The sequence below is a fragment of the Caloenas nicobarica genome, chromosome 1, assembly GCF_036013445.1.
Source record: "Caloenas nicobarica isolate bCalNic1 chromosome 1, bCalNic1.hap1, whole genome shotgun sequence".
Lineage (NCBI taxonomy): Eukaryota > Metazoa > Chordata > Aves > Columbiformes > Columbidae > Caloenas > Caloenas nicobarica.
This window is the reverse complement of record NC_088245.1, coordinates 180,941,300-181,085,478: the sequence shown is the minus strand read 5'-3', so window position 1 is coordinate 181,085,478 and position 144,179 is coordinate 180,941,300.

Below are 144,179 nucleotides of genomic sequence, written 5' to 3'. Positions count from 1 at the left end.
TATAAAAAAATAATTTCACGGATGAGAAGTTGTTTCTTCCCCTTTTTGTTCACTTCTTCATGTCTCACTAAAGCAGTAATTTTGTGTGCAGAGATTTTTAGATGACAGTTATTACTAAGGGCCCATTCAGATTGTTGTTATACATTCCTTGCAGATTAACTATTGGCATTAACCCACTTGATTTCCAACAGTTAAGCCAAAAGACTCTGTTTATTGAGGAAACAAAACAATGGAACAAATAAAATTCTCCAACAGATGGAAAGCTGTTTATAGGAGAATGTCTCAGATTTCTGTCCGTTTAGGTTAGAAAGGCTTGAATTTTTCATTTCAGTCCAGGGTCTTATACCGAAGTGATTACACTACAGTGGACAACAGAAAAATAACATGCAGAAAACTAGACTACTGCCCAAGTGAGACAGTCAGTAGGCCCTGAAAAGGATGGGATGCCCTTTGCCTTCTTATTGCAATACCTTAACTGCTTGAAACTATCAATAGTTTGAAGTCTGTAAGGACCGTAGGATTAGGACTGTAATGAGAATTTCATTAAGGTTGTTTTGCAGGATTTAAATATGTATAAAGTTCAGCTTTGCAGGGAACAGATGGAATAAAATAGGTAGAATTAATTGTATTTCTCTTGTACTTTTACACATATATGCAATATATATTTTTTTTTTTCCTATTTTTTCTCTCAATGGGTATTATACACCAGCATTTGCTATCGAATTACCTAGAATCACAGTGTACAACACAGTAAGCAATGAACAGTAATGTTGTGTCTGGAGATAATAAACGTAAAATGTATCTCATCTAGCTTTAGCCATGTAATAATTTAGCATCACATCCAAACAAGCCCAGGTAGTCAATGAAGAGTAGGGAAACTGCTACAGGGATTATCATCTCATCTAAACTGTCTTCAGGATGTGTCAATCTCTTTTCATTTGCTGGAGGTGAGTCCAGGGTAGCTATCTTAGCTTCAGTGCTGTCAAGGTTTAAAGCAAGGCCACAATAAACCATGGCAGACACTCTCTGTTACTCCCTTACCTCCTGCCACCCCTTCCTTTAGATCAGAAAGATGATAGGAAGATAAGGAAGAAGGAAGAGAGACTTAGACTTCAAGTTGGAAAGAGTTTTACTAATGTTGCTAATAAATAGAGAAAATATACAGAAAGTATGCCCAATACAGAGCATCACTCCAGCAGCGGCAGAGCTGGGTGGGCGGAGCTGGCGTGGCTCCAGTAGCTGTAGGGCAGGTACCCAGAAGGTGCAGGGCCTCGGGCCTAGTACCACAGGCACTCAAAGAGGGTCCTCTTTAGATGACGGCCATGGTCAAAGAGACCTTGACCCTCGTGATCACCGTCTTATATAGGGGGTATGACGATTATGGGATGGAATACTCAGTTGGTCAGTTTTAGTCACCTGTTCCATCCACCCCTCCTCAAACACGCCCCTCTCACAACGGAACGTGGGAAGTCTTATCAGCCTTTCTTGGGTACCATAGCAATAAATCTAAACATGAGTTTCTTCAGCATTCCATTGGTCTTCTTATCAGCACTGAGTACAGCATCTGAGGAAAAACACACAGGTAAAAACTCAGAAAAGTACAGCCACCTAGAAGAACTTAGCCGAAAGGAAAAATCACTGAAAGAGAACTGGTCTTGTTTTTAACAAAACCAGGACAAATGCACAGCTTTTGAGAACGAAAGTTAAATGAAATGAATCCTTTGAGAAAACCGATAAGATTTTTGTGTGAGGGACAAACATTGTGGGAGAAAGTAAAGAAAAGCTGTAATTTGCTTTGTAATTTCTATATGTGAATCTGCCCTTGGTCACAGACAACTGGAAAGGAGACCAGTTCAACAGTTTAGTTTAAGTTCAATCCACTTATTTGAATCAGCTGAATTTTATCCCACACAATCTGAATTTCTTCTGCAATAAGAAAAGAAAGAAAGGATGGCAGGGCTATATGGTGGGTAGAAGAAAGGTCATTGTGGAAGAGTAAGAAAAGATACAGTCTCTGTAAGGTGGGAAAGTATGCTCAAAGTTACTGGTGCATATTCAAAACAAAATGAACAATAATTATTGTTCCTCTTCCTCCCCTCCTACTGTGAAAAAAAAAAAAAGTAAAAAAGAAGTAAAAAAGAGTAAAAAAAAAAGAGGGAGACAACAGTTTTTCTGGAGTAAGACCTAAGAGAGAAGCAGAATATTTAGAAACTTTGTTAAGAAGAGCTCAGCTATATTACTTCTACAACCACACTTCTGAAGCATTATGCAAAGTTTCTGTATAGTTTCCCTGGAGGAGCTGCAGAGTTCAGACCCTCTGCACTGTATGTTAAATGGAAGGGTTAGTTTGAAGCATTTGATGTATCTATAATAAATAGATTTCCATGCTGCACTTTTACATTTGATGTGCAATGAAAGTGGTGAGAAAAGAAAACAATCAATTGAAGAACTGTGATATGAGGAAGGAAATTTTACATTAATTTTCCATTCAAATATGCACAAAGCAGAAACAACTTAGGGAAAAAGATCGAGGAGATGTGATAGTAGACTACGAATGGATTAAATAGGAAAAGCTCAAATTGCAGGAGCTAAATCTTAAGGTATAGAATACAGCAGTGGCAGAGGAACAACAGCAAGAGACATCATTCTGACATGTACAATTCTACACAGCTTAGGAAATATTGTGAAGAAAATCCTTCTTGTAAAATGCTTTCAAAATGCTTACCATGACAATGACAGTTGAAAGACAGAGAGCTATTCAACAGACAAAGAGGGAGAGCGGTAAAATACAATGAGAAGTGAGAAGGAGGAATAGGAGTGAGGAAAGAAGGGGATGCAGAGAAATAAGAAACCTTGGGGAGGAGTATGGAAGCAAACAGACAAAAATGGATTACAGCTGTGAGAAAAAAGAAAAATAAAATACATCAGAAAAATATGATCCTTCCACTTCACAGTTTTGTTGCGTGGGTTTTGTTTGTTTGTTGTTTTTTTGTTATTATTATTTTTGGGTTTTTATTTTATCCGGAAGTTTTCGTGATTTTAAATTGACATTAGGTATGATTCAAAGGGATGGAATTAACCAAAAGAACTAGCATAAGCCACCTTTAGTGCCTTTGAGTTGGATTACTCTGTAATTTATGTGCTGTGGATCAGGACATACTGAACATTGTGTTGAGTGCAGGTGATTAAATACTGGGACAGGTTGCCCACACAGGTGGTTGAAGTCTCCATCCTTGAAGATGTTGAAAACCTGAGTGGGCACAGTCCTGAGCAACCTGCTCAAGTTTACACTGCCTGAGCAGGGAAGTTGAACTAGGCAAACTCCGGAGGTTCTTGCTAACCTCAACTGTTCTGTAATTCTCTGAACATCCACCATATCGAGGTGTGAAAGAAACATTGACTGCTAAAATCTGCCTTAGAGTATTCATTCTTGTTCCCAATGAATGGTTATAGAGCTTGGTACTATAATTAAGAATAGGTAGGCAGTAAATCATAAAGGTGCTTTGTTCTGTAGATATATATATATATAAAATTAAATTAAAAATGTAGTCTGTATTGAAGCTGTCACAAATTATATCACTTTTCTGCAAGATGACTATTGCATATTGAAAGCCTGGTAAGACATTATTTTCAGTCATATTTCTTAGTTCATAAATACAAGGAAATTTTCTTATCACATGAATATATAGATATTGTTTCCTTTTGAGATGATATGACAGATCAGAGTTTTTATTGTTTGCAGTGTATTCATTTTTCTTCTCTATTTTAGTGGTTTTTGATTTGAGTTTTAATTTTAAAAGGAAACCCACTGAGATATTTGAATATATGAAGCAAATATTTCTAATTTATCATTTTTTGGCTAGTATTTCGTATAATATTGATTTTATTCATTGGATGCTTAGCTTTATTCTGTTCTCCTTTGCCTTCTTTGAAAGAAAAATAAGGGAATAGCTCACTTATTTTCCTAAATATGTGTCCTGTGTTTCTAGATTCACTCTTTATTTCTTAAACTGAAAGGAGGTTGTAACGAGGAGGATGTTGATCTATTTTCCAAGGTAGCAAGCAACAGGATGAGAGGAAGTGGCCTCAAGTTGCGCCAGGGGAGGTTTAGGTTGGACATTAGGAAAAACTTCTTCATGGAAAGAGTTGTCAGGCATTGGAACAGGCTGCCCAGGGAAGTGGTTGAGTCACCCTCCCTGGAAGTGTTTAAAAGACATGTAGATGTGGTGCTTAGGAACATGGTTTAGAGGTGGACTTGACAGTGCTAGGTTGATGGTTGTGCTCAGTGATCTTAAGGGTCTTTTTGAACAAAAATGATTCTGTGATTCTAAATGAGGATGTTCTCATTAACAGAGATTGCTTTATCTCAGATTAACTTGTGCCTAGATATTTGTTTAAGCACATGTGTGGTGGCACATTTGTTAAAGTAGACCATTTGTTGTATTAATAAGACAAATGGAAGTATTTACTCATTATGTGTAAGGTAATTCTATTTCACAGCTACTGTTCAAATCCTAGCAGCCTTTGGGTTTAGAATCAATCCTGTAGCATATGTAATACTACTTGAAATGTAAAGAGAGAAAAATGATGGAAGATAGGCCATTTTGGTGTCATTAAGCAAAAGTAATCTGCCAGAAGAATGGTTTTCATACTTCACCTTTTCCTATAGCTATGCTATTTATCTTTGATGTGATTTCTGCATAGCCACTAAAAGAAAAAACAAAAGCAAACCCAAAACATATCCTCAAAAAAATTGGAAAATGCAGTAAAGTAACTGAGTGGATTACCTTAGTCCTAAATGAAAGAACTGGGATGGAGCAGTGCTGAATGTAACAGGCCTTACTAAGTTTCAGAGTTTTACCTTGAGCACATGGTTAAATTATCAATAGACAAACAGTTTCCTGGACTAGGGCTGGCATGTTTCTACTTAGCTTAGAGAAGTCAGGAAAGTCTGAATCTGTCTTCACTCATCTGTGTACCTGTGTTCAGAAAAATGCTTTTTAATCAGGGTAGTCAGAGATGTAACATAGCTACACAATCATTATTCAAATGCCAGTACCCTGATACATTGAAAGATGTTAGTAGCCAAATAGAACACAGAGCTTGCACAATGGAGTTAGGAAACTGCAGGTCTGTTTTTGAAGCTGCATGAAGTCTCAAAAATTTGTCCTCCTTACTATTTTGATCCATTCTTATATAAAATATATGCACACAATATCATAAGCCTAGAGGAGAAGTTACTTAAAAAGCCAGAGCAAATATTAACCTTCATAAATGCCTCTTTTACCAGACTTACAAATCAACCACAATTTGATTTTTAAATTATTTTTGATCACTCAAATTAGTTTTGTTTGGCCAAAGATTGCTGGTAAAATGGGAATTTCAATCTCCCTCTTACATACTAAGTATCTGTTTGTAGATATTGATAAAAAGGCTCTAGTCCAGGGGCAAAAAAAAAAAAGGTTATTTTTCATTAAGTAATCTGGTTTTCATTAGATCTTGTCAATTTGTCCTTAGAAGAGCTGTGAGCTGGTCACAGCAGGGCGCAGACATGCACAAACAATAGCTGGCATGATTTATAATATCTTTACATCTAAATTTTCTCAAATGCACATTTGTTGTCTGTAGAAGACCACAGGTATAAAGAATCATATTGAGAGACGTAGGTCTTTCTGGAGATCAGTACAGACAGGAATGCCATGTGCTTTCTAGACTTTGATTCCACTGTGTTTGTTAATACACCTTCTCAGAGTCATCTTTTACCTTTTTTTTTTTTTTTTCCCTAGCCTCCCCAAACTGGTTTCTAATCTACATACCATAGTATTTGTGTTGTATTATAGGGAACAGGTAGCAGAGAAGGGTCCAAGAGACATCTGGAATTCTGAAGGAGCTTGAGATCATTATTATTGGGAATTGTTTATTTTTATCACCTAGTACTAACCCAGGGGAACAAAAAAACATTTCCCACTAACCACTCTGGAAACTTTTGAGGGTACACAACATGGATAGATTACACATTTTGTTAAATTAATGCAAGCTTTTAAAAATTATCCTTGGACCTGTATGCTGCATTAGGACAAAAATGTTACTTGCTGTTCAAGTAATTAGTTGTAGAAAATATATATATGTATTTTGCTAAGAAACAAAACAAGGGAAAATATGTCTGTGCCTAATCAGCATACAAAAATTCACAATTGAATTAAATGGTTCATTCAGTTTATGAAGTTTCCAGAAGAAACTTTTATTCTCTTTCCTTCTCTTATACTGTGAATACTTTTTTTTTCCAGATTTAAAGAAAATTAAAATTAAAATCATCCACTTAGATGATATTTTCTCAGTGACGTTTTATTTATGGAACCTTTTAAAATTGGTGAAATCCAATCCCATCAGAATTATGACCTTCACTCAAACTTATTTATTCAGCATCTGCATATTATCTGCAAAAATCTGATGGCAGTTGTGGCACAGAAGAGATTCATTATTCTCAAATACTCACTAGCATAGGTAAAGGCTTATATCCCAGTAGTTGTAATAGGAACATATTGTAAAGATATTTTTCTAAAACCTGTAACTAAATTCCTCTGCTCCTCTAGTTCCTCTCCCCTGTGTTTGCAATGAAGGGTGGAAGATTAACCAGAGTGTAATTAATTAAATAGAAAATCATGCAAAGTGGTAGCAGAAGGAGTGAAAACCATAAGGTTCTAATCATGGTGTTTTTCTTATTCCATGGCAGGTGAAGGATGGGACACATTAGATCAAAGGAAACAGATGAGCAGAGGAACCAACAGAAAAACAGATCCCTCTTCCTCCATCCCAAAGCAGAGCTCCAGCAGCAGCAGATCAGTCCACTCTGTGTGAGCAAGCAGAAAAGTCTGTCAGAGTGAGTGACTCTGGGATGACAGATGCCCAAGGGGAAAATGACATTTCCCACTGTTCGATTACCATTTAGATATGTGAAATTGTGCTAGTTTTGCCTGGGATAGAGTTAATTTTCTTCATAAGAGCTAGTATGGGGCTACACTTTAGATTTGTGCTGGAAACAGTGTTGATAACACAGGGATATTTAGTTACTACTGAGCAGTGTTTACACAAAGTCAAGGCCTTTTCTGCTTCTCACACCACCCCACCAGGCTTGGGGTGTGCAAGAAGTTGGGAGTGGACACACCTGGGACAGCTGACCCCAACTGACCAAAGGGATATTCCGTACTATATGCTGTCATGCTCAGTGTATAAAGCTGGGGGAAGAAGAAGGAGATGGGGGACATGCAGTTACGGTGTTTTGTCTTCCCAAGTAACTGTCATGCGAAATGGAGCCCTGCTTTCATGGAGCTGGGAAGTAGTTAATTAATTCCTTGTTTTCCTTTGCTTGCATGTGCAGCTTTTGCTTTACTTATTTAACTGTCTTTACCTCAACCCATGACTTTTCTCACTTTTACTCTTCTGATTCTCTCCCCCATCCTACTGAGGGAGAGTGAATGAGCGATTGTGTGGTGCTTAGCTGCTGTCTGAGGTTAAACCATGACAAAATTTACCCTCAAACTCATTCTTTATATAAAAGAACAATATAAATGGGCTGAGTAATTAATTTCTTCAGGTAACTTATTTTTTCCATGTATTTTGTGGAAATAACCATTTCGAAGTAACCAAAATTAATCATGATATAGAATCTAAATAATGTATTTCAGAACCTTATACATGTCAGGGCATGTCAAGGCTGCTGAACAAAGCAGAGGCAGGGAGTAAGTGTAAGCACTTGATGCACAGTCATCCACATTAAACCGTCAGCTCACACCCTCAGACTGCTCCAACAAAATCAAAGACGAATCCTGAGCTTGCTTCCAGACATTGTTCACTTCAGCAACTGCTCCCAAAAGCAGTATGAATGATCCTGCACTGGATTTGGTTCTCATTTCCCTATACAGTTTTCCAGTGCTACCCCGGGAGACTTTGAACAACCTGATATCCTTGCTTCATGTGGTAAAACCACCGGTCCTGTGTGATGCAACACAGCACTCTAATTATTTTTGACAATCTGAACTGTAAACAATACTCAAAAAATCATACTTCAGTTCTTCAGGAGCATGGCTTGGGTCAGAAGAGACACAGAGACAATTACTGACTAGTGTGGAGGCTGACAGTTTTTTTCTATATGGAACAAGTATGAGAAGAATGTGAACATGAGGCAGTCTGGGTCACCTGGCCTCAGGAGCAGGCAACAGCCTGTTCCTTTTCTGTTTAGCAGAATATGACAGTGCTGGGTGATGATTTTCTCTCTCCTCACTGATGTATACAGCATAGGACACCAGAGACATCAGTGAATTCCTCAAACTACAGTACCGTAATATTTGCTATTTACATTTGTTAGGCTGCTATACCATCTAAGTTATTCTGTTACAAGGTAAGTAGAAGGCAATGCTGTTTGAATTTTACAGATATTTTCTCAATAATGTAATGCTCTGTGAAGTAATCCTCTTTTTTTTTCTGCTTGACTAGCTATTCCATTATTTTTTATTTATATTTTTGTTGTTTTTCTCCCCCAATGGATTGTTTAGCTATTTAGATCCTCCCCTCCTGTACAGTGAAGAAGAGCTTCCAAGGTTCTCACCTCTGTCTCTATGTTTCTGTGTTCTGCCAGGCTCTAGAAGCCAATATTACGTTATTTTAAAAGATACCAGCAATCAATTACTTCTAAATTCTTTCAGACCACATCTGAGGTCACTTTGAAGTTTGGCCAAGTAGTGTGATCCTTGAAATGCGATGCCCTTCAGTTTACATAGTGCAGCCAGAGAACTCGTAATATAGGCACAACAAAACCCGTTTAATTGTTTTTGATGGCTGGTCTTATGTTGTTCAGAGAAAGTCCTCTGGCTAGCACATGCTGCATTTCCCTTTACAGCCTAGAGCCAACACTAATAAATAAACTTCACCCTGCTCGTCCTTTGAAGACACTACATAGGTCTTCCCTTTCTACAGTGACATTCTTGGTGACACCTGGCACTCCATCTGGAAATTTGTGGAGAACACAAACCATCACATGAAACACACTACTCAGATACACACTGGCATTTAATGGAGATTCAGTTTTTACTTTATTCTTACAGCATAGTTTTCAATAATGTGAAGACCTTAATTCAGGCTCACTGCTAGTGCATGGGAGGTGGAGTACAAAGTGCTTTGTGAAGCTTATGATACAGATGGAACAGTATTAGTATAGGTGACATCAAGCCATCCCAAAAGTTGCTAAAGGTGAGAGAGGATGCCCCATGGTATGACACAGTTTGGAAATCTCTATTATCTACAAGTGGGATTTGTTCTTTACAATGAAAATCGGAGTGGCAAAGGGATTTCTTCACACTGCCAGTGTGATGCAATTCCAGATTTGTCGGAAAGCAGAATTCAGTAAAAATGCTGTTCCCTTCTTCTAGCTTTACAGAGCAGAGGAAGTCAATAAATGTGGTGTCATTGATGTACCCAGATCTCACTGTAAAGAATGATTCCTTCCTGAAGGAAGGATCTCAAGCACATGAATGTTTGGCTGAGATGGCTTCTATTCTGCAGCCATCATTTACCCATGAAGTGAGTTCAGATTTGACCCAGAAATCTGAGTCCCACTCTGCTATTTTTGTAGTCAGTTTTCAAACTATATTTGTGTAGGATTTGTTTTTGTTTTCTTGTTGTTTCTTTTTTTTTTTTTTCCTCCAAAGATGACCATCATTTTAACAAGTCATTTCAGATTTTCACCAATAATTCGTCTATTTCAAATATGCATTTGATTTTGAGGTTTCAGCATTGTTAGATAGATTATTATTTCAAGTAATCAAGAATTTTTTTTTCTTAGTTTCCAATTACCATTTCTTTTTTACTGCTAGGGATTGTGAAAAAGTGCTCATTGACGTCAATTACAAGTCCATGCTAAGAGATAATTTGAGCTCTGAAGTTTACAAATCAGCAGTGAATATGAAATAATAATAACAAGCGGTTAAATTTGAATATTGAAAGGAATCAGATTAGATGAGTAAACTCTTGTAACAACGAGAACATCCTCAACTTAAATCCTTTGTGATTTTTGCTTTTCTGAATGGCTGTAGGTCCTCTGCTACTAATTTATGCACTGTCCACTTTGTGAAACTTTCCAGTTATTTCTGACATAGTCATGCTCTAAAGTCCATAACTGAGTTGTTTGAAGAATGGATAGGACTGCAAGTTGTTTGATTTAGTTGTAACTCATGGAAGCTGGACTCCCTTTGAATATTTATATACCATAATTATTTATTAGCAAGTTTAGACTAGGTAGCCTAGTACTAATTACGGTTTTGTTCTGAGATGAGTTTGTGATATTGAAATCAATATGGCAGTCAGCGGAGCTCAACAAAAATACTTTATTTTATTCTCATTAATTTATGGCATCTAGCAAGAATAAGAGCATAGATATTACTTTCAAAATTATTTCTTCTGTCAAAAGCAGATTTTTGCCTGTGAAAAGTAGTTGATGGTGTTCTGCTTTTCATTGGAAGAATTTCTATTGATTGACTTTAATCTTCAGCAGCAAAGTGAATTGCACTTGGATATACTCAATGTAAAATAATATTCTTACAGCATTCTGCCTGTTTTTTGCCCATTTTAAAAATATGAATAGGAGGGCCCTGGCAATCAGGCCCCATGATTCCTGTTCTTAGAAGAGAAACTCTTGCATGAAAAAGAAAATACACCACTGGAGATCATTTTAAGTATGTTTAGTGAATTTATTTTCTGCTGGAAAGAAATAAAAGAGATAGGAAAAAAGCATAGCATACGGAGATATAATAGCAAGATTAGAATTTGTCTTTTATCATTTATGCTTGTGCATGCTATGAGCTTTTCAGAGGAGAAAGAGTTGCTGCTTACTAAAGTAAGATAGAATAGACAAGATAAGGGGAGAAGAGGGTTTTTTTGGGGGTTTGTTTTTGTTTGTTTGTTTGTTTGTTTTAATACAGGATTGCTTGTCTAGTTAAGGCTGTGTTTAACCCAGATAGGAAAATGTCTTGGGATGAAATCAAGATGTGCTTTTACTCATATGTCAATAGATATCAATTATTCAACAGTTAGAAATTCTCAAACAACCTTAAGTCTGAGCCCCAAAAATGAAAGCTTTAGAGCTGTAAAACTGAATTCAAACCAGTAGTTTAAGATTTACTTTTAAAATTTCAGAACAATAAGCACCAGGAGCTTGCTGATGCTGTAGGTGATTACAGTGTCAGTTCAGATCATGATTGGATCGCAAGTGAAAATGAGACTCATAATTTTAGGCTACTCAAGTATAACATTTTTCCCTGGATTTTCATCCCAGCCAATGTGAAAAGATTAGCAGTCTGTCTTCAGAAGAAGCCCAAAACTAGAGAGATTAATGCCAAAACAGGTATGGAGTGAATTGCCAGCAGTTCTCTGGAGATATGTGCACACCTGCTCTTGTTACCTCAGGTTTAAAGCAGGATTATTAGCATCTCAGTTTCCTGAACCTTTCACTCATACATTATTGAGAAAAGAAGATGCACATAGGCAGAGGGGTTTGAATCTCTTCCATAATTCTTAGCAATACTGAAGGGCTGCCTGGAACAATAGAGAACAGATTAGGATGAGAAAATACGGAGACACATAAAGCTTCAAAAAGCTGTCAGGATGGAGAAGATAAAATATTTTTATAAGACATAGGAGTAGAGGACCAGAGCATATACCAAGCCTGGAGCTGTAACAAGTTAGGTTAGCTGCAAAATATTAACAGGTCCATTTAGTCATCTAAGGTTTGCTGAAATACTTCTGAAGAAATAAAATTTGGGATAAAAATTTGCTATTGATTTCTGATGTTCTATATTTTTATTCCTTTTTTTTTTTTTTTCATTTTTAATTCTTTCCTTTCAATGTTGAACTCAGTTGTGGAAATATATATAGAATTTCATGAAAGAGAAGTTTAGAAAGGGAATGTAAATTCAATGACCTTATTTTAAATGCATATCTTGAAAAAGAAGAAAGTATTTTATCTCAAAGACTGTAATCTAGAAGTTTAAATGTATCAGGGACAGTATGCCACTCGCTTTATCTAGTAAAACAGGTAAAAATTACTAATGATTCTACATAAATTGGATGATGCCGCTTTTCAGTGATAGTGCTCCATATCACATGAAAGAGAATGTATTTCTTTAGAAAAAAAAGAAGATGAAAAAAGATTTCACCATGATAATCCTCTATTTTTCTCTCTTCAGGCTGAACAAATAATGCTACCTGTAGATAATGCCATCTTATTTATTATTTATTTATTTGAGTGACTATGTTTTACAAAAGCGTTTAATAATCTGGGATCTGATTAAATTCTAAGCAAACACAAAATTGAACTATAGCCCAAACACTGCCAAGACCAATAGACTGATGCAAAGAGAGAAGGATAAGGTAAGAACGAGACAATGTACAGTTCACAGTCAATCAGGAATCAAGTTGTTTATAGTTTTCTGAAGAATGTTAATATGTTAAAATCTATAGCTTATCTTTCATGTGACTACTTAGCTATCAGAATGGGACTGGTTAGAGATGGCATAGACTGTATACTCTCTATAAACTGCAATTGCTTATTCATTTTTGTTGAGGTACGTTTTCTGGTCAGTGTTTTTTTGTGAAACTTTCCCAGAAATGTTCTACTACTGAGATTTTTTTATCTGAAAACTGTGAGATAATTCTATAGTAAAGTTTTAGGATACTTCTCTCTTAATAATCTTAAACTATAGAGGGCAGTATGAGGTTTGATATGTCATATTTGTGGTCAGATCTGAAAAAAAAACACCTGTACAGAATCTGAACATCTCATTTGTTCTTCTTTCTAGTGGTATCAAAAGCAAATAAAAAACAAACCAATAATAAAAAAAACACTTATGAATAAATTAAAAACATTCATATTCAAAAATGTGCCTTAAAATATTAAATATTTTTAGTAACATAAAATCTTTCTTACTTTCAAATGACTTGTGAAACATTTTATTTATGGATGGAGCTTTCCCTATTTATATAAACCCCTGAGGGTCATATGTTCAACTGTTTGAAACAAGTGTAATTTTGTTCAGTGAACTCACAGTAAAACATAAAATAATAAAATAGGGCAATATATCTAGAGTATTTGCATTTTTTTTTTAATATACTACAGTTTTTCAATTTTGATGTCCCAAAGAAGTAACTTCAGTCTGGAAAAAGCTGCCTTGCACACAACTTCTTGGGAAGTGAGGACTAAGAAAATAAGAACCTTTTAAGAGACAGGTTGGAGGAGACAATACAAAGATGACATTTAGAGAAATGTGTGAATCAAGGAAGTAAAATAAAAAATGAAACAAAATAAAAAAACCTGTAGAATGAGAATTCTTATAATTGAACTAATTTTTTCTTATAAGATTTATTAAGTGACTGGTAAGCAAGAGATTTAGGATGGAGTCACAGAGTAAAGAGTTCAAGACATAAGCTGTGTATACCTTGTTGGTGATTGAGATAAAGAGAAAATTGCTAGTGTTGAAAGAAGCTGGATTTTTTTTTCTTCCATGGGAAAAAGAAAAAAGAAAAGGTGGAGCAATGATTACTTTTGTTAAAGTTTTAAGTCCTGAGCTGTAACCTTTACTGGGATTCTGCTGATATCCTGAGGGAACTACTCCTACTTTGTGTTAATATGTGTGGAGAAGCAGACTCCTTACCAGATCCTTCTGCTGCTATTGTAGTAGTGTCACTGTAACCTCAATGCTAATGCTAGTAATTCAAAACATATAGGATGAGAAGATACTAATGAGATACTGTATAAATTAATTAAAAAGAACATTAAGTTCTATTTATTCATATAAGAATATGGATTTTTTTAATGAAGTACTCAGAAACTGAATTAGTGATGTTTTGTGTTCTACCATAAAAATGGAAATCTCAGCCTTTCACTAAAATAAAATTTCCATTTCAATTTCATGTGATATTACAGCACTGAACTTGTCAATAGTAAGGGGACTCCTGTTACATTGAGCAACGGAGTAATTTTCATTTTCGGTATTTGAATAAAGAGAATAAAATAAAGGAAGTATTTTTAATAAGACAGATATTTAATACTACTCTGAGATTTTAATGTTAATAATAGTTTCATGAGTGTATAGGTAGAATATAGGTCAGAAGAATAAAAGAAATTAAATGTATCATGCTAATATCACTTGTACATCTGAGATATAGGTATGCTCATATAAATACATTTCAAATCTTTAAAGTTATCATGAGGAGTTGAATCAATAGCTCATATCCATTTCTTTGAAATACTTGCCTCATCACTCAAAACTATTTTGATTGCCTAAACCGTACAAATATACACAAAACTGTGCCAAGCAAATACTAACGAATGGGTTCCCAACAGACTCTGAATTTGATCTAAGAAGATGAATTGTTATTGTCACAGCTGAACAAAGCATATTTCTCCACAGTATCCTTTCATGTGTTATCCTTGTCATGGTTCTCAGAAACTCATGATGAGCTTCTCTTTCCAAGAGATGTAAAATTGTAGGAACAGGTAACAGAAATAAACAGGCAGTCTTTCAGACACAAAGGCGGTAGAAAACAGAAGGAGAAAACTTCACGCTAAATCCAGGTAGGGAACAAATATTCTGAGTCTAGCTTCATCATGTTAATTAACAAGAGTGTAGAGAGAAAAGAGCAGTTAGCATCGTGGCTCACAGGGGGAACTTAACAAGGGGGGCAGTGATAAGGTCATTTGCTCTTGTGCAGTAGGGAGCAGAAACAAGCGCTTATTGACTGTGAAACAGCGATGCATTGGCAGGAGCTGAGACGTGGGGTAAATTTCAGGGGCCCATAAAGCTAATGTTCTGAGAGTCCAATTTTTGTGCAGAGAAGTGTATAACATAAGTCTCTAAGTATTTCCTTCATTGCCTGGTTATATGCGTGTGTGAGCATAAACCTATACATTGACCGTGGAATAGAAAAAAGATTTTTAAGCACTGTTTTTATATAGTGAATGTATCACTACATTACTGCATAATGAGATTCCATACAACAGATGGTACTATATTTCACAGGGAATATATTATCTCCACCAAATCACTACAAGTTACTTTAAAAACAAGTTTAACTCCCATTAATGAAGCTGATTTAGTGTATTTCGTATTTATTCTCTTTTAGGAAGACTCCACAGATTTAAATGTCTGAGTCATATATAAGTTTAAGTGTTAAAACATTACGATCTGCCCTGGGTGATAAAGTGGAGCAGTTTACAAAGTAAATGACATCTACAGCCACTCTAGCAGTCAGCTAGTACTATGAACACATTTGGGGGCATGACATCATTTCGCAGCATATGACACAGGAGCACAAAGTTCTCTTGGAGACCACAATCAGTTGTTTATTAGTGTCAGAACAGTGTATAACAATGTGACTTTGTTTATTCCAGAAGTGCCTTTGTACTGTACAAGTATTGCATAGTGTTATTTGACAATGAAGAACCTAATATTCCGCCTGACTACAGCTACAGAACTTTCAAATCAAAGTACTACACTCTTGAAAAATGAAAGAAAAGAAATGTGAATGATTCTGTTTTAATGAAGTGCTGGTCTTCTCTTGAGAATAAAAATATGATAATTCATATAACTGAAGCATTCCATGTAAATTGTCAGCTATTCAAATTAAAAAAAGTAACTAATGAATAACTGCATACAAGATTGCATGGTGATTAGCAGTACAATATTTAATATCAACTGATGTTATCAATCATTTCCCATTGTAATTACCCAAGGTGTTGAATAGAAAATTGCTTCTGAAGTACATTTCAATAAATGAAGTATTATTTATTACAGGTAACTTGTAAAACAGACGGTTGCCACATAGAAATGGACAAAAAGCCTTACAAATATTTTTAATATTTTCTTTTTCTGTATTAAAATGAAGCAAATGTTTCCTGAAAAATTCATGTACAAAGTCAGTGTGAAATACAAAGAAAAACAGCCCTTAAATTCACCAAATACCTGATAATTAGTGAACTTGTCAATGATGTACAAAAAGATGCCCATGGTCAGCCACCCATGCATGGCCTAAACAGCACAATATTCACTAACAGAGATAGAAATGCAAACACCAGTTGAGAGATTACAAGTACATTGGCTCTTATTTTTGGCAATGCAATATTTAAACACATCAAAAAATAGTGTTATGTTCTCACCTAAGTTAATGCATTTATGTATTTTTTTAAATACACAATCTGTGGCAATGTTATTCTCTGGTGATGTTATGCAGTTAGTTAATTCATGCTAACACACTTTTTAAGAAGATGAAAGATAATATCCACACTAACAAGAGCAAGGCTACTTTTCATCATGTATTAGTAAAATGAAGAAGTACTTTTCTCAGAGTCTGTGAAATTATACTGATGTAAGACTATTTGTACGATCTCTTTTAATTTTGTCTTTTCCAGGTGTTCCATTTGTTTCATTTAATAATTAATTAGAGCTGGGACTTGAATCTGAGTTTCTTTTCTCTCACACCTACGTGAGCGACCATCAGATTAGTAGATATTCTGAACTGGCAAAGTAGTGAGGGATATGTTTCTTTTTGGTTTTGAATAGAAATTTAATCTTGGAGATAAGAGATTATTCAGAATAGAAATTCAAACCAAATAGATAGTTTTGCTTTAAGTTCTAGATTTGACAACCATCTCTACATAAATAATTTTATACAGCTTTTATCTTAACAGTCAATATGGATGAAGGTGGAAGGAGACCTCTGAATCTGCTGATTAATTTACATTTCATGACATTTTTACAGAGTATGAAAGTTAATTTGACTCCAAGTCCTTGGAATGTGCTATATGTTTCTCAGACTAATTTATTTTTTAATTGCTATCACATGATCACAGAAGAGTTGAGGTTGGAAGAGACCTCTAGAGGTAGGTCATCTTGTTCAACGCCCCTGCTCAAGCAGGGCTACCTGGAGTCTGTTGCCCTGGACCATGTCCAGATGGTTGCACAGTTTTTCAGGTATTTCTTCACATAGTTTTAATACTCTACTTCTTTGAAATAAATCAAGGAGGTTTAAGTGATTGGGGGTTTTATTATTAATTTATTTTTCCTTATCCATTAATTCCAAGGCCAGACAAAATATTATGAATTAAAGGCACTGAAATGGAAGAAAATTCATGCTTTTATATGTGTCTTGTTGTATTTCTTTTAAAGATCTAGAACTGTAGTTGTAAGAACAGGAGGGATATTAATGTTGGCTGCTTTCAAATATCTAACTCAAATCACGCCTAAGTGAAGAGGTGTTTTTATATTTATTGCATACTCCTTGGAGAGGACAGCTACAGGGAGTTTCAGAACAGAAGCCTAACTCACAAATTGTTATTGGAGAAGGACTTTTCTTTCTCTGTGGACAAGAGAGAGAGAGCTTAAGAAGGCTATTCTTCTAATATGCAGTTTTAATTTCATCCTTAAGTTAGGTGAGGTTAATATTCTTTTGTTGTGTTTGAGAAACAAGTTTGTGGTTAGGGCAGTGTGAATGGATTAATTTATCGCTACCTCATTAACTGCAATGAATGAAGTTTAAAAGAACAAGAAAACAAACAAAAAAATATAATATTTTAAGGATTCCTGGAAGGCTGATTTCATGCAAAGGAGATATCTAGTTCTGAAATATGCAGAAAAGAAGCTATAGCTTACTCAGTAGTAAAGGTTTGGTTTTTTGTTTGGTTGGTTGTTTTTTTTGGCGTAGTGGTTTGCTATACTTTCTCTAAGCAGTCTGTTTTCAGAGGATCTTCTTTCCCAATTTAAGCATACGGGCTTTTCATGAAGTGCTCAGAAGTACATTTTCAGAAGATGATTGTCAGTTGAGCAGGAATAGATCTAAGCTAGCCAAGACCACACCAGGACATGGAAAAAAAGGGACACCACAGAGGTTTAAGATAGCGTTCCTTGTTCAGACCCAAAACTATACAACTTTCTTACAAGCCTCAGCTGGGAATCCTTTCCTGCAGCTAGACATATAAACGAGATTCTTCATTACAGCAAGTCGTGCCATACTAGCTGAACAGTGGTCTTTATCCTGGTGCAAGGATTGGCAGAAAGCAGAAGTCTCAGAGGTTCTGGTTATGCTGATTCATTTAAAAAACAAAACAAACCCAACCAAACTAAAGAAACAAACAAACAAAACCAATAACAACATGAATAAGCAGCATAGCCTGGCTACTGTTTATACTGCTTTGTGCTAGTTCCTTCTATAGCATGTTTGCCTTGGAGAGAGCTAAATGGAATAATCCAAAAGAACTGAGTGAACATTAAAACAGGGTGATGATCAGGGATCCAGTGCTTCAGCTCCAGCTTGACTCATGGTTTTCTTTTAGTAGAGAAACACGCATAATCAAAATATTCATGGCTACAGGGATCTAGTTGTGATGACAATGAAGATCATCCTTCATCTCATTTGAAAATCTAGCTGTCATACACCATGATTCAGAACAGGACCCTTGAAATGCTTGCTACCTGTGTAACAGCAGCAGTACATACAAGTTATTAAATTAATCCATTACAAAGAAACCTAAATGTCTCCAGCGCTGTGATGCACTTACCAGTTTTGAAAAATGTCAACTACGAACTAAGATGCTTACAGAGGCAGGGAGATGCTGAAGTTCTTTTGAAGCTCCAGACCTCCTGTTTCCTGTGGGTCAACGACAGAGAGACAAATTGCAGCCTGTTGATGAGTGATTCCTGTTCTTGATTTTGATGGTGACCTACCTGAAAGCTAATGCAAAAAGTTAAAGAGTTTTTCTCGATCAACATTTACTCTTCATCAAATTAGAATGAAGGCGCAAACTAAGTCTGAAACAGATAGATGATAGATGAGTGGCTGACACGCCAGAATGCTGTGCTGGCATCCAGTGAGATCTGGACAGGCTGGAGAGTTGGGCAGGGAAAAATTTCATGAAATATAACAAGGGAAAATGTAGAGTCTTACGTCTGGGCAGGAACAACCCCAGGTTCCAGTATAGATTGGGGAATGACTTATTAGAGAGCAGTGTAGGGGAAAGGGACCTGGGGGTCCTGGTGGACAGCAGGATGACCATGAGCCAGCACTGGGCCCTTGTGGCCAAGAAGGCAATGGCATCCTGGGGTGTATTAGAAGGGGGGTGGTTAGTAGGTCGAGACAGGTTCTCCTTCCCCTCTACTCTGCCCTGGTGAGACCTCATCTGGAATATTGTGTTCAGTTCTGGGCCCCTCAGTTCAAGAAGGAAAGGGAACTGCTGGAGAGAGTCCAGTGCAGGGCCACAAAGATGCTGAAGGGAGTGGAGCACCTCCCTTATGAGGAAAGGCTGAGGGAGCTGGGGCTCTTTAGCTTGGAGGAGACTGAGGGGTGACCTCATTAATGTTTATAAATATATAAAGGGTGGGTGTCACGAGGATGGAGCCAGGCTCTTCTTGGTGACAACCAACAGTAAGACAAGGGGTGATGGGTTCAAGCTGGAACACAAGAGGTTCCACTTAAATTTGAGAAGAAACTTCTTCTCAGTGAGGATGACGGGACACTGGAACAGGCTGCCCAGGGAGGTTGTGGAGTCTCCTTCTCTGGAGACATTCAAAACCCACCTGGACACCTTCTGTGTAACCTCACCTGGATGTTCCTGCTCTGTCAGGGGGATTGGTCTAGATGATCTTTCGAGGTCCCTTCCAATCCCTAACATTCTGTGATTCTGTGATTCTGTGATCTTTCTATGAATGTGGTGCAACTGTCTTGGCAAGTTTCATGCTACTGTTTTCTTGAGTTGTGTTTCTAAACATAACAAATGGAAATTGCATTATCCATTTCAGTAAAAATACATATGAAAAGGGATGTTCTTTTTCAATGCCTGCCAAGCTGTCCTACAGCCTTCCTCCTCTCTTGCCATAGGCAGATACTAGGTTGTTTCTTAGTCGAAAAATGTTTAACAAGTTTCTGCCTACCCTTCCACTTTACTGCATGAAAGCTGTAGAATGACATAATACAACAGTGCTGATTGGATGGTTCTGAGAGAGCATATACAAACACTCTCATGTGGTACATGAGGGATCGCTTTATTTTTTGCAGTATAATATACGCAAATTCAGATCTAGTCAGTTTACTGTTTGTAAACTGGAAAAACAACAACAACAAAACCAAAACAGAATAATATCCTCTAGTAGTAATTCTAGAAAAGAAAAGGAAAGGAAGAAAATAAAATAAAATAAAATAAAATAAAATAAAATAAAATAAAATAAAATAAAAGAAAAGAAAAGAAAAGAAAAGAAAAGAAAAGAAGGAAAAGGAAGGGAGGAAGGGAGAAAGAAAGAAAAAGAAAGACAGAAAGAAAGAGAGAAAGAGAGAAAGAAAGAGGGAAAGAGAGAAAGAGAGAAAGAAAGAAAGAAAGAAAAAGAAAGAAAGATCCTCAAGGTAAACTGTCAGTTTACATTGCGATCTTAATAAAAAAGAACAGTTGAAAGGAATCAGATCTCAAAGTAATAACCACGTCAGACACTACAGTGTAAACCCATATCACAGAATTATTTTGATTTATGTTTGTAGTATAGATAGAAATACCAAAGAGAGTATATAATGAAATTTTAGCAGAATGAAGTCTTGGAATTTGGTCCCTCTACAGTTTCCTACTCAGAAGTCTTGCTCAAGAGGGCTATAAACCTACTTTAATGGAAGTTAGTAATACGCCTACTGCGTGTTGAGTCACCTAATTGTTGTTTATGTTGATGTAATTGCTATGATAAAAGTAGTAAAATGGACTAAACTGGATTTTCAGAGCTACAGAATGATACCCTCATTAAATTAAGAGATGATCACTGAATTCAATCTGATTGGCTATTAAGACATTTCCCAATGTTAATTCTGCATAATAAAACATGGTTTACATCATGTAAGAGACAACACAGACAGAATAATGCCAAAAATGAATAGAGCAATTTGAAGTCTGGCGACCCTGATGCATCCCTTCTTTACCATTTTCTGATTTCTCTATTCATAATTTTGGCTCTTTATAGGCCATTTCGGAATTGAACATCTTGTAAGGAAAAATCTGATGCCTACAGCAAAGTGTTGGGGAGAGGGAAGACACAAATTCTACTAAGCATTTGAATAACTCACAGTGTGACTTTTTGTTACTAAACAGGCCTCTCTGTGCCTCGGTTTCCACATTTCTAAAATGGTAATTCCTCTGCTTGCATGGCATGTTCCAAGTTTAAGAAGTTACATTTCTTTAGTGATTGTCTTGTGAGGATTCTAAAATGCCATTCAGATATTGAAGAAAAGGTTTAGATGCTAAATGAAACTGCATTGTTCCTGAAGGGGAGAGAACTGATGTAGTGTTTGTGGGCAGTTATGGTGGTCCCTTCATAGCGAACACTGAATCAAATGTTTCAGTAAGGGAGTGATGAGAGGTAGAATAAATTCTTAAGAAAAAGTGTAGAAAAGGCCAGAGTGCTACAAAAAATATTAGACCTTATAAGGCAAATATGTCCTGGTTCAAAACAAACAAACAAACAATCTGGAAGATTGGCCAAATAATAAAAAATGGAAGAGTATACCAAGAAAATGCTTTTGTTAGGTATAAGCAGAAAATGGCTAGAAAGAACAAGATGTTCAGATTCTGCTAAATGAATGTTGAGGGGGATCTTTCAGTTTTGTGTGGAAGATTAAAGACCTAGAAGGAAAATACCAGCAGACAAAATTGTCTTAAAAAAGTAAATTACTTTAAAAGCAAAATTGTGTATCAACATTCTCTCAAGTTCCAAAATGACATACAGAAGAGTAAGCTAAAGCAGAGATTCTAACATCTGCCTACTTTACTCCAGCTACAGGTCTGTGATAGTCCACCCTGAGGTCTCAGTCTCTTTTGTGCATTTTAGTGTCTATTATCATTACTAATGATTGTTTTATATTCTTTATTGAGTGCAGGAAGGGGCTTCCTGAGTTTTTATTATAAAATAGGGACTAGTTTTCAAGTTTCTTCACTTGTCTTGCTGTGTAGAAGAGAATGTTCTAATTAGGGTGTGTGTTTGCAGGAACTAGTGAAATTTATGTAGAGATTTTAGGGCATTTCTTATTGCCTCTGTACTTTACCTCCAATACTGCAGAGTCCTATGGGACAAAAGTACTAGAAAAATAATGTTACATGGGTTCTGCTTTTAACTACAAGGAAAAGAAAAACTTGTTCATCTGGGATTCAGTAGAGGCCTGCAGGAGGTCCTGCTGAATCAGCCTCGTATTTACACTGTTCTCTTTTCCTCTGAGATTTGTTCTCTTAACCCATCTCACTGAAGTGTTCATTCAGTACTACTTGCAATCATATGGAAGTTCTGCATATAATAACTGTTACCATTTTCTATGTCACTTGTCAAATTCTTCCTCTTATAATACCTGTGCTGTTACTTTAAATACAATATAATGCTTCAAATGGCTCAGATATCATTGTGGCAGTCATTGACCCCATATACTAATTTTGGCATAAATTACTCTGTGACCTTAAGATTTCATGACTGAAATGCATATCTTCCTGACAGTTTAGACTGAAATCGGACTTACCCATTTGTAATAATAGCTTTGTTTTATTAGAAAATAACAAGTTGAATTTACATACTAAATAATACACATTTTATGGCTTATATGGATTAATATTCTTTCAAGCATTAATTAAGTACTCAACACCTATGTGTCCAGGTCATTGTATTTTAAGGGGAAATGTATTTTACCAGGTTTTATTAGAACTGTGTTAACGACATTTCATTCAGTGTTCTCTTGCACTATTGAGATTTTCCATATTGAGAGAAAGAGAAAGGAGAAGGCAGATGGACTGACAGACACCAAAAGGCAATCATCCTTTCAGCACCAATTAAAGGAAATCCTCAGGCTCTAAATTTTAAAGATGCCTGCAACTTGAGCGCTGTAAAGATAATCAGAAACCAAATACAGTCAACGAAATAGGATAAAAAGAAAACAAAACAAAAACATCAAAAGGAAAACTTAATTTAGTGATGTCTGTGGGTGCAAAGCCTGCTCTGTGTGATTACTCCACGTCCATGTAACTACAGCAGGAAAAAACAGTGAATAGCAAAAAAAAAATAAAAAAAAGTCAGACCATATCTTTGCACTTCTGTAACAAAAAATGCTTGATGCAGGTATATTATAAATTGAATGCATGTTTGACATCTTTTGGTCCATTTCCTTTGAAATGTGCACTTAAATGTTAATATTAGATTCCATAAACAAGTATAACAAAAAGGGCACCCACAACAAAGATGAAAGAACATAAAAGGCCTGAAGTTGACAGTGTAAGTACCAAATCTGATAGAACACAGCAGTTATAGAAACATAAACCATGTTGAAAACATCATAATTATAGCTGGTTAGAGATCAAAGAGATACGTGCAATAAAAGCATTAAAAAATAGCTCTGTTGTAAACATGAATGATAGCTGTGGGGTAATATTTAGCAGGCATTATTTAATTAAAAATAAAATATTTTTATGACATGGATTTTTTATAAATTTATGTGCTCACTTCATTTGCTTAAAATTAGGGTATTACACTTTGAATATGAATGTACATATTTTAGATGTATGTAGGTTTTATCATTTGAGTATATATGCGCATACACATACATGTACATGCGTATAAATATACATATATATGCACACAAAGGAAAGCACACATATATACAAATATTTGTATGTGTCCATGTGCGTAATTCTTAAGATTGTTTAAGGGGAGAGTTTATACGACATGCTGTGAATACCTGATAACTCCTGAGGGAAAATATTTCACAATCTGTAGAAGATCAGTCTTTAGTATTCTAAGATTTCCCTTAAAGTGAAGATATAGAAGTATGATACTTGAAATCTCAACAAAACAGGGCACCTACAAGGTGTGGTATTCCAATTACACAACAAGTCTCATCAGTTTGGTTTTTTTCTTTTTTTTCTTTTTTTTTTTTTTTTTTCTCGAGGAGATACCCTGCATGACAGGATTTGCCAGATAGTCCACAATAATATCTTCACCAACACAGAGTTTGCCTGTACTGGTTTCAATTGGGATAGAGTTAATTTTCTTCCTAGTAGCTGGTACAGTGCTATGTTTTGGATTTAGTATGAGAACAATGTTGATAATACACTGATGTTTTAGTTGTTGCTAAGTAGTGCTTATACCAAGCCAAGGACTTTTCAGGCTGCAGGTGCACAAGAAGCTGAGAGAGAGCAAAGCCAGGACAGCTGACCCAAACTGGCCAAAAGGGTATTCCTTAACCTGTGATGTCATGCTCAGCATATAAACTGGAGTTGGCCAGGGGGCAAATAATGCTGCCTGGGAACCGACAGGTGTCATGGAGAGTAAGTAACTTCTTTGTGTATCACTTGATTTGTATATATTATTAGTATTATTATTTATTATTACTTTCTCTTCTTTTGTTGTCCTGTCAAATTGTTTATGTCTCAACACGGAGGTTTTTTTTTTCCTTTCCCTCCTTTCGAGTCACTACTCTGTCACAATTGAGGGGGTTAAGCGAGTGGCTGCGTGGTCCTAGTTTCCAGCTGGGGTTAAACCGTGACACTATCTCAGAACATATTGAACATCAAGTGGGTGGCTTCTAACTTTAGAATTCATTCCAAAGACAAAATGAACCACATCAAAGAAATGTCTGTTTGCATCCACTACCTATAAAAGGTCCTACAGTGATCATCTTATTTTATAAAAGTCTAGATCCAACCTTTTGCATCCCAGCTGTACATAATTCACTACTTCTTTCACACAGAAGAACTAACATAAACGTGACACAGATGTGATACACTGCCATGTGCTTACATACGAAGTATGGATGCATCTTTTCACCTTTTTCAGAGGCAGGAAAAGTATGTAGGGCCATATATTCTCAGTAGAAAGATTTTCTGTGAACAGTGTCATTAGAAAATCCAGATGTCGCTGAGAGAAAAGGATTTTTCCTGGAAGCTCTGGCTAGTAGACCAATTACAAGATTAGAATTTTGAGTTACAGAAAATTTAAGTAACATTTGAAAATGTTCTTGTGAGCACCTGGTATAAAAATTAAAGTGAAAAAGATAATCTGGACATACCTTATGTTAACTTTGAGTTTCTAACAACAACAAAAAAATCTTTTTCAGTTTTCCAAACTCAGAGATACGGAGAAGGTTTTAAGTCTGAATCGGCTGCAACTTATCTTATACTCTTGAAACTAAAGTTTCCTAATATTTTGTTTGTTCAATTATTTGAATGGTTGATTTCAATTTCAGATGTTCAGACTGCTTTAATGCAACAAAATAAAATAAAAAATGTATCTCCAGCAAATTTCAGTAAGCCTTGACAACAAATAATTTTAGGATTATATATTTGTTTGCAAAACCTGTGTAGAAAGTACCTATTTTCCCATTACTGCCAGCTTACAAACTCCGTTCTTCTGCCCTGAAATTGAGACCCCTCTCTTTTTCTCTAATCCCCAAGCCTTAAGTTGTGCTTATAGCCAGCTGACACAGTGGATGTTAGAGTTCCCAGTGGCTGCTGGGTCACCTGGTCATTTTGTCCGTGTCAGCCCAAGTCAATAGTAGAAGTTAGATACCAAGTTTACAGACTGTCCTTTGTCAGGAAATCTGCACAAGATAGAGATGGCAAGAAAGAACTGTGGAGGACTGAAGAGGTACAAAGTTTTGTAACCTGAACTGTTTTAGGATTTCCCAGTGCCCGATTTTTTTTCTCTTTTTTTATTGTCCTTTATTTTTTGTCTTTTTTTTGTTTGTTTGTTTCTCTCTTCTTTTTCTACTGCCTTGGGACAAGAAGCAATGGGCAAAAGCTGAAACACAGGAGGTTCTTCCTGAACATCAGGAAACACTTTTTTTCACTGTGATGGTGATTGAGCACTGGTACAAGTCTCCCAGCCAGGCTGTGGATTCTCCATCCTTATAGACATTCAAACATTGTCTGGACAAGATCCTGGGCAACAGGTTCTATATGGCCCTGATTGAGCAGAAGGCTGGAGCAGATAATCTCCTGAGGTCCCTTCCAACCTCAACCATTCTATGATTCTGAGATCTACTTATTAAGTTTCCAGTAATGTTCTTATTTAGGGTTCAAACACTTTATTAATGAAACAGTGTTTAGTAAGAGCATTGTTGAGTGATAGGAGGAAATTTTGTGAGGAAGTGTTGAAATTTTAGAGAATATCATGTGCTCTAACAAGGATATGAAATACAGCATTACTGCTTTGGGATTCTATGTCCAAGCACTCATGCTCCACAGTGTATGATGTATCAATAATAGTGTATCAAAATGGGGATAACACAGGTTACAATTGTGCAAAATGCTTTCAGAGGTGGGAAGAAGAAAGCCTGTGGCTGATTAATAAAAGATATTAAATCAAGAAGATAGCAACTCTTTTGACTGACAGGCCTCAGAAGCAGTTAAATAGACTCAGAGTCAAGAAAGTGAAAATTATTCTTGCATTTGGCCATGTATTTTGGTAACTCTGGTAATGAGATAAATATGATTAAAAGGAATGAAAAAACAGATAGTATTATTAGGAATTATATGTTTCTGTGAATAATCTTATTGCCTAATTTGAAAGTGCTAGGAAGGTAAATTGTTAGCAAAAATACAGATACTAATTCAAGGGCTTTCTCATGAAAGAAAACTTATGGCTTTGGCTTTGGCTTTGGCTCCCATGCACATGAGTTTTGAGAGAGTCAAAACTTAAGACAAACCCCTATTCACTATGTCATATTGGCTTCTGACTGCCTCAGAAAGCATTCTCCAGCACAACTCTTAAGTGTCTGGCTCCCTACCTGCGTTATATAACTGTAAAACCCAAGTATCACTAGGAATTAAAAAAATAAAGGATTAAAATAAGTGTATTAAAGGGTTCAGTCAAAGTTCTCACTGTAGAATCTCCCTTTTCAGAACTTTCCCTTCAACACTAGCTGTTGGTGGTCAGCCCTCAAAAGCCAAGGTATTTAAATGTGCTTCTTGCTAACACTGTTTCATTATCATCATAGGTGGGCAGAGATGACATCCTGAAACAGAATGCCCAGCTGAGGCTACAAGAATTTTTTCAGTCACATTAATCACTCCGCTGACGTTTGGCTTCTAATACCTTGCATACAGCAAAATAAATAAACTCCCACATCAATAACTCATTCAACCACATGGAATTCTACTTACCACATGACAGACCATACTATTGATTTTAAACTAACAGCTATCCAGCTTTTTCATCAATCCAACAGTACCAGTTGCTTCTACTCTTTTCTCTCTTCTTCTGGTCCTATTTCTTTTCTCTTTTTCCCCAGCTCCCAACCTTTTACTATTCCTTGATCCTTTCTGCCCAGCTTTCACTGGTAAAGTCAGAAGTGGATGCTTTCCAGTGATATGTTTTATCAGCCGGCATGTGATTTACAAGTCAGAAATCCCACGTACGAGGCCATAGGGCTCTATTATGACATTCATGGTCACTTAGCTACATTATAACATGACACATTTTCTCCAGTTCAAATTATTATCACCAATAATATTTTGTTGGAAACAAAGCATCATTGGAAGACATAACCCAAAGTAATATTTCTTGACTGCAAAATTTTGTAGTTTAAGGAACAGTCCAGGAAAGCACAGGAGCTCCCACTATTTAGGTCACTTAAACTAGACTGACCGGTACAGCGTGGAGTGTACAGTAAGGAATAGCCTTGTGGTGGTGGAGAAACGGGGCAGATAACTGGAAGACTTTCCTATTTCCAGTTTCTTTTTTTGTATGTTTGCAGCCAATGTGAAATTCATGTAAAGACAAATGAGTGTCTGGTCAATTGTGTTAAAAAAAGGACAAGGAGATGAACTTGATGTTTCAAGAGGCCTTTTAGAAAATAAAGATGAGAAAACAAACGTAGACCTTGAGGCTAAAATCTTACTTTGCAAAGAAGAGCCCTGTAAGTATTTGTTTTTCAACTTGCTATCGAAGAAGCTTTATATAGTAAATATCATCGTATTTGGAGAGCTCAGCATCTGTTATTCTTTCATATTGATTAAAATACTTTAAATACCAGGACTCATGTGACCAAGACAGTATTAGCTTGAAATAAACTGTTGCTCTCTTGCCATTAGCTGAAAGCATTGCAGTATTTAAAAACTAAGAGACAGGTATTATTCCTGCAGGGTGAACAAATGGCAAACAGAAATATGCAAATTGATTTTGTCAGGAGCATAAAATATGCGGTCCTTTAAGTTTTGTTTTATTTTTTATTGTAATCTGCAAAGATTTACTATTAAAATCACGATATTTAAGACAGGAAGCATTTTTACAATCTTTTAATTGTCATCTTTTAACAATACAATGAGTGTATTTCCTTTTAGTTGGTTCTATATTTAACTTTTCCCATCTGACAGTTTAGAACAGAAATCTGGTTTGTACAACAAATCTATTTAAATCCTATGATATTTTTGGAATATCTGCTTTTTCAGTGGAGGATACTTTTACCCTTACTGAGTAGGTTTAGGAAAGATGTAAAGTGAAATTAAACTAAAGCAACCAAGTTGATCTGCCATAGATGTTAAATAGAATGATTCATGTAGATCCTAAAATGGGCATCTCATATTCTAATAGCTGTACTTCCACGATGAGGTGGAAGTGGTTTTTAGTGTTTTTTTAAGCATCACCTGAGTAAATGAATTTCATTGTGAAATCCCTTGGACTGCTTCAACTCTAGAACATACTGGCAAGTGGGTGGCCAGTTGCACTTGCTATTTGCGTAATCATGGAAAACAAGGTGGTTTACCCCTCCTGTGCCTTGGGGCCAGAGCTGAACTCAAGCTTCAGAAACAGCTACCAGCCACAGGCTGAGGTTGCCAAGGCAATGTTCTGAGTAGGCACATCACTTCAACAATCTTCTCTATCTCCTTTCTAATGACTGGTACCCATTGCTGGATGGTTTTCGCCTGCTGGGTGAAAGGTAGTTGTGGTTGTCCTGAAACACAGTAGTTGTATCTACAGGCATCCATTGCAAAAAGCCTGCTCTCATGGTCTTAATCATTGTTTTAGAAGACTAAGAGAGTATTCAGTAGAGGAATACGGGACATTATTTAAAAGTTGGAAAAGAAAAGGACAAGAAAGTTAGAAGACTGCTAGAAGTTGATTTAAGTCTGTACTTCCACAGCCTTCCTTTACCATGCAGGGGAGAGGAGCCTATGACATTAGGTATGAAAAAGAGAACAAGGGAGACTGACATCCTAATCCCTTTTGCAAGCAAAAGGGTAGAAAAGTGTCTGGAGAAGTGCAGGGAATGATCGAATCTTTGACCAGGAACAAAAGGGAATAAACTATTCTGTGAAAGGAAATAAAACAAATCAAAAAGGGGAGCGAGTGGTCATGGCTGAGTCATTGTCTGTTTACTAGTTTACTCCTGGACTTTTTCAGCCCTGAGTCAGAAAACCTAGAGAAATGTAAGAAAAAAGGTTTTACACAACTTGTCCATCCTCATGCTTCTATGAACTTGTGAATGCAGTAATGACAATCAAGTCCTGAAAATTTTGATTTTGCCAACCAATAAACACACAACTGAAAGAAATCGTTCAACCAAACCTCTTTTCACTGTAAATAGATTTCAAATAAGCTGATTTAGGTTTATAGGCAGACTACAAACAGAATTTGAGATTTTTTATTTTAAAAATTGCTGTGTAACACTTGATATTAGTCGCGGTTAAGCTACATCTGATTCAATGATCTGAAGAAGGGAAACAGGACAGCTTACAAGTATAACAAATGTCTATTTAGGTTTTAGAAACCATTGATTAATTTTAATTATGTATCCTATTATTTATCTTCTTTCTTCAACTGTTGTGTCTTTCAGTATGTTTTAAATAAAAGTCTTGAAATAAACTGTTTCACCAAAGGGTTATTTGAGAGCCTAAATATGGTACTAGATGCCCTAGGATATTTGAGACGTACATGACCTTGGCAGACATAACACTGGAACTGCAGGAAATCCATGCCCTTCTAAAGATGCATCTGAAAGCCTGGAAGGATGACCAAAGGTGCCTAGCCTGTCTCTAGCCATATACCTTTAGGCAATTGATTCCTATGTCAGCTCTGACTCACTGTCATTACAAAGACTCCTGGGTTATCTTTTTTTCTGGGGCCCAAAGTTTATCTGCAATGATGCTTGCGAAATGGAAAAGCCTATATTTGTGAATATTTAGGTAATAATGGACTTCAACAGGCTTATATGGTTTAACTAAGGCAGATTTGGCAGTGTTGTTTTCAGCCCATCACTTTTCTTTTTCAACTGTCTACAGCAAACCTAACATTGTTTGTTGGAGTACTTTTGTGAATAGAGGAGAAGGGAAAAAAAAAGATAAGCACACTGTTTCTGTTGTGTCTTACTTCTTATGGTTGATGGTTTCCAGTTGCCATTCAACACTTTCAGTGCTCTCGTGGTTTAACCCTGGTAGACGAATATGCACCACATAACTACTTCCTCACATGCTCTCCCCCTGCCCCTGTCTCCCCCCCCAAAAAAAAACCCAACCAACCAACCAACCAACCACAACAACAACAACAACAACAAAAACCAACAAAAAACCAAAGAAAAACAAAGCCGAGAAAAACAAGTGAAAAAAAACAAAACCAAAACGAATTGTTCACCACCAGACGGTTGATGGCCCACTAGTTGCCAAGCAATGGCAGCCCCTGCAAATCTCCCTCCACAGCACAATTTTTATTGCTGAGCATGACGTCATATGGTATGGAATAGCCCTTCGGTCAGTTAGGGTCAGCCATCTGAGCTGTATTCCCTCCTGACTTCTTGTGCACCCCCAGACTACTTGCTGGTGGGGTGATGTGAGAAGCAGAAAAAGCCTCGATGCTGCGCAAGCACTGCTCTGCAATAACTAAAACAGAGTATGTTATAAACACTGTTTTCATTACAAATCCAAAACATGGCCCCATACAAATTACAATGAAGAATATTTAATCTATCCCATCCGAAATCAATAAAAGTACATATGATACATGCACTGCAAACCTGCATTCACTTACTATTGCTAATATTTTTTCTGTCTCTGAATTTGAGAAGCAAAATTGATTACATGCAAAAATAAGAATTATCCTGTCTTCTCCTTATTTTCACTACTCCAATTTTTTTCCTCACTTTCTCATGGTTGTTTCTAGAATTTTTAAATTTCTTTAAAACTTCATTTTTTTTTCTTTTCTCTTACATATATTAAGATTATTCATATTGCTTGTTAGCTTACTTTGGCCCGTTTCCCTGTCCGGATTATACCAGAGTAAATTTTAATTGCCATTTCTTCCATTATTTCAGTTTCAATAGTACATTTCCTAAATGTTATAAAATCTTGCTCAAAATTCCACTGAGCATTTCACATTCCCTCAAAGTCAGACTTTCTGACATCAAAATTCATGTATTCATTTTTCTGCTAAGAAGCTTTATAAGTACACCAAATTTAAAGTTTTTCTGTTGTTTGGATATTGCATATTCTCAATATCAACCCGATTTATACCTGACTGAGGTGACTACATTATACAGAGAACTGCTTCTAACCATGTAGGATATTTAGAAATAAAACAAACCCAAAACAAGCAGAACAAATAAACAAACAAATCACCTCTTTTTCCTCACCATCTCTCTCCCAACAATTTATAGCTCCTTAGGAAAAAAAAAAATACTCCTATGTTTTTGCTTAGTTTCTATTGAAGTCAGTATCAAGGTAATTACTTTTCTCTTCGTAAAGTGTAAATCCAAGCTCTAACAAGTCATGCTGAGTGTACTGCCATATCTGCTCTAACTGCACAAGAGATCTGTAGCTACATCAGTGAACTACCTGACTGCCTTTATTATCCAAATTTCTATCAAAATTTTCTCCACTGTCATTCCAAGTGTTTGTAACATTTTTCTCAGCAGATTCTATTTTCTTTCACAGTAATGTTGCTGTTCCTGCCTCCTGTTTTTTCCTTATCTATGCCTGACACTTTAAATCATCATGCTCTGTATTGATTCAGTAAAGTGCACTGTTCCACTCATTTCATATTGTACATATAAGTGAAAATCAACAAAAATGTTTGTGAGAAGTGAGGACGACTGACACATATGTCATTCTTGATTCCAAAGTTTTACACTGATTAATTGGTGAGCACTCAACAATATGAGTAACAATTGCTGGTTTCACAACTGTTCGTAGGCGCCTGACTGAATAGGATTTTGGTGCCTGAGTCCCTAGTGAAATCAATGGGAATAAAAACTGTGGTCCCTAAATAGCTTTGTATTCCTGTCACCTGTAATAACTACCAGTAGGATAGATACAGCTTGCTCAGTGATGTTTAAATATGTGTGAAGAAAACATAGCAGCTTATAAATTTGCAATGAGTTATGAAATTAGAAAGATTGTTAAGAGCCTGTTACTTCAAATTCTTATGCTTGTTCTGGTCTGTAATAATAGGTAAGTAGACAATTTAATTGATTTTTATCACATTCTGATTCTTTCTTACTGTGTTTTGGACTCTTCATGTAGAGGACACCTTCCCAGGAAGATCTTTGCCAGTGGCTACATGATAGTGATGAACCAGAAGTCCCACCATCACAAGACCCAGAAGTCCTGCAATCTATAGTTCCTATGGGAAAAGGTAGAGCTTCAGCAGGTGCAAGGATTAACATGGTGCTGACCTGAAATAAAATATTCTGTGTACATTTCCAAAAAAAAAAAAGGAAAAAAAAAAAAAAAAGAAAAAAGAAAAAAGAAAAGGTTGACAATCTGACATTTACCCATGAAAAATGTCAATATCAAGGAAAACACACATTTCACATTCAGCAGACTTTGATGGAAATTTATCAACAACTCAGAATCACAATATACTATAATGTCCCTAAAAGGAAAGAATAAAAGTTACAACTGGATACTTCTTTCAATTGAAAATAAAAAAACCTGTAGACATATATGTATAGAACCAGAGCAATGTTTCACTATGTCAAGTGATAAAATGGATTGTTATCCAAATAGTTTTGGTTTTCTCATCCATCTTTAACTTCATTTCTATTTTTAATCTGTCAAATTAATGTGCAAGAATTTTCCTTCCATGCTGCATTTTTCATTAGGTATTGATGACACACTGCCAGTTTATTTGTTTGTTTATTTTCCCCAGTATAAGAAGTAATTGTAGTTTGTAGTTTTGGGGCTTTTTTAACCTACTATTTTAAAGTACCTATTATCATTGTGCTTGGTTTTGTTCAATATAGTGCTGCATATCATTTCATGTCTTGAACATCTGCAGCATATTTGACCTGGGGGACTAAAAAAACAACCATAAGATGTATACTCCTGATGCAGCAACATAGATATATTACTGACTATTAAATGTAAACATTTATCCCTATAGTTATAGTTACTGCGGCATGGGATCTTACTTTCTGCAGCTGTTTATAATTCTATGTAAAAGGTTTCTTCGGAAAAAAAAAAAAGGTACCTGTTTATGACTATTAACTTTTTAAGTGGATGGACATCACTATAGTACCCCATTCTGAGGTACGACAAATACTTTCTTAGAAGAAAATATTTGTTAATAATTTCTTATCCAGCTTCATGAACAAAAAAGATATTTTAGGTTGAATATTCCATTTCTTTGTGTTATGCACAGTCATTAACACCTATGAAAAGTGAGTTTAAAAAGATGATAAATGGTAACAGGTTGCCCAGAAAGGCTGTAGGTGCCCCATCCCTGGAAACATTCAATGTCAGGCTGGACAGAGCTCTGAGCAACCTGATCTAGTTGATGTCCCTGCTCATTGTAGTGGGGTTGGACTAGATGACCTTTGAGGGTCCCTTCCAACCCAAACCATTCTAAGATTCTATTAACATCCTACAACTAGGCAGAGATGATGTTAGGAGCTACACCAACTGTAAGGCAATAGGAAGCCCAAAGGTTTACTTTTATTTTGTGCTCTGTTCCTACAAAACACACATGATTATATAGTAAGACAGATCCAACCCCAGTAAATTATCCAAGTGGTTTTTTAGTGTTGTGGTTTGATTGCAGGGTGACAATAAAACTGTGGCAGATGTATTGTTAACCCTCTCTCCCCCCTCTTCCCCCTTTAGCCCCTCCTTCTCCCCCCTTCCCACTAAGGACAGGCAATTGGGAGGGAAAGAAGGACAGAGAGAAGAGAGTTGGAAAAATTAAAAATGTTTTACTAATACTACTAATAGAAATAGAGAAAATAATACAAAATATACAAAACCAATCTTGAAAGTCCTGGCAACTGCTCCAGCAGATGTAGGGCCGGCACCCAAAGTCCTGGACTGGACTCTGCAGCCAACCGGAACTGGATTCAGTCTGTCACTAGGCCTCAGTTCGCAGGGGCAACTTGCAAGGTCCTCTCCCAATGTCGGCCATAAGGAAAAGGGACGAGATCCTTGTGATCCCCCACTTTTATATGAAGCATGACGTGAATGGGATGGAATACTTTAGTTGGTCAATTTTTCAGTTCACCTCCTGCTTGCACATCTCACGGGATGCATCATTATCAATGACCTTGCATTCCATTGCTATGTCTACCAAAACACGTACCTAACTTTCAGGAAAACTGCAGTTAGTAAGAAGACTTTAGCTGACAGGGAAATTCACTAAAAGAGAAACTTGTTTTTAACAAAACCAGGACATTTAGTTAGTGAGACAATATCAGGAAAGAAAATCATCTTTCAGAAGCAGCTTCCCTTCTGTGTCAGTGCTAGGGCTGAAGTTTGGACTGAGCTTATGTTTTTTCCCTCAGGATCTACTGGAAGCTGTTTCAATCTTTGCAGAACTTAAAACAATAAGTATAACCTCAGTTACCTTACATGGCTTCATGAAGTTTGTAGCAACAGAGTGTCTTTGTGTGCTCACTTCCTGCCTCCAAAAACCCATGGTCCACTTTTTAAGAGGTCTGCCTCAGGCTAATGCTCTCTTCTGAAATATGATAGATATTTCCTTAACAGAAAATATTTTATATTGGTCTAATAATTCTGCAGTAGTCCCTAAAAGCCTTGTTTCAGTTCATTTAGTTCATTTTCGTTTGAGACTTGTGGCTGAAATACATAGGCTATACCAGCTTCATAAGTCACATTCGCTGGCTGACCCTCAGTTAATGTATGTGTATTCTTAACCCAGCCCACTGTGAGATGACACTATTTCTTGTAAACATCAAAGGAAAAATTTGCAGGTAGTATGCAGATTGCGTTGTACCTTTGCCTGTTATGTCTTCTTTACTCAGCCGTGTGTGTTTGAGCCTTCTTTCAGTCTCTGGGAATGCCAAATACCCATCTAAGGTCCATGATAATGAAAAATGTATCAAATGCGTGTCAGCTTTTCTAAGAAAATGATGCCTGGAAAATATACAGTTAAGTCTTCTGTATTTTTTCTCTCTTATTAATTACATTTTTCTCCACTTATTTCCTGGTACAATGCTGTTTTCTTCATTGACCTGAGAGTTATACAAGATCCAGAACAGGAACAGTTAACTTCTTTCCTTAATATATTCCCTTCTCTTTTTTATCACCTCTCCTTACGGTCACTGGTCTTTATGTCAGCTCGTTTCTCTTATGCTATGCCTTTAATACACTTACCCTGCCACATACATGACTGCTCATCTTCCTCTGTCACTTCTTCTAAGTCTAAAAACAGTCATGTGTGCCATCAGTGAAGTTCACATATTCATTTATCATTCGGAGGCAGGCTGTTATTTTTTTCTAAAGTCTGATCCCTTAGCACTACAGCCAACCAGTGCTTGCAGTAATCATTTCCCACATTCTCCCTCTTAAAGATGATTAATCCTATTTTTAATAATTCTTTTCCCTTCCTCTGATAAAATGTGGGGGAAAAGTCTGTTTGTGGTCAGCACTTCTCAGGCTGGAAACTCTAAAATCTGATTCAATTCCTTTTCCCTTCTTGTAAATGCAGAGGTGTTGTATTTTGGTTAGGCTCTACAAGTTATCAACCCCTTTTCAGCTAAATTAGTGGGGGAAGATTTTTTTTTGTTGGGACATTTAACTGGTACTGAAGAAGCAGGAGTTAAGTTGCTCTCTTTGTTACAGATTTTCTGTCTGACTGTGGGCAGCCCACCATTTCTCTGTATCTCATTTCCAAGCCAGCAACATGAAAGAAAAATATTTTTTGCTTTTCATCTTTTGTCAGGATGCTCAGAGAGAAAAACACTTTCTCTATAACACTTAATAAAATTAGACTTTACTATCAGTTAGGACTTGAACACAAGTATTAAATATTAATTACAATTATCTGCTTGTTTCTCAGGGAGAATAGCAGCTGTGGTCTTTTCTGCATAGTTTTCTTGAAGAATACTTAGAGTAATGAGTGGTATTCCTCCCTGTTTTTTCGACACAGAAGAGCTATATGAAGATACTTCTTTCATACAACAATCCTTATCTTAAAAAAAAAAAAAAAAAGTTTAAATAACCTTTAAAGGAAATATTGCAATAGACCAGCATTCTAAGGATGAAAATGCAGTTTTCTAAAAGGTCAGTTCAGTCCCTGAAAATGTTTTCAGTTTAGACAATGCATTATGAGTTCTGCGGAATCTCGTAACAATTTTCAGCACTACTAACAATAGGGAGTAAATTCCAGTCATTCACAGTAAGATGGCAATGTGGTGACATTTGATGCTTGACTATGTGTGCTTTAAGAAGAAACTGCCTAGTGAGGGGAGAGAACCTTTTGCTAGTTAACTGTATGAATTTTAGATATAGGTGAAAAATACAACCAGAACAGTTTACAAAGTGATCGCAAGTCATCAGCTGTATGGTAGTTTCCCCCGCCCTCATTTAACAGATAAGAAATGAAATATATCAAATTAATAAATCCCAATGAAACCAATAATCTCACATTTTGTGTACAGTTGTATTTGACAAATGCTTTTATCTTTTACTTCCAGTGAGCCACTACCATTATGTTTTATTTTCTAGATGTATGTCCTTGCTCTGTTAAAACTACAGCAGTTCCACTATGCAGTAAAGCAATAAATTTACTGAACATTCTTCTGAAGTGCCTGTTTGTTTCATAATTGCACTGCCATATCTTTAGTTGTTTTAAAGTATATTGAACTGTCAATGCAGGGGTCAGGAGTTTTGAACACTTTGTAGTTTCTCTGCCAATGCCTTTGTTTAACTCAGAAAATAAGCTACATTACCAAGGGAGTGATGAAATCGAGGATACATGGAGCCACAAAGACATCAAAATGTTAAACACTGTACACTGCAGACATTTCTTAAGAGGGAAAGTGGAATCTCCATGTGCATTTACTTTGGTTATCAATCAGCAAAGTGTCTTTATTAAAACTTGTAAGGAATATAAAACAGACCAAAAGGATTTTGCAATTAAAAAAACCAAAAAAGCAAACTACAACTAAAAAAGTTGCTCTCTGCTCTCAGAGCTAATGTCTCACAGAATCATCTGCCTTTTGACCTTGAAATGTTATGCACTTTATCTGAGTCTGGTTTATTCTCAGTTAGTTGAAATTTAATTCAATTATTTGCTTTTACCTGGAAATCAGCAAACCTTATGGTGCTTGCTTAGAATTTTGCAGACCCTTTCTGGGTTTTCATAATACTGAAGGCAAACATTACATTTTTTCTCATGATTTCCGAGGAAATAAATGGAATGGAAACAAAATGTCTCTCAGAACTCCTAAAAGGACAAAAGACCATAGGATCACAGAATCACAGAATCACAGAATGTTAGGGATTGGAAGGGACCTCGAAAGATCATCTAGACCAATCCCCCTGACAGAGCAGGAACATCCAGGTGAGGTTACACAGAAGGTGTCCAGGTGGGTTTTGAATGTCTCCAGAGAAGGAGACTCCACAACCTCCCTGGGCAGCCTGTTCCAGTGTTCCGTCACCCTCACTGAGAAGAAGTTTCTTCTCAAATTTAAGTGGAACCTCTTGTGTTCCAGCTTGAACCCATTACCCCTTGTCTTACTGTTGGTTGTCACCAAGAAGAGCCTGGCTCCATCCTCGTGACACCCACCCTTTATGTATTTATAAACATTAATGAGGTCACTCCTCAGTCTCCTCTTCTTCAGGCTAAAGAGCCCCAGCTCCCTCAGCCTTTCCTCATAAGGGAGATGTTGCACTCCCTTAATCATCTTTGTGGCTCCGTGCTGGACTCTCCTCAGCAGTTCCCTCTCCTTCTCGAACTGAGGGGCCCAGAACTGAACACAATATTCCAGATGTGGTTTCACCAGGGCAGAGTAGAGGGGAAGGAGAACCTCTCTCGACCTACTAACCACCCCCCTTCTAATACACCCCAGGATGCCATTGGCCTTCTTGGCCGCAAGGGCACAGTGCTGGCTCATGGTCATCCTGCTGTCCACCAGGACCCCCAGGTCCCTTTCCCCTACACTGCTCTCTAATAGGTCATTCCCCAATCTATACTGGAACCTGGGGTTGTTCCTGCACAGACGTAAGACTCTACGTTTTCCCTTGTTATATTTCATGAAATTTTTCCCTGCCCAACTCTCCAGCCTGTCCAGATCTCGCTGAATGGCAGCACAGCCTTCTGGCATGTCAGCCACTCCTCCCAGCTTGGTGTCATCAGCAAACTTGCTGATAGTATACTCAATTCCCTCATCCAAGTTGTTGATGAATATATTGAATAATACTGGTCCCAGTACTGACCCTTTAGGCACTCCACTAAATACAGGCCTCCAACCAGACTCTGCCCCATTGACCACCACTCTCTGGCTTCTTTCCTTCAGCCAGTTTGCGGTCCACCTCACTACCCGATCATCCAGACCACACTTCCTCAGTTTAGCCATGAGGATGCTGTGGGAGACGGTGTCAAATGCTTTACTGAAGTCAAGGTAGACCACATCCACCACTCTGCCATCATCAATCCACCTTGTTATGTCTTCATAAAAGGCTATGAGGTTGGTCAAGCATGACTTCCCCTTGGTGAAGCCATGTTGACTGTCCCTGATGACCCTCTTATCCTTGATATGCCTTGAGATGGCACCAAGGATAAGGTCTTCCATCACTTTCCCAGGGATGGAAGTGAGGCTGACGGGTCTATAGTTGCCCGGGTCCTCCTTCTTGTCCTTTTTGAAGACCGGAGTGACATTTGCTTTCCTCCTTTATATCTAACTTTGGCTTATACTTAAATAGATGCTCATACTGACAGACAAAACACAGACCCATTTAAAAGACAAGAATTTAATGAACCAGGATAATGAATTAGGAAGCCACAATAAAGTTTGAAGATGGATGCTTTTGTGCTTGTGGGAAAGCCAATATTGACATATATCAGAGAGAAAAGAGAGAGCGTGAATAATGGGACTTCGTCAAGCCCGAGAGATGAAGGTGTTATAAGAGTCAAGAAGACAGTAAAATTGTGGACATTTTAGATTAGATGTATATGACTGTGTGATAACAAGCCAAGGCTTGTTATGTATGAAGATCCACAAAACCTCCAAAACCACTGTCTTAAGATCCTGGAACTCCTTCTAGTTCACAGTTTAAGACTAAAAAATTTGGAATTCTCAGTCCAAGTACATTGGTGGACCTTGTGGGCAACTAGCAATAGCTAAAATCAAAATTTAATCATGGATTTGCTTATCAGACATCTGCCTCCACTACACCCTACAAGGCACAGATCACAGCCCATCTCAAACCACATCAGAATGTTCTGAAAATAACACTCAGCTCTGCAGAAAACATCAAAGTCAGGACACAGAGAAAGGATCATTAATGCTTTCCTCAATTTTTATCTAAGCTTGTGTACAGCCTCTTCATGAGTGCTTATTCTACAACAGACTTATGATATTTTCCACTTTTTCTTACTTTAATTGCTATGTCATCTTGTTGAAACTTTTATAAAAATAAAGCAATGAAAATGAAGGCTGAGAATTAGGAATCACACACAGAACAAAGGTCAGGGTGACTTCCTAGTTAGCTTGGTGGTTAGAAGCAAAGTTCTCTTGCAGAGGGAGGAGGGTGAACACAAGTTCTTACCTACAGTTGTCTTCCATTCATACCTCCAGATGTCTTCAGAAGATGCTTAAATATAGCTTGTCTACTTTTTGGCATAACTTCTCCAAGATAGAGCTTGTTTGTTTGTTTATTTGTTTTAGTATTCCCCAGTTGATGATCACCTTGTCTATAGATTATGATATTGTCCTTTTCTGTGTACTTGACAATACAGTATTTCCCTGAACACATCCATTAAGAACCATTCTGCAAAGGTACTATTTCTAACACATTGCTTTAGTGAAGTCACCTTTTCTGGAATCTTATGCTGAGCTCCTACCTCAGATCTGTCCATGACACAATTTGTTCCACTACAGGCAATCACTTCCAGGCTTATTGCTGGCCTGTGCCTCATATCTTGTGGGAGGTACTTGTAAAAATCCCTGTGGCTGACATTTCTACTCTATTCAGTATAGATTCCCAAACCCTTCTTGTCTCTAGTATCTGAATACAGGTGAATCATGCATTAAGAAATATAGATAAAATTTGTCACTTAAACTTTATATATTTTCCCATTAACAAACATATATGTGCTGAGGATAGTTGTATAAATTTTGAAAGCCAGATGTTGAGGAAACTGAGGGTAAGGAGAAAAAGCCTTTGAAGTTGTCCCATCAGTGTATGGGAAACCAGTATAAAGAGAGGAGTCAGGTTTGTAGTGCAGTAATTTAATACTCTGCTTTACTCAGAAAGTTATACAATTTACACATGGACTGCTGCAGGCACTGTGATTGTGCCTTACAAAAACAATCATTGTTCTCTAGGGTATGTAATTCTGTATATTTGAAGAACAGAAAGCTGTTCTTATTCACATTTGGTCTCCATCATCTTTTTTAAAATGGTTATTTTTCATATGATTAGGAGATAATTGCATTCTTCCATTCTTTTTTCATCAGTTTTAGACTGGACATCACAAACGAAACAAAAAAGCAAACAAAATGTTAGAAAAGTGTCTAGGATATTATTTTCCTTTAATATCCCCAACAGGAAATAATAACTTCAACACAGTGTAAGGCAGATAGTTGTTACCAAATAAGTGCACATAAAAAGGTTTTGAGCATCCCACTAGACAGCTATCTAATATAATACCAGAGAATACTTCTCTTCTGAGTCCATTTAAATATTGTGACAAACAAGTTATGCCAAATAAAATAGTCAGTTTAAACCTCAGGATTAGATTCAGGCAGACAGGACAGTGAATAAGATTCCTCAAAACCTAGAAAGTTACACAGCTAATAGTGCCCCAAAGGAAGGGGAATTCTCACTAGAAGTTCACAGAGACAGGAAAAAAAAAGAGAGTACTCAAAACAGACTTCTAATACCTTAGCAGAAGAAAGGATTTAAAAGTATTAGTCTTAACTTTTGACCTGGCGCTACAGTCTTTTGAGACCTCTGCCTTCTGGATGAAAGGAAAGGAGAAAGAGAAGATGGATCTTTGTTTCACCTGGACAAATAAGAATATGATATTCTTCAACTGTGTGACCTTGACTATGTGATTTACCTTATTTGGAAGAATAGACACCAACAATCTGTGCGTATAAAGAAGATGTCAAAGTTTAGGCAATACTGAAATAGTTTAGGATTTTTATATATTTAGACTTATAATTATGCAGATAGCTAGCTATGAATAATTTTTTTAAGCACAATGATTCTCAAATCACACTCCCAAGAAGGCAAAAGTCCTCAAATATCCTCTGAAGCACTTATTTTTAGACCTATAAATAGTTTTATAAAACTCTTTCACTGAACATTATTTCAAGACAGCAGTTTAGCTTTCATCTGGGTATTTGTTTATAAGTAATTGTGCAAGACAAAGACAACATACTATTTATCTGCATATGTAATCTTACTTACATAATGCAATGCCATCCATTAATGTGAGCTTATCTTTTTCTACTCCAGCTGAAGAGATATTACAGAGAGAAAGATAAATAGTCTGATTTTTGACTTTTTTTAGTGGTTGTTTTATTTCAGTGAAATGCAAGCAATTTCCGTGTGCTTGTGCAAAACTTTGAAAAGGATTAAGACTTGTGTTCTATATTTCTTTAATATCCTTAAAAAACATTTTTTCTGCGTCTGGAATTCAAGGTTTTCCTTTCTTAATAAAAACAAAAAGCAATTTTATTATTTTCCATATATGAAGTTTACTTTCAATTCACTAAGCTATTATGTCAAATCATAACATATATTGGTCTTTTAGGTACCAATAAGAGGTTTTCTAAATCTCTGTAAGTAAGAAATAAAAGGAAAAAGAAGGCAGAGTCCTGAAGTGACCTGTTGCCTGATAAGTATCTCACCAAAGTTCAATATGAGATTTATCTTGAGAGCTGTTAGTTATGCTGCTGATTCAAAGACATGTAAAATATCCTGCTCAAACTGGAATTATGATGTCAATAAAGGTGGGAGATTTTTGTTGTGCAGTCTCTGAAAATAACTCTCTTCAAAGGCTCAGGCTTGTGACATGCATCAATTCCATCTGAGATGATGGTTCATTGAAGCCAGGGAGAAAATTTTTTATGGTATTGCAATCTTAGATACCTTAGCATAATTACCTGGAACTGGAGAAATTTAAAACCATGTGTTTGACACAGTGCATGAGAAGAAATGAAATAATTTCCAATTTTAATCTTCTTTTTGGGGTTACTGGCAAAGGTCACATGGTGTATGAAATGAGTGAAATTCTGGTCTGACCGTAAGACGACATCTATACCAAGAAACAAGCCAGAAACCTTTTTTAAGTCAGCTCGATATAGATCATAGCTAATGGCTAGATACTCTAACAAATAATGCAACTGCAAACAAACTGATTACTGGGAATGGTCTCTGACCTGAGCTAGCTCCCAGGCTGTTCCTGGGCATCATCTGAGATGGTCCAAGTTCACAGAGGACAGAGTTGCACTAAGGACTAACAGGAAGGATAACTGCAATTCTAGTGTCTGGGCCCATGCTCCGGCCCTGATGGTTTTACAGGAAACCAAACATGGCCTGAAAGTCACAAGAGTGTTCAACAAGATTGTTCAACAAGAGAAAAGAAAACTATCCAAGTTTTTGAAAGTCCAGTTAAACAACTTTGTGTTTAGCAATGCCTACTCTAAACTGAACCTCTTCAGCTGACTTTTATTTATATCTTGGAGATTTTTCGCCTGTGTTTTAAACAAAAATATGATTTATCCAGAAGGCAAGATGACATTTCAGTTTCTTTAGAAAAGAATAGATAACTAGAAAAAAAGAGAAAACATCATATGTTTTTGTTGTATTTTTTTTAAGCAGGATGTTTTAGAAACCTTATCTTAGTAAAACAAATAACCTTCTCCTTCAGCTGTGAACAATAGCAACAAAAAACTCCTACTACAGTCTTAAAATCTGCAGAACAGAAAACTCTTTTATAGTCATAGAAAAATATTGTAGAGCTTTAGAAGATGCAACAACTGAAGCCCCAGCCCTTAGTGAATTGTGATAAAAAAGAGAATGTCCCACTGGCCAGCTTTAATTGTTCTTCGTACACTTGAAAATGCCACATAAATGTGAAAGATCCAGTTACTGTATTTGCTATGTGTGTTTGATAAAAGACACATCAATCATTACTAGTTATGAGATGTTTCCATAAGGACTTAAAAGGGAAACACAGCTCAGTTTTTGTCCTGCAGACAGCATCCAGCAAAGCCCCTGCTGTTGTTGAGCTGGCTGCAGAACTATCAGCCCTGCCTTTTGCTCTGCCTTTCTGAAAGGCTGTTTATTTCCTTTGTGACAGATAAGGATGGGGGTCATTATTGTTAATGGGCAGGAAGGAAGAATGGGGTACAAATTCTGCTTATGCTGTTTGGTTTCTCTTCCATCTTTCTCCCTTTGCTTTTAAATTCAATTTTTCTTCAGGTGCCCTTACCAGTTTCTCACCCTCACTATCCTTCAGTCTTGTTTCCCTGTACAAAAAGTATAACAAGTTATACTGTAAGAAAACTAATTCCTTTGAAGGTCAAAAAGGTAGAGGCTATGTTGTCACTGAGCTCTAGTACCGAAGGGCAGTATCTTAGCCATCAGCTTAGAAGATATTAGAGAAAGGCATTGCTTCACTTGTTACATTGCATGGAGTGCAAAGAGTGAGTGAAAGTTAAAGCCAAACAATGAGCTAAAAGTAAAACTAAATAAATTGCTAAAATATTAGTTATTCATTTTGATTCCAAGCCCAGCTCCAACAAAATTTCCAATTAAAGCTCCAATGAATATTTACATGGTTTCTCTAAAGACAAGAAGTACTGAAAATGTCCCATGCCAGCTTACATCATAAAACTATTCAGGAAAGAATATTTATTAAGTCCTTCTCTTGAATGATGTAGATTCAAAACACCTAAGAGGGAGAGCAGATTTAACCTGGGTCTATGACATCCTGGGTAAGTTCCTGAACTGCTAGATAAAAACTCTTTCAATGATTTTACAAATCTTTATTCAATTTTTATTTTTTTTTAACTTGATGCACCCCTTGAGGGAATAATGAAATTTCAAATACGACTTGAAATATCTAATAGATACATACTATATTTTACATTTAACTGTACTTTATATTTAATTATATTTTATTGAAAGAAGAAACATGCCTGGGTCAACTTACGACATTTATGCCTAAATGACCTTCATGTACAGAGAGACATTCACATATGTAGCATCATTATAATTGCTGTATCTTTCTTTGGAACTCCATCAATCACTGACAGTTCTGCTTTTAAAGGTACATGCTTTAGATGAACATAACAGGTTTTTTTCATCCATTTTGACAGCTTCTGTAACAGATAGCAAGATGTTATCTTTTGAAACCTTATTCTCCTCTTATTTACATCAGCATAACTGTGATTAACTCTACTTGCTTCTATGGAATTAAATAAATATTAATATGTACCATTATGAGAAATATTGAAGATAAGATCACAGTGAATATGGCAACCTTTCCTACATAGTTGAAGAAAAGGAAAAGTATATGTTAGAACTATATTTTTTTTTTTTTTTTTTTTAGACCAGAGATATCTGCTAGACTTAGGTTCAGCTCCACAACAAGAAAAGAACGGAGGAAGGAAGGGAGAAAGGAAGGAAGGGACGAAGGGAGGGAGGGAGGAAGGAAGGAAGGAAGGAACGAAGGAACGAAGGAACGAAGGAACGAAGGAAGGAAGCCCAACCAACACCCCCCAAACAAAGAACAGCAAAAAAATCCGTTATTCTCCTCCCATTTGCACTTAGAGCTACATTGACTTTAAAAAGTAATTCAGGCTTACACCAGAACAAGGGAAGAATGAAGTTAAACGTACCTCTGACTGTAAGTAATGTTTGGCCTATGTGCACACCTGTGATATATGTCCATGCAAGCACAAACACACAATTTCCAGACCATTTTTGTGCAATATTATTGCAATCTTGATATGTAGGGAGATACATTCTCCAGACCTTTCTTTAAGACAGTAATGAGAGGTTTGTGGTCTGATTCTTCAGCTATGTGTAGACCTACAAATGTAATTGTGGAAAACCTCACATCCACACACATTTTCATTTCCAGGAAACCTTTCCTCCTCTCTGCATATTTGCATACTACTGGCTCCTTTGCCCTAGATGCACATGAAATGGTTCTCCAGTCTTCACTTTTCTACAGCATAAAAACTATTCTGAGGGTCTCTTGATGTTCATTTGCTGAGATTATCAGAGGTACGCAGACATCTACCTGGTGAACATTATGTGCTGCAGGAATTGCATCTTTAAGGTTTAAAGCTTTCTGATGAAATTCTATTAGAATTCTTTCAATTTCTGTTAAACTTTTGTTCTGGTGCTTTTTTTTTTTTTTAAATTCTTCCTGACATAGGTTAATGATTCATTTATAGAAATCTTTTACGATTTTAAAAATATTGCTCTGATTATAGAGTTTACTTTCTAGTGTTGCAAATTTCCCAGAGTCTGGTTTCACACCATTGGGTGTCAGTATGACTCCCAAATACAACTCTGTTCATTTTGAAATAAACGTGGCTGTATCTTTTACAGTTAGACCTGCTGCCCAAGCAATTTCTAAAACTTCTTTAGTCTGTGAGAACACTGACTTCACCAGGAACTGATAGTACTCAGACCCTCTGAAAATTCAACTAATTTTTTTTGAGACCTGAGTAGGGAGCTAAGTGTCTGAGGGTAGTCCCTGAAACTAAAAGGCTGCTGCTCTGAAATCAGGCTGCCTCTATCTGTGTGTTTTACCAGTAGCCTTGGCTCCATCTCACTAAACTAAGGTATATAGAGAGGACTTTCCAGGTAAGGGATTTTGTGTCCATATGGTAGACACCTCAGCAGGTGTACTGCTGAGCACTAGGGTAAAGATGCAGCTTCTGAAATCAATGAGGCTTGAAGTCAATGTGAGATCATCCTGTGGTTTTCCAGCTCTTTGGGAGAAGGCTGTAAGATCAGGACCATCTGAGAAGCCTGGAGGGCAATTCAGCTCAGTCTTAGGTAGATTTTTAAAGGCTGGTCCTTTGATTTGCTCTCCAGGCTTCGTTGACTATATCGATTAAATCTCTGTTAAGTACATAGGAAATGTATATATCTGTCTTTTCTTTAGACATCTACATTCAGGTAAATTAAATCTAGATCTAAATCCCATTCCACCAGACTATTCTTGCTAAGCTTATATCAATATATGTATTGAATATTATGATAAGGAAATCTGCTACCAAATCACTACTACAATTAGGGCTGACTTAGCTTTTGTAATGCGAAGATGCAAATCACTTCTATCACTGTGTGAGCCTCAAAACACATGATAATCCCTTAGCTCTCTAGCAAAGAGACGGCAGCTTTTCCTTAGCTGTCTTTTTGTTTAGTTTTCAGAAGACACTCAAATCAGATGCAGGGGGATGAACTTTTAAAATCTCGTTTGTTTTGAAGTAAACTTCAGACTTCAGACACAAAGTAGCTCCAGATGTTTGATTCCCATGAATGTTGATTTGCAGAGAAGGCAAAAAATATTTTAAAGGAGTTTTGGTTTTTTTTTAATAAAAATGGACACGTGAGGCCTCCTATCTCCTCAAAATATCCATCTTTTAACTCCCTTTCTGTTTGTCTTCACTACCAGATTCATATGTACCATTGTTCTGTTACTCCATGTGTTTATCCTGCCCACTATACATCTCTGCATCAGAGCAAAGCACAGAAGCTCAGAAATCTCTGGAGTAGTAAAGCTGCCAGAGGAGCTAAAAGCAGATTTTGGAAATGGGTTTACCCAGAGTGTCTGTATGTCACATAAGACTTCCAGCAGGTCTGCTGAAATGCACCTTAGTGGGAGAAAAAGAGCTGCTTTGGGAGCAATCAGGATCCCAGGTGAAAGCTGTTCCTGTTCAGACCAGCTGCTTGGTTAGTCCTCAGAAAACAATGATGGGATCATTTCAAGTTTTATACACATTTGCCTAAAGCATTGGACGGGCACTTCTTTAAATAGAAAAATGAATAACCAAATCAAACATGATTAAGAGAAAAATACAATGGTGATTTTTTTTTTATGTGGGACCTTATCCCACCTACATTTGGACATTAAGATGTATTTTTACTTCACTAGCAGCTGTCCTGGCAAGGAAAGTAATCAAAAACCTGTAAAGGCAGATGATGGAATTAGGACACATAAAGTTCACTTTTCATTGTGGGGTGGGAATGCCAGTAGCTCCCACACAAAATGTTTTTACAGTTCAGGCCTAGGACTGCCACTTTGATTAACTAGTCTGCACTTCTAAAAATCTCCACTATAAGCCAATATTTTTATTCTAGATCTTGGTTTCCCAGTACAGGAAGGTGAGAAATAGCCTCCTTCTTTTCTCTTTTTTCTGGTTTTTTTTTTGGTTTTTTGTTGGCTTTTTTTTAATTATAGAGTCTTCAAGGCAGCAAGTTACATGTTCCTTAGTGAGCGGATGTCTAGCCATCTCTGCACAACCCCTGCACAGTGATGTAAAACTCTTGACAGCACAGAAAATTAATAAAGAGTCTTCTATGCAACTTTGAACTGAGAAAATAAAGACCACATCGCATGGAATACACTTAGCTGAATTCTGTATTAGAATCTATGTGAGAATTATGTATGCAGCTAAATTTTAAAGACTTTTTCAAAGGCAGAATCAGGATACTCCTTTGGTATTCCTCTCTTTAGGGTTTTTTTAAGAAGTTAAGTAAATAACATATTTTAATTTTGACAGATTCTGTGAAATACAGAAAAAAAAAAGTAGTATTTTTTGTTGGGAAAAGGGAAAGGACAGTTGGTTATAAAATAATATATGTTAAACATTTTCAAAGACTGACATTTCAGAAATCTAACTGGCTTTTTATTCTGTGTTTTTCTCAGATGACAAATCATTTAAATGAAAACAATTGCATTTTATTTTTAGTTTCATTTATTCAACTTCCATATCAGACACAGGCTGACATTTGGAGGAATCTATATCTTTACAACAATAGTTGTAAACTGAAGAATATCAGTGAAGGGGTTCTTTATTAAAACAAACAAATAAATAAACAAACCCAAACCCTAAAACCCAGCAAAAAACGAAAACGAAAACCAAAAACAAACTAACAAAAACCAACCAAACAAAAAAACCAGCCTTGCAGAAAACCTGGCAAACCAGCATGCAGCTAAATCAAAGAGGATATTTTTCCCTGCATTTTTGGCAGCACTTTGTCATGAGAAGCTCTATGGAATTGTTGTTTCTGTATTCACTAGATGCTTCTATGTGTTTTCTTTGAAATAGGGTGGTGGGATTGGAAATGCTCCACAGCTAGTCTGTCACTTTGATAAAATGGGTCATCAGTGGCATCTTTGCTAAAAGCTTGTTTCTGTTTTTAGTGCTACATGTCCTTCTCCAGAGAAAGATGCAGTTTCGATTTCCACTGCCTCATGCCTGCTGTGTGACTGCAGCTATCTAAGTATTAAGATAGTGTTTGCTTTTGTACATCTTCAACTTTTCAAGGAGTTTTCCTTTTAAAGTAATTTTACAAAAGGCACTATTAAGGAAGCATGGTATAGCATAAACACTATCTAGGGTCTTTAATGGAATTTTTTTTTTTGCTTTCTGTCTTTCTTGTTCACCACCCTGTAACATGGAAGAGAACTAATTCTTCCTTTGGTATCACCTACATACAACATGTTCAAAAAGATGAGAAGAAAACCAAAAAGAAGCCAAAATCCACTTCCAGACATGAGTCATTTATTCTATTCTTGGGACTCAAATCAATGATTAGGTCAGTATATCAAACCAGCTTAAATGGTTTTGTGATAATTCTGCTGAGTTTGCTTTTGGTTCGGCAACAGAGCTGCGTATTTGTTTTGTAACAAAGTATAGCTTCTGGCTGTAATAGAGATGTAAACATTTTCTGTTCTGTTTGACATGTTTTGGTGCTTTTTGTCTTGAAAATATCAAAAACTCTAGTACAGGAAGGTGTTGTTGCTGGAGGATGTTGCCTGTTGCACTTCTCTGTCCTGCTCGTGCAAAATGCATCCCTTCTGGGAATAATCAAGGGAAAAAATGGACAAAGAGAAAAAGAAAGTGAAAATGAACGAATCACAGAACTAGACCACTCTACGATTGCAGATACTCTACATGAGTCACTCATAGCTCAGATCGCTATCACAAAGAAGAAAGAAAGGGTAAAAGTTATTCATTTGTTTTAAATTGGAATGGGGAAAGATGATCTATTAATCTCATATTACATACAAATTTCCTCTGACTTCAATAAAAAGTGCTGCTATGCTGAACCGATAGAACCAGAAAAAGACGAAATAAAGGTAAAATTCTCTCAAACCACATCAGGGATTTATAGCTGTAGTAAGGGCTAGTTTCTGTTAACTGAGGAAAACCATGCCCCTATTAGGCATTCAGATGGTGATAGATGGTCTGTGGAAACAATCTGGCTCATAGGGAAGAGAGCACCTTAGGCTCTAATGCAAGTAGGGACTTGGCCATTGGTGGAAGGAAGAGGTGTTAATAAGGACAGAGAGTGAATCAGGTCGGTTAGTCTTTGGTGGTTAGCTGTATATTCATTTTGACAGTTTTCTGTCATGAACGACAACAAATCATGCAGTCAGAGCACAAGATGCCAGCAATACCATAGGAAGGTGAAACAACTTAGTGAGTCATGGATTTACTAGGATGGCTAATGCATGTGAGATTTGCTGCCCTATGGCCTTTTAGCTCTGAATCATGGCATATGTGTGATACAGACTACAGAAAATGGTGACAGCCGTATGCCTGCACAGCCAATCCTGTTCAGACTGTGGATATATTTGGCTGAGACAGTAATATGAAAGACAAAAAGCAGTGTAATCAATCTATTTAAATGAAATGTTGGCCTAAATATTCTTGCAGTATTGGAACACAGTCCAGGGTAACAAACACCATTTTTGGAGGATGTGTAACACAAGATATCCCGGGTCAGTTAGAGAAAAACATAATCGTATACAGAGTGTGCTAAGTAACCTGAATGATAGTTCACCTAACGTAGTGAAATGCATACAACTACAACAGAACAGAAAATACATCTCATTTAGTGATGACATGAATATGAGATATCACTATTTGAATAGTTACTGTATCTACCACATCTATATCATATATACCCTATCTATATTATATCAACAATGTAATATTCAGTTCAGCCACAGCAGAGTCCAATAGTCATCAGTGTCCCATTCCTGTCATACCTAAATGCTTTAGAAAATATCCTGTGTGACTTCATTCATTGCTCAGTATTAACATTTGGACCTTTTTTGGAATAACAGCAGCTGAAGTCATAAACATAGTTAACTTTTGCTCACCAGTATCTTCTGAGGGCTTGCAAAACTGCATAAAATGTGCAGTTGTTCAGGTTTATGCACCTCTCCGTGGAGTCAGTGCAATTCAGAGAGATTGCAGTTCTAACTATTTCTTCATTTCACACAGGTGAGAAAACATGCTGTGGAGGCTGAAGAGGCACAACCTTTTTATCGCATTTATTCATCTGAAAACTGAACTGAACTAAATAACTAGGAGGTGACCACATAGGGCTTTAACATTTAACACCAAACACATTGAACCGAGTCTACACCAGCTGGCAACCAGCAAAGAGAGAAAACAGCAGTTAATCAGAAATTAAAATTATTGCCATATAATTATGGACAGGAATTCTGTGATTTTTAAACTTGACTGATACGTTCATTCTGTGTGATAATTCTATATGTTTTACCTACCATTCTGCTGATGAGTTGGGTAGTTTAGGTTACACACCTGAAGTGCATATTAAAAGGAGTTACATTAAAATAGATGAGCTTATTCATTTTCAGAGAGCTGTGGGAGAGACAGGTTTAAATATTCACAGCAGGTGGCACTACCTATTTCATTTCAAAATATTGCCAGGGAAAAGAAGAATCTAATAGCTATCTGATGTCAGGAAGGGGTTATAAAGAATATTATATCCGGTGTTGGCTTTGGACTTTCAAATAAACCAGAAAGACTCCCAGTGTCTATATTTCATTTATATTCAGAGCTAACTGGTAACCTATTCCCTTTTGTTCCCTGTGTCATCCTTCCATACCTCCAGCCCCTGATGTCAAATATCCTTTCCAGGGTAAATGTCAGAGGAAAAAGGGAAATTTTTCTTACGTGGAGAGTTCATTGCCTGCTCCTCCCTAACACTAAAATGTCAGCCACTGTTCTTTCTGGTTAAAATAAAAAGAAACACTGTTTCATGTGTGCCAATTAAAAACATATTATGAAGAATCACTGGGGTGAAATTAAACCACAGTCTTGGTATCTGTGTTTATGGGAACACTCGTAGATGTATTTTGTTCTTAGACAGAAAGAACACTAGCCTCTGAGAGATGTTTTTACTTTTAAAAACTCTGAGCGTGGAATATAGACAGCATGTGCTGTTACTTTGTAACCCTGTAACAGAGCACTACCATTGTAACTAACAGGCCACAAGCTTTGTACTGAGACTGCAAAGACCTCATGACTGAGGCTCGCCAGGACTGTTCTGCCTGAGTTTGTCTTGACCCGCCTGCAGCATTTTTTCACTCAGAACAGCAGCAACGTGCTCTAACGCAATTCTGTAGTGTGGAGAAATACAGACCTGGGATGACAGTAAAGTCCTTGAGAGGTGGAGATGCAGGATGCAGCGTGGAGGAGCACAGGAGTGGGACAAAACGGCACGGGGTGCAGGCTGGCACTGGAGACTCCACGGCGATAAACAATTCACCCATGATCAGTTACAGAAATGCAGACCTGGAGCTGAACAAAACTGGGTTTAGGGGTGACGAAGATAGTAAATCCAGCAGTAGAGCAATGATAAAAGAGCAGACGTGGAAAAGTATGTTAGCAAACATAAAAATGACCCCAAGTAGAGCCTAGAGCGAGGAGAAAAATGCCATCTTCATGAGCAACATATTCCTCCAGGAAAAGGGCTCCAGCTGCTGGAGACTCACTGTTATGATGCCCCCCCACACACAATGGAATGAAACCACCAACTTTAGGACTTCAAGGAGCAAGGGCAGGATGAGCACACGACCAGGAAAAGGGCTAGAAACTATGGAGTGCACATATAGCAATTCCAACTGTATTAATATTATTTTTTCTTTTTTTTGCTTTAAAAATAGTTTTGGACTAATAATTACCAAATTGTTAAGATTTCAGTTATACTAACAAGAATTTATTGGCTTTATATATGTGCTTCCTCTTTGCTCAAAATAAGATTTCAAGCATTACATTGTATATGCATTTCATGACTTTTACATTTTCACCAAAAGCACTCACAAGTGGCCATATGTGAATTTAGTAATTACAAAGAATGTCTGACAGCCCTGCCAATAAGAGTCCTCTCTCTTAACCGTGGCAAGAAAAATCAACCACCTTCCAAAAAGCTAGTACAACTAAAATGTCAATAATGCTGGCTCATCTATGCTCTCTTTCCAGTGTGCCTCAATTCTGATTGAGAAGGACCACCTCAAAATTCAGGGCTTATTTCGGTTTCCACAACCTTCTTAGCACTTGACCTGCCAACATGAAAGCCGACAAGTGTGCCAATTAGTGTGATATATTTCTATTAATTTCAGCATTAGCTGCGAAAATAACTAGTCTGGACATTCTGGAACTACTGTGACTTGGGCATGTAATAAAACTGAGTATTGGATTAATCTAAATGGATCTTAATGATGCATATGAAAAAGAGTATAACTTTGGATATAAACATCTGGCTGATGACTGGTGAGGGATTGGCCAGTGTCCATTTGTATCACTGCCCAGTAGTAGATGGGGTCCAAAGAGCCCATTTCATCATGATCCTGCGCCACCGGCAGACACTGTTCTGCAGTTCTGTTTAGAGCAGTTTGTCCTTCTGGATGGAATTTGATCTCCTCAGCTAATGTCACTGCGGTACTGCTGGTGACCATGATGGGGTAACATAGTGTCATCCAAAAACTGTTATGCAGGCAAAGATTTGCACCTTACTTCTCTGAGGGAACCTTAAATAATCTTTGCATCTGATGCAGCTTTCCTCATTTCATTTTAGATAGTAAAGTCATTCTGGGAGGAGATGATTTCCATAATTTTAGCTAGAAGTGAAAGTATGTATGGAACAAGGAGAGAAATTAATCCTGCAAAATACATATTGAGCCTTAGACCATGATGTTTTTAAATCACAGTTGCTCATTTTTTTTTTTTTTTATTAGTTGTCTTTTTTCCTTTTTTTTCATTCAGTCTTATCTCATTAGACCAGTTTGATGTTACCCTTAGTTCTTCTCACCTGATTAATTTCCATGTGCAAAACCTTAATCCCACTGAAGACACAGTCCCACTGTCTTTAATGTAAGCAGGTTTTGACCCATTGAATATACAAAGTTTTAAACTGTCTGTTTTACTAGACATTTTTTTCTTGGGCTGTGAACCCCGGAGGTACTGTGCCAAGGTTAGGAAGCTGTGCATAGTTATTTTTGTGCTTTATAAAATGTTTAACATTTTCAGTGCATAAATCATTTTTAGCTTTACCTAATTTCAGAGCATAAAGGGCATGTCAAACTTTACTAAACCGAAGCCCCAGGAAACAGTCTATAACAATGATGGATTTTTATAATGATATAACCCTTAATGAATTATTGTAGTTCCTTAACAAGGTTTTAATAAGAAATTTCTTTTGCCAGCATGGTTATTAGTTCTCTCATCTGAATAGCCCTGGGCCTGTCTGCCATAGAATTTTACAACAAAATATTTCTTTCTGTGTCTATCACACAATACTGCAAAACTCCAAGCCATTAATAAAATAAACTAAATTTTCCTTTATTTGCTTTTTTATTTATTTATTTTTTTACTTTGAAGGTCAGAGTTTTTGAATATGTAACTTGAAATGAAGATGTACTGACTAAAAGACAACTGTTACTCGTATAATGGAGGAATGCTCACTGCTATTCAAACACTTTCCTGTATACACAGGTGTCTTGGAGGAATTGACTGCAGTACACAATCTCCTTACATGGACTGGGCGTTTGTCTATGCCCTTATGTGTATTTTTATGGATAAGTTGTACTCTTTTTCTTTAAGGCATTTCTACGTGTCTGAATAGTGTTTTGAATACTCTGATAGCCATTAGTATTTTTATTTTATTTGCAATATGTATACTTGTGACCATGTGTCCGTGTGTGTACACATATTTACTGATGTCTACTTAAGACAATATAACTACATTTTTAAACCCTAGCTTTAAAATGCTAAAATAACATTAAACCTGCAAAAATGAGCAGTGAAATGTTAAGAAATGCCTGTCCAATCTTTGTCCAGTCCTCTCATGTGTATATATTATGCTACAGTTATTAATTACTTGTTTAATTCAGGAAACACTAAACTAAAGCTGACTGCAAAAAGCTGCAGAAAAAAAACTTGTGATGCTCACTGATTTCATGGTATAATGTAGCAAAGAATTTCTTGTCAACAAGTACAAAGCAATCAGCGTGGTTAAAACAGCAGTAAATGCTCATATGCTGTGATGGACTCTAAATTCATGACTCCAGTCCAAGAAAAGGATTTTGGAGTCAGTGGATATTTCTCAGAAAACATCAGATCAATACTCACCAGTGGTCATAAAGGCAAGCAGAATGTTAGCAATTATTAAGGAAGGATTTGAGAAGAAAATATGAAATACTATATAACCATAGAAATCCATAGAAATTCACTTTATGACAGTGCTTGCATCTTGAATACAATATACAGTTCTAATCCCTCATTTCAAAAGGATATATGAGAACCAAGAAAAGTACAGAAGATGATGACAAGAATGATCAGAGGTAAAGAATAGCTTATGTCCAAGGACACATCGAATTCACTAGGAGTCATATGAGGAGAAAAAAAAGAAAAGAAGAAGGAAGAAAAATAAAACAAAAGAATGACTGAGAAAGGCTGTAATAAAAAAAAAAAAACCACAAACCACAAAACCCCCCAAACAAACAAACAAACAAACAAGAACAACCAAACTATAAAGTCAAAAGTGTCATGGAAAGATAGAATATTTCTCATTCCAGTAATCAACCAATTAAATTATTAGGTAGCAAGTCTACAAATGACAGAAAGAAGCATTTTTTCACAGGTCACATAATTTCATTGTGGAAGTGACTGCCACAGAATATTGTGGAGGTCACATGCATAAATGAGTGTAAAAAAAAAGTGATTATACAAATTAATGAAAGAAAAGTCTGTCAAGAGCTATTAAATATGATGAAATGATTCCTCAGCTAGGAAATCTTTAAAGGATATATTGCCAGAAGCTGGAAGGACATAACAAAGAAAGGGTTTATTCCAGTTTAGCACTATGGATTTTTTTGTTTTGTTTTAGCTTAGCTGGCTATGTTTAAACTCTTTTCTTCAACATCCCTTACTGGCCAATTCAGAGGCAGGATGCTGAGTTAGAATTCGGTCTTAAATGTTAGAGATGTTTTTATCTTTACATATTCTTTGCGCAGATTAAAATCTTCAGAGAATGTGTTATAATTGCCTCTGTGCCTTGAAACTGTAATCATAAAGCAGTGCTAGGCAGTGTTGACACAAGGAACAAAAATATGTTTGTACAAGGTATCTTACAGTGTATCTGCTTAAAGCCTGAAAAAAGTATCTACTGATCATATGGGTGGGTTGCCTTTTTTTTTTTTTCTCCCATAATATATAACCTAGCCAAATTTGAAAAGATTTTAATTGAATTGAAAAAGGAAAATCAATAGCAATTTCTACTCTACATTGGCCCGAACCTTCACTTGAGTCTAAATTTGCGTTTTGTCCACTTTTTCTGTATTCCAGCCTGGATTCGAGACTGGGCTTATGATTGTCTTTGGGAAATGACAACAGAGAAAACTCAGACTTCTTAGAGCAACACTCAGTCCAAATCCAAAACCAGCATGGACAGATGTTCCTTTACATATCTGAACTTTTGCCGAAAGATTGTGTGTCTACAGGGTTTTCCTTAGGAGCTACTTTAGCAACGTGGCTGAGTAGAACTAAGTCTGTATGTAAGTTGCTGCCATTCATCAGCTGAAGTATTTTTCCCTATAAAGGTTCTCAGAAATAACTGTTTTAACTACATAATTTCAAAATTCTACTTGATCCAAACATCAAGAAACTGGAGATCTTTAAAAAATTAACAGCTTGCAGAATCGTAAGCACAGAGAATTAGAGGGAGATGCTATGGAGGTTCTGTATTACCAACTCTGTATGTAATTTATTTGCGAAAGTCATAAGAATTTCTGAAGGTTTAATTGAACAGGACAGCAATATGAGGTGAATATTATTGCATTAATTGTCAAGTCGGTAAATGAGTACTTAGATCCTGAATGTTACTATTGGTAATGACTGCATTAACAGTCTGAAACCAAGTCTGTTTGAACATTTATTGTAAAAATGTAACCACCAATGGTAATTCATGAGCAGATCTTTGTAGGCAATAGGAGCCCCCAGGTTTCTGCACTGAGTGTAGCAAAACCTCTATACAAACAAAGGTTTCAAGTTGAGAAAAATAATAACCCCCAAGATAGGATTTGGCGAATTTTTTTATAAAGACATACACTTTCTTGCATGAACACAAACATTGCATTTTTTAGGTTCATTTATAAAGTATTGGACTTCATTGGGTTGGGCATCCCTTGTGATCTGGACTTTTCATTTGGCCAGAAAGAAACTTATTTAAAAGCTTACAATGTGGTAGGGTTTTGTTCATTTGTTTGTTTGGGGGGGTTTTGTGTGGTTTTGGTTTTGGTTGGTTTGTTTGTTTCTTTGTACTCTTGTGGTGAAATGTATGGCTGCTGCTGGTGCAGCCATATTGTATCACCACAATCTCTTCTTTCATTGGGCAAAAAGCATCTCAGACTTAACATACACTTTTTATTCAGTGTGTTACACAGATAAAGTAGCCTGATATGTAGGACAGTAAGATCCTGAGTCATTCTGAACATTTCGAAGAAGAAATAAGTTCACCCCTAGCACAAGGGTCTTCTCGTGTGATATGAATTTAAATTTGAATACAGAGGATGGATACGAATGTTTGACTCACACAGCTCAGGTAAGTACCCTGCCAACTTCACTACTTTTCTGCTAAGGTAGGCTACACTGTCTTGGACATCCTTAGAGCATGTTTGACGTAGAGAGCATCACTATGAAATGGCAGTTCAAAACAAGGGAAATCTATATGAGAATCAGACTTCTGTAAGTCCTAGGCAGATTGTTAGCTCTAGAGCAACATCAATTATTGGTGGGTTAACCTTGTGGCGAGTTGACCTCAGAAGGCTGCTAGATGTCCATCCAGCAGCTCTCTCACTCTCCCTCCCCTACAGGGCAGGGGGAGAAACTAAGGTAAAAAATTTCATAGGCTAAGAGAAGGACAGGGAGATCATTCACCAATTACGATCACAGGAAAAACAGACTCAACCTGGGGAAAATGAATTTAATTTATTGACAATTAAAATAGATCTGGTTAGTGAGAAACAAAAACCAAAATACCTTCCCCTCCACCTCCCCCTTTTCTCAGGCTCAACTTTGCTGCTTTGTTCCTGGCTCCTCTCCCAGGCCCCTGCTCCCCAGGTGGTATAGAGGGACGCAGAATGGGGGCTTGGAGTCAGCCCATAACAGCTCCTTGCTGCTGCTTCTTCCTCCTCACATTTTTCCCCTATTTCAGTGTGGTCTTCTGCAAGGGCTTCAGCTTCCTTCAAAGCATATCCACCTGCTCCTGTGTAGGGTCCTCCACAGGCTACATGGAAATAACCTGCTTCACCTTGGTCCTCTCCACAGGCTGCAGGGGAATCTCTGCTCTGGCTGCTGGAGCACTTCCTCTCCTTCCTTCTTCTCTCATCTTGGTGTTCACAGTTTTGCCTTCACTTCTTACTGCTGTGCAGTGTTTTGCCCCTTTTAAAACCTGTTTTCCCAGAGGTGCCACCATCTTCACTGAAGGGCTCAGCTGTGTCCTATGTTGAGTCTACTGGAGGCAGCTGGAACAGCTGGGGGCACCCTAGCCCCTCCTTAGAGAGGTCACTCCTGCACCCTTGTCAGCTGATGCCTGGACACCTGCACCAGTTACAGTTTTATGGTGTTACAGGTGTCTTCGGTAGATATGTCAGTTTTATCAGATCCTGTACTGCTTCAAATGAAATACAGTGACACTCTGTTTTCACTCCTCCACACATATATGATACATGAAACCTAAGGTTAGACAGAATGTCTATTTGAATATCTTTTTTTACACTGAGTCTGGTTGAGACAGAGTTAATTTTCTTCATGGTAGACTGTTTGGATTTGTGATCAAAGAGTGCTGAAACACACTGGTGTTTTAGCTATTGCTGAACAGTGCTTAAACAGCATCAAGACCTTCTCAGTTTCTTACCTTGCTGCCCCAGAGAGTAGGCTGGGGGTGGGCAAGAGGCTGGGAGGAGACACAGTCAGGACAGCCAACCACAGCTGACCCAAGGGATATTCTTGACATGCAACATTGTGCTCAGCAATAAAACAGAGGGAAGGGCAATTGCTGTTCATTTTGCTCTGCTGGTAGAAGGTAGTGACTTCCTTTGCACCACCTGTTTATTTTCTTTTTTTCCTTTACCTATCAAACTATCTTTATCTCAAAGAATTAGTTTTTTTGTTTGTTTGTGGGGGTTTTGTTTGTTTTTCTTGTATCTTCCAATTCTAATCCCCATCCTGCTGGGGGGACCGAGTGAGTGACTGGGCGAGGGCTCAGCTGCCAGCCAACGTCAACCCAGAACATTTCTGCTGAATTTAAGTATCAGAATTCAAGCACCTTCGAAAATTTGGGCAGAAAACTGGTCATATTTTTGTGAAAGCAAAAAGATTATGAAATCTGAGAGTTGTCTCTGCAGTAGATGCTCTGTTCTTCCTTTATAGTCAATGGAAAGAAGTAGAGACTGATACGACATGATTCATACGATCAATGCAGGTAAGACTAATCTAGCAGGTACCTTATTCATATATTTATTTTCGTTCTAGGTTCTGACTTGGGTGAGAATACAAGACCAGCCATAGTTTGCTGCTTTGGTTACACGCAAGATAAAGCCGAAATATAAGTAAGTCTGTTAAAAAAAATTTGGCTCTGAAAAAAATGTTCAGTTCCTGCTGTAGGCACGCCTGCATGTTGACTCTTTTATGGTTCAGCAATCCTAGTAGGATGAATTTATATTTGTATTATCAATTATATATAACAACCAGGGTTGAGCAAATAAATGATATTTTATTTCAACAAGTCATTTTTGCAAGGCATTCTATCAGAAGAGTGATTCAAATACTTCAGTTCTAATGCCTGTTCAACTACAAACTTTTCAAAGGGAAAACTTTAAGGGGTAAGTGCAAATTATTAACTCAGAACACTATAAGGACTTGCTAATACACACACTCAAAGATCAAGTATGTGTCACCAACATGAGACTTCATTTTATAGTTTAGGCCTTTTTTGTGTCTTATTTGGATCAAATTTATGTGAGAAATTTGCATAAGTCAGGAGAGATCTTTGTCATATGATTCATCGTAACTCATTAAAGCTTTTGTTTCCATATACATAAGTGAACTCTACTGATGTAAAGCACAAATGATTGCACTTGATTGACCCTGAAGTTATACATTCTTGATAAAAAAAGAATGGAGCATCTCAAAAGCCATATGCCAACAGATGTAAGGGAGATGAATTCCAATATAAATATGGTGATTATTTCTGGTCAGCACTGTGAGCAGCAAATTTTAAAAGCATGCAAGGAGAGAAGGTGAGGAGACAAGATTAAAAGGCAAGAATATTGATCTAATCCTGCAGCTTTGTGTTTCAGCACATCATTCACTTTTAGCGCTCTGTCTCAGTGGCAACCAGATTGAAAAGCTTGAGCTTTTTTCTCTATGTTACAGCTACTTCTCTATACACAGAGGTTTTTTTTGCAAAGGATGATGGGGAAGAGACTCGACATCCTTTAAGGCAGAACGGAAACATGGTGTTCTGTTAAAATATATTAATGTAGCATCTTTATTAAATAAGTTAAGTTTGGTTGTACACAGATGTATTTTAATATTCATGGTTAGAGTAATTTCCGATACCAATGTTTTTTTTCAGTAATATTTATATAAATGTATATTTATGTATATTTTATACAAATATCTATGCAAAATATGAAATATATATATTAATATATAAATATAATGAATAATGAGGATAATAAACAATAAAAGCTGAGCAAGAGAGGAAGTGGAAAGAAGCTTAATCACTTAGAATCTTTACTGATACATTATTAAGCATACTAGACAATCTGTGATACTGCAATTTGAATTAACTACTTGGAGGAGGATCTGACTATGTGACTATTTTCCAAGTACAATGTTCTAACAAAGTATTTGAGGTCTGACCTGGACCTCTTGTGTTTTGTTGGTACCATCTATCCCAGCTGAGTTAAAGAGACGTTTCCCACTGGCTGGGTCAGTAGCAGCTGTCATAAGCATTTCTCAGTCAGCAGGAGTCATTCTTGAGCCAGTGGGAGCTGTCACAAAGCATTCTGACATAACATGTATCATGCTGGAAGTGAGACTGACCTCTCCAACTTCTCTTGCTATTATATGCAGATAATCAGGTCACTCCACCCATCTGGTAGCTCACATTGAGCTCAGCTCAGTCATTCAACTCCTGATGTTACTGGCCTGACTATCTTTTCAGGTGCAACAACTAAGTACCTGTGAAAACTTTGTCCAGATCAATGGGATTATACTAGTGTGTAATTATTGTGGACTGCAGAATATGGTCCTTTATCTCACACCATTTTACCGTGTAAGCCATGAAAAGGGGAGTTTGAGTAGCATTTAAAAAGACTGCAAAATAACAGCGGATGCTCTGTTATGTGCAAAGTATCTGACACGCTACATATCTAGTCCTGAAAGTGCCCTGAGTTTGGCAAGCAGAGACTTTTGACAGAGTTTTCTGTGCAAAAACCTTTTACGCTGCGGGAGGGTCAAGTGTTGCAGAAAAGACTACTCAGTGGACGTTTTACTCTCTGCAGTAGGTGATGGGTAGTACTGGAAAAATTGATGTATTTTACCTCTGCCTAATTTTGCAACCATGAATTCTTTTGTGAAGGAAGTGACTAAGCTTTCTTTCAAAAAAGAATAGTGGCCACTACTTTTAAAGCAACTATTCATGCTACTTTGCTTCATCCAGTACTTCCTGGCTGCACTATATCTGAATGCTGAACATTCACACAGAATATGAGACGCTGTTGCCCTAAATTTCCTTTGTGATTCATGGAAATCAAACCCCACAAAGCCTATTGTGCAAAAACATTTCTACTTTAAAGTACTACCTAGGGAACAACATGAGTATGAGTGAGGGGAAGCTCTTCACTGCTCCTCTAAAAGCTGCTTCCCTGTGCCATATGTTTAAAGACAAATTAGATACACAGGTACAGTCTGCACTACTGGGAGGGCCTGAGCAGGGCTTGCAACTTTGAAGCTTTTTTCAGAATGTGATACTTATATATCTCATCTCACGATACACAGGCTGCGGAAGAGAGACTTCTGTACCTTTAGCTAGTAGTAGGCTAAAGCATCTCCATGTGTAACATCTGTATCTCCCACAGCAGAACTCTGAAAATCAGTCCCTGGGACATCTGCAGTAGTCAGTTTCACCTTCTATTGTTGAAGTATTTCCATTTCACATGTAGTGATTACAGAGTACATGGTCCCTGAGATAGCGTAAGAGCGCATGTCACTCTGTGGCCTAATGACAAGCCACAGTGTGTGTGATGAAGGAGAAATAGCCTCCTTTCATACACCTTTATAATCATATATATTTAGGATAAGCTTTCTCTGGATTATGAATGAGGACTCTGCTCTTCTTAGTCACATGGAAAGTTCAGATCCAGAACGGCAAAAGGATAAACGATCCCTGGTTTTCCACTTCCAACATCTCTGTTCTCAGTTATTGTTGATAGCTAAAAAAAAAAAATAGAATAGGAAGCTTTAGGAGCTTTCTTTTGTGTGGTCCTTTTCAATATCAGCTAAGTATGACTGAAAACTGTGACACATCCTCAGGAAGATACTGTTTGGTAGGTAATGAAAGGGACAAAAAATATTACAAAGTGTTTTTTTAAGGCAAGGTATTGGATTTCGTGACACATACCTGGTCCTAGTTCTGCAGAAAGCGAGACCAATGTTACTTCTGCTTGTTAGAGGATTCTGCTACAGTACCTGGAGGCACAGTGAGAGTGAGGAGACCAGGACACAATGGTGAGATGTGATCATAAACTGAATTAATATAAAAATTCTGTGTATAACCTTCCTTCTTTTGGTACTTGGCCATACAATGGTTTGTATTTTCTTGTTTTATTTGGTTGTAACTAGTAGCATATTCCAATAAATTCCACCACTGGCTTCTGTACCAATCTCTTTGCTCTAAATTAAATATTTTGTCTCCCATTTGACATCCAGGTTTCCCTCATGTTGCCTTTTGATCATGCCACTTTTCTTTGCCTTGAATCACTGTGTAAATTTGCTATATTCAGCAGCTTTGTACAAATCTTGATTCTTGCACGTGTTGAAATGGTAATGAATGTTGTCTTTGTTGTTCAGTCACTGTGACTGCATGTGACCACCATGAACTTTTTGTTTCACCATCATGTGAAAATGCATTTTCCTTATTCTGTATTACCATCAAAAACTTGTCACTATAGATTTACTGTGATGACATACAGGAGTAACAAATTCATGTTTGAAAACCACAGAACAATGTAGCTGACAGGCTGGAGACAGTCACAATGTAAATACAAGAAATGCTTCACTTGCTTTATCTTACTTTTTATTAGCTTCATTTGTTTTCATTTCTTAAACTCCAATTATATCTTTAGCACATTTAAAAGGTTACATAGATGGTTTATCCAGTATTATAGACCAATAATTCTATCATGATTAGCACCAGGCTTCCTGGAATTAATTAGGCTACAAGGGATCTCTGGAATTTATTTAGTCCAATGTCCTGCACAAGGGTCAACTTGGAAATGAGATCAGATTACTTCAGCCTTTGTCCAGCCATTATCCAGGTAACTTGTTGCAGAATTAACTATTCTTTGTGTCAAAGATATTGTCTGTATCTAATTGGAATTTCCTTTGCTGTGACAAGTGGTTGTTACCTCCCAGTCTTTGTCTGTCACTCTCTGTGAAGAACATGGCTCCATCTACTTTTTAAACCCCATTAGGCAGAAGAAGACGACTCCAATCACATCCTCCACAGTTTTTCTTTTATATATCCATCTATATATCTATCTATATATATCTCTTAGCATCTCTTAAAATTAGAATCCTACCTCAACTGAACTGAAATTTTCTGAGCTGCTGCACACCTTAAAGTTACTTGGATCAGAATGTCTCTACATCATGAAACCTTGATCGTCCAGATTAATGTCTTAATTTTGTACCTCAGACCCATCCTTTAATTATTTTTCAGGAGGTTAAATTCCTACATGGGTGAATGAATTGTCTCAAAAAAAAAAAATTGTCTCAAAAAAAAAACCACACCATACTTCAGGAAAAAATATGTTTGTTTTACCTAATGTATATTTTCAAGATTTCTGAATAATCTATTGCTATTTAATTGTTTTCTAACACTATCCGTTCTGATACTCATATGTGATTATATGAACATGCTTTGTTGTCCAGTATCTCAATGTTCCGAAAACATCTCATTACTTACAGAAAGCTGGGAATTAAATAAAAATAGTCATAGCATTGCAGATTGGTCTAAAAAGGAAACAAATTGATGAAAATTAAGCATATGATATACTGGAAGAAAAGTGCACAGGAGGAGGTAAAAGGAACATTTTTTTTTTTCTAGAATATGGAAGAACACAGGTTTTTCAAAAAATTTAAAATAATCAATTTTAAAGTTATTAGTTGAGTGATTTACAGCTTTATGCTTCCTTTAGTTTATAAAGATTTAACAATAGTTCCTTTTCATCCTTTCAGGATGCTCTGAATTACATACAAAAAAGTCCTTCTAAGCATAATCACATATTCAGAGTGTAATGTCCTTAGGTTGATCATCACAAACCATACCAGAAAAAAATTCCCTGGTGACTGGCATGTATAAGTCTATTACAATGTGCCCTGAATTCTTTCACCGCTGATGTAGGCATTAAACACCTGTGCTTACTGCTACACTTAGGCTAAACAAATGGAGTGTTGTAAATTGTGTTTCAGAACACTGTAATTTTGAATGCATCAGAGTTCCTCAGCACTTTCTTCAGCTAGCACAGTCATGTCAATCATCCACCTTTTGGTACATGAGGGTTTTCATTAGTTCTATAACTTCCTGACCTTGTGCCAGACTTGAGCAGACAGGTAGTTCATAACCCTTTACTGTCAGAATTAGCATTCATGATACTACTTAAACTGCAGAGCAAATTTAGAGTTCATTATTAAATGAGGCATATGTTACTACACTTATAACTGATTCAGTCTAGTTATTTTTAGTTTGACCTTTTCTGTATTCATCAAATCAGCTTTGAAATAGACATTGAGGTACCCTTTACTGCTAGTTATAAAAATTCTTTTTTTTTTAATGGAGTTTTCTGGTGAATTCTCATATATCAGTACTTTAGTGATATACTAAACACCTTGCTGTTAGCTTAAGTAAAAACAAGATAAGATGGAATCACATGGATGTTAATGATCATATTATTCAGGTATATCATCCCTCTTTGTCTTTACTGGTATGCCTAGAACTGAAAGGCTAGCACTGTCACTTCAGAATGGGATGGAAACTTCCACTAAGTATGACAGAAATGTGTGAAGGTAAGAGTATAGATATTAAAGTGCATTTAGCCCTAGTGTAGTTCCACAGACAAAATTTCCCCATTATTATTCTGATTTTCTGGTTATCCTGTCCTCCTCCTCCTGAGGTAAGGCACTGAGAACAGAGACACTAAAAATTCAAACCCACTGGAACATGACAGGCTTAAGAACAGTTTCTTGTCATTTTCCTTTCACTGTCTTATCTTTCTAAATTTTAACATGGAAAAGACTCCCAACTGAAAATATTTTTAAATTCTATAATCTTGTTAGGGCACCACAAATCATTAATCCTAATTTTTTTTTTTTTGGACCTAAAAAAGTCTCACGTTTATCAATGATGCCCTCACTGACTCGTTTTCACTAATATAAAAGACTAAATGTTCTGATAATACATTAGAACATATATTTATGAAAATACTATTATATTGACAAACCATAACACTAACAAATATATTCAAAACTGATCTATTTGCATATGTAGGAGTAGAAAATAAGTTCTGATTTAGCAAGATGTTAAATACATATATTACTTTGAGCTTCACCTCACAGAATGGTTAGAGTTGGAAGGGACCTCTGGAGATCATCTAGTCCAAAACCTGAAGTTCTAAGTATAGCATGTGACTGTTAATGTGTTTATAGACATGCAAATACTTAGAAACTTACTGAAGAAAGGTCAAAACCTTCATTCCTCCTTTTTTTTTTTTTGGTAACTACTTATACAACCAATCTTGTAATTAGAAAATGTGCAAGTATATTGGACAGAAGTTTTAGAGGTATTTAAATATTCAACTCCCACTGAAATCAATGGGAGCTGATTAATAGCTTTCAAAAGTCTAGTCAGCACTATCATTACCCTTATGGACCATTAAGATGTGGAAACTACTGCATTTTGTGTTGAATAGACAGTTCAAAAATTGTATCCTCCCTTATTTCTTTACTGGCAGGCACAGGGCTCACTTATTGTCACATAATAATATTGTACATTATGAGCATGGTTGTGTTATACAACTGCATATAAAACCACTTTGTTGAAGTAACCCTTTGTGGTTCATGGAAAACAAATCACAAAACCTGCAAGAATCGTAACACTGAAGTGTCCTGTTTGAACTTCAGGTTCTTCTAAAAAGTAACAGTAGCTCATTCTCTAAGCAAAGCTATCTAATACTGCTATATGTCATAATCCGCTTTCTGCCTGAAGCGGATGAAGACTATAGTTCACATCCAGCGTGATGAATTTAGGAACCAGACAAACTTAAGGCTCACCCTCTGGAAGAGTTCAGGGGAATTGGCCTTTCTTGAGAGACTTGAGGAGGAAGCATGTATGAGAGTTAGATGAGTAAGCAGAACTTCCTTTAGGATAGCTAGTTTTCCTCCCAGTGCTATACACTTGAACTATAGATGGATTCTCAGCTAAGTCAGGTGCCTAGTACAATTACGCTGAACCTGGCAAACAGCTTTCGTAAAGGCATGCTGTAATATACACAGGGAAGAGGCACACTGAGGCAGAGCTTACTGAGCAAGTTTCTTATCTGGGGAACCTGGTTATAGACGTAACTATTTTTTCACATGAAACAATTTGCAGAAAGAAAACAATGAATGATTACCCCTATTTCATTTACCTAAACAGACATTTTGGTTGCCTTCTTGCCTCTGACACTTTTTTTGTGACTAGTCAAGTACTCAATAAAGATGCTTCTGCTGTGTTAACTAGAGGGAATCAGTTTGATTTCTGCACAAGTTATTTTTTCTGATTTCTTTTTTAGCTCTGTATATTTATTACATTCTACATCCTGAAGACTATTTTGCACCTTTTAATGGATGTTGGAAACTCCCACAACACTTTAAGTGCTGTAGTAAAAAGCTAAGTATTATACGACATTCAGCATAAAACATAACACATACTTTCTGACAACATTTGTGTATATGTTACTAAGTGTTATTGTTCAGCCTTCTAGAATGTTTCAACTTAATAACATATATTAAGCTCCATAACCACTTGAAGACATGCAAGAATTATTATTAATAGAGCACCGTTTGTGGAGCTTTTCTAACATTTTTATTTCCTTTAAGTTCTACAGAAAGATTCACATATATACAAAAGTAAAACTTCTGAAAATCAAAGATGGAGGAGTGTGCTTGTAACTTAGGTACCCAGTGTAATTTGCTTACATTTAAGAAATCACCTCTACCACCAGCACGGCCCAGAAGGGCACTCCAGTGTATTTTGTTTAAGCTTCTTGTCATGAATTCCAGAGTGAACCAAAGGGAAATCTTGGAGCGTGCACTGCAGACACAGCCCTCCAAGCTTTGTTGGAAGATAGAGGCTCAGGTTTTCTATCTGGTTCTGCTCTTTCCTTGGTTGCTCCTTTACACAGTATTTACATGGAATTTAGGTGAGCAGGTTCTCAGATCCAGACTGAGTCTTGCTTTAGGTGGGCGGTAAGCGGAGAACAGGTGTTGTGAACAGACTTAAATTTAGGCATCCTGGCAAATCTCAGACCAAGTTAGGGGAAACTTAAAATTATTTGCTGTTTGAAAACAGATGCATTCAAGTGATTCTTGAGTATTAGACAGTCTTGAAAAGGTCTCAACCATAAAGCTTATGGGCAGACCCCAGAAATATTTTTGATTATTATATGACACTTATGATGTCCAGCCATGAAAATACAGAAAAATTCAAAATTTTTTTTTCATTTGCAGAAAATATTAACAAATTACGTGAGTGCTTCCTTACTCCAATTTTGAAGGATAATATATTTCCCCTACATTTTAAATTAAAATAAGAATGTAGATTTCTAGAAAAATACAAACACAGATATGAGTCTTGTAGCAGACACAGTACAAGCTATATTTGCCCATGCTGTGTTACACAACAATCAAAGGAGGATCTCCTTTCAGAACAATGAGAAATACTGGCACTAATATTAAACTTTAAATGAGATGCCACATCTGGTGTTTCGGCACAGAATCAAAGTGCTTCCTGGTCCAAATTGATTATCCAAACTTATCCTCATAATACTAAAAAAATCCCAAACAATAAGGACTATTCACTGGTCCTTTTTGGGACCAAGAAAAATCTATGTCCACTTGAACTAAAGAATCCTGACTACTGGTTATCTTTTTCTTAAATTACTTATCTCATAGATAACAGGCTTTTTATTTCAGATCATCTCAATATTCAGCTAATATCAGCTAAAGAATCACAGAATCACAGAATGTTAGGGATTGGAAGGGACCTCGAAAGATCATCTAGTCCAATCCCCCTGCTGGAGCAGAAACACCCAGATGAGGCTACACAGGAAGGTGTCCAGGCGGGTTTTGAATGCCTCCAGAGAAGGAGACTCCACAACCTCCCTGGGCAGCCCGTTCCAGTGTTCCGTCACCCTCACTGAGAAGAAGTTTCTTCTCAAATTTAAGTGGAACGTCTTGCGTTCTGGCTTGAACCCATTACCCCTTGTCTTATCATTGGTTGTCACCGAGAAGAGCCTGGCTCCATCCTCGTGACACTCACCCTTTATATATTTATAAACATTAATGAGGTCATCCCTCAGTCTCCTCCAAGCTAAAGAGACCCAGCTCCCTCAGCCTTTCCTCATAAGGGAGATGCTCCACTCCGTCATCTTCGTTGCCCTGCACTGGACTCTCTCTGCAGTTCCCTGTCCTTCTTGAACTGAGGGGCCCAGAACTGGACACAATATTCCAGATGTGGTCTCACCTGGGCAGAGTAGAGGGGAAGGAGAACCTCTCTCAACCTACTAAGAATCTCTCTCAACCTACTAAGAATACTAAACAGTACTAAGTACAAAGAATATTAAACAGTACCTGCTTTTAATTTTGTTTGGGCTCCTTGAAAATTGCAAGGAGCTTCAGACTGCTTTTTTCCTACTGGCCTAATAATTTTCTTTGATTAAGGCTTACTTTCCCTGAGTCTAGTCTTGACTTGCAAACATCAAAAAATTAAAATCCACTACCTCCACAGCAAAGAATATTTGCACCATATTCTGCCTGAACTTCACTCCAAACTTCTATCCACTGTTTTATTTACACTTCATAGCCTTAATGAGGTCTTATATCAGGTAAGTCAGCTCTCTGTCGTGAAGACAAGGCAGAAAATATAGCTATTTCAGTTTTTTTTTACCATAAGATATTATATATAGTCCTTGAATACATTTTACTTGAACATTATCAAACAGCTTTGTATAGCCCTACACCTTAATGCTTCTGTTGCTTCTTTTCTTCTTTATTTCTTAATTTGGAAGAAAATACAGTTTCTGGGGAAAAAAAACCAAACCAAACCAAACCAAAACAGAAAACCAAACAAAAAACCCCAACCAACCAAACAAAAAAACCCCCAAAAAACCCAATCAACCAACCAAAAATAAACCAACGCCAAACACCTGTCTTAGAAACTTCCTGAAATTATTCCATTTTTCTTCAGAAAAGAAGTGGGGGAAAAAAACAAAAAAAGTCATCTTTGCTTTCATCTAACACCAGAGCATTTTGACTTACCACCCTGAAGAGAAAGAATCTTTCTCTGCTCAGTCCAATGTTGACATATCTTCACAAGGTACTCTGGTACCCTAGAGTCCTGTTCCTCCTTCTTGTCTCCATTCTGCTCTGTGGCTGGTTGTTTTTCATGCTTCCTCACATTGCAGCCTTCTTTTCCCTGAAGTGACATCATGTCACAGGTAACCCATGAAGGAAGTCTGGTTTACAAAAGAGAATTAAAGCAGAAGGCAATTGAACTTCAGCTCATAAGAGGAATCATAATGATGCAGAATGTGGAAGCCGAACCAGTGTAAAATAAAACATTCTGCTATTTCTTAAACTTATGTGTAAACCTTACTATGTTAACAACAACAAAAAACGATGTAGTTTTACTTTCCTTCTGTGACAAAAAAGTCTGAAATATTTACAGTACAGGCATCCTGTACCATAGCTTTTTTTCATAGGTGCAGTAGTAAGAGCTTTACAACCTCACATCATAGGCTTCAGCTGTAGCTTTTTCAGTGAATTTCCTCGTGTGCTCAGGCTAGAGCTCCAGGAGCTGGGAATCACTCAGCAGTGGGAGGTAGCGCAGAGAGCAAAGAGCTATCACAAAGTGCTTGTTACTAAGCTATCTCAAAGCTGAGACCTCTGTTCAGGTTTCAAAGATAATTTCTTTTTTTTTTCTTTTTTTTTTTTTAATTTTTATTTTTATTTACCCCTCTCTTTTAACATGGATGAAGGAGAGCTATGTGGGAAACCAAAAGAATGCCAAAAGTCTCTACTACAAAGTCATCAGTTTTAGGGCTGTTATTTCATTTTTCTCCCCATTTTATGCAGCAGATTCCCCAAGTTTGCTCCTGAAGGGGAGGATAGCAGTGATGACATCTGTCTGGGGGCTGCATCCAAGCAAATCTCTATGGGTTGAGCTGAGGACAGAATAACTTGCAGAAATCAAGCCTCCAGCTCAAACCTTGCTGACTTTGCTAACAGATTCTTTAAAATTGGATTGAAGCCAAACTTCAAAGAGGAAGCCAAGTTCAAAAATAAGCCTTTTTTTTTGTTTTTTTACATTCAGAGCAGAGTTTAAAAGTTTACCTGATCTAAAGCAGTGAGGGTTTTTATGACACCAGTTTCACTTTGAAGTCCAGATGCTAGACAAGGCGCATCAGTTTCAAAGTGTCTATAGGCATGGGCAGAGCTGACTGGGGTCCAAATACCAGGATGTAGGAGCAGTGAATATTTCATGTGCCTACATGGATTTTTTTCTTTGTTTTTATTAGCATTGGAGTGAAACTTGTGATTTGGAAGACAAGGAAGTATCAGCATCAGAAGATTTAGAATAATCAGATCACTTTGAGTACAGTAGATGAGAACAAAATTATGTTTGTCATCCCTAAATGTGATAGTCACTCTTTATCTCTGAACACATTCATTTCTGGGAATCATAAGGTTAGTTTCTACTCCTCTTAAGATCAGTTACAGTGGTAATTTTTCTTTTTCTATTCCCAACTATCATATGGGAAACATGTACCTATTGACTTAACTAGTTCTGTTGAAGGAGAACCCACCTGTCGTACTTGTATATTTAAATGTTTGGGAATTTCCTCTGAGAGTTCTCTATAATATTTGAAAACACAAGGAAGATATTCCTACCTTTTCCCACAAAATTAAATTGATTTCCAATAAGGTCTCTAGGCAATTGGTCCAGAATTTAAATTTTACAAAGTTGAAAAAGTTAAGAAGAAAGATTAAAACCTCCCAGATCTTTAGGATACCTAAACAATTAACTCATTAACTAGTAAAAAAAGACCTAGAAATTAGTAATCTCAGACGAACCCAATTTCTTTGACAACCACCTCCAACTTTTCTTCCAGAAATAAAAAGCTATGGGTAAAATTGAAATTTCAATGGAGTGTAGATATTTTTAAATCAAACTGCATGGCAGGTTCTCTAGTATTTTGTAAGTTTGATTTTTTTAAGGGATTAAGATCATCCTGAATTCCTCCCTATGAAAAGTGCATGATCATTATCAGTTCTGCAAGAATGATCAAACATTTCAGGCCTTTGAGTTTTTACTGAATGATTACTTTTGTGAGTTAAGTTTTGCATGTTTTCTCATTTAAAACAATTCCACTTATCTTGCATTGACATGTCTACTTCTGCATTTTATCAGCACACTGAAAGCTGTATACTCATACAGAAGACTGCCAGACCTGCTACATTGGTTGAGATAGATCCACTACTCAGGCGCTGAATGCTCATGTATCATTTATACGGGTATAATGTGTAGCCACACATCAATCATACAAGCAGAAAAGCCTTTTTTTGAACCAATATTTCTAAGTTAAAAGTAAGGAAATCGTATCATTCTAAGTAACATGGGCAGGTTAGGTTAAGTGGCTGTGTTTCTTGTGATAAATGCTTAGAAACAGCAGAAAATGCCAGTGCATATTGTTCTCCTTGAAAATACAAAAAAAAAAAAAAAAAAGAATCAAGTTTCTGTCTGTTGATGCTCTCCACCATGTTCCTGCTGGTCAGATAAACTGCTTAGGAGGAAAGTTTTCTGTTCCTCTTTCTAGCATTGACCACTGCACACTGGTTTGGTCACCTCATTCCTTCTCTACCTGAAGTATCTATCCCATTCTCGTTCTTATCTTTACTTCTTGAACTTTAGGGTTTTTGAACCTTTTACTTTTTGAGCATTTCCTCTCTCCATTTTATTGTCAGTTCTATAATATTTATTCTCCAAACTATCTTTTATTTCAGTAATTTCCCTTCCACTCTCCTTCCCTTGGTTAACAGTACCTTAATAGAAATGTTTCCAGAAATAAATCTGAACCATAGTCTTCATGTGTAGAAACTCTTGTCATTCCTCTTTCTGTGTGCAGATCTCTGCACCTTATTTCCTCAAAACTTTCTTCAGTCATCCTCACCCCCTCTCTCCCTGGCTTTCTCTCTGATCAAACCTTTCCGATATTAGGTGTTCACTGTAGTCCCTCTCTCAACAGTTACTCTTACACAAAGCCACCCAGTGTATTCTTTGGGAGATTTGTCTGGAGATCTGCATTTTCTTGAAGTATTGCGCATGATGTAATCCTATTAAACAGCATGAGACCATGCAATTATCTTATACAAACCTCTGCCTACAAGCACAAAATCTAGTCCTAATTTAAAATGCTTAATTGTTAGGTGTACTTGTGACTTGCAATTTAACCAGCCTCTCTCTAAGACGACCATTGCTATGAGAGGCTCTAACCACAAGTAAGGTTGCTAAAATGTTCTGTTTTAATTACTTATCAGCCATAAGTAGTGCTTTATTAGAACAACTTTCTACTTTCTCTAGAAAATTACGATTTTTGGCCAGAATAAAAGTATGTTATCTACAGTTATAATTTAATTATTTCAGATGAACACAGGTATCATAACGATAAGCTGTTGTCTTTCACTTTCTGAGTGAAATAGTCATGTCTCCATTTCCATTCTATCTAATGGATACTTGTCAAGATACCCAGTGTTATGATCCATTGTAGCCAAAGAATATCCTTTAAAAAAAAAATGGAAAGAAAAAAGAAACAGAAAGAGAAAGGAAAAGAAAAAGGAAAGGGGGAAGAAAAAGGAAAAGAAAAAGAATAAAAGAAAAAGAGCTTGTAACGTATCATAGGCAATAGCCTACAACAGTGTCTGGAGGTAAAAGAATAATGAAACAGCAGTACTATGATGCCTAAATAATATATGACAACACAGAGGCATTTATGGTAGCATCACCCAAAACATTTTTGGTGATTTTTTTTTCATCAAGAAGTCCAAAATTTGTAAGGGATGAAAAATAAAAATGTTCTGTCTAAGTCTTCCTATGATACTTAATTTATCAAGTTAAAAATAGACTTTATTTTGTCTGATCCTGTTGTATCCCTAGGGAACAATTGCCTGCGAAAAAAGTAAGCAGCAACAAATAGAACAAAACATAAGCATTTGTTTCATGAATGTCACTACAAAGAAAGCTGAAAAATGATGAGGCAGGTTGTTCATTTTATAGAATCACAGAATAGCCCAGGTTGGAAGCGCCTTGTCCAACCACATCTTGAAAACTTCCTACAATGAAAACCCTACCACGTCCCTGCGGAGATTGTTCTAATGAATGATTGTACTCACTGTAAAAAATTTCTTTCTTATGCAGAGATGGAGCCTCTCCCAGTGCCCCTTGCACTCTTTGCCCTGTCTTCTCTATCTGCTCAAGAAAAGAGAGCTTCCGTCCTCTTTGCAGCTTTTAAGTACTGGAATGCTGTGATGAGGTCCCCCTGAGCCTTCAAGGAGAAGAGACCTGATTCTTTCAGTCTTTTCTCAAAGGCTGGGTTCTCCAGCCCTTCAATAACCATTGTGGCCTTCCTTTGGACCTTCTCCAGTCCTTCTGCATCTTTCTTGAATTGTGGGGACCAGAACTGGACACAATACGCCAGGTGCAGCCTGACAGCTGCTGAGTAGAGTCATTCTAAGGTGGGAGTGTCAAACCCATCTTCACCGGGGGCCACATCAACCTCGTGGTTGCCTTCAAAGGGCCAAATGTTATTTTAGGACTGTTTAAACAGTCCCTTGTTCTAGGCTAATGCAAATAGTTGCTGTAAATGATATGTCAGCATTTAACAGGGAAGAGGAGGGTGACGTAGATGGGAAAAAAAAAACAGTATAAAAGAATCTAAAAGACCCAGAATAAACAGAATAAAACTTCCATATTTTTTCATTTTATTGCATTCTGCCGTTCATTTCTTTTCCTTTGATGTATGTCTATCCTTATATACTCAGAAATATTATGATTTTTTCTATGTGGCTATTTTATAAATTTATATGAAGCTTCATGTTTCATTCTTCGAATCCAAATACATTATGGTTGTTGCTTCATAAATAAATATAATAATAGAGGTAAGTGTGTATCTGTAGAGAACATATCTACTTTGTCCTTATATTATACATAAATATAAGTGTTGAGACAGATATATGTGGGGCAAATTAAGAAAAGATTTGAGTACTGCTAGTGGTTTGCAACTATGCAAACTCAATAACAGCTTTCAAAAAAATACAGAAAAAAAGCAGGTGCATAATGGTATCCTTGAGATAGGAAAGCTCGAACAGCAGGGGCATTAAAGCACAGTAGTTTAGATAATGAAGTAAAATAAATTGTCTTCATTGTTGTGCCTTCATTGTCACCAAAGTACACTGTGATACAGTGACACAGTGACACAAATGAAACAGACTTGTCTGATAGAAATCGTGAACATTCATATTTAATAAACAGTTATTAATACTTTTACAACGTTGCTGTTTTATGTTTATTACATGCTCATTACATTACAGCAAGTTTATTTCCTGTTTCATTTCTCCACTGTCATTGCGTATTGCAAACCTGTGCAAGACAGGTCTGTTTTTTATATTCTATCGTACAGTATGTGAGTAACGTTCAGATCTTAATGGAAGTGTCACATCATTTCCAGATCAAATTATCTAGTTTTAACAGCTAAAGGGAATCAAATTAATCAGGAAAAAACAGAGTACAAACCAATGCAAATGTTGTGGTTCCCAAGATGTTGAGTGAGATACATGGAGGTCATGTTTCCTGGTTATCACATTAAATGGAAGTCATAGGCTTACTGGGGTGTTCAATTAGTTATCATTAGTAGTCCTATATTAGGAGCATACATAAAGGTTTAAACTGCTAGGAAAGTGCATGGCTCAACTGAATTTAATTGCACAAATAATAACATGGATTTTTTTTTTTTCTCATTAGTTTGTCAGAGACTGAGACACAGGAATACACGGAAGCTGAGAATATTTACTGTGTAAAATCTTTGCTTCAGAAGATTAAGGTTGAAATCTCTGACAAAACAGTGTCACAACATTTTGGAAGAATCTAGACAATCATGGTGCTATTTGGCTCTGTTTCTTTATGTAACTCTTTTCTAACTTTTCCTCTGTGCGACCAAGCTGCAGTAATGTGTCATGCTTTTCTAGCATACTTCATAAGCACAAACTGACAGAAATAAGATATTGAGTCCAGTTGTATGAGATACCTAAAATATTTGTTAATCTTTAGCCTCTTCCTTCTACAGTCCAAATACCCACAAAAGCTACTCATTAGCTCCAAACCATCCGTTTCCAGTCTGCCATGGAGTTTACAGTTACTGATTCAGGAACACGGAAATAAAGAAAAAGATACGCAGACTTGGTAAAGAAACTAGTCAGGAGTGGTAAAGAAACTAACCAGGTAAAAACTAGCCAGGAATGCCATAAGCACATACTATAAACATAATAATGACTTAATGTTATCGATTATAATTGTAACATCAATGAGATATCATATATATATACACACACACATACACACACTTCTTCTCTATACCTATTTCTTTTTATATTTAAATTTATATTCATATATATTTTAAGATTTCAGTTATAAATGTTGTATCTCTTCCAGCTTCCATGACGAATCCTGTTATTGGGAACTTAACAGATTCAAAGTCACACAAAGATGCCTCTCTGACATTATCTTTGATGCTTCTTGTTTTACAAGAAAAACTTTGGAGAGTTTAAACTGTGGCATGGTCCATTTGCATAATTTATTGATCCTGGTGCACAGCTAGACATCTGCTATTTATTTGTCCTTTCTTTACTACTGGCCACGCACTTTTATAAATATATGCAGGTGAAGAAGAATTTGTGTCATTTTGATGGAATGATGTAGATTCTCAGATCTTTGACAATTACTCTGATGTGCATAGAAATGGGATATACTGAGGCAGATTGAAGATTTTTACTTTCTCAGTGGAAAAAATAAAAGAAATATGGGCCTTAATTTTATAAATAGGAAAAAAAAGCATAATGCATCTTTTCATGCTCACATAAAATTTTGGGAAAAAGTTTCCCAACTGATCAAAGTAACCATCCATATTAAATATGAATGGAAACATAGTCTATCTTCAATGTTTGCACATAAAAAGAAACCCAATGTGAACTGCTTAGAATATTATCAATCAAATTTCTACTATGTCAGAATGCTCACTAGCCAATTTCAGATTAATTATCTTAATTGAAACTAATTCCAGTGGTACTTTAATGTTGAGCAGCACATGATCAGGACATAATTTCTTATGCAGGATTTCCCCATGAATATAAACCACCTCTATTTTAAAGTAGTTAAGAGATTAATACTAATTAAGGATTAGTGGATTTTCAAGCTTCATCTTTTATAACAATTTTTTTTTAGTTAGTTGAGTGTCAAGACCCTTGAATATTAAGTTGTCTTTCAAAAAATGATACTGTTCTTCAGAAAAGATTATTTTTTACTCTTCCAGCCTCCCCTGGAGGAGCAAACTAGTACATAATCATACTAATTCATCTATTTTCAGTGGACGGTGACAAGTATTTGGAAATCTATATAACAGTGGTACATTTTTTACTATTGTTACTGTAACAGATGTAAAGTTTATTGTCTGAGAAAGACAATTTCAATCTAACATTGCCATGCAAGTGGTGAGCTGCTATAACCACATCATACATAAAAGGAGCTTATCTTGGTTTGCTGCCCTTACTTCTTTTACTCACTTTGCCACCTCTTGCATCTGGTTATAAATCTCAACTGAAATTTCTACAAGATTTCCAAACTACTGTTTTGTTCAGGAACTAAAAAAAAAAAATAAGATCTTGTTTTTCACCTCTTCGTGGACCTTCAGATCAAGAAGTATTTTTTACCATCCTGCATGTTTTTCTGTATGTGACATTGATGGTTACATTTTACCTAGACACAATTGTTTTTAACCCATACTTTGGTGTATTGAAGTGTTCTTACCTCACAAAGTTTCAGGTCTTTATTTGAAGTCTTCAAGATCCAGAGACATATCACTTCTGTTTCTGATTTTCTCTCAGTGTTAATTACTTAAAAATTTTCTTTTGTCTCCTGTGAAGTTGTCTGTCTTTAACTTCCAACCAGTAGTCACTGTCATGTCTTGTTCTCCTCAACTAAAAGTGCTTCCTATCCAGCATTGTCTAACCATGGAGGAAAGTCATCTTTTCCCCCAAAGCATATACAGCATAGTTAGGAAGTGCTCAGCACTGACACTTTCACAAATGCACTCACATTGGACTTTGTTGCTCACTAACATAAATGTAGTCTGTATCATCCAGGTTCCTCTGTAGCTCAAGGAGAGAGGAAGGAACCTCTAGGACCAAGTCAGAACTTCAGATGAATCACCGTTTTAGTTTATTGAAAATGCTCAATTGAAGTATACAAAGGTAAACTTGAGCATATCCAGGACTTAACTAACTTAAAGTCTATTTAGCATGTATAAGGTATACTTAATGCTTTTTATCATACAGTGTATGACATTTTTATCACACAGTAGCATGATAAATTCCTCATAAACATATTAATATTTGAATGAGAGCAATTGTATTTTCCCATAAAAGCACATTGACTGTCAGATTCATTATTTCTAAACTCTAGTACAAATATAAATATGAACATCATCTCAGATTACTTTTTCTATTATATGCTTAAAATTTTTGTCATGCTAACCAGCTACCTTTACTGATCATTCCATTTATTCTTTCTAAACACTGGAACAGCACTAACATTCTACTAGAATTTCTCTCATATCCAAATATTAAAATTAATACCTTATGATCTCCTCAGCCCACTTCTGAATTGAGAATAAGGTGAAAATTATTGGTGTTTGCTGACTTAATGTTGTTTATCCAAAGATGCTTTTTAATGGTTCCCTTGGAACAGGAAATGCTTCATTATCTACATGTGAGATATATATATACATTTAAATTTTTATCATATGCAAAGAAAGAATTCTTAACACTTCTTCATTTTTTTATCGTTATTAACAGATTGCCTTGTCTAACTAGTAATGAGCTTTACAGATTTCTTAGGAATTTATCACTGGAACATTTATTTTAAATGTATTGCAACGTACTAATAAGTGGAGAGTTGTCTTCTGTTAGTCACAGTCTTGACATTTTAAAATAATTCAGCTGGATATTTTCTATCTTGTTTAATTTGAAACAATAAAACTAACTTTTCAGATTTTCAGGTTTTCCTCTGTATGCATTATAACTGTTCTTTACTAATAATTGCCAAACGTATGGTGTAACCAACACAGCTGTCTGTAAATACAGTAATTCTATGAAGTACCAACAATAAAACAGGTACAAAAACTGCATTCTCACCCACTGCTGTTTGTTTATAGCTTCATAAAGGACCTGTAGTACATAGCATCAAATGTCAGTTCAGCAGCACAGACCTCCAACTGATACCTAAGAATCTCACACAAGGCCATCCAGCAACTGGCAGTATGTTCTTTTCCCACACAAAGCAGAAAATAATAAAAGTGGAACAAAACACCAACAAGCTAAAGCAAATATACAAATACAAGTATACACTTATTTTCATACACATATCTTTGTGTGGTTGTATGCATATATGAGCATATATATGAAGATCTTTGCAGTCAAGTAGACAAAATATAAAGTAGTTCTGTAACTCTATGCTATGTTGTTTGGTGAAGCACTACATACTTTATCCTGAGTGGATGACCAATCTCTATGTATTATCCTGGTTTTCTATTGAAACTGAACCTAACACAGAAGTTACCAACAGTGCTCTTTAGGAAAAACAAACAAATAAACAAACAAACCAACCAAATGTATCATAAAATGTAGAAGACAACAATGAAAATATATTAAAAATATGAAGATCAGGTTATTTGCTTCTAGAAGAACAACATACAAACAAAGCTTCAAATATTCTGAGCGCCTTTGGAAATGTCATATACTTATTAAGAATTCTTATGGTTTCCAAATTAAATTTTGACACAAACCTTTTATCTGCCAAAATCAACTCATGTCTAAAATGAGCATCACATCTGAGTACATACTGTAAGTTCTACATTCTTCATTTTTGCCATAGCTTTTAGCAGTATTTTAAGCTTCATAGCCCAGCATTACTCATTTGAACTGTAAAGAAACCACAGATTGTGTCTATGCATATTTCCAGTTGTTTGCTTTGAAATTAATTTGGCAAAGGAGCAGATAGATGAAAAATAGTACACAGGTGAGGAACTTATCTGCCCAAGCCTGTGCATACAGTATCTGGTGTATAAAAATCTCTTCATAAATTTCATCAGGTTTTTCACATCTCAGGTGTCTGAAAGGTCTCAAATTTCAGGTCTTTTCTTCCTTGAGATATGTTAGATAGCTTTCCTTGTCAGTCACCAGTCACTGGAAGATTCTCTCTCTATTGTCCAGTATGATACTAGCTCTGAAGTCAGCCCTTGTAACTGGAAGTTGTAACCTGTTATCTTTTAGAGACTTTAAATAATATGTTGGAGCTTTTCGACACTTTTTAAGATGTTGTAACACTCTAATGCTTGGTTTGGGGTATTCTTGAGGTAAAGACATGCAGTTAACTTGTTCTTTTGAATAAATTTTCATCTTTAGGCAGACAAAAATGTAAAAAAGCAAATAAAAATATCAATTTATGGCATCCAAAACTGAAAAAACAGCTACATTTTTTCTTCATTAAAAAAAAAAAGAACAAGAAAAAAAATGTTCTTGATCTATTTATACTGTATTTAATTTAATCTGAAAAATTCACTTCCTGCAGCCAGAAGACTTACATAAGTCACACTTTTCTTCCAGATGTTTTTCCAGAATTCTTTCTTTTTTCAGTATTCTGTGCCTTAGCTTGCACTAAAAAGAGATCTATTTTAGCTACTACTTATTACATTTAGAGCTAACATACTTTTAATTTTTTTACAGGATAATCCATCGTCTCTCCTTAAACTTATTTACTTCTCCCCCTACACACCCATCTTCTCATCCCATCACTTCTTTAACATCAATATCCTAATTAAATTAATTTGTCCTGCAAAGTATGAATTAATAATTTCATTCCTTTGGAGATGCATATACCTCTTTTTGAAACCACCTGTACTTGACTGGTCAATTAGCTCCATGACTAAAGGATAAATTAGACAGGCAGTTTGTAATTTTCAGTATGAATTGTTTCTGTCTAGTAAATCACAGAATAATTTTGGTTGGGAGCAACCTTTAGAAGTGATGTAATCCAATCACTTGCTCAAAGCAGAACTAACCATATAGATAGGTCATGTTGCTCATGGCCTTGTCAAAGCGTGTTTTAAAGAAATCTAAGTTCAGAGATTGGACAGACTCTGGGCAGCTCATTCCCATGTTTTGTCACTCTCACTGGGAAATATTTTTTCCCTTATATTTAGTTGGAGTTGTCTTTGCTGCAACTTGTGATTGTCGCATCTAGTCCTTTTACCATGCACCTTTGGGAAGATAATTTCTTTCTCTTCTCTGAAACTGCCACATCCAGAAGGCTGAAGACAGAAATAAAATTTTCCCCTCAGCTTTCTGATCTCTATGCTAAGCAAACTGAGTTCTCTCTGCCTTTCCCTGTGTGTGGTCTGCTTCAGCCCATTAACCATCCTGGTCACTCTCCACAGGTCTCATTCCAGTCCACTGGTGCCTTTCTTGTACTGAAGACAATTCTCCAGATGCAGGTTCACAGGTGTCAAGTGTAGCAGCAGCAGCACAACCACTATGTCACCTTTCCTTAAGGAATACTATGACTGTCCTAACTTGGAATTTATCTACATTGAAATCTAAATGAACATCAGATTTAGTCAACAATAATTCCCTCCAGATTAATATTAATGGCAAAAAGGCAAAAAGCTTACATATGTCCTCTCACAATTGTGTATTTTTTAAAAGTGTGGGGGTAGACAACTTCATTTCTTTTTTCTCTCTTTCTTCCTCTTCTCACTAAATTGAAACAAACCAAGTCGTCTGGCCTGTAAATTGCCACACACAACTCAGGGTAATAGTCCTGAGTCATGTAGCTTGGGCTGAATGCCATCCTACTCTCAAGACAAAAACTTTTTTATATCTTACCCTATTGATGAGCTAAGGATAATCAATTATTTAACCCTGAAGTTAAAAAGGGAATCTGGAGCCATTCGGGAGAGGAAGAGCACAAACTTTTTGTGTGTGTCAAAGCCTTCATGTGCGCGTAGAAAGTGTGAGCCAAAATTGGCAGAGAAAAAGAATCAAAAAAGATAAAGAGGGCAGGAAACCAAAATGAGAGGTTACATGTGGTTTTTTTTCTTAATTTTTGTCAGATATAATATTGTTGACATTTTGTTTACTTGGTTCATTTTCTTTGTTGTTGTTGTTTAAAGATAAATCTGTATGAAATATCATTTCTATGAAGCAGAGCAATTGTACTTCAGAACCAAAATTATTTTGGATGTGAGTTGTTTGTTTCCTCATAAATTTAAATTTTTTATGTGGGAAATAATTCTTGCTAGTTTTAGTTATAATGTGCAATACAAGACCTAATATACATTTGCAAATAGGTAAATTTGCTGGTTTTTTTTGCATAAAACCCTGCTCTGGCAGGTATACAAGCTACTAAGCTTATGCAGCTTCTGAAAAAAAGTTACAGAATTTACATTCATTTAAGTACCTAGAAGAGAGACCTGTGCACTTTAATAAACATCTGAAGTCTACAAGAAAGGAGTGCATTTCTTACCAAAAAAAAAAAGTAATTTAATTTCACAAATACTCCTCTTTCAATTTTTCTGTAATACACCCTGACCCTGAGGTAATGATTAGATCTAGTTGAAAATTTTCTGCCTAAATAATTTTGGATCCTAGAAAGAATTATTTACAAGAGAATATTTTTGTTTAAAATAGCTATATTCTTTAGGATAATTCCTGTTTATATAGAAGAAAAAAACATCTAAAAGGGAAAATACTGTTACTTGGAAAAACATAACTGAATATCATACGCCTAGTCTGTTCCATAAACTAGGCTCCTCAACCAAACTGATTTTTATCTTGCACAGATATCCAAATATCCTGTGAAACATTGTTACAGTCACAAAGAAATGACACTGATGTTTGCTAAGAGAGGTAGTTCAAACTATATGAGAAAAGGCAGTCTGGGGCATATGAACTAAAATTTACAGGCCATAATTTCTGAATTTTTTAAAAAAATAGATTTTTTTCTCTCTCTTGACAAATTCTAAAACCTTCCTTTGGGAAAGACTCTTGTTTTCAGATCAAAGCTAACCCTGATGTGCAACACAAGTGCAGCTAAGCACTCAATTACCTTTTGAACAGTCCCATATTCTTTAAAAGGAATCTTAAATTCAACCTTATGTTAATTTTATTATCCTCAGCCTATTATTAATATATTCATGATCACAGCTCTTCAAAGATGGTTTTGTGGCTGGCTTACTCATCTGCTTCTAACACACTCTTGCCTAAAAACAACATAATTTTTGAAATATTTACCTAAGTGCTGTTTGCAGCAAATTTGTAGGTTTTGTTCTAAAAATAAATGTGAAGATAATTGTTAAATATCTTATTAAAGTGATGATATTTGACACACATGCTTTTCTAAATAGAAAGTTTTGATACATTCCTCAAGATCTTTACTAACACAAAACCTCTAAATAAAAATCCGTCTTTACTTTCTGAGAAAGAAACAGTCGCAGACCACTTAAAATGGCAGTCTAAAAAGTATAGAAGCTAAATATTTTTTGCATGTCAATGATCTGTAGTCTGAACCACTGTATATGCACGAACCAGGTATGACTGCAAACAAGCTGCAAACATCTATATGCTTTGTTTGCTTTATGACAACTACTTCCTTCTGAGGACATTGCAATGAACCCTTCCAACAACTCAATGATCCTGAGGATATCTTCCAACTGAAATTATTTTCTGATTCTCTGATTATATGTGCTTATAAAGGAATTGTGAAACTCTGGATAGTCACTTCTTTTGAGAAATTGTGGCATTGCTGTTCTGCAGATGACTTTGTGAAGGCTTACTAACCCATTTTAGTAGAAAAACTTACTAAAACAGATCATAACTGGCTGCCTTTTTTGGAGTGTGGTGGTGTTTGATTCCAACGTGTGATGTGTTGAAAGCAAAAGATGAGACAAAGCAAATGAATATCAAGGACAAAAGCTCAATAGTCTTGGAAAGGCAAATTATTCAGAGATATACATTGTCACTAGCAATTATTGGCAGGTATTAGTAAGGAGGCGGATGGGTTGGGCTGGAGTTCCATTTCAGTACATATCGAATCCTAAAAATTTAGAATGGTTAGAATGTGCCGAACATCATAATACAAAAGACAAACATTTATTAAACCTTGGGTGTAAAATTTGTTTCATAAGATAAATGAAAAATTAATCATGCAAGATCTATTCCAAATAATGGCAGAATACAAATATATGTATAAAATATCAATATTTATAGCACAGTAAGAAGTATCTATTTCTGATCAAACTGGAATAAGTTAAATAGCCTCTTCTTGTTACAACATTCACAACTGTATTTCACTTGTACAGTTCTTATATGCACATTTTGTGTATGCAAAATAGGTTACATATAGGTAGAATTCACACTCTATTTATTACATCAACCATGCATTTCATTAAGTTGAAAAATGTATTTTTTTTTTAATGAATAATTTTAAGAACTGTATCTTTTAAAAGGGTAAACTAATTGCTTGAGAGAGTCCATCACAGAGCCACAAAGATGTTTAAAGGAATGGAGCATCTCCCTTAAGAGGAAAGGTTGAGGGAGCTGGGCATCTTTAGCCTGAAGAAGAGAAGACTGAAGGGGTGACCTCATTAATGTTTATAAACATGTAAAGAGTGAGTGTCATGAGGATGGAGCCAGGCTCTTCTCTGTGACAACCAATGGTAAGATAAGGGGTAATGGGTTCAAACTGGAACACAAGAGGTTCCACTGAAACATGGGAAGAAACTTCTTCTCAGTGAGGGTAACAGAACACTGGAACAGGCTGCCCAGGGAGGTTGTGGAGTCTCCCTTCTCTGGAGACATTCAAAACCTGCCTGAACACATTCCTGTGTAACATCATGTAGGTGTTCCTGCTCCAGCGAGAGGATTGGACTAGATGATCTTTCAAGGTCCCTTCCAATCTCTAACATTCTGTGATTCTGTGATTACTAAATTCTGAGAAGAAATTATTAAAAATGGAAGAAGCCAGATGTTACAGCTTATGTCTTGGATGTGATAGCTATACTGGCTCTCCACCAAATACTCTCTTAACCAATAAGAAATTGTATTATTTCAGTCTTGGTTTGTCAAAGGTATGAAAGCATAGTGTGGTGCATAAAACAAATAGGTGCCAGTAATCAAGGTTCACCAGTTTTAATTAATTTGAGGAATAAACAAATATCCAGTTGACAAAGGGAACACTTTGGAAAGCAAAGGAAGTAACTTGTGAAGCCAACAAGACTAAAAACAATGTAAGGATTAATAGAAAAAGCTTGGAATGTATTTAGCTAAAAGGTGTCAAAAAATATTTGGTATTTTTTAACCATGACAAAGAAAGTATTTAAAAGGAAAGACTTCACAACAGTTTTCTGAATAAACACTTCAAACTTGAGGTTGGAGAGTAGAAGACAGCTGCAGGAGTACCAGTAAGGAAGTTCTGTTTTGTGTTTTTGACTTAAAAGCAATTATCCATATGTATTCCTTTGTAGATAGTTAGAACTCGAATGAATTGTGGGTTTATTTACCTGATGTGAGGACATAAATAATTTTTTTCCTCTTCTATGTAGTTGTCTCTTTCTTGAACCTTGTGGCAATTTCATAGCTTTTATGATGTTTTTGAAATTTATAATGAATCATCCAAGAGATGCAAAGACTTTTAGAAAGTTAAATTAGCAAATAGGTAGTTAAAGACAGAAAATACTGTCACTTGCTTAGGAAGCTAGATTTCATGAAGTTGAAGTCAGATCAAAAACTAGAGGAATGAAGTGAGTAAGGACCAAATCCCAGTATTAAATATTGCTAATTAAAATAAAAGAAACAGTTAATTTTCTTCAGCCATAAAATAAAAATTCAGGAAGGAAAGCAGAAGTGGATCTAATCTCTTGTGAAAACTGGAATGAGATTAAATTTAACCTGTAATTTGCTTCATTCTCTGCTAAGGATTATGATAAACAGACCAAAGAAAAGAAATAAAATGAGGAAATGTTTACAGAATTCCAGCTGTCAAGATAAATGGAAAGAGGAGCTCACTCAAATATAGAGAACTGGAAAATCTCTTTCCCACAACTCTGAAGAAATGGAAACATCCTATTTCAGGTGTGACACAAAATCTAATAAATTCACCAAGCCTGAAGTGATAAAATAAGAGTGAATAGGCACAAAGTGTAGTTGAACTTGAGAAAAATGAACACAAGTGATGTCAGAATGGATAAAACCATTAGTCTGAGTCCAGTAATGTGAATAACATCTCTTCCAGGCCTTGACTTGGCAGCAGCAAGACTTAGGTCCAATTACTAAATACCTAGCTCTAGTCCTCAAACAGAAACCTAAGGAAATTAAATCAAACTGACTGGATACTCAATGAACTACACTTTCTTATTTTCAAACAGAGAATCAAATGGCTTACAAAGTAGTTGTTCTATCTCTTCTCATTGAAGGAAGAGAAGAAAAAGAGAGAGTAAGAGAGAACAGGAGAGTACATACTAAAACAATTGATCTGCTGTTCAGCTTGCCTGGTATTCGGACCAGGTGTTGGCTCATAAACAACAAATGAGAAGAAGCAAACATGACACAAGTGTTAAGCACTCATATTTTTTGAGGTTTATTTGGATAGAAAAACAAAACTAAAATGTTTTAATTTGGTTCAAATTGCCTCAAACATTTGATGGACAATATTTTCCAGATTTGCTCCAAGAGCACAGAATTGTGCTGTTATCTAGATTATTTTCTTTGGTCTTTTCTCTACAGGCCTTTTTGAGAGTACTTGTCATAATCTGAAGTTAGGCATTAAATAACAAATTAAAAAGCATTTGTGAAAAGTTTGTGTAATTGAATAATTTCACATTACACATAAACTGTTATGTAAAAGCAGGTATATCAAACCAATATTCACTGTCTTAACCATCAGTTTTTGTTAAAAATTTTTGGAATAGAAATACTATTTGGAAATTCTTTGCCTCAGATCTTGCGTAGCTTCCAACATTTCCAACCCATGGAAGTATCCTTAATTTTGGCACTTCTTAACTATTTAATATTTTTATTATTTTTTGTTGTTATTGATAACAAAGTAGAAATACAGAAGTTGCATCATGTGATATATCAACAACTTCATTTTTAATCTACAGGATAAGAAATTTTATACCTCTTAGTAAGTGAGTATTATAAATAGTATAGGAGTATCCTAGTTCATACGAATATCATAAATAATTGTTGGTTATACCTACATTACTAAAAGAGGTGGAGAGACAATACCTTGTTTCTAAACCAAGCGGCATGGAAAAATTCACATCCTTGATTACGTCACATTTTCTTTGGTGGATTTGTTTTAGACAGAAATCTCTGGAGCCACCAAAACCTGAGGTGAGTAGTGAACTTACAGAGAGAACTGACCAGGGAGCCAGTTCTTGAATTCACTCTGGTCCTCTTTTATTATCTGTATAGGCTGAATCATAGAACAGGAGTCTGTTCTGGTGTGGACTCTCCATGAGGACACATCTTCCTTCTGGGCACATTCACCTACTCTGACGTGGGATCATCCCATAGCTGCAGGTGGATATCTGCTCTACTGTGAACCTCCATGGGCTGCAGGGGGAAAGCCAGCCTCACCATGGTCTGCACCACAAACTGCAGGGGAATCTCTGGTCCAGTGCCTGGAGCACCTCCTGCCCCTCCTTCTTCACTGACCTTGGTGTCCGTAGGGATGTTCCTCTCACATTCTCACTCCTCTCTCACAGCTGCTGTTGTACAGTAGTTTTTACCCCTTCTTAAATATGTTATCACAAAGGTGTTACCACTGTCACTGACAGGCTCTGATTTGGCCAACAGCAGGTCCGTCTTGGAGCTGACTGACATTAGATATGTCTGACAAGGTGGCAGCTTCTGACATCTCACAGAGACCGCCCCTGCAGCTTCCCCACTACTGAAAACTTACAGTGTAAACCCAACACAAACACTAGTCATTTATTAGATATTTAGAAGGGTGTTTATGAAGAACAAAGCTGAATTGGGAATCAAATTAGGAAACATTTCCACACCTGATATTTATATGCTAATAAATCATTTGAGAAAATGTTTCTAAGTACATTGTACATCACTCCCCTTATATTATGGCAGTTAGTGGCCTTTTAAACTCACGTAACTGTTGTGCTCATATTAATGATAAAATCTTCTTGGGTTTCTTGCTCTCTATACTCTAGTTGGAAGGCAGGTCCAGAGCCTTACTAGTTCAATGTTAAAAGCATTCTTCTAATTATGAGCCTAAATTCATTCATGATCTGTCTGTATGAAGTGATTAATGATATAACAATCATTTTTTGAGTACCTACTTTATACTACCTGATTTTTCAAGATGACACATACGAACTCAATGATGTATAATGAGTGCAATCTAAAAGATGAACACTAAAGATTAATTATAGACTGTACTGAGTAGTCCTTCTCTTCCTTTTTTAGCTTACTATTAGATTCCTCAAGAAAATCCTTGAAAAAATATTTTTATGAAATGTAAAAGTACTAGAAGTAAACACTCAAGCAAAAATCCAGTTAAGGGCGACCTCTCAAAATACTCTTTATTTTGTTGCTCTTTCATTCTGAGAAAAAATAATCTATTGGTTTAATATATTTTTTTTTATTCATTGTGCTTCCCTTTTGAGGTTATAACGTCAATTTGCTAATCTCAGTGATTCTATGATCTCTCCTGAAAAGAGTTGTGTTTTCTTTTCAATTTGCCTTTTATTTTTTTTTTTTCCCCTATATTGGTAGCAAATGACAGCAAAGTGCTCTGCAGGAAAATGTATGGTTGAATTTCAGTGATAGGTAGTACAATAACATTTTAAACCAAACATTTATACAAATTATATACAATATATTTTTATACCAAATCAAATTCATATGCTTAATGAACCAGATAAACAAAAATAATAATTAAAAAACCAAAACAAAACCCAAACATGGGTTAATAAAATGTATTTTTGCCGTCCTAGTAGAAGTATATCCTTTGTAACCTTACACATATATTTCAATTGCCTCTAGTTTTGAGAGTGTTTTATTCCTCCATGACCCAGGAAAAGATGAGATTAATGCTCTGCTTCCATCCATAGTACAATGAGTTCTGGTTTTCTTAAGGAATAGGATAGAGATAGTTAGGAAAATCAAATATTCAAAAAGTTGAAAATTGAAACTTTAGCTATTGATGGAGGTTATATTAGGATACCACTGATCTTTGAAGGTGCTCTGAAACAGAGTATCTGTTGTCAAGATCCCTGTGTAAAGGGCAGTAATTAAGTTGAACAAGACATTGCGGGTGATACTACTTTTTTCCCAGATTTTTTCATGTTTCATGACACTGGTAGAAGAGATTTCACAATAGCAGTAAAATCAGTCATTTTATGTTCTTCTAGAAATATTAAGACATTTCTTGTAATGACCAAACAGAAAAATTAGATAGTGAAATGGAATGCTTATAATTCCAATTCAATAAGTGACTGACATTTTTACTTGTTCTACGAAATGACAATGAAGCAGACATTTCATGAAGTCACTAAAAACCTGGTAATTTTACAGAAGAATTATTTTTCTGTATATACAGGCCATGTTCCTTCATGAGAAAAAATGCCTTGGAATATGCCTGAGAGGTGAAAAGGTTAACTTTCTTTGTAGTAATTTCTGGACACAGATCATATGTTGCTGGTGAGAAGGAAAATGAAGATTTTAGGATGTGGCCTGTGTTTCTGCATGTAGTGTGGATAAGTAGTTTTGTTAGAATTATTAGCAAGGAACTATTTCTATTATTAGAAATTAGCCAAAAAAATGGAAATGCACCTGAGAAAATTTTTTAAAAATATCACAACAGTTTATTTTAATAAAAATAGTATGACGACTATGCAGCAGCTTTATTGAGTGATCAGCTGATCTGTAGTCAGAGTTCACAACAGTTCACAAGATTTCTAAATGTCTGCCATGATACAATGAATATATACTCAAAAGTGAGTCTACAGATGTAACTTTACTTACTTTTTTGTATCTTGCTACACAGAAGAATAACAAAACACAAAAAACCAAACAAAACAAACAAAAAAACCCCAACCAACCAAACAAAAAAACCCAATCAACCAACTAACCAAACCTGGTTCTCAACTTAAATTTAAAGAATCATAGAATCATTGAGTCCAGTCGTTAACCTAAAACTGGTACTAAACCATGTCCCTAAGAACCTAATCTACACGTCTTTTGAGCACCATCCATGGATGGTTACTCAACCATTTGCCCAGGCAGCCTTTTCCAATGCCTTACAACCCTTTCTGTGAAAAAAAGAAAAAATATTTTCCAGATTTTAATCTTGCTATAAGAGATTTTTTCTTTTTCCTTTACAGCAGATCATACTTCTTTTTTGTTCAATTAAACTGTAAAACTTAATTCGTGTGCCAAACTTATGCATCTGAATAAACAGGAGTCTTATCTTTAGAACCTCTGCTGCACCCTGTACTAAGGTTTACCGTCAAGGTTTACAGTTGACCTGCAGTCAAGGTTTTAACACTTCTGCTGTTTCAAATATTTTCTGTTTTAACCAGCGCTTTCTAAAAGCTAGTAAAATTAATATAGAGTCATTCTGCATTGATCTCCATTAATCCTGACATACTCAGACAGACAAATTTACTTTCGTAATACTGGAATGCCACGTGGAAAAAAAACTGTCTGGTATCAAGTTTGGTCTTTCATAAAATATGTTGAAGTGGGACTATAGTTTATGAAATCACTTTGTAAATTTAGAAAATTAATACGACTCAGGTTTGCGCTTCAAAATATAAAAGTTTGTTTTTCCAGAAATACTAAAGATTAACCAATTTAGATTACTTCAGTTAATATACCTTTTGTAAATATGGGCATTTGAAATATGCAAAGTAAAAAGGAAAAGGTACAGTACCTTCAATTTATGAAAAAAAAAATCTAATCTTTGAAACACAAAGTTGTTTCAGAAGTTCTATGTTTGTACTTATGTAGAATTATCCACCACAACATATAGAAGTAATGGTGTTTGAATGTGACTTTTCATGGGTAACACACACAAAATACACTATATCTCTAAGTATGATTCTATACCTATTCTATCAAGGTAATCTTAGTACACCCCTATTGTGGTCTTTGGAATAGTCTTAAGCCACTTGAGTACCCCTTGTTTACCTTTTACTGGTTAATAGACCTACCCAGGCTTGGACCAAGAAACATTTCCGTAATAACCACACCTTGGTGGGCCACTTCAACATTTGGACCCTTTTTTATCAGAACAAAACTCTTATGAACACAGAAAGAAGTGTGGATATATATATATGCATATATACATATATATAATTTAACTTAATTTTTATTTTATTTCTCACATTTTTGCTACTTGTAAGGATGGTGTGAGAGTCAAATATAAATGCAATAAAAAAAGGTTTTTTTAATTTTATTTCTTTTTCCAGTTGTAGTGATACAGTGTGTGTAGGCAACAATGTCACATAATGCATCTTTCTAGGTGACTTAATTTCTACTTGAAAGACCACATTTTCACAAATTCCAGCAATAGTTTGATGGGTGGATGAGTTAGTTAAGAAAAAGGGAGGAGGCAAAAAGGCACTGTACTAGAATTTAGTCTAGAAATTTCAGACAGGCAAAATAGTAAATATAATAGGATGGAATTGCAGGCAGGTATATAAACACCTAATACCTATTTAACAGGTTTCCATCTATCTTTCCTCCCTCAGAGGTATTCATATTTCATTCAGCAACATATCATATTTCTACATCTCTTTTTCAGAAATGCTCTAAAATTCATATTGAGAGCAATTTTTCATGGGCATCCTCTTGGATCCGGGCTAAACTTTATTGCATTTATCATAATTTATCTGATTTACAGATTGGTGGTTATCTGAAAGCAAAATCATGAGTGTTAACTCAATCAACAAGCAATGAAACAAAACATAAAATCAGTAAAACAAAAAAAAAAGAAATGTAGAAGCCTAACAAACCAAAAACTCATAAAGCTTTGTATTTCACTGTAGTATACCTAACTATATTACAGTGTTCTCCACCAAAGTACACTTTCCATACTGAAATGTTCCCATATCTCAAAAAAGCAAACAAAAGTTGTTCACAAAACTGGAAATTTATAAGTAAAAAATACGGTCAAAAATCCAGTCCAATAGTTAAAAATCCACTCCAAATCCAATCCTGTTTTTATACTCCTGGCCTTTTGCTGGACTTCCTTTGGTATGTCCTTGTCTCTCTTGTACTGGAGTGTCCTGAACTGGACACAGCACTCCAGATGTGAGTGTGAGTGTGAATACTGAGTAAGGACTACTTCCCTCCACCTGCTGGCAACTCTCCTCCTTATGAAACCATGGAGGCTGTCAGTCTTCTAAGCTGCAAGAATAAATTGCTGGCCCGTGGTCAACTTGTTCTAGACCAGGACCTCTAAGTCCTTTTCTACAAAGTCGCTTTCTAACTGCTAAGCTCCCAGCCTGTAGTGATGCATGAGTTATTTCTCCCCAGGTGTCAGACTTAGGATTTCCCTTTGCTGAACTCCACAAGATTCCCATTGTTGGCCCATTTCTCCAGTTCATAGAAGTCCCCCTGAATGGCGGCACACCCACTTATTTTATCTTGTAATTTCCTGAGAATTTCCCAGAATCCAGGTAATTAATGAAGATGTTAGACAATATTGGACCAAATATTGACTCCTGGGGTACTTCACTAGTAATAGACCTCCAGCTTCACTGCACACCACTGATCACCACACTTTAAGCTTGGCAGTCCAGCCAGTTTCAGTCTGCCCCCATCATCTGACCTATACTTCATCAGTCCATCTATGGTAAGACAGTGCCAAAAGCCTTACTAAACTCAAGATAAAAGCAAACAAAAAAATCCACTGTTCTACTCACATCCACCAATCTAGTCATTTCATCATGAAAGTCTATCAGGCTGCTCAGCCATGATTTCCCCTTTGTAAACCAATGTTGGCTGTTTCCAATCAGCATTGTGTTCTTTTTGTGTCTAGAAAAGTTTTCCAGGATTATTTACTCTGTCACTTACCCAGGGACTTTGATGGAGCTGACTGGCTTGTGGTTCTCCAGATCCTCCTTTTTGCCCTTCATGAAAAAAGGAGTTACATTGCTTTTCTCCAATCTTAGGAACTTCACCCAGTCACCATGGTCTTTCAGAGAAAGTGACTGTGCAGTCAGTCAGTTCCCTCAACTCTTATGGGTGCATCCCAATTGAGTTAATTCCCTTGCAAACATAGTAAAAAAATAAAAAGAAAAAACAAAACAAAACAAAACAAAAACTTGATCAGTGTATCACACAGTGAAGTTAAACATTTCATAAAATCTACTGTACACTGAAATCCTTTCTCACATCTTCTTTAAACAATATTAAATCTCAACAGTTTAAATCCAATTGTGCATTCGTACTGCGGAACAAAACCAGAACTCAAACCTTCTGTGGTTTCCTAGCAAAGGAGAAATTGAAACTATACAGGCTTTGGATAACTAGTGATTCGACAAGGTTTTTGTTTGTTTGTTCTTTGTTCGTGAATATTAATGGAATTACCTTCTTTCTTACAACACCCACAGGATTTCAGGTGCTATGCTCAGTGTGCTGAGGTGGCTACCTCTGAGATGGGCTGTTTTGACAGCCCCTCCTCAGCCCTCCACTTGGGTCCAAGGAGCTCAGCCCCTGACGCTTCAGTTGTGGTCTGCTTGCCTCCTGCCTGCCTACAGCATCCAAAAGAAAAGGTGTTGTTTATTCAGCTGCTGCAGCTGGGAAATTTGTGGTGGAGATCCGGCATACTGGGATCTGTCTGGCTGCTCCTGCAATATGGTACTTGCTTTTCGGTGCTGAAGAAGTGTTGTTGCCGTTGGCAACCACAGCCCACTATTAGCATGCAGCCATTATGTTGCAGAAGTATTGAACACCAGATGAAAGTGCTATTCAGTGGTAATTTGTAAACAATACATAGCATGGGCATTACAAGATTTTCTCGGAGAAAAGAAGGATTTAGATGTCAAACCTAGAATTTGTCAGGCTTAAATTGTCAGATGTAAAACCACACACATAGGAAAAATATTTTAATTAACATTATAGATTATTTAGAATTTTTAGAAATTCAGAAAGACTCTTAAATATCCAAACTTCATTTTATCATTTAACTTTGGACTAATTAAACACCAACAAAATTATATCAAGCATCTGCTATGAAATATTCTTTAATAATTCTCCTGGTACAGGTAAGTCACTGTCATAACTGAATGTCAACCCATCATTAGGGACTAGAAAAAAAGTAATTTTCCTAATAGAGAAATTAACTAAAATGCCACAGGGTGTTGTTGGGATTTTTTAACTGATCATATTGAAGTCACTGATTGTACAAAACCAGCCTCAGTGGGATAGAGAAAGGTTGATAAATTTTGCAGTAATAATGTCTCACAAACTGTCTTTTGATTTGAGGAAACTAACTTTTAATCAGTGGTAACAGACAGAAGTGTGAACTACTAATAAAATGCACGTTTATAAGCTTTATGAATAATCATGTGAATGACAGAATGGCAGAATGACAATGAGATGAGCCATCTAAACTACTTCAAATCTAGTCCAACAACTAAACATATCAGAACACCGCTATATTTCAAAAATTAAGAAAAAATTTTGGCCAGACTCATTATGTATTTCCCCCTGCTGATCAGTTTTCTTGTGATTTTTGAATGTTTTTATCCTTTCAAATGGAATTATGTGATGTAAAAACCAACCTTAAGAGCTCCAGTAGATAAATTTTTGAAATATTAAATATCTAAAGTCAGAAGAGTCAACTTTTGCAAAATGTTGTTCAATTTACTTCGGTTGAGATGTTTATTTTCACCTAATATAGAAAAAAAAAAAATAAAACTCATTTGTCATTAGGTGGGCAGCCAAGATTTTTAGGCATGTAAGCCCTTCAATTCCTCTCACTTATCTCTGTATTTACCACCCTTCTGCTGATACTCACTCAGGGCTTACCATTGAATCATATTAGATACTACAGGAACAGATTCAGAAGGACATAGCTAGATGCTACACAACTAAACTTCCCATTCATGTCTAACTTCTGAGGTTTTATCAGTGGCGTCTGAACTCAGATTCTCATAGTTGGCAATGTACCAGCTTTGTGATCTCCTGTCCTGGACTCGCTCCTCAGCGTATCTCTGGAGGTGCATGTGACTACCAAAGTCAGTTTCTCGGCTACTGACTCCATCCAATGTATGGGGATGTTTCTTCATTAATATCAGACAACCCTTAGCCTTGAGGATTTCTAAGGAATTCATCAACATCTTTAGCAAATACTGTTGTTAGTTCATCATCTTGTCCACACAGCAGATCACCAGAATTTGGAGTTAGCACATATTCTTCTAGTGAGTTAACGTTCCCAGGATACTGTAGGTCATATGAAGACATCTCCAGGTGTATTTCTTGCAGTTGCCATGAAAATGTTTGCCATCTGCAGTGATTGTTTCACTTTGCAGACCAAATCTGGAGACAAGCTCCTAGGATATGCACACAGGATCTGTAGTTCTGTCCCAAACTAGCCTTAGCATCCAACTCTTCCCTGGTGACTGTTTTCTTCAGTAAGAAGTTAATCCTCTGTCAAGGTCTCTCTGCCTGTGATCATCTTCCTCACAATCCAGATAACAAGCATGTTGACCTTAACTACTATGGTTGGTTCTCCCATGTTCTCCTACAGTTAAAAGAAGTAATCGAAAGCTTTGTTTTTGTGTTATTGGGTTTTTTTCTTAATTATTTTAATTTTTATGTTGTTGTTGTTGTTGTTGTTTGGTTGTTTAGTTGTTTGGTTGTGGCTTTTTTTAACAAATCAGTTCCTGAAAGAGGTGTCTGAAACAATTTTCCTGTCAATTTCTGTAAGTCAATGCATGTCTCACTTCAAGATCACTCTATTACATAGATTTTTGGATAGGTCTGGTTTTCTGGGTCTTAGCTGGGTGAAGTTCAGGTAAATTAATCTTTCTGATTCATACTATATGCCTGAGAGTCGCTATTTGAAGAATATCCTGATGATGATTTAAAATCATATAATCATAGAACAGCTCAGATTAGGAGGGTGTTTGAAACATCATCTGGTCCAACATTTTGTGGAAAAGGGAAACTAGATGAGTTTATCTATTACCTTGTCCAACTGCACCTTGAAAACCTCCAGTGATGGGAAGTCTACCACAGGCCTGTTGAGAATGAGAACAGCAGCTCCAGAGTCTAATGGTGCAAGGATATCCCTCTTCAGTGTTGACCCCAAAACTGTGATAGCAGCCAGAGGATAATACAGACATTAGCCTTATCTGGGTTGTGCATGAAGGAAAACAATGTTCAGCCTCTTTTAGGAGTGCTTGTTAGGAGCTAGTTTCTTACTATGCATACTAATCAAAGTGTGTGCTCCTCAGGAACAAGTTCTTGAAGTCTACAGTGAAGATAGATAGGAGAATCAGGTGTCTAGCACTAGACTATTGAACTGTGACTAAATATACATACTTCATCTACAGTGGTGTCTACATATGTTGTGGATCCCTAATACAGGGTAGGTGGAAGACACCAAATGAGACTGTGTTAATACAGCACCTAGCCAAGTAGGACCTTGATACAATTAATAAAAAGCTTTTCTAGAAATCCGAATACATATAAGACTGGGTCTGCAATGTCTAAAACATTTATTTTTGTCATTTGTAATCTACCAAAAGCAAAAAAAAAGTGGATGAGGATCATGGAGACTAGAGGAAATATTTTTAAATCTTAGTGAAAGTAATTGTCTGAAAGTATGAGAGTTAACAACTGACACATCAAAGGAGTCTCTGGCAGCCATCATGGTGGCAGCTAAGAGTGAAGGACATGCGGATTCTTCTGATCTGAACCTGAACTTCAGACTTTAACTCATCATTAAAGTGCTGACTGGTGGAAAAAGCTATGGCTACTGTTTGCTGGTCAAAGTCGGAAGAGCATTTGACTATGTAATATTTTTAGATCAAGATTAAGCTATTTTAGGGAATAAAATAAGGCTGGAATTAATGAATAGTATTAAAGATGTGGAGAAATCCTGAAGAATAAATGTGGGAGCATGTGACACTAAATTGAAATCTGTTAGGAATCACATATACACAACCAAAAGGGGGAAATATTTCAATAGATTTTGAAAAAAATGGTCAGCCAGGAGAGTTGACCGTGATGCTCATAGAAGCAGCTGTATGTTCTGAAGTCTAGATGTTGTGAAATTATGGAAGGCTATAGAGAAAGTCGCTGTAAAGTTTAAAAGGATTAGAGATAAAGGTATAGTTTAAGTTTTCAGCAGGTGCATAGTCATGAAAGTAGAAGATAAACCATGTAGTAATGACAGAGACAAATCCATGAACTAATGCAAAGTCAAAAATAAAATAAAAGTTAGAAAAATATCAAAGCTGATAGGAGAATATCACCAAGAAAAAACATGCAAAAGATTGAAATATGATTTGCTTTGTTCTTTGGTACAAAAAAATAATGATTTTATATTTCTAACTGATACTGAAAATATCAAGTAAGGGCAAAGTGGTAAGCTCCAAAGGGAATAACCTTACCTATTTCGAAAATTGAACTAAATATATATATATTTAAAAAGTTATATATATAATGTTATATATGTATATATTTTTTATATATATATAATTATAAAATTACTGTTAGATTGCTGAGTTTCATTATAGAGTATTAGGAATCTTACCAAAACTATGTTTCTTCTATGGTCTTTGAAATAAAAAGGAAACTCATAATGGGATTGAATGCAGCATGGATTTGCTAAAGTTTGTTGAAAAATGTTAAAGCAACAGAATTAGATAACACATTGTCCTTGATAAATTATTTTCTAGTCAAGAGAATTATATTAGGTTTCTTCTATCTGGCCTTCAATAAATAGAAACAGTAGAGATGGAAATTATCAACCGAGAAGAAAATGAAGATTTGTACTCAAATAATAGGTTACGTAAAGAACTGTTTGAAATGTTATTGTTAATGTGTAATGATGAAGAAGAAACTATCAGAACTGAATGAGACTAAATTTAGAATTCTTGAAGAACAAAAAGATGATGGACAGCTATTATTTGCTGGTTTTACGTTTTGGGATTTTTTGTTTTATTTTAACTGAATTACATCTGTTGACAACTTTAAGTTGGAAGTTGTTGAGAAAACCAAGGATTAATGAAATAATTTTGAGAAGTAAATCGGATTAAATTTAAGAGCATGAACTCAAAACTGTCTGAAAATTTGAGTTCACTTATAAAATTTATGATTCTCATTTGGCAATGAAGAAGACGAGAAAAAAGACTCAAGCTACCCATCTCTTAGTAGAGAATTTAGCTCAATTAATATTACAAGGCTACATTTTAAATGTTTATATCAGAGCTGATCAACCCAAACTCCTTTAGCAGTCAACAAAGAAAACAGGCAGTTTTCAGAAGTGAGTACCGCAAACAGTCTTAAGCATCTGCCTTGGGAGGAGAGGAATTGTGCCCTGAGATGTGGTTGCCTCTGTGAAGGAAGAATAAACTGCTACATGAGTTATTAAAAAAAAAAAAAAAAAAAGTTCTTCCAGTCAGGATAATACTACCTTGGTTGACTACAACATACTATCAGATGTGAAAATGAAAATGGCAAATGAAATCTTAGGATGCATTGAATGAGGTGGTAGAAACAGAGCAATGTACTGAACTTCTTAAATATGTGAGATGTTATTTGAATACTCTGAACAGAGTGCCCATGATAAGAAAGTGAAATTTAACTGAAAAATATGTCATAAAGTATCAGTTTATAAGTACATTACAAAAAAAGGAAAAGCTATTTAAGACAAAAATCAGTACTGGCATGTAAAACCATAAACTGGTGACGTATATTTTTAGGGTGGAGATTAGAAGAGCATTTCTAACTATCAGAAGATAGAAGTATACAACTTTTTAAAAGAATGGTCAGATCAGAACAAACTCTAATATGTGGAGTTCAGGATCTCGTGTGGCAGGAGCAGAATAGCAAGCAGAATTGCAGCCCCAGACTTCAGCAGGGCCAACTTTGGCCTTTTCAAACAACTGCTGAGGGAAATCCCGTGGGCAAGGCTGCTTGAAGGTAAAGGGGCCCAAGATAGTTGGTTAACATCCAGGGACTGTTTCTACCAAGCTCAAGATCAGAGCATCCCTACACGTAGGAAGTCAAGGAAGGGAGCCGGGAGACCTTTGTGGTTAAACAGGGAACTGCTGCGTAAGCTCAAGTGGAAGAGGAGAGTTTACAAATCACGGAAGGACGGGCTGGCCACTTGGGAAGAGTATAAGGCTGTTGTTAAAGGATGTAGGGAGGCAACTAGGAAAGCTAAGGCCTCCTTAGAATTAAACCTGGCAAGAGGGGTCAAGGCCAACAGATAAAACTAACACCAGAGGCAATGTAGGCCCACTGATGAATGGGGTGGGTGCCCTGGCGACAGAAGATACAGAGAAGGCAGAGTTACTGAATGCCTTCTTTGTTTCTGTCTACTCTGCCAGAGGCTGTCCTGTGGAGCCCTGTACCCCTGAGGCCCCAGAGGAAGTCAGGACAATGGAGGAGTTTGCCTTGGTTGATGAGGACTGGGTTAGGGAGCAATTAAGCAATCTGGACATCCATAAATCCATGGGTCCAGATAGGAGGCACCCACGGGTGCTGAGGGAGCTGGCTGAAGTCGTTGCTGGACCGCTCTCCACCATCTTTGCCAAGTCTTGGGAAGTGGTAGAGCTGCCTGAGGACTGGAGGAAAGCAGATGTTACTCCAGACTTCAAAAAGGGAAAGCAGGAGGACCCGGGCAACTATAGACTGGTCAGCCTCACCTCCATCCCTGGGAAAGTGATGGACACCTTATCCTTAGTGCCATCTTAAGACATATCAAGGATAAGAGGGTCATCGGAGCAGTCAACATGGCTTCACCAAGGGGAAGTCATGTTTGACCAACCTCATAGTCTTTTATAAAGACATAACAAGGTGGATTGATGATGGCAGAACGGTGGATGTGGTCTACCTTGACTTCAGTAAAGCATTTGACACCGTCTCCCACAGCATCCTCATGGCTAAACTGAGGAAGTGTGGACTGGACGATCGGGTAGTGAGGTGGACTGCAAACTGGCTGAAGGAAAGAAGCCAGAGAGTGGTGGTCAATGGGGCGGAGTCTGGTTGGAGGCCTGTATCTAGTGGAGTGCCTCAAGGGTCAGTTCTGGGACCAGTATTATTCAATATATTCATCAACGACTTGGATGAGGGAACTGAGTGCACTATCAGCAAGTTTGCTGATGACACCAAGCTGGGAGGAGTGGCTGACATGCCAGAGGGCTGTGCTGCCATCCAGCGAGACCTGGACAGGCTGGAGAGTTGGGCAGGGAAAAATTTCATATATATTTCATATAACAAGGGAAAACGTAGAGTCTTACGTCTGGGCAGGAACAACCCCAGGTTCCAGTATAGATTGTGGAATGGCCTATTAGAGAGCAGTGTAGGGGAAAGGGACCTGGCGGTCCTGGTGGACAGCAGGATGACCATGAGCCAGCACTGGGCCCTTGCGGCCAAGAAGGCCAATGGCATCCTGGGGTGTATTAGAAGCGGGGTGGTTAGTAGGTCGAGAGAGGTTCTCCTTCCCCTCTACTCTGCCCTGGTGAGACCTCATCTGGAATACTGTGTCCAGTTCTGGGCCCCTCAGTTCAAGAAGGACAGGGAACTGCTGGAGACAGTCCAGCGCAGGGCCACAAAGATGATTAAGGGAGTAGAGCATCTCCCTTATGAGGAAAGGCTGAGGGAGCTGGGGCTCTTTAGCTTGGAGAAGAGGAGACTGAGGGGTGACCTCATTAATGTTTATAAATATATAAAGGGGGAGTGTCATGAGGATGGAGCCAGGCTCTTCTCGGTGACAACCAACAGTAAGACAAGGGGTAATGAGTTCAAGCTGGAACACAAGAGGTTCCACTTAAATTTGAGAAGAAACTTCTTCTCAGTGAGGGTGACGGAACACTGGAACGGGCTGCCCAGGGAGGTTGTGGAGTCTCCTTCTCTGGAGATATTCAAAACCTGCCTGGACGCCTTCCTGTGTAACCTCACCTGGATGTTCCTGCTCCGGCAGGGGGATTGGACTAGATGATCTTTCGAGGTCCCTTCCAACCCCTAACATTCTGTGATTCTGTGATTCTGTGAAACTCTATCAGTTTATGGAATTGATTATAGTATGTGACTATTAACAAAACAGACACTTGATAGGCTTGATAGTCCGAGAAATCCAATCCTGTTGCAGTCTCTGATATTGATTAAGGAAATTATTGTTTTGTGAAATATTTGAGCTAGGACAAATCTGTGCCTGCAGAGACAATGTGAAAAAAGTACTTCTGCAAATGTTAATGCCTCATAAGGAAAGGATTTAAGTAGGGAAAAAGATATAAAATCTGCTACAAACTAGAAAAAACCCACAATGTTATGAAATTTTGGGAGCTTTCATATCTGAAAGTGGAACTGAAGCTTTATGATTCACTCCCATGCCTAATTAAAATCTTGATTCCTGTCTTTTATAATGAAAAGCTAATTTCACATACCTTGTTTTGTGTTGATTTTGTTTTTACTCTAAGTTAAAAAACTAGCTAGTAAATATTGAACATATTTTTTAATAAGCAGGATTTTCCATTTACATTTTAATATCTTTTTATTTCATACTGTAATTTATTATAAACATAAATTACATGCAATGATTAGTAATGGTGAGAGCTGGTATAGCAGGTTGAAATTTATTTTATTGAAATTTGCCATTTAAAATTAAGGTATATAATGTAGGATTCTCTGTCACACCTTGGAGACCTAAATTTAAGCAGTAAATGGACCTCACAGGGTAGTGTTCAAGTTCAGAACACCTATATTCAGGTGTTTATATGAAAATTCTGCACATAACCTAGTTGTCCTAGTTGCCATGGAGATCGATGGAGATTTAATCAGTAGAGTGAATGGATCCTAGAGAGCTATTAAGCCCAAAGTCTTTATTAGTGTCACTCCTAACCCACACATAAGAGCAGTACCATTTAAGAAATCCAAGGCCATCTGACACAAGATGTGGAGTGGCAGCTATGTGGAATAAGCTGAGGCATTTCAAATGTCTCCCTCTGTCCTTATGGAAGAGAACACAGCTGATTCTTTATATCGTGTAAGGAGATGACGGGCTGGGCTGGGCTGGGCTGGGCTGGGCTGGGCTGGGCTGGGCAAGGAAGGCAGAGCAGGGCAAGGCAAAGAGAAAATACTTCAGACAGTAGTTGAAGAGATTTCCCAGAATGTGGTGAAGAAACGTGAAAAAGAAGAATTAGGAAAGGTTTCTGACTTTTTCAATGTAAAACACTGTGATGGATTCATTGAACTTATCATATAAACAATGTTTAAAAAGTAATGAAGTTTTCTTTGTAATACAGATATAGAGTATGAAATTTATTGCCACAGGAGGCAAGAAACCAAAACTGACTGAAGAAACTCATGGAAGAAATTAACTTGAAAGTTAGTAAGTACAATGGGGTAGTTACAATGTCCAGCTGGTTGAGCCACCTGTCCTATAGTAACTAAGAGCACACTGAAGTTTCACAAAAAGGGGAAAAAATTTTAAGTAGAAGGTCATGGATTCTGGTGCTCCCTCACTGCTGTTCTTAAGAGGAACTGTTATTTGCATGTCATATCAACCCTTAATCCACTGATGCATATTATGCCAACTTTGCATCTTATCCCAAAACCTACTTTTTCCGGAGCTGAGGCAGGACTCTATCCTGACTTTCTGTTGAATTCACTTGGCCATGTGACATGATCACTCACTGGAGATATTCTGAGAAGACAGCAAATTCCATCCCATTATTTCTTCACCATTTTTTAATTTCAGTCTTCATTCTCACAACTTATCTCACCTGTTTTCCTTCTCACTTTGAAGTTGCTGTTGGTGTAGTTTCTAATCTACATTTCTGTCCTGCTATAACTCTCACCCTCTATACACACTCATACACACATGCACACAGACACATACAGAGAAGTGTAAGTCCTTGCTTTTATTTTCCATATTTCCTCTCTTTAAACCCATATCCTCCTTCCTGCTCAAAAAAGAAGAAACAAATCAAGCAAACAGCAGTACCATCAAGTTGTGTATAAAACGAACCTAAGTAACCATGTAATTATTCTCACTCTGTTGCCGCTGCTCTATATTGTTCTTAGTTATTGTGTCATCTTTCATATTGTAAGACTGTAGGCTCCTTGGGGAAGGGCCCACGTCATTTATTTTCTCTTTGAAGTACCTTCACCGCCTCAGGCACTTTGCAAGTAACAAATAATAATAATAATAACCATTAATCAGGTAATGGGATCAGTAGAAAGCACCAGTCATTGCCAATTAAAATCTTAGCAACAGTAGGCAGGTTCCTACTTCAGAATTTATAAAGTCTGTTCTTTCTGCTGCTTTCTCATTAAGAAGTCAGCTTGCTTTATCCAATGTAAAATACGGGACCTCTCAAATGGCCTTTATTTGACTTTATTTTTACTTTTTTTTTTCCTTCAGACTGAAAGAATGAGTGAAATCTACAAACTCTATGTTTGAGTGGCCCATGACTTAAAATATATATCTGTTTTCGGTTCGTTCCAAATAGCAAAGGTGATTAAAACTGAGGTTATTGGTTCAGTTGAGATCATAATGTAATTGCTAGAGCTGAAGGTCTACAATATCAGAGGAGGTGAAGGAATTTAATTTCATTAGTTGCTATTGAAATCCAATGAGTTTTCAGCACCTAACTAGTATAATCAAGGATGACTGAATCCAAGATGACACAGCATTTCCACACAACTGATAGCAAGAGGTATTCTTGTACTGCGGCTTGTCTGCACTGTAAGAACCAGACAAATGAAGACATTTTTGCTCCTTTTTTTTTTTTGCCTTTTGCTCACAAAGACAGAAAGAAAAAGAAAAGTTTTCAATAGTATTTCTAAACAACCAATTCATATTAAGATTTTTTTTTCCCCTGACTGGTAATGACAAGACATTCAGTGTATTTCTGCTTATTATCCATTAACGTCTTACCCTATTTGTATCTATATCCAAAGCTTTCATATAATTATTCTTTACAACTTTAATTATAGCAAGGCACCACATAATGTTGATGAAAGGCCTTTAATTTCAGTTCTAAGACTTACAAGAATTTCCAGAATAAATGGTAGAAAGATGTTCTCTTTATTACAACAAATAAACTGTCTTAATTTAAAATATTGATAGAGACATACTTTAGGCACAGATCGTTATGTAATTCTAGTGAATACATCAATTTAATCTCTGAACACTTCCCATTTTCCCCAGGATCCATTTTTTTTCTTCTCCAGTTCTATCATTCTTTCCTGCACAACCTAAAAGCTTATTCTACTTAGATTTAGCCCTCTGTTTTCTTCCCCTTGAACTTTCTATTCATATTTTTAACAATAACTATTCATACCTATTAATATTCATATTTCTAACACTAAATAAATCAGATACTGAAACACTTGCATGCCCCTATCTTTTCTATATACCTTCATATCTCCTAATTGGCTCTAAACTAAGGTCAGCCTCCCTTTTTACCTGGTTTTATATGTAAGCTCATAAAAGGCATATGTGCATAGCTTGTATTTATTTATATATCAATAGATAAATCCTAAATGGCATATAGAAATCATTTCAGAAAACTCATTTCTCCAGAATGTCAAGGTTTACACGAGATAAGAAAAAAAAAAAAACAAACAACATGTGAGGGAGGTGGGGAGTATAATGATAAGTAAAATTATTTTTTACATACATTTTTATACACAGATATATCCATTCCCATAGAGATATAAATATCTCATATTCTCTACCCTTGCTCCTTTAATTTTTTTAATTATTATTCTTGTCCAGTAACTCATTTATAAATTGGATTATAACCTCTTTGGGAGAAAAGCCATGTTTTATTTCTACTGTGAGACACATGACATACCTTTGGGGATTTGATGCTAAACCCCAGCATGGATGGCTTCATTTCTGTGATTAATATTTCACATACTGCCCCAGTTATTTCTTCCCACAGCATGTAACTTGGAGCAAGGTGCTATTTTCCATGTCTTTAAAAATTTGCCAACAAAAGGTGTGGTTAGAGCATGTGGTAGCACACTTTTGATATTTTAATTAATATAAAATGGATAAGAGTAGTAACAGAGTCCTCTCACAGATATTTTATGAAAGCTTAGAATCATAGTCTGTGCATGGTGATCCTGGAGGGTGCCCACTTTATCATCATGTAATAGCGCTTGTGCCATTCAACTTTATTGCTGTTATCTGTGAGGCTAGCTGGATTAGCTAGCTTTCATTCTGCCCTATTGTCATGCTTTGTGCTGACCGAAATGACTGAACGCTCCCACATTCAATTTTATAATCATTCGAATAACTTCTCTCATCTATTCACCACAAAATACGTGTTAAATGTGAGGGGAACTGGTGGTGGTGTGGTTTTTTGTTGGTTTCCCCATAGGTGGCATGAGGATCATGCATAAGGACTGGATGTAGACTTATGGAAAGAAGCAGATGGGGAAGGGTTATACAGCAGCATAGCTTTCCCTTTATTATTTGAGAGGGATGACACTTTTGACAATTGGTGCTTATGGAAAAAAATGGTGGGAAGAAGTAAAAGCTCAGTTAATCCCTTCTGTGCACTGTAACCCTGAATTACTGTGTATCTCATACTGTCGTGCTTGGTATTTGCTGTTTTCCTTTTCTACCCCTGGACCGTAAGTAATTGTTATGACACATCCTGTGGTCTATGTTGGCACTCAACTGCTAAAGACTCTGCACCCACCACGTTATCACTGCGGTGCTGGGAGTGTGCTGTAACTCTTCTGTGATCAAGGCTGATAACTGATAGTGTTCTCGCCTGCTGGTTGTGGTATACACTTGCCCCTTTCTCCATTAACCCACACACCAAGTAGCTAAACCATGACATTATCTGAAAACACGGAATGCCTTTCTTTCAGCTGAACAAATGCTGTTTTGTTTTCTTTTTTATTTTGTTATGCTGCTTGAACTTGATACATTACAAGGCTTCAATAACATTTGATTTACAGCATTACAGCCAGAACTTTTATTGTTAACACTAAGTGATGCTGTTGCAGGCACTGGTTTCACATACATTGCACTGCAGCACTGCACCCTTCAGTTGTAACAGATATTTGTGCTATGCTACTCAATGATCAGGCATGTATTGAGCAAAATCACTGAGCCAGGTTTTCTAAATACATAGCTGATGATTACATTTCCCTACATAGCCTCATCTGGGGAGTCTCATGCTTTGTAGCTTGCTGTCTTTAACAAGTATGTGTCTCTGATAATTGGCGTTCTTCTGGCATCATTGCTGAGGCTGGTATGGAGTGGCTTGTCCTTTCATGTGGGAGGAGATTCTGTGATTTCAGCCACAACTCCAGCAGTTAGCTTCTGAACTACCCAAAATCTTGCTTCTTCCTGTAGTCTTTAAACAAGGACTAAGTTCTGAGTTTATGACTGACAGCTTCTTCACTACCTTCATAATGTTGTATCATGCGTGCCAGTGCTACCAGGGGTCTTGTGCTGAGCCCTGTCTGCAGAGGACAAGGTCACTTTTTGTGAGGCTTTCCTTGATTGTACAGCTGCATCCAGGGGAGAAGTAGTGGCTGTGGGGAGGAAAAGGAAGGTGAGGAAGGGTCTGTTGGATGGTAAGTTGTTAGGAGTCTCAATATTTGCCTCCTCTCCTGGCTAGTAAAATTAATGGCTAAAGGAATCTTACTCTTGCCAGTACTTTGAAGAAGCTCATTTCCCCTGCAAGGCTCTGTACTGGACTGCTATCTGCAAAAATGCTCCCTGCCTCTTTGGCATTATCTTTATGGGTCCTGTCTCTGGACAGCGGCCTTGTAATTTCTTGTTCACTAGAGGAATTATTGTCCTGCCAACCCTGCAACCACTCTTATTCCTTCAAGATTTCATTTGAGTATTTTCTTCTCCATGGTTGCCCATGAATTCATGATCCCAACATGCATTTATTAGGTGATGTCTTCAGCCACATGTCAGGGGATGAGGTACCTTTCAATATCTTCGGTACATCCTTTGTTGCAAGACATCAACATCTGTCAGGAATGGGAAAGTGTCAGAACATGGAGGAATTCTTCTTTCCTCCTGCTTCTTGTGTCAGCTGCTGCCCTAGATGGACCAAGATGCCTGATGCCCTAAAGATCTATCATCTGACTATAGCTCATCTGGTAGCTCTTAGAATATTAGCTAGTGTAAGGTAACCTTAAAAATAACTTTACATCAATACAGATAGCAGTGTAGCAAGGCATGATAAAATGATAGAAAATATAAAACCAGATTGACTTCAGTTACAGTTGAGTAACTAGGACATGTTAGAAGAGTCACAAATGAGAAATGAGCCAGACAGAGGTCAATAGACCAGCTCAGTTATACATCAGACATTTTAATTTTTTAACAGAATAACAGGACTGACCAACAGATGTTTGCCATATAGAGATCAGAATAACTTCATATTAACAATATCCAATTGTTTTATATAGACTAATACAATTTTATATTAGCAATAAGATAATAATTGAGAGCTTTATGCCAAGATACTGTTCCCCTGTTGCAGAACTTGTATATATGCCAAACTTCCCATCTATAGATGTCCTGAGAACATCATTGGAATACAGTCCTTGAAGTTAGGGAAATTAGACAAGATTTAATCCCTAATATGTTGGTCACAGTTTAATGAACTTCACAATAAAATATAATGATTTGAGTATAAACACCTGTGTTGCTTTTTTTTTCTTATAAACTATTGCTGTAATCACAGATTTCATAAGCTGTTTTATACATCTGTAATAATATCTATAAACACCAATTATTCATTCTTCACATTTCAAATTTAAAAAGAAGGACTTATTGGGAGGAGCAGAGGGAGGCGTTATTTGCTATTTTGCTAGTATGTGTTTCCTGGACAGGTTCCTTAAATTCTCTGTACTTCCAGCTTGTGTCTGAGTGTCAGTAGTATACTTGGGCACCAATACTGTTTGGTCACTTTGCTTCTTTAGTAAGTCCCTTTTCAGTGATAAACTCAGTGACTACTCATCTGTTGCTGATAGATCTGGCAACAGTAGGCAGACTCTTGCCCGAGTGTCATCTTCACGTTGACAGTAGATGTTTCCAAGAAAAAGCCATTTTGAGCAAGTATCTTCACTCACCGATTGCTCTGAAGGTTCAGTCACAGACATATAAAATCTAGTTTCGCTTGGTATTCATTTTCAGTTTGCACTCACTTGTTCCTATGTTAGTCAAACAGTATATTCCTTTCTGGTTTTGCTGCCTTTTAAAGAGCCTGAAGCTGATGCTTATACTCATGTTGCTGCATACTCATGTTGCTGCTCATCATGCTGCTTATACTCATGTTGCTGCATAATGACCCTGTTCTGCAGATAACAAGGAATCTCTATTTTTCCTCCTACAAAAGCATCTAATACAGGTTTATTCTATACACAGTTTAAAGGTTTTATCATTGACTTCTATATGCCTATGATCAAGGTTTAAGTAGGCTTTGCTATAGGATTTTTAGCGTAAACATATTTTCTTTCATCTGGGACATTTGCACATATGGTTTAATTAGTATGTGTTGAATGAGTTCAGGCAACAATTCATACTGCAGTGTGTAAGACTGTGGATCCAGTCATGCTTCTAAAATTAAATGCCTCTACTGCTAAATAAGAGAGAAAGAGATACTGATCCTTGGCCTGGGAGAAAAATGGCACTAATTGTTTTGGTTCTTGGTTCTTAAGACTAGCTCCTTTAATGCTGGCTTGTCCTGGAGCCATCTACAGGGGGTAATCAAAAACAAAGTCAGAGAACAAGCTGTCTGCTTCCTCCCTTACTCTCATTCACTTAGCAATGTAAGCATGCCCTTTAAGATTCCCTTTGCTACTGTAACCAACAAGGAAGCATACTACTGAGGACAACTTATTTCTTACTCTGCTTGCTGGTCCTTTCTGAAGGCTCTCAGCCCATTTTGGACAAACTTCCAACACCTGCATTGCAGAAGAAAGCTGTGAAGGACATTTACAAGTGCTGAGAGCTAATTAGGACCCAGAATTCTCAGAACCCTTTAGACAGCTTTGGCCCTTTGAGCTGCTTTAACAGGGACAGCATCCAGTAGAGAATCTTATCCTACCACTGAAATTCTCAACCTGATAAAAGGATTGCTTAATTCTTTAAATATCAGAGATGTCACATGATACTCACTATGCAGGCTTTAACTCCTGAAGGTGCAATTTTCTCACAAATATGGGGTGATGAGGTCTGAAGGATCATACCCTGAATTGTTTGTCTTTTGAGACTTGATGTTTTTTGGTATTTTTTTCTTCAAAATTTTTTTTTACTTAGAATGCTACACTACCCTCTTCTGTTTTATTTTGATCTGCTTTAAACAGGCTCAGTTTAATTTCCCACTGTGCTTCAGTTTAGTTCAAAGTGCCTTCTACATGTTTTAAATTTGTTTACACTCTTGTATACACATAAGAGAGGCATGAAGATTACTTATGAATTTCCTTTAATTTATTAATAGAATTAAATTTCTACAAGGATCAATATATTATCCTAATATTTTATATTATGTTTACATTCATTTCTCTGAATATCTGTACATTCTCTTCCCTTTTGTGGTCTTATGTTTATAATTTTTTAAGATTAAATATATTTTTAAATATTTTTTTTCACACTGTGTGCTGCAAGTTTTAAAATTGCTTTGAAAATAATTTGATCATTCTTCTTGAAGCTAAATTTTGTTATATATGTTGAAACAATACTTACCTTTGCATAAGATTTTAACCTACCTGAAAAAAAAAATACCATTATGTTGAATCAAATGACATCTGGTGATTAAAAGATTTAGATGTGCATAAAATGTTGTCACTCTCAGTTGAAAAGCTCATACAAAAGTCTCATGGGAAGTCATGCTTAACAGTTAAATAGTCTGTACTGGAAAAAGTATATATCTTTTGAGCACCTTGTGAACAATGTGAAGATACCTTAATATGCCTTGTGATAGATGTTGTACAGAGAAGCTGGCTGCTACATTTTGTTTTGTAAATGCTTTTACTAAGCCTTTTATTGCAAAGGGACAAAGGCAGACACTCACTTGTTATTGTCTTAAAATAACTGGATTATCTAATAGAAATACCGTCTTAACAGTTTCAGCAGCCATAGTTCATTCTGTAGACAGGGAAATTAAAAAGTGTACACAGTATATTTCTGAAATAATTTTAGCCAGCACAAATAGTAACAGTAGCAGTCAAAAAGAGCTGGGTTTGTTTACCAGTATCTAATAGATTTCTGATTTAAGCATTATTTTACTCTCATATAAATTGCCTAACATATTAAGTATTCTTTTATCATAAAATCAATATGATATTCTAAAAATTGCATTTTATTAGTCTACAGACTGTTACTTGAATGTTTCAGCACTATTTAACAATAAGGCATTTAGCACTTTAATTTGAAATCGATCATTAAAGATTCATTTTCTCTCACTACCACTATTTGTAAACATTATCCTTACTTTTCTTGTGTCTTCATTAGCGCCCTGTCATCTTCACATTAGTTTGTAACCTATTAGAGTCACTCTAAGGCATCAACAACAGACCTTCATTAGACTCCCACTGATAAAATGAACCATCAGGTAATCACTGAGGTAACTGATCACACTAAAATGAATCATTGATTAAAAATTACATGGAGTGAAGAGGTACAAATACTGTGAACTATTTCTTTCCCATCCCTGCAACCAGGGGTAAATGGTTGGTGCTCAACCACGTAAGTGATACAAATTATAATTTGAGGTAATCATTGGAAAATCTATCAATAACATTCACTAGTAAATAGATCTAGGCAAATTTTGTAAATAATTTCCTGTTAATAACCCATTTCAGACTGCTCAACATGTACAGTCTGGTTGAAGGAAAACTATAGTTTTTGTTTGGGTTGTACAGTGTCTCGTATAAGCAAGCTCTGGCAGCTACCATTGTTCAAACCAGTTGTCCCATGACCAGAAGACCAGTGAAGCCTGTTTCCCTGAGGATCTTGGTCCTGTCTCCCTGAAGATTTTTACTCCAGTACTGACAGGTCCTTTGCTAGTTCCTTGAAAAAAAAGAAAAACAACAACTTACTGCAGTTTCCTCAGTTTTCTTTATCTGCACCAAACTCACAATGATTTCCTCTCTATTTCATGTCACTGGCATGCATAATAATAACACCAGCTCTTTTCATACGAGAGCTGATAAGCCCTCAAACAATATCTTTAGTTTCCTTTTGTGTCTGCTGCTAGTTGGGCAAATGAAAACACACTCTACATCTGGTTGAGAGCTACAGCTGTTGTGGCTGGCTAGCAAATAGCACAGATGGTCAATAGCACATCTGGTCAATGCCCGGCTGTCCCTTGAGGAAGAGGTTAATAGATTATCCCTTATCCATCTCCTGATTTTTCTCAAAATTCATGGTCTCTTTCAGATCTCTAATTCTTTGTAAAATTTTATTGGAACTGCCTAATTACTTCAAAGGTTCTTCCAAGAGAGAAGGGACAGAAAGAGAAATGGTACTAATTTCCTTAGGAGAATGGCTTAAGAATAAATATTTCTAACTTATCTGTTTACCAGGATGGCAGTTCACACAAACAGGTTATTTTCTGTTTAAGAAAATGTGAAGGACTGTGCCTTGGTCCACAGAAGATTAAGTGTAGGCCTTCACTGAAACAGATTTTTTTTATGGTTAAAATAGAGCATATTTGAAGCATGTGATGACACTGTATGGAGGTGACATTGGCACCATTTGAGCGCAAGCAGCTGTTTTTTCTCATGCCTCGATTTTAATGGGAAGAGAGCCTCTATGTGCACTGAAATGTGGCATGACCCCACATGCAGGAAAGGTCATGATGTGCACAAATGCCTCTCCATTACCTTCCAGAAGAAAGAAACCTGACATCATAGGCTGCAAATGAGATATCACAGCCCCATGGGTCAGGCTCCCAGCCAGAACTATGTGGAGACCAGGACATCTGATACCAATACCAGTGAAAAGGGAAGGAATGGACAATTATTGCCATGTAAGAGAGGAGGGAAACAAGTGGATTTTCTTTTTATTTTTTTTTTCATTCAGGATAACACATATAAATTTTTCTTCAGCTCATGTTAATTTTCTCTGTCCTCCTATTATAAGTCTCTTTAAAAAACAGCAGACAAAACACATCACTTAATGCATTTTTTCCTACTTCGTTTACACCTTAATTCAAAAAGAAATCCCTTAAATTCTACAGATCCAATCATCCAGAGTTAACATAGCCTGGAAAAGGCTTATTTTCGAAATGATTACACCCATGCTATGATGACTACAAAACACTTCATAATAGTGAAACAGCTGGAGGGAAATCCTGAGTCTACAGAAGTTAATGAGTGCTTTTCCACAGATTTCAATGAGGTCAAAATTTTATCCCCAGCACACTGTGATCTTTGCTTGTCACACTCTTCATAACCATCCCATTGTGACCCAGCTCCTTTTCTCTTTTTGTCATTTCCCATTTCTAATATTTTCATCTGATTAAAGGACTGTTACAGAGTGCTGTTTTCAGAACACTTTGACCTGATCTCTGGTTTCAAGGGTTATATACAGCTGCAATACCATTATTTATGAAGATTTATTTAATATTTACCTATATAAGTTTCTCTTTGTTTGGTACGATTGTCTATTTAATATCTTTAAATAAACACTTTGAAGACACTTGGAAGTTGTATTTAGTCCAGGCAAATGAAAGACAATGGTGTCCCAAACAGAGAGACATTGCCTTTGCTGGGATGAGACCATAGCTGATGTAAGTGAAGGAAAACCAAAGTGTGGTTGTTGATTGCTTCATGGTTTATACTCTTTTCACATATTTCTTACATTGTTCTTTTTCATGTGGAAACTCCCATGGATTTATAGCTCACTGTTACAATTTCATTATTTAAACAAATGGTCAAAGACTGGACTGTAGCCTATGAGCCACAGCATTGCATGGACAGTGTAATAGCTAAGCTTCCCCATATGCAACACTAGCTGATTCAGTCTTTTAATTTTGTCCTTTTTTTTTGCATCGGGGGTGATAACATCTGTTATAATGGTGACTGCTTTCAAGTAAGCAACCCTCTCTAATAACATTCTCTGATGCATGCACGGTTCTGCCTCACACTGTAATAAAGTCTGTGTAGATGGTAGACTGTTGTCCCCAGTTGCAGAATAACACCAGGGCCTCCATTACTCTGTGAGGCAAAAAGTCAAGTGGAGCTGGGTCGGTGAATCGCAAAGTGAGCTAATGAGCCACTGATATTGGTAAGAGGTATGATCTTGTCCTCCACTACTTGCTAGATCCTTCTGTTTTCTGGCAGGGGTGGGAGGAACAGAGGGGTGAAAACCTCATCTTTTCTCCATTGAATAATGCTGTTCTTGTCCTTTCTTGGCTTCACAAATAAGAGAGAAAAGCTTCTTTTTCTCTCTTACGTGGAAACAAGTGGCCTGCACACAGTAAAATACTGGGTAAAAGTAGTTAAAATTTAAATTGGTGTATGCTCTTCAAAATAACTCAAAAATATAGTTTGACACAGATGTTGCAAAAAGTCTGCAACATTTCTAACACCTGCAGGAATGAGAATAAATGATGTCAGTGATCAAAAAATTTTCTGCTTGCCTTCTTATTCCTGTAAACCTATGAACTTCTTCTTGCTTTTTTCCTCCTCTAATAAAGTTGTCTCTTGCTTCTTTTTCTTATCTGTTAACTAGTAAAGTGCTGAGATTGTGTCTAATTTCTTTGCCTAAATGTCTGCAATGCCATCTTCCTAAACATTGCTATGCTCCAATTCTCTCTTTTGACATCCATATTGCTGAACCCTCATGATTGAGACAATTAGCCCACACTCTCTCTTCTCACTTTAGAAGAGGGAAAATTGACATGCTCTTCCACTGAACTCTTTCAGGTGAGGCTGTGTTTTGGTTTGGGGTTGTTTTTTTTGTTACTTTTCAAAGGACTGAAAGATTTTTTTTTTTTAAGTGACATTTAAACATTAATTATAATAATGAAATCTCCACAAAGTAACCGTGTTCACTTTGATACTATCAGGATAATGAAGAGCTGTGATTGACAAAGGTCATTTAAAACCAAACCAAAACCAAATCGAACAATTGAAATAGGGAAAGAAACTGGAAGCTAAGTGTGTCCTGGTTAGGAAAGTGGCAGGAGAGGAGAAATAATTATTCAAAGCTCCTTTGTTATTAATACAGACTATAGCTGCAAAACTGCAAAGACTGTTTGCAACCAAGTCACCCATATCACCAGACCTCCACTTCCTTTTCTGTTCTTCCTTTCTCCAGCCATAGTAAATGTGGAGTTTGACATTTCTTTTTGTGACAGTTCCTCTGCAAGTGACTTAATTTTTCAGACAAGAATATCAAGTTTTGAGTTGTAGTTATCTCCCTGTCTCACTCAACTTTCATCCAAAGTAAATCTGATTGTGGATTATCTGTGTGTACAAAATAGTCAGGAAATTTTAACTGAATCATCAAGTATAATCAGAGCATTGATAACCTGGTCCATCTGCACTTAAACAAACTAAAAATAGAAGGTATATAATACTATTAGAATATTTTGATGAATAACTTCTGCACAATGTTTTATTCAATAGATTTCAGATGGCATAGCCTTCCTACACCTACGTAATACAATACTGTTAGCATATTCATTACTGTGTTCAGCTCTCTTCATTCAATTCATGATGCAAATTTTTGGAATGTTCTGTATACTGGGATAAGAGAAGTTTGAACACAGTGATCCTACAAACCTTCACATTTTCTCATGCCTCTTAAGCTATCTTCTTTTCTGACTCCTCCTGAGTACCTTCTATATTTCAACCTCATGTGTCTAGTATACTTAACATTGAAGACCATTTTTCTGCATATGTATATTTCACTGCCCTAGACTCTCTTTCTATCTTACTCAAAGAAGTGTAAGTCTGTAACAGTGTGCAATAGTTAGCCAGTAAGATTTAGTTTATTCTTATTTTACACCTGTTGAAAATTTCAAAATGAGACTTTACTGTTCTTATATGCCCATAGCTTTCCCACTATACTGAAACAGAGTAACAAAGATCTTCCCAGTCTATTTGTTTAATTGTAGTAAATGGCATGTAATTTCTTAGGATAAACTTAGTAATTCCATGGATTTTAATACTTTACCAAAGAGGACAGTTTTTTAATAACTATGTCAGTAAAGTGACCAAAAGAAAACCACGCCTGAAATCAAAACTGGTGTCCATTATCATAAATAATATATTGTTGGTTTCCTTTGTGGTTCATAATGGAAGCCAAGTATGTAATCATAAGATTGATATTAAATCATGATGGGAAGCAAAATCATCATTTACAGTAATAATCAGCTTCCATCATGATATAACAACAAACTAAAAAATAATTGAAGATTATTAGAAAGATCATACTAATATTAATCAACCACTTCTATTGATTGAGGAAAAGCAGTATAATCTTTAACAGTTTTGTTATTCAGTTGACTACTTCGTATAATAAACTCAGTCAAGATGATCTATTTTAGGTCAGTCATGTGCAGGATATTACAGTGGCTCCATAGACTGCTATGATCACTTTTGTATGCTAGTTTACTTAACACAGACATCCTGTATGATGTTCCATTTCTAATATATTCTCCATATATATATATATATTATATTTTTTCCAGAAATTGTAGGTCTCTTGTTAGAAATGGCTAGGATATATTATTCTACAGATTGAAACATACTTTTTGGAGTCTAGCCATTGACATAATTCCTGTTAGATTATTTTAATCATGTGAAAATAACACAATAATTCAGTAGAACAAGTATGTTACTACACAAGAAACACTCATGATTGCATCCATGGTCAAGAGTAAGGAGAATGTCCTAAAGGATGATTCAAATTAAGCGGCTCTCAGATGAGGATTAATTAGGTATCACACTTAATTCTCTGCTCCAAATCTTAATTGCTTGAGTAGTGATACCATCCTAAATCCTTGACCCATAAAGAATATTTTGCATTTCGTGACATACCACCATACACTCTGATTTCTACCTTGAAGAGATGTAGATTTTTCCTACATTTGTGGGTGTATTGCCTCTAATTTTTAAAAATGTTGTCATTGTGTTTTGGACACACAACAGGATGTTATGAGTTCTTGAGACAATAAAATAAGAAGATGGGAAGGAGAACCATTTATAATCAGAACTTTTGGAGTGATACTCAATAATCCTCCTTCTGCCATTTATTTAGTATTGCTTGGCCAGCATAGGTTTGAGAACAATAGAAGTGAGTTAAGCTCTGAGGAGAGGAAGGCATGAGCTGTGTAGGTTTGATTCACGGTAATGTTTCTTCTACTTACAAAAATGTAGAGCAAAAAAGGATGTCACTCGTGGGAAAACAGGTAAGAGTCTCTCTCTCAGTTAACTGCTATTTCCCTAATTCCTTTTTGAAGGTTGATTGAATCTGTTGGGTAGCAGTTGCCACATGGGATAGGAGCTCTGTGACAGGCAGACTACCAGATGAAAGAAATGTCAGACTGCATCATAACAGCTCATCACTGGGAAATCAAATGTGTTAGGTTACAGATGTACTACCTGAAAGGCATCATAGGACCCCTGTACTGGATGTCTGCAGAAAGCTTTTGGTGATGGGACAGGGATGCTGGAGGAGCAGCCTCTTGTGAGAAGAGGCCAGGGCTGCCCTGTGGCAGACACAGCTGGTTCCAGCTGCCCACCACAGAGCACAGCTGAGGCCCACAGACAAGATGGTGGCATCTCTGGGAATGTATATTTAGGAAAAGGCAGAATACACTGTATGGAGAGAGGAGGATGAAACAACAGGGAATGAAAAACGGCAGAGGGAACACCAAGATTAGAGAAGAGGGGGAGGAGGTGGTACAAACAATGGAACAGAGATTCTCCTGCAGCCCAGGGAGGAGACCATGCTGGAGCTGATTTTTCCTGACAGGAGCTGCATGGAAAGCCTGTACAAGAGCAGACATTCTTCCAGAAGGAAACTGCAGACTGTGGGAACAGCCCATGACAGAGCAGAGGAAAAGTGCAAGGAGGAAGGAACAGCAGAGGAACCTCTATGTACTGACCATGGCCTTCCATCATCCCTCTTATGTCTCTTGATGGGGGGCATGCGGTAGAAGAGGTGGGAGGTAAGGAGTTGAGTCTGGGAAAGGCATGATGAAAAGTGTTGCTTTAAGTTTTGTCTTTTTATATCATACTACCTAAATCTATTTTAATTGACAATAAATTAGCTTAATTTTCCCCAAGGTGAATCTATTTTATATGTGAAGGCAATTGGTAAGTGATCTGTCTTTATCCTGACCCACAAGCTTTTCATCCTATTTTATTTCCCTGTCCAAATGAGGCAGGAAGTGATAGAGCAGCTGAGTAGAAGTTTGACCCTTAGCCAAAGCTAGCCCACCATAAAGACCCACCTACAATGTATGGAATAGAAGCCTACAAAAGAAGCAGAACTTCTTTCTCCTCTTGCAAAACATGAGTTCTTTCTAGATACAGCATTGCAAATTAAAATCTCTCATGGTTTTCTCATAATTTTCTTCCGATTCATTTTAAGTTGGGCGGGGCGGTGTGTGTGTGCGTACCTGAGCACAGACACACACAGAAAAGTGTTAAGTGGGAATAAGAGAATGCATTTGAAATTTCAGGAGCTGCTTATTCTTCTTACAGAAGAACAGGTGGAGCACCATGGAAAGTAAAACTGGCAAAAACTGAAAATGTACAAGTTTTACTTTGAGTGCAGATGTTTTTCCAAAGATTTATTGTGTGAATATATCAGTAAGTTTTTGCCATGTTTTGAACAAAATCATTAATAGATTCTAGTATTATTTTCACATTCCAGAGAATATGAAACCTGTAACACAAGGGCAAGCATCAGACTCATACTCAGTAAAGAGCTGTTGACTTTAACAATAAAGAAATGAACTGAAGAACCATGCCATCAAGGACAGTAAAGACCTCAATTCATCCTAATACAAGCAAATCATCTTTGGAAAAGGTTATGTTGTACCTCAGGTAGTGTCAAATGGAAACAGCTTTCTACTTCTGATGAAGAAGCTTTGGTAATAAAAGCACTGATGATCCTATGCCCACAACAGAGACAAGAGTATCACTTGCAGTGTTACAGAGTGACATACAAGAGTGTGATCTGGAATTTCTTTTCTATCTACTTGAATATAGATTGCTATGTAAAAGTAATAGGCCATGTACTTGTAGTGCAGATAAAAATGCAACTCTAAAATACTGAGTTTATGGTAGTCACAAGATTATATTCAGCTTTCTTTTAGAATAAAATGTACATGAAAAATGTTGAGCTACTTCTTAAGAGAGAAAAATTTTTCATTAATCTACATGACGTATTTAATACTAGTGACAACATTACAATTTTTTTTTTCGTTTACCAGCAGGCCTCAGCTTTTCTACACCATGAATGGGAAAGCTATTAAAAAGGAAAAAAAAATGCTTACTGGACAAACTTCCTGAGAAATGAGGAGGGAATACATTAGGAAGAATGGGTAATCCTCATCCCTTATCCTCTCCTTCCTCCAAAACAGTTTCAGACCTACATTCCATATTCAACTTAAAAGAAACACACTGTAAATTTAATTGCCTGGATGCTTGGGGTTTGGTTGGTTGGTATTTACCTTATAATTCAATCATAATTCAATCTAACAATGGTATGTTTCGGTCTTATTCTGAGAATACATTTCTTTTGTGGGTCTGCTTTCAGAAAGATAAGTAGACACGTGAAAGAAATTAGAACTCATATTACAACTATATTTAAAATACTACTTGCCATATAGCAACTTAGCAACTTCACTGTTGCATGGGTCTATTTCAACCTTCTTCATTTTGTATAGCAAGTCTAAAAAAAATATAAGTTCCTACAAGGTATTTTATGCTTTTGGCATAAGCATAGTAAACAGTAAACAGAGCTGAATATTAAAACTTTAGTTTTCTGCTGAAGGGCTGGGAATTTTTGTTCTTTACTAGTGCAATCCAATAGATGTGTAAGTTGGCTAGATATTTTTTGTTTTCCTTTGGCTTAACTTCATGAGACATGAATGCTAAGAGGATAATTGACCTCAGGGACAAGGGAACAGAACATAGATGGCAGATCTTTAAGGACACTTTCATTGAGCACAAGAGCTTTCATTCCCCAGGTGTAAGAAATCAGGTAAGGAGGGCAAGAGACTGGCATGGCTGAGTCAAGACTTGCTGGTCAAACTAAAGGACAGAAGGAAATCTACAGGCAGCGGAAGCAGGGACAGGTATCCAGGGAAGAACATAGGGCCACTGCCAGGTTGTCCAGACATGGGGTCAGGAGGGCAAAGGCACAGCTGGAGCTGAACTTAGCAAGGGATGCAAAGAATCACAAGAAGGGCTTCTACAGATATGTCAGCCAGAAAAGGAAGGCCAAAGAAAGTGTACCTCCCTGATGAGCAAGACTGGTAGACTAGTAACAACGGACAAAGAGAAGGCTGAGGTACTCAACAACTTCTTTGCCTCAGTCTTGACTGGCAAGCTCTTTTCTCACACTTCTCAAGTGGATGAACTGCAAGACAGGGACTAGGGTAGCCAAGTGCCTCCCACTATAAGTGAGGATCAGGTTTGTGATCACTGAAGGAACCTGAAGACACGTAAGTCTGTGGGACGTGATGAGTCTTGAGGGAACCAGCTGATATAGTTGCCAAGCCACTTTCCATGATATTGGGAAGTCATGGCAGTCAGGTATAGTTTCTGGTGACTAGAAAAAAGGAAACATCAGAGTCATTTTTAAAAAGGGTAGAAAGGAGGACCCTGTGAACTACCAACCTGTCAGCTTCACCTCTGTGCCTGGGAACATCATGGAACAGATCCTCCTAGAAGCTATGCTAAGGCACATGGAGAACTGCGAGGTGATTTGAGACAGCCAGGATGGCTTCACCAAGGGCAAGTCCTGCCTGACCAACCTTGTGACCTTCTATGATGGAGTAACTACATCAGTGGACAAAGGAAGGGCTATGGATATCTTCTGTCTGGACTGCTGCAAGGCCTTTGACAGAGTCTCCCACAACATCCTTCTCTTTAAATTGGAGACATATGGATTTAATGGGTGGAACGTTCAGTGGATAAGGAGCTCTCTGGATGGCTGCACCCAGAGAGTAGTGGTCACTGACACAATGTCTGGATGAACACCGGTAACAAGTGGTGTCCCTTAGGGTTCCATACTGGGACCAGTACTATTTAATATCTTCATCAGTGACACAGACAGTGGGATTGAGTGCAACCTCAGCAAGTCTGTGGATGATACAAATCTGAGTGGTGCGACTGACATACCTGAAGCACGGGATGCCATCCAGAGGGACCTGGACAAGCTCAAGAATTGGACCCATGTGAACCTCATGAGGTTCAACAAGGCCAAGTGTAAGGTCCTGCAGCTGGGTCGGGACAACCTTAGATATCAGCACAGGCTGGGGAATGAAGGCATTGAGAGCAGCTCTGCAGAGAAGGACTTTGGAGTTCTGGTGCATGAAAGACTGGGCATAAACTGGCAATGTGCACTTGCATTCCAGAAGGCCAATCGTATCTTGGGCTGCATGAAAAGCAGTGTGGCCAGCATGTTGAGGGAGGTGATTCTGCTCCTCTACTCTGCTCTGCTCTGATGAGACCCCGCCTGGAGTACTGCATTCGCCTCTGGACACCTCAGTACAGGAAAGACATGGACCTGTTGGAAAGGGTTCAGAGGAAGGACACAAAAATGATCAGAGGGATGAAACATCTCTTCTATGAGGACAGGCTGAGAGACTTGAGGTTGTTCAGACTGGAGAAAAGAAGGACAGGGAAGACCTTACTTTGACCTTTCAGTATATAAAAGGGACCTATAAAAAAGATGGAGACAGATTTTTCAGTAGGGCCTGTTATGACAGGACAAGGGGTAACAGTTTTAAATAAAGGAGGGGAGATTCAGGTTAGACTTGAGGAATTTTTTACAAGGAGGGTGGTAAAACACTGGCACAGGTTGCCCAGAGATGTGGTAGATGCTCCATCCCTGGAAACATTCAAGGCCAGGTTGGAGAGTGCTCTGTGCTATCTGATCTAGTTGAAGATGTTGCTGCTTGTTGCAGGGGTTTTGGACTAGATGACCTTTGAAGGTCCCTTCAAACCCAAATTATTCTATGACCCTATTATTCATATGGACAACTGATCCAAGTACCAGCAAAGAACTTGTGAAGTTTAGTTTCTTTTTTTGGAATCTCTTTTATGAGTGTCTGTTCATAGGGCAGCGTCCTCACAGAGCAGGCTTGTGTTAATAGCTGACACACTGTCGGGTATTTGAGTAATATCTTTCTGCAACGAAAATTAAGTTCAAATAATAATCTTTCATGAATTTGTATAATATAATGTCTTCTGCTAATTAGCATCCTAAGTAGTTCATCTGAGTTATCACTAAATTCTGCACAAAGTGAAAAATGGAAAACCATAAAACATTGGCCTATAATTTCATCATAAATTTGTGTATGCTATAAAGTCAATGACATTTGGAAACTGTATTAACCTTTGGAATAAAGTGAATCGTCAAGGCAGTAACAGCTGAGGCATATGGATCACCTCTACCTGGCAAGGTATGGAAAATGCCCAAGTAATGTATCAAAACATTTCAGTTATGAGTAACAAGGTATGTTTGTCTTGCAATGCCAATCATATGCAGGTAAATCTTAATCACTTACATCTACATTCAAAAGAATATTTGTGGACCCTTTGAACAAGGAGGAAAGCTAACAAGTGCTGGAACAGCAACAGAAAGAAACTGGCTCATCACCAGCTAGTTCTATGTCTTAATGTAATAAAGACAGATGGCAATAGATTTACTATGACAATTATTACAGGGCTACTTATACTGTGTTCTTGGCTCCTGAAGTCTTTTTGGGTATAACCAGAAAATATCATTTGGGAGAAATAGGATTATTTATAGACATTAGTGTGCACTGTTTTTGTCAGGGGAAAAAACGTATTTTTGATCAATACTGATTAAGGAGATAGTTTTTAATTAATAAAGAACTGAGACAGTACTGGGGAAGAGTTAAGTGAATTAGTTGCTGTCAGCTTCTTGTAGTAGTTGTCCTGTATGGAATCTTGTATCAAAGAGGGAGGAAGTCCACCAAAACACTGACATTCGAAGTGGAGTTAGGAGAAAGCATTTAAGGATACCAGGAAAAAGTGACTGAATCTTCTAGTGTCTGACACAGCAGGGTGGTAACCTTTCCACTGTAGCAATCCCACTGTCTGAAAGAATAACAATTATTTGACCTAGCTGGAAGGCAGCTGTCTGTTATCTATCCTCCAGAAAGGTGAGACAATCAGGAAAACCCAATCAACCAAACAAAAAAACCCCTAAAATTTATTGTTGAGTAGCCTCCGGATTTTTTTGTTATTGTTTTAAGGATGTGGTAGCTATTGCTTCCTTTGCAGAGACAATAGTTATCGTGAACCATAACCATTCTATGTCTTTTGCAAAAAGGAAAATCTGTAACATCTTGTGGTATATTTTTCATTTAGGGAAAAACAATTCTCACAGACTCTCCAGGTTTTAAACACCTACATGTAAGATGTCAAATCACTGGGTTGAGTTAAGTATGTGTGTACCTGAATTGTAAAGGCAAGTGTCTTTTCACCTTTTTCAGACATATATAACTGTATGACTTTATCACCTAAGGCCATTGGGTCTTGTTGAACAACCACAATAAAGAGTTTTCCAAATCCTCTTACTCTCCAATATTTGAGTGGCTTAGCACAGAAGAAAGACTTAGTCAAAGACTCTTGAAATCCATAATTTATCGAGAAAAGTGAAAATGAACTAATGTTCACTCTATCACAGAGCTATAGCTTTTCTAAATAATCCCTAAGTCATGATGTTCGATTGATTCCAGTTATAAGACAAAAAATCCCCAAAGTAAGTATTAAAAGTTAATGAAACTTTGTCCCTGCATCTTTTTTTTTTTCCTCTCCATTTGGAATATCACTTGACTTTACATAAACTAGTGAATTGTTTACTTAATATTTTCATCAGGTTAGGGATTGAGGATACCAGATAAATATAATAAAATCCTTTAAACAGAGTCATGTCCTAGAGTAAGAATTTCCTAGCGCTGAGTAACAAAAATTATGGAAAGGTACATTGACTAATTGACTAGAAGACAATGATTACTCATTTAACTCTAAAATATGGATAAGAAAACCGTGTACTCATCAAATAATTAAAATATTGCAAAGCTGTTCCAATACATTATGAATCAGGTCTATGCAATCACTCTAAATGGCCTTAGATATTATTATTAGGTTAGGTAAGGTTGCCTTTTGCCATTTAGATGTGGCCTTTTGCCTTGTGCAGAGACGCATATTTTGCCCTGGTGAGCAAATAGCCTAGCATGAGCAGACATCAAAGAGGAAGTTGAGGTACTCTTTTTCTGTCCACCCCAAACACCTTTCAGACCTTGAATACTCAGTAAGAGACAGATGAAATTCTATTTGATGATTTGCAAGAAAAGGAGCTGGTCATGCATCAAGAACACACAAACACTGAGACAGAAAAGACTTCTCTGACAGCATTTTAACTTTTGCTATGTACATGCTGTTGAGAAGCCAGTTTTCATTTGTTTCATGACATGTATACATCACATACAAAGGTCCTGGGAAAGAGAAGGAGAACCGAAAGTGAAGGAGGAACTGTAGGGCTTGTAGTAGAAGAGGATGAATGAAATGTTTCTCAGGACATTCCATACCGTATTGTTGTATCTTACTATTTTATATAGTAGTTTTTCTGTAAGACTTGTGACAGTCTAAGAACTCTAATGAACATAGACCCGATGTACAGCTTTTCTTTGAGAAAGAAATAAGACGATTGGATAAAAGAGTTTCAGAGCCAACTCCAAGATCAAGGATCCAAAAATAAGATCAATCCTATCCCCTCCATTCTTTTCAGTTTTGAGGTTAGTTGACCCAGCCATTTTACGCTCTTGTTTCATACAGGAGTTTTAGTTTAACTTTCATCTTCAGCAATACTAACCAAATGATGGTGAAAACAAAAAGAATTTTTTGAGGACTGTTAAACAGAACTATAGTCATAATAATCTTTCCTCTGTGTCTGAGTCATTCAACAGAATAAGGACACTTTTTGCCTTATATTTTACTATTTTATTGATATACATCACCCTTTTACTTATGACTGATTCACCCTTCTGCACTTGAAATATTCTAAAGTGAGAAATAGTCACTCATATACTGAAATTTAATACTAATTAGTGACAATCATATTCACTGTTATATTAAATGCAGTATAGTCTTAGGGACAGTCCATTATTTACCTTTTAATAAGTTACCTGTAATACAAAAGTTCACAGTCTAAAAAGTTTTGTAGAGGGTTAAATTAATCTTCCTAATATTGGGTGCAATTTTGAAGGCTCACAAAAAAAAAAAAAAGAGGAGTAACAATATGTGTAGAAACAGTTATTTTTGCATTGAAACCTGGTAGAAACTACAATGCATCTATTGTCAACACAAAAGATACACCAGCAAAGTGAAAAGTGATAAATCAGGAGTTCCAAAAGTCTAAGAAAGAACAAAATTAAAAACCAAGCCTCTTCCCCTAAAAGGTTTCTTGTAGGTTTCTTAATTCTCTTTGCAGAAATCCCCAGCAACTAGTTGTGGAAAATAAGACAATAGAAAGAAGAGAGAAATCAGAAAACGATTCAGCATCTCCTGTCTCAATACGTGTTCCTGGAAGAGTAAAACATTAATAATCCTTTGTCTTTCACTTCAACCCATCTGTATTTGAAACAAATAACAAACAACCAGTTCATTTTTTGATGCAATACTTGTAATAGAAACATGGAAATGTTGGCTTTTCACCTTGTAGTCTAGTTGTCAAACTGACCTGTGGAGGACTATGGTGGGTCCGTGGATTCCCTGACAGAGAGCATGGGAACAGAGATCAGCCTTGAAGATATTAAAGCCTAACCGTGAGAAAGATGGGAGTAAAGGAGTATCTGGAGATATTAAGGTGTACCCGTGAGAGAGAAGGGATGTACCCATGAGAGAGAAGGGAGTAGAAGAGTAACATTGATGATACCAAAATTAGCCAATGAGATGTTACTTCTGTAACTTGTAACCAATAGTGAAGAGACACATGAATTGGTAAAACTGTATAAAAATGCACTTGTGGCAATAAACAGCGTCTACTACTTTCATCCTGGAAGAACTTGGTCTATGTCGTTCGTCCATCTCAACCACGACACTGACCACAACTGGTTTCAGAATTAAATAAGGCCAAAAATGCAGAGAATTATGTGTGAAAGATGAAATATGTAGTGACAGAAGTAATTGGGAGGAATACATTAAGTTTTGTGCATAGACTTGTGGGTAGCTTTTTCACATTTGAGATCAAAATTTGGCTGTACTTGTCTAAGAACCTCTTTTATCCTTTCTCCAAGAATGGTAGTCCTCAGGTTTAGTGGCACTGGTTGCAGTAACACAGAGACCACTATAAGTGTTTTATCTTTCCATCACAGCTAGTATCAAAACTTTTAATGGACAGCAAATATTCAACCAATTAAAAAGTATTCTGCTCAGAAGACATCCTCCATGTTCATTCCAAAGTTACCTCTTAATTTGTGAATTTATTAAAAAAAGTTTCAAGTTTTCTTCACACAAACTGTGAGTGATACCAGTATGTATCCATACATCACTATTCATTTATTTTTCTGGATGAATATGTAGAGATCTATAAAAATAAATAAAAATTGCCAAGTTCTCTTCTTTAACAGTGTCTTGAAACAGTAAATTGAATAATTTAATTGGGAAATGAGGAAACAAAATGGTTGGTTTTAATTATTAAATATGTTGTAATTTCATTTAATGGAATATTTTATTGTTACATAATATTAAATTTCTCATTCAAAAAATTTGCCAAAGACTACTAAATCTTCATGTAAACATGAGTTTTCTTGCTTGACTGCAACAGGCATCCTGAATTGAAAGATAAGTCCTGCTTGTTATCCAACTTCTCATCAGATCTCTCAGTTCTCCAAATGAAGTCAGTTACAGTCCGGTGAAGCGAAACCTAAAATATACATAGAATACAGCTACTCAAAAAGTATCAAAAAGCATGTAAACTTATGTGACTTCTTATCACCAAACCACTAAATAAAATTTATAAAATGGGTGAAAAGTATTAAGAGTCTTCTTCTCATCACTGATCCCATAAATATTTTCGAGATTTTTCCTCATCTGTGTTTTAATAAGTTAGCCTTTTTTCACATCCTTATTTATATCTACTCAGCTGTACTGTTTGAATTGGGGAGGGGTGGGGTATAGATCCCATTAATGAAGAAAATGTTTGATTTCATTCTTAATTTGCAATAAACTAGAACATTCCATGAAATTAAAGATCAAAATATTAGTAAAACCATTTCACTTCAACTCAAGTACATAACTCTTTCTCAGTGTTGACAGTTCATTTTTTATTGTACTTTAACAAAGAATATTCTAACTGAGAAGCATTTTGAAAATAAAAATCAAAACATTCAGCTCAAGATATATCAAAACCCATCACATATAGTCAGTAATGAAGGTTTCACAATCAACACAATCAACAGCATTTTAAAAAGGTTTTCTGTTCCAGTGCCTGAGTCCATTGAGGTTTGCTGATCAGTTCTATTTGCTATACTTTGTAGAGTCTTGTATCCTTTTCTCTTCTCCCCCCTCCCTTTTTTTCTTCCCCTTCAGTTGCCTAGAGAGGAGATGAGCTCTAATCTCAGTCCAAATTATGCACATGGGCTCTGCTAATGTTTAAGAAAACTTTGTGTTGTGTAACAGTGAACCTCAATGAGGGCTTATCTGTTCGATAGTCCAGAAAGGTTTCTTGTCTAGCTGCCGCTTACCTTTATAACTATATTAATTTCTAATTCAGTTTTAGTACAGATTAAGCTGTCTTACTTTTCAAGGGTGACAAAGTGACATTTTGAAGTGAATTCATAACTAAAACTCATGTCACCAGTGTTAACTGACATATATTGTATTTAAATTTCTTTAGTAGGAATTTTTGAACTGTACATTAAAAGTAAGCTTGTTAATGCTTGAGATACCATCTATTTTTGTTTGCAAACTACTTATCAGGTAAATTATACTCCATTGTGTAAAGCCTTATGACATGCAGCCAGCAAGCAATTCCATGGGCAAAAATTGATATTCTCTAAAGGCTAAATGCTCTAAGAGAACCTGTAGACAGTGAGCTACTCATTTGGGTTGTGCAGAACTTGCATTTACCTGTTTCAGTTCTCTAGCAAAATCCACCATCATTTCAACATCACTAGGCATTGAGAAAACTGCTGTTACACGCACTGAAACCACAGCTGTGATATTTTAGCCTCTTAGTATTATTTCCTCATATATTTTTGAAGGTGTTTTTTTTTTTTAACATACGGTTTAAAATAACAAGTAGAATATGGTGGATGCTGTTTGATTCCCTGTACATAACTTTAAAGTGCACCAATTTATTCTTTTGGCCTCCATCTGCTACTCCAGAGGGCATGATGTCACATCCACAATCCCTATACAGGTGTATCAGTCACCCTAAAAGTGTCAGAGACACAAGGTCCTTCACTTGCACTTGCTTAGGAAAGTAATTCAAGATCTTGGTGAACTGACCTCAGTTTTGCTGGAGATAGACATACAATCAGTTTTCAGGTTCCTAACTATGAAGACATGGTCCTGAAGTAAACACTTAAATTCTCTATCAAGATGTCCTAAAAATTTCCTGAAATATTAAATCTCCGGAAAATTCCTTTGACTTAAGCACTTCTCTTCATCAAATGCCATGAGATCCAATGCTTTTTAGGGACCTACTGATCTGGGATACAACCAGTCTTACTGCTTTTTTTAAGGCAAGGTGTTTAAAAATGCAGTACTGCTGCTGTTCTGGCCTCTTAATTATTGCAGTTGCCCTTTCCTGTGCCCTTTCTAACTACATTCTGACTTTTTTTGAAATATGGAGAAAACACATTTGCACAGTAGTCAAGATGAGTACACTTCAAGGTTTTCTACAGATACAAGAAAACAACCTCCATACTGTTTTTAATCCTTTTGTGATGGTGCCCAACATTTTATCGGCTTTCTTGACTACGTACAGAGCTGATGTTTCTAGAAAACTGTCAATGTTGAGCCCAAGGTTTCTTTTCTAGGTCATGACTTCCAATTCAGGGTTCAGCAGGTGTGATTTGGAATTCTTTCCCCATGACACATCATTTTACGTTTATTTACATTGAAACTCAAGAATTTTGTGCCACCTGAAAACTTGTAGATTTCACTACAGACTTCTACTCCAAATCACTGGTGAAAGTATTGAATGAAACCAGTCCTCACACTGTTTTATGGGGAATCTACTGGTGATTCTTTTCCACCCAGGAAGTAAACTTGCTTTCCCTGTTTTAACCTCACTTCTAACCAGAAAAAAGAGCCTTTCTTGTTACAATGTACTTTACTGAATTTGATATAAAGACTTGCCAAGGACGTTTTCAAACTCCAAACATATTATGTCTATCCTATACCTCTTATCTACTTGCTCTTCAAAACCTACTCAAACACCAGCAGGTTTTTGGGGGTGTTTTTCTTTTACAGAAGCCATTCTGATTCTTTCCTAACAGACTATGTTTATCCAAGTTTTCATTATATCAGTGATTTTGTCTTTTAATACTAACTCTGACAGATGGATACTTGGGAAAGAATCCAGGCTCCCTAGTTTGCAGTTCTTATGATTCCCTTCAGAGCCCTTTCCGTACCTGTTAGTTACACCAGTGACCTGCCAGTCCTCTGGCATAGCTGCAGTTTGTAATTACAACTTACACACTTGGGCCTCAGCTTCTACAACTTCATATTTGGGTTCCTTCACAACTCTGTAGTGAATGTCAGGCAATCTTGATGACACATTGACATCGAACTTACTTGATCTAACACTTCCTTAAAATTTGTTTAGCTCTTTTGTCTTACTTGTTACAAAGAAAGCATCAAGTATGGGAATTACCCAACACCTAGCTATTTGCCTGGTTTTTATTTTAAGTACTCTTCTATTCAACTTTCAGTCCCAGCAGCATTGTTCCATTTTGATTAAGGTACAACTTGTTCTTCCTGTGCAGCTTCTTTTATTCTTCTTCCTAACATCCTAAATGTCTCATCTCTCCAGCACAATCCCATTCATACATTCAGACACGATTCCTGGCTGTCTCCTGGACCTCATACATGGGACTAGAAATGTCACAGAACCTTATGGTGGATCTCCAGGATGTTGGTCTCCTGGATTGCAGCCTGAATTTAGCCTCTACAGTGTTTTTCCTACAGTGCCCTATATCATTAATGATACTGACCACAGACCATGACCACCAGCTGCTTTTTGGAACAACTTGTGAAGTTCACTGAATTTCCACTCAACAGGCAAGTTACCTTCTGGTTTTCTCATGCATCACAAATCCAGCTGTCTATATCTCTTAGTCAAATGTCCCAAAACCATCACCCACTTGAAGTACTCTTCTGATGTGAGAACATCCCCTGTGTGATTAAAACAAGACAAAACAAACACCAAAAAAACCCCAGTCCTAAGAGCAGAGACCGGAATATTTATGCCATAGTCAGTCAGAATAAACTTAAGGAATTTCTCAATACTATTTTTCTAATCAGTGACTCACACAAAATAGCATGGCATCTAACTTTAATAATGGGTACGTAAGGGTGGGTAGTGCACTAAGAAAGCACATTCTGAACACATACATAAATTAGGAAGAAACTGTAGGTAAAATCCCCCCAGGCTTAAACAGGTCTAAACCCCAGGTCTCTTCCTTGGTTTAAACTGCAATTACTAAGAATTTATGCTGAAGTTGACCTCTGTTTTGGAGTTTTGGTGGAGGTGGGGGTGTATTTTGCTTTTTTCTTAGCTACTTGTCCACAAAATATGGTCGAGAAAAAGAGTCTAGGTACATAAATAAAATACGTAAATTCCCATGAGGTAGGTACTCCTTATGAGACTGGGGTTAAGGGTGCTAAACCATCTTCAGTGGATTTTATACCCCTAAACCTAATATTTTTACAATTACTGTTATGTTTTGTTTTGTTTTACAGACATTAAAAAAAAAAAATCTGCCTAGCATTTCTGTGGACTAAAGCCTTTGTGTTAGATTTTTTTTTTCAAAAAAATATTTCTTAAAAAAACCCCAAAACATACTGTTACTGTGTTTTCCCCATAGTAAAAGTGCTAGAGTTCTTGTAGAGTTGATCCTAGTAAACCATTTGTTCTCCCTCTACAAAAGACATACAGACTTTTGCAAATAGCAGTCAAAAGGCAACTTTTTACGGCATTATTTGAAAGTGTTGAATAATCAGATGTGGAAAACATTGAAAAAAATCCTCACAAAAATAAATTACTCAAATTAATAATATGAATTCCACGCTAATATATCATTTGGGGTTAACCACAGTAGGGAGTTAAAACATTAGCATGTTATCAGCATTGTTTTGGTCACAAATCTAAAGCACAGCACTATATGAGCTGATATGAAGAAAACTGACTCCGTCCCTGCCAGACCCAGTATGGATATAGATACATACATATGTATGTATCTATATCCAGAACCACATACATTAAAAAAAAATCAAATTGAGAGAAGTGAACAAATATTGTGATATATGCATGAACCCATGCAGGCTTGTTTGGACCGGAATTCAAAATTTTTAATGTGCATTATATAAATAATGTCTTATAAGTATTGATATGCTTACAAGAATGTTTATTAGAAGTGAAAATTTCACAATAATGTGTCTGTGCAAGATTAGGCACTTAAATCAATAAATTAAATTTATCTTCCTTCTTCTATTTCCATAGCCATGAAAGTTGTATTCATCGAGTCTAAAATATATACTGCATCACCATGGGTGTAACTAAATTGAATGGTTTAAGATTACTCTCATACTAAAATATATGCACATTACATTTTTATAAGAGTATAAATTGTTCATATATTTCAAAATGAGAGCTATATGCAGGTAATTCTTTAGTAAAATGAAAGCTAAATTCATCAAATATGTTCCTATCTCTATGAAGAATCCCCTGAGTTTTACAAAGATACAGCCACTGTTTCTTTGCACCAGATTTCTCTCTCCTGGTGTACCTAACTCTAAAAGGACAGTTGCAATAATGTCTATGACTTGCTTTTTAAGTTGCTTAATATAAAAGTAGCGGTGGCTAAGTCTCATTGCTTTGTCTGGGCCATTTACAGATGCTAATGAATTCTCATCTAGCACAAATGTGATTAGAAATGCACTAGGCAAAGGAGATTGATTTCTGCAATAGTTAATGAAACTGAGCTGAACAGAAAAAAAAATACTGCTGCAGATTCAGTTTTTGCTGCCCAGAGTGTTGTTCACCCTTGGCAGTCCACCTCATTTGCCACGTGTATTCTGATGTAGTATCATGAATCACCTTTATTTGGGAATAAAGGTTATGAAGATCAGGATGCAATGAGACTTTGGGATGTTTTCCCAACTCTTCAACATGCTGTTATTCCTAACTGTAATGCAGTAATCTACCTTTTATGAATATTAACACAGCAATTATATTTCCAATTTTTTTACCTGTAGTTATACTGTCAAAGCAAATTATATTTAGTCAGGCTTGGCTAATAACACAACAAAAAACAGTATTAAAAATCAAATTGCAATACATGGAAAAAAAGAGCAGAAAAAATATCAAAAAGCAAAGTCTTATGTAATAATATTATTCATCTCTAATAATGCAAACCTCTTGTACATGTTCCAGAGGTAGAGGCAGAAAATAAACAAGCAAGAAAAAGTGACGTATTAGAGGGGAAAAATAACGTCCCACAACAATTTATTTGTCAATCAATAGTGACCGTAGACCTCACCCAGTTTTAACAACTAATTAAATATTAGTTTAAACTTCCAAGAGAAAAAGAAATTTCAAATACTACCACAGGTTGCCTAGAAGTAAAGGTTTCTACATTTGTAAGGTTGTTCCTTCAAACAGAGAGGTGATTTTAAGGCAGTAATTCATTCTAGGAGTTCAACGGACACCATAACTCATGAAAATTTAGAAATGTCAGGTGTTTGTGAGATGAATTGCTGACTTACAGCAATCTCTAATTATATGTTATAGATAACCTAAATGAAAGAAAACCACAATTAAGAGTAAAAAAAAAGTGATTAGTGTGAATCCTGTTTTATTTGTAATCCCGACTACTGTAGTGTTTTCATACTCACACAAATCAAATACTACAGAAAAAAGTGTTTCTTTTAACTGGTCTAAAACTGCTCAGTCATAAAATTCTTTTTAAATGTGGATTTCATTATATTTCCTCTGTCTACAGATTTGATGAAGTATTTCAGCTATGGGTTTAGTTTTCGTCTATATTTTTAAAGTCCTTGGCTGTACAGAAGGGCACCCAAGTGGGGATTAATTATATTAATTTCCCTTAAAGATTTTTTAAAGTAGCAAGACTGCTGTAAATTGACTTCAGTGTTTATGTGAATCTGACCTAATGCATTGACCTTTGTAGCTTCCTGTAGAGATCCTTCTTGGGCTCTATAACACTAAGAACATATGGACTACAAACAGTAACATGCAGAAACAGTTTGATTTTCAGAAGAGAGTATGAAAGTAAATGAAAAAAAATCATGGATTTTAGAATAAAGAATTTGTCTATCTGCTTTTAGCTGTTCCACAAGAGAGTTGATGTTTGCAAGGCTGATGTTATGTGCTATCATATCTCTGATGCACTCTGTGGGGTTGACTCTGACTACACCATAAAAATTTGTCATGGAGTGTTTATTAGGTTTTGACTGAAAGACTCTTGAAGGAGCATCCCCTGACACCCAAGACGATATCTGGGAAGCAGATGAAAGCCTGGTCTATCCATCTGGAGGTGTTGTTCCTCTCTGCTGGCCTTCATCCAGAAACACTGTCTTTCCTGGCAGTTCAACTCCAAGAACTATGCTACCATAACAAGTGATTATACTTATGTTGTGTAGAACAGAGGCTGCTGACAGAATAGTAGAGTTTGGATTTTTTTTTTTTTTTCCTTGAAGATTTGGACACAAGGTAGATTGTGAACAGTGTATGTTTTCCATTAAAACATCACTTTTCCTCTTTCAATGTTAACTATTCTGTGCCAAGAAATGAAGGAAATAGTATTAGATGTCAGCATATATCCCTCACTCTTGAAAGATTGTACCCTCCTCTATTATGTATCCATGTGGAAGAAATTATGTCTTCCTACATGAAGAGGTTTATTTTGCATGATGTATAGAACACAATAGGGGAGAAATACTATATGTCCTCCGAAACAAAATAAAAAATCTTTCTTAGAGGTTTGTTGTTTTTTTTTTCTCTTTAATAGCTGAAGTGTACTCTTATATGTACTTTATCGAGTTTGTTATTTGGCCCCATTACTGTGATCAATGCTATTTTTTCATTTGGGGCATATTAATTAAATTTCGTTTATTGATCTCATTTTCAAACAAAAAAAAAGCCCTCTAGAAAGCAATAACTGTAGGCAGATTTGGGGCTGAAAAAGAAAGATACTTTGTAATCAGGAAATTCTGTGTTTTCTTGTGAAAATCTGCTTATCACAGCAAGATTTTTTGTAATGTCAAAAGGAAGAAAGGAGAAGTTAGGGATGCTTTACATTTTTCTCATGTTGCAAGTGGTGGGATGAAACACACAGGCTATTTAGATCAAAATACTTTTTGATTTCTGGTTGTGTTTTACAATGTTGTCAGAAGTAGCCATAGTAACTTGCATAAACAATGTTTAGATTTCAGTGTGATGAGATGTTTTCTGTATTTCTGAAAAATAATTATTATGATGAACTGGACAGCATTAATGAACTGTTTATATCCATGTTCATAGAAATAACATGTGGAGAAGTGTTTGTAGTAATAGATAATAACATTAGTCAGAGTGTACACTCTGGTGTGGCCTCACCTGGAGCACTGTGTGCAGTTCTGGGTGCTACACTATAAAAAAGTTATTAAGCTACTGGAGTGTGTCCAGAAGAGGACTACAATGTTGGTGAAGGGTTTGGAGAGGAAGCCATATGAGGAGCAGCTAAAGTCATTTGGTTTGTTCAGCCTGGAGAAGAGGAGACTGAGGGGAGACCTCATCGCAGTCTACAGCTTCCTCACAAGGGGAGGAGGAAGGGCACATGCCGAACTCTTCTCTTTAGTGACCAGTGAAAGAACCCAAGGGAATGGCAGGAAGATGTGTGCCAGGGGAGGTTCAGGTTAAACGTTAGGAAAAGGTTCTTCACCCAGAGGGTGGTGGAGCACTGGAACAGGCTCCCCAGGGAGGTGTCACAGCTCCAAGCCTGACAGTGTTCAAGACGAGACTGGATAATGCCCTCAGACACATGGTGTGAACTGTGGGGTTGTCATATGCAGGGACAGGAGTTGGACCTCATGATCCTTGTGGGTCCCTTCCATCCAGGACATTCTACGATTCCATGAAATGTTCTAGAAACCCACACATTTGTATCCATATGCATTTACTCCATTCAAAAGTTCATCAGGCACATAACAGAAATAAATCAATCGATGATTGCTCCCCTGAAGATGTTTATAAAACAAAGCCTGAATGTTTCATTTACATGTATGCTTTTGATTTAGGATCTGTGAAGCTGTTGTCTCTCCCAGTAATAAGTGGGGACCTCAGGTCTCAGTTCTTCTCTGGAGGGCCACTGTAGCTTAAGGGCATATTGCTCCTGAATTTAATACCTCAGATCTCTAAGGTTTCATGGGATGAATCTGGACCTCGGGGTTTGCAGTTGGGATTGCCAGTACTGTGACAGCATTGTGCAGGATGAGTCTTTCAGCTTCACCCTATGTGAAGTCAGTGGATCTCCATATGGTTATAACAGTTTGCCCACAGGCTGCCTATTTAAAACTGGGGCCTGAATGTTATCCGATCTCAAATCAGTGGGGCTCTGTGTTGGTTCATTAGCTCACAACATGCTGCCAATTTGAGGATTGGGGTTTTAATTGGAACTTATTTACAAGTTAAATTGCTGCTGGAACTATTATTATTGTTATTTTTTTGTGCTGCTTGGAGGACTTTTGGGTGAATTATGATAAAGAACTTTGGAGGTATAAAGACAAGACTGTGATTAAAAAGGACAATCAGAGTAGAAAAGTCAGTCTTTTCTTCTCCTCTAATAGTCCTTTCCAAATATCCACCCTGTCTTCTTTATCTACGTCCTCATTTGTGTCATGCAAGCAGGTGGGTCAAAAATATTACAGTACAGCTACAAATAATAGAAGCAAACGTTGCAATTCAAGCTATAGCAGCTGTTTTTCCTTATACTACCTGAAGCACCAACTCGGTTAATTTTTCTTGATTCAAGAGTTTCAATATCTCACATTTAAGTAGTCTACCACCATCAGGTATATTCAAATCACTCATTAAAGAAATTTCTGTCAAGAAGCTTTTGTGTACTTAGCCATGCATCATGAATCAAGTGCTGTCAGTCTGAGTCAGCTTCAGCTTCTGTGCTGACTCATGCTACCGATACTAGAATGGAGTGAAGACATCACAAACATGCATCAGGCATGTTAAGGAAGTGAGTTGTAGAAGGAAAATATTTTCACCCTGACATTCAGAAGAAAGTGTTGAGTTGATTTGATAACCTGGTTACAACCTGTTGTGTGAAGCAGAAGACTGGTCAAGATTCTGATAAGCAGAAATTGTGGGAGCTAGAATGAGGTGAAAAAGCACAAACCCCTGAGTTTGTTGTTCTGTTCTTCTGTTACTCTGAGGAACCAGGAATGTAAGAGTTATGGAGCCATTGAATTTAAAAAAAAAAAAAAAAAAAAAGAAGACATATTCCTACCGGGTTGCTAGAAAGATCAGGCATGACTGAGAAAAAACATTGCAACTACAGAGTTAGAGTGATATAGAGGTTTTTATTTCCCTTTCTCTCCAGGCCATAGATAACCTAATGGACAAAGTTCTTCCTAGAAAGAGAAAGGCTTTTTGGGGCTGGATGTCCTCACGATGAGAAGAGTATTGAAGTTTGGCATTTACATTGTTTACAAGAGCTTCATACCCTGTCTGATTATAAAAAAGACAAGTTTCACAAAAAGATTGTGTGCTTCAGATTTATTGTGTTCCAGAGAAGGACTGTTATACCCATCTTTGGGTATAACTTATCCAACAGGAAACACATTCTGACTCTCTCCTCCTTATAAATGTGAAACCAATATTATTTTAATATTTTAAAGACTTTATTTTATAATTAATAATTATCAAAAAAGAAAATAAAAATATTTAATATAATAATGTTATTTAATTATTTAAACAAAACCAACAAACAATAAGAATCAACAAACATAACATTGACATAAAGTGTAAGTAATTTATAGAAGGACATCAAAAGACATACAAAATTAATGTTCTGTTCATTCCTTCATCTGTGCTACGCACTCTTTTTTGGTTAGGTGTGGATTGCCTCTTGTGCTCAAGTTCTATTCTGGTTTTGTGATTTTCTAACTAGATTAGTGTAGCCTCTGATGAGCTCCAATCAATACCAAACACCTTCACCCCACAAAGAACTGTTTATCAGGTAGGGATAACAGGATCCAAAAAAAAAAAAAACCACAACAAAAAAACCAAACCAAAAAAGTAGTAAAGTCAATCCTATTATTTTTGTGCTTCCTATTATGCTATCTTTCTGGATAAATCATCACAAAAGAGGAAAGGGTCTCTTTTCATCTGTTTTACCTTTTCACAATAGTGCCTGGGAGAAAATTCAAGAATCTGTCCTTGTATTTAGGTATTGTATTTATGATTTTGTAGAGGAAGTTAATAAGCTAGGCATCTTTCCCTTGAAAACCACAAATAGGGGCCAAGTTAATTAAGTGTTCTGAGGCAACAAGCCAAGGGTAGTGAGTTCTGCTGAACTTAATAAGATGAATTGGATTAGGAGCACTGGCAAATCTGCTAACATCATTCTCTCATATCTACCTACTCAAAGGCTCAGAAGCAGGCTGTCCTCATGTGCCAAAAGATGAGCCAGTGGGGAAGAAAACTAGCCTGGCTGATTAGAGAGTTTCAGCTGGAACTCAGGAATAAAAGGAGAATTTATAACCTTTCGAAGAAGGGGCAGGCAACACAAGAGGGTGACAAGGATGACATGAATTTATACAGGGAGAAAATTAGAAGGGCCAAAGCCCAAACAGAGCTGAATCTGGCTACTGGCATAAAAGGCAATAAAAAATGTTTCTACAAATACATTAGCAACAAAAGGAGGGCTAAGGACAATCTCCATAATTTAGTGGATGCAGAGGGAAACATAGTGACAGAGGATGAGGAAAAGGCTGAGGTATTAAATGCTCTCTTTGCTTCAGTCTTTGACAAGGTGACCTGCTTAGTGGATGAGAGAAAGGCTGTGAATATTGTACACTTAGACTTCAGTAAAGGCTTTGACACTGTTTCCCACAGCATTCTCCTGGAGAAACTGGCAGCTCGTGGCTTGGATGGATATACTCTTCGCTGGGTAAAGAACTGGCTGGAGGGCAGGGCCCAAAGAGTTGTGATGAATGGAGTCAAATCCAGTTGGTGGCCAGTTACAAATGGTGTTCCCAGGGCTCAGTATTTGGGCCAGTTCTGTTTAATCTCTTTATCAATGATCTGGACAAGGGGATTGAGTGCAACTTCAGTGAGTTTGCAGATGACACCAAGTTGGGTGGGAATGTTGATCTACCTGAGGTTTGGAAGGCTCTACAGAAGAATCTAGACCAGATGGATCAATGGGCTGAAGCCAATTGTATGAGATTCAACAAAGCCAGGTTCTGGGTCCTGAACTTGGGTCACAGTGACCCTGTGCAATGCTACAGGCTTGGAGAAGAGTGACTGAAAAACTGCCCGGTAGAAAAGGACCTGGGGGTATTGGTCATCAGCTGGCTGAACATGAGCCAGCAGCGTCCCTGGTGGCCAAGAAGGTCAACAGTATCCTGGCTTGTATCAGAAATAGTGTGGCCAGCAGAAGTGTGGCCATCACTAGAGAAGCGATCATGCCCCTGTACTAGGTGCTGGTGAGGTCCCACCTTGAACACTGCGTTCAGTTTTGAGCCCCTCAATACAAGAAAGACATTGAGATGCTAGAGAGAGTGCAGAGAAAGGCGATAAAACTGGTGAAGGATCTGGAGCACAGTTCTTATGAGGAGTGGCTGAGGGAGCTGTGGTTGTTTAGCCTGGAATAAAGGAGGCTGCGGGGAGACCCTATCACTCCCTACAAGTACCTTAAAGGAGGTTGTGTCATGGAGGATGTTGGCCTCTCCTGCCATGCAGCAAGTGATAGGATGAGAGCAAATGGCCTCAAGTTGCACCAGGGGAGGTTTAGATTGGATGTTAGGAAAAAATTCTTCATAGACAGGGTTGTGAGGCATTGGAACAGGCTGGCCAGGGAAGTGGTGGAGTCACCATCCCTGGAGGGAATGATTCTATGATTCTATGATGCTCTGATTCTATGATTCTGTGAAATATAGAACATTTGAGGACCCATTTCCAAACAAGTCCAGTGACCGAAATTAGGGACACAGGTACATTTTTAGGAAATTCATCCCACGTGTGTATGTCTCTGTATGAATTTCTGGACATTCGTGTTAGGTTCCTCTGGTTTGAAATTGAGCTGTGTGTGGTTTTTGGCAGTGTTTGACAGATGTATCGCATTCTGTTAACTTAGTCGATTACTTTGATCGTTTTATTGGACCCAGTACATAGCTGTTATTTTACAACTGTCAAAATTCTTCCCAAGATGGTTTCTTACAAACTATCCTTTTAAGGTATGAGGCTGAAATTCTAATTATTATTTAGATTTTTTTCTTAAGATGTTTTTATTTGAATTATTTATAATGTACATCTTAAATGTTTTTCCAATGAGCAACAAAGCAGCAATTATTAGTTTCCATAGTTAACAGCTTTGCAGTTATTTCTGACAGCAGAGATACTCTACACACACAGCAGCCAAATAACAAGACACTTAAAATACTTGCCAAATGAAGATATCTGCAGCAGATATCGCAGGTTAACATACATACATGAAATATGTCTCCTGATTATGTAGCCGTTGAGAAATAAACAAGCATATGGAAATAATCAGAGATGGAAGATCCTGTGTAGCTGTGCTACAGCATTGCTCCTTTCTATCAAATGACATAGACCTTTGACTGGGCTATGTGGTGACAAAAAATTAATGTTTGATATACAACAGAAGTATAAAAGCTATATTTCTCAAACTACGTTAATTTGACTCCTATATATTTGCCCTCAACTGGTCACTGTAACTCCCATTTAGTGAGGGAGAGCTACACTTCTTTCTCCCCCTGATTAATCCATTTATGTAATGAAACTCCATGTGAAAAGTATGTCAATGAGAATGAAGTATTTAAAAAACAAAACAAAGCAAAACAAACCAACCAAACAAACAAAAACTCTGATAGAAACTTAGAACTTCCATTTTAGGGTTGCGTTGTAAACCAAGAACAACTTCACTGAATTCAGTGGTTCTGATTCCCCTTTCACTGACACCTAATTGATGAGTGTCACAGATTATGATCATGGCCTTAGTCTGAGAGACTGTAAATGTAACTAAAACGTGCCCCTGTGACTGCCTAATCTGTATGGTCTGTCTTTTCGCTTCTAATGTGACATCCTGATATCCATATCTCTTCCAATAATGTCTCTTGTTTAGCTTTTGCACTGCTCTCCAGAAAGCTGTTAGTAGAATGAAACTATTAAAAAAATGTGGGAAGACAATAAGGATGCCTAAGAATGCTATTCTATCTTCAACTAACAGTGTTTCTTCTGTCACTAGCATGTGGGTTTACATCATAAAAAGACATTGGTTAGCCAAAGCTAGAAATTATTCCTCTGCTTCTTCATCTGGACAACAAGCATGCCATTTATGTATACTGTTACTTACACAGCATTACAGTATATGAAAAACATTTTGTGTTGCAGAGCTAAGTATCCTACCTGACATAGTCAAGAGAATAACCTGAAGGGACAATTGACAAAATATAACAGTACATCTTGGGAGGAGCAGATATGGGCTGTCTAGTGTACAACGAAACCTTTGTTCAAGTCTACTGTTCTGGTTTAACTCCAGCCATCAACTAGAACCACACAGCTGCTTGTTCACAACCTCCCTTCAAGTAAGATGAGGAAGAGAATTGGAAAGGGAAAAAAAACCTTGTGAGTTGAGATAAGAACAATTTAATAAGACAGAAAAGGAAGAGAGAATAATAATGATAATAATACAATATACAAAACAAGTGATGCACAAGGAAATTGTTCACCACCCATGACACCAATAGCCCATCTGTTCCCAGGCAGTGGTATTTGCCCTCCGGCCAACTCCAGTTTATAAATTGAGCATGACATTACAGGGTAAGGAATACCCCTGGCTTTTCTCCCTCCCAGCTTCTTGTGCACCTGGCAGAGCATGGGAAGCTGAAAAGTCCTTGACTACCTGGCAGCAACCAAAACATCAATGTTTATCAACGTTCTTCCCATATGAAATCCCAAACACAGCATTATACCAGCTAATAGAAAGAAAATTAACTCTATGCCAGTGGAAACCTGGACACTACTTATACAAGAACAAAACCACTGTATGTAAAACAAATTTGTATAAAATTTAAGCGTTCATCAAATCACAAAACTTATTCCTACACAGTAATAGTCATCAGCAATGCTACCATTAAAGACCAGCCTATTCTACTTTTAAAACTTAGGGGCAATAAAAGCAAGCAATACTCTGTTGAAAAATGTTTTTTTTCTTTTTCTCAGTTTCTGGAGTCAATCAGAAGTATATAAACCCGAAGAACCTAACTTTAAAGCTTGTTTCTGTGAATTTTTATTGTAACTCTTGACTGACATATCCTGGATACATATGCATGAATTGTTTTAAGTACCTGCCTGAATAAGTAAAACTATAACATTTGCAGAGTGGTTCATGATGAGAGAAGATGGTCACTAGAAGCTTCTTAAATGTTATATACTGTGAAATACGAGTAGTAATACTAGTAACAATGCATGCATCATGACTATTAATTAAACACATTTTCATTGAATTAAAACATTACCTATAGTAGATATTACACAAAATATAGAAACAAATTATGGATATTGAGGATGTATGTTGGTTGTTAGTCAGGTATCAGTATTTCTTGAGTCAATACTTGCCTTACTTATGCATATTTGACTCCATAGGATAGGAAGCACAGGAGAGGAGAGGAAATTAAACTTTCCAATAGTTTACCATAGAATCATAGAATGGTTTGGGTTGGAAAGGACCTTTAAAGATCACCTAGTCCAAATTCCCTACCATGAGCAGGACATCTCTCACTAGATCGGGTTGCTAAAAGCCCTGTCCAACCTTACCCTGAACACTTCCAGGGATAGGGTGCCTACAACTTCCCTGAGTAACCTGTGTCCATGTCTCATCACTCCCATCATAAAGAAATTCTTTCTTATATCTAATCTCAATCTACCTTCTTTCAATTTAAAATCATTACTCCTTGTCCTGCCACTACAGGCCCTGTTAAAAAGTCTCTTTCCATCTTTCTCATAACCCTCCTTTATATACTGAAAAGTTGCAATAAGGTCTTCTCAGAGCCTTCTTGTCTCTGGGCTGAACAACTCCATCTCTCTCAGCCTTTCTTCATAGGAGAGGTGCTCTAGCCTTCTGACCATTTTTGGGGACTTCCTCTGGGTTTGCTCCAATAGGACCATGTCCCTCTTATGTTGGGACCCCCAGAGCTGCACATAGTACTCCAGGCGGGTTCTCATGAAAGCGGAGTAGAGTGGAAAAAACACCTCCCTCAACCTGCTGGTCACATTTCTTTTGATGGAGCCCAGGATATGGTTGGCTTTCTGGGCTGCAAGTGCATATTGCTGGGTAACAACCAATTTTTCATGCACCAGTATCCCCAGCTCCTTCTCTGAAGGGCTGCCCTCAATCCATTAATTTCCCAGTCTGTATTGGTATTGGTGATTGCCCTGACCCAGATACAGGACTTCACACTTGGCCATGTTGAACTTTATGAGGTTCGTATGGGCCCACTACTCAAGCCTGTTGACTTCTGGTCTGGATGTCATCCCTTCCCTCTAACATATCAGCTTCACCACTTACCTTGGTGTCATCTACAACTTACTGAGGGTGTACTCAATCCATCTATGTCATTAATGAAGATATTAAATAATACTGGTGCTGTAATGGACCCTTGAGGACCTCCACTCATTACTGGATTCCACTTAGATATTGAGCTATTGACTGATACATCTTGTTTAAATTGAAAATTAGGTGCAACATACATTTCTTTAAGCTGTTTTCAGTTGCTATTAATTTTTACTTACCTCTGGCATTGTCAGTTAAACAATTCCTTTTATTTCACCTCAGGAAGTACTGAATTAACTTTTAAATGTCCCGAAGGTATAGAAAAAAATTGTTACTACTTCAAGGGTTTTTAAAGATACAGAGGAAATGCCACAAATGCAAAGTATGGTTGTTATGTGTGCAGTCATCCAGCCCAGTGTTTAGAAACACCTGGGAACATTTGAATAGATAAGTCAATGCTTTCCAATGATATCCATGGGTGAGTGAGTCTGCTTTGGCAGAATAACTAATAATTTCAGCATATTTATTTTAGTCTTAGGACGAAATGCATTATTGTCCTATCACTATTCTGACATTCCTTTACACAAATCTAGATGAAACAATTTTTGACCTAACTTTGGGAACTGATATTAAATTGCATTCAGGCAAATGCTTTTACTTTTCTTGTTTGTGTGTTTCAATAAAGGCGTTAAAGAGTCTATTAGAGAATAATTATTTGAGGAGTACTGTGCATTATCAATTTATTCACAGAAAGACCTTAAGAGAATGACATCTGATTTTGCAGTGGTGTTTTCAGAATTAAAGATGTGGATCATGTATTAAATAAGGTCAATAATGTCCCCCTCCCAGACAAAACACAAACCAACCAACTAATGAACCAAACAAAATGAATTACACAACATGTAAGTATGCTTAAAAGTGTTGGTATTCATAAAGCAGGATGATATCTTGTGGACAAAAAGCTAAAAACGAGTTTAAATTTCTCTCCAATCTATTTGAATGCAAGTTTCTCTTTGCTTGTAAAAACAGAGCATAAAACTGTATTGTGTATTCCACTGTACAATACTGTATTGGATTAGATTTGTTATCACTGTTAATGAACCTCAAGTAAATTTTGGAGCTCATAAAATCTTTGAATGCTCTCATGGATGTAAGAGTTCACTTCATTTATTTGGAAACAGGTATTTCTGAAACAGACATAGTTGTTGATTACATAGCCCAAAAGGAACAAACTTGTTTCAGTACCAGGTGAGAACATCCCCAGTACATTCAATTTTAGAGAATCAGTCAATATAGAAGTTAAGATTCAAATGAATCCACTCTCTCACCATTAAGCTGAATGGGATTTTTTTGACCTTACTTTATTCATCTGAAGTATAAATGTCTGCTCTAAGATCTGCTCTGCTCTTAAGTCACCTATTAAGAATACTCTTCTTTTACTGTGCAACTTTTTTCACCTTTGACTGAGTAGAAATGTAAATATAGGGGAAAATTAAGGCAAAATTAATATGTTGGTTGTTTTTGTTGTTGTTGTTGTTGTTGTGTTTGTTTGGTTTGGTTGGGGTTTTTTGTTTGTTTTGGAAAGGAAAGGGAAAGGAAAGGGAAAAAGAAAGGGAAAAAGAAAGGCAAGAGGAAAGGCAAAAGGTGAAAGGCGAAAGGCAAAAGGTGAAAGGCGAAAGGCAAAAGGCAAGGCAAGGCAAGGAAAGGAAAAGGAAAATTTAAAAAACTTAAAGCAGACTGCTTCTTTCTTGGAATTCTGTGAAAAACTCA